We start from the raw sequence: 112,507 nt of genomic DNA, 5'->3' as shown, positions 1-112,507 counted from the left end.
TAGGATAAGTATGCTCTTTGAAAATGTGCACTGATCCCATTAAATACTTTTAAAACAAAGAGGTTAAGTTTAGATGGCCAAAATAGGCTATGGAAAAAAGAAAAAATGAAAGTAAGACATCATTAGCTTTACAATTAAAAGACAAGGGGAAACCCAAAGCAATAGACAAGAACGCAGAAAAATTTAAGAGAGCACAGATGTAATGACATTTATTAAAAGGCATGCTACAACAACTAGAGTTGTTAGGAAAAGAGTTAAGTATAGATACTCAAGTAATAATCAGCAAATACACAAACTTAAAAGAAATGGAATATATTGTATGTACACAAGTTCAAATTAATCATGCACTACGCAGTTAGAAAATAGGTTTTTTTAATATTTCTTCATCTTTGCATTTATAACATAAGTCATCTCAACAGACATGGAATCCTTTTCCTCCAATGCCACAAGCTGCTTTACAAATGAAAGCTGGTACTGTTGCATATCAAAATATACAAGACAATTGATGTTTATATAAAAACCATTTTTATACTTTAACTTGTTCCCAAAAACCTTTTTTGCCAGGTAAAAAAAGTTGTTACAAATATTTACAGCATTTTCTTGTGTTAGATGAACATTCTTACAAGCTGAAAAAGGGACCTTTTTGAACAGATCATGGAAAATGAGCGAATGAGTGTGACTCCGAGCTATTTTTTCTTGAATACAGTACTAAAAATAGTCCATTAACCCCTTGCCTTATCCCACACCATTTGGTTCACATTAAAATCCCATTTTCCACTAAGTGGTCCATTCACCAATAGTAGATTCAAATAAAAGGTCACTTTGCACTGGGTCTTGTTTCAGAGAGGAGCTTGAAAGAAAAGACAAGTTTTCACAAAATGTCTCAGTAAAACCAGAACAGACAGTCTTTGGTCAGAGCAATGAGGTGACATTCTGATGCAAAAATTTGCTTGGTCAGCAACTTTTATGACTTGTGCTGTTGTGGGTCTGGGATGAACTTCTTTAGAAACTGAGTAACATACCAAAAAGAATTTGAATGTGGTTGAAAAGACTAATCATTAATATGTAGGTGATTAGACTTCCACTAATACCACACATACCGTGCAGAGATCCAAAAACTGCTTACAGTGCTGATATTAGCTTGCTAAGGTACAAGCTTTCCTTTACCTATGATATTATCAAGGGCTTTCAGCTACACAAGCATTCCCATTTCTCAGGGGCTTCCCTAGGTACAAGCTGTCATCACCACCACAAGCAGATTATTTTTGGATTCCTGCATACAATGAATATTGCAATGGTAAAGGCAGAGGGATAACTGAAACCTTATTGAAACAGTTGCAATTAATTGTCCATACATGCAATCAGTGGGACAACATTCATTTTTAACTATATAAATATACATTTTCCTGAAAACAAGAATATTGATTCCACTTAAGACTGAAATAGATAAGAAAAAAAACTTCAATTAAGACTATCGAAGGCACATAAACTTTGGTCCCATTTTGGTTTTTTCCTCCGTAAAACCCTGAAATTAAGTATTTTAGAAATTTTCAATTATTCTGAAATAATTCACAATTCCTAATAGTTACAATTTGCTCTGAAAAAAGATTGAGAACAGTCTTGTATATAACACACAGATCTTTAGACTATAATAGGAGTTAAAGTTCATTTAAAGAAAAAGCCCTGTGTAATCTCAAATGCTTTGTTCCAGCACAACAGTAAAATATTTTAAGTCTGACAGTTTTGCTCTCGTTAATAACAGACCAAGACAAAAGGTAAAGGCAAACAAAAATGGCTTTAAATGCAGTTGCACTCTCTTTCTTTCTAGTTTAAAAAATAGCAGTACATGTTAATAGGAATACCAGGAGATAAAACAGCAAGTCTCAGAGACTCTTAGAAGAAAGCTCCACACTTCCTTCCGTCTAATTAAATGTGTAGCAGAGGGAATGGACTTATTGATCATACAAACTCCAGACTGGTATATTTTTTCCAGATGCAACAAGTATTTACTTTTGCACACAAACAGAAGTTTTCAATCTGAAGAATAGGAAATGCCAGGTAGGCAACTCTCCTTAGAAGGTGACCTTTTCAACACACAGGCAAAGAATGGATCTCAGTGTATCAATACACAAGGAATAGTGCTACCAAGGGGGCAAATGTATTAGATAAAGTCAAATTAAGAAAAAGCATAAAAATTTTAAAACGTTAATCATTTCAGAAGTTTCTGTGAGGTTCAGCTAATTTACAAAATATTTGGACTGGCAGAAAACACACTCTATGCACTCTGAACATAGGTGGAGAGGTTTTGTTCTGGTTAGTTCCTGCAGTATGGCCTTTACTTCTTAAAATTTCTTTGTGTTTAAGCAAAAATGGAAAAACAAAATTCTGCATCTGAATGTTTTTGGTAGGTGTATTCAGGATCTGACAAATAACAATAACTTTGAATATTCTGCATTAGAACTTTGGGATTTAAAAAAGAGTCTATATTTCAAATATCACACTCTCTCATAAGCCTTGATCATACAGGGAACTCTGCATCTATGCAAGCGGTCTGCCTACACAGAGCTACTTAGGGTTGCCAACCTTTCAGGATTGTCCTGGAGTCTCCAGGAATTCAAGGTTAATCTTTAATTAAAAAGTATATGATATGATGAAACCTCCAGGAATATGTCCAACCAAAACTGGCAACCCTACATCTGTTCCTTGTCAAATTAAGGACTTAGGTGTGTAGATAAATTTCTCCATTTTGGCCTGATCTCTCCCTAAAGAAATATCTCACTAAACCAGACACTATTTTTGTTTGTTTAGAAATATACAAGGAAACAAAATAAATTTGATAGAGCTTTAACCAGACTTCTCAATTTAAAAGCAAACAAATTAAAATGTACTGCTATTTTTGAAATTTGTGATATGTCTGCACCTATGTAAAAGAGTCCTCCCACAGAGACATAATCCTCAACAAGTACACAAACCTAAAAATAAGTTGATAGGGATAACACTACAGATCAACAGCAAAAACAAATGACTGAAAATACAGGATAAATGTATGACAAAACAAACGCACACAGAATATAGAAATATCCACCCCCCAGATTTTTTCTTTTAAAGAAACAAAAAGATCAGAAATCTGTGCCAACATGTAAGCTGTAGGCCTCTGCAATTCAAACTGCAAATAGTCCAGAACTGACTTTATCCATATATAAGCGTAGCTACATTTTTAAAGTTAAACATGTTCTTCCATTTTTAATCCCACACCAAAAATCCCTCGTCTTTTCAGATTAGTTCAAGCATTCCCACCTTCTGTTATAGAGTCAATAAATTAAAACGCATGTCATGTGCATATTTGTATACACACATAGCATATTATACACACAGTATATTCACTCACGCCACTCAATATTATACATGCCAATACTAGTACTCAAACTTAAAAGGTTGCTTTTCCTGGCTTCAATTACATTCATCTCCAGTAAAATTCCTTTCCCTGGTAGCAGCAATTCTTTAAACAAAAACAACAAACAAAAAAAACCTCACCAGTGCTGGCCAAGTTATATGGGCAATGTTTTAATAAATTATGCAGATGTCATCAACAAGTGCAGCAAGGAGGCATATTCAGTATGGCCCCAATTCAGCAAGATACACATGCCTGAAAGCCCTATGAATAGTCCCACTGACATCAGTGAAACTGACTTGTGATGCAAGATATGTTAAATACCTTGCTGAAGAAGGGCCTACCTGAAAATGAAGGGTGCTAGGTTCTACTAGAAAAATCAACCTAACGCAGTGTTTTATTTTAAGATAATGTTGTGGAACCAAGGAATCCCACACATTTTTGTGAATTATGAAGAAACCGGCTTGAAGTTTTCCCACATGGGATCAGCTACTTGAAGGTGGCAAGAGGGATGATCATAAATGCCAAAAATTACCCCTCAGACTTCTCCCTCGTCTCTTTACATCTTTCAGTAAATAAATATATTTGAAGGTACTTACTCATTGGGTGCATCCCTCCTACGCAATATACACATCTATCTAGATAGATATCCCTGCTGTCAAACAATGTTTATATTACAATAAAATGTATAGAGTTTTGCCAACTTCATCATTCTGATCAGCCTACTGTACTACATAAAAAGCAATATAACGTAGGAAGCCAAGTCAGTGACCTGCTCCTAATCCCACCATTCTACAAAAATTTTTGAAACAATGTATCTAACTTCTGTGTCAGGATGGTTACTCAGTTTTTGCTACAGAGACCATCATACACCTATAAGTGTGGATCTATAAATTTTCAGAATTGTCCCTGTCTGACAATCTTTAACTGGGATTAGGGAAAGAAAACTTTTTTCATTAAATCTGAAAAACCAAGATGAATGAGTGCCACAGACCGTTACAGCAGAAAAACTTTACATCTCTTCTACTTTCATAGCAGTTACAAAAGCAGAAATAAACAACCATTTATGTTTGAGAGGAATAGTTCTTTAAAAACGCGATCAAATTTCTGCAGACATAACTTCTAAAAAGGATTTTCTTTTTATAAAAAAATTAACATTGTTTAATACAATCATAGAAATAACTTTAAAATTTATACCTACATTCAACAAAAATAGTAAGAATTGCATCTCAACTTGCTCTCCAAACAGAAGTGGACATTCAGTATTGAATTTATGATATTTATGAAGGAAAGCAAGTCAACCTTTTAGTACTGTAAACTCAGTACTGAGGGGAAAAAAAAAGGAATCCTGAGACAAAATATTATGAAACATTAGATAAGATCCAGAAACTGGAATTAATTTTTTACAGCCAAATATTGGTGTCAGCCAACTGTAACCAGGTAAATTTGAAGAGGCCTACAGGATGTGCACTGAGTTATCCTTCTTCCCACCTCCCCCTCTCTACACCAAAGCACCAGAAATTTGAATTCAGACTATTACTTATTGAAAAAACATTTTTAAAATCACAATGAAAACACTTAAAAACTAATGGATCAAGAAAAAAATCTCTCACCAAGCCCACAATACAGTTTTCAAGATACTTTAGATAAAACTCTAAGCTATTGTATCATAAGCACATAATAAGGCACGTAATAAGAAATTAAGTAAATACACAGTAATTCTGATTTAAGTATTAGAGATTATAGTGGTACAAAAACCCCTTGAGGTTGATTTTTTTTTTCTAAAGATGACCTTACCAAAAATAACTTTTTAAAAATTTGTCAAACCATATGATAGACCTGAATATTTTCCTTAAGACTGTAAACATTTTTTTTTCTGAAAAGAAATGTTAAAAACTGTGAAATCAGGACTATTTTCTCCTTTCAATTGCTCCAAAGTTATATTACACAACATCATTTCATGGTAAAAAACTCAAAAATCTGAAACTCTCATTCCATAATTCTATTCCTAGCTACAAGTGTCAATGATACCACAATTCAAAAGATCTCACTTATTTTGATTTTACTTTACTCCAGGGAGAGACAAGGCACTGCCTTTCCTCCAATAATTTCACCTCCACAAACAATTGCAGATCTTTTAAAAATGCATAAGCTATTCAGAAAGACCATCCAAAATATGGATATACCATTCAATAAAATAAATATTGTTCAATAGATATTCATTGTATAAGCTTGCTTTCCATTGAGAAACTCAAGCACTCTTTCACATTTAAATTAGTGTTTAGTCCGTACAGAGGAGATGATTTAGTATTTCATCTGAAGCATTCTTTCAATGGTATATTTTAAAGAGGCTTGGAAATGTTGTGTAAGGCTAATTTGGAACAAAAACTAAAAGGGTGTTCCTGAAATATAATTCAAAGGAGGGAATTTGACTATAAATATTGTTGCTAAAGATTAATTCCATAGAAGAAACTGTTTCTGGAGGAATATTAAACCTATGACCACATTACTGGCAGAAAACAAATGAAAAGATCATCCCTTGATTCTTTACTGTGTACACGAATACACATGAACACCAAACTTAGCGTGAGTTTCTTTTCTTTTCTCTCTTTTTTTTGTTTTTGTTTTTTGTTTTTAAGAGGCAAGAGTTGGTCTTAGCTGTTTCAGTCTCTGTCTGAAGGTTTTACTGAAACTGTGGTGCAGTCTTAATAGGAAAGTTCAGAGAAAAGTCAGATTGTAGATTTGGAGAAAGAAACTCTGAGGTGATGGTTTTCCCCAAGGTCATGATTATGAAGCTCAATGAGAGCCTGGATTGCTTCTTCCACAGTGCCCAGCTGGATGAGAGCCATTTTCCGATCTTTCCTGAAGTTCAAACAGAAGAACAAAATTAATTCTAACCAACTCCCGATTACACCAACACCTCCCAAAAAACTCAGAGTTTTTCAGCCACTGTATTATCCGCTGAGACTTCTGTATAATAAAAGAATCACGACAAGAGATGTACCTACTAAAACAAAAATAGAAGCAGACAGAACTACATAAATCTTCAAGCAGATGGCCTGCTGTGGTCCCACTTCGTTCCAGGATCCTGTTGCATATCAAAAGCTAAAAAGCATAAATACATATGGCTGGAAGGCCTCTAAGTGGAGTTTAAGTGTTGGCCATTTGAAAGGAGTCATTCTTGCCTATGAATCGGTATTCAATCGATGCCCCAAAATAGTGCTACAGGACACTGAACTGCTGCAACTGATACCTTTCAGATGAGATTTTAGACCCCATAGTTCTTTATAATGAACAAGGGAGTTATTTCTAGTGCTCTGCCTAAATTTCAATTTGGGCACCTACATCCTGTCATAAGAGTCCTGTGTAATACTAATTGGATACTATATTATACTTCATTTTCTGTCAGTACTGTACAGTGTTAGGATCCATGGTTTAACAAAGCCCTGGCTGGGATGGTTTACCTGGGGTTGGTCCTGCTTTGAGCAGGGGGTTGAACATTCTTGAGGTCTCTTCCAACCCTAATCTTCTATGATTTAACAGTTTGCTAAAACTCCCTGAAAAGGTAGTTATATCTTTCTGCATAAAATGTCTTCACATACACAGTTCCTATACATAAAAACAGTTCACTATCCCTCAGGATTAAAGTTTCTATAATAAAATTATTAAATGCTCTAATCTGCTCTGAGAACTTACTGGAAGAATTTGAAGGCTTTCACAGTACATCCAGTATCTGCAAAAAGGTTCTTCAGGTCATCAACAGTAACTGAAGGTCTAAAACAAAAAAAAATGTCCAATTAATTATAATCCTGTTACAGATTTTGTACTCTCTCTGTTCTTTTGAACTTCCATTTCAGGCTTCCCATGTAAAGTTTGACAGTCCAAGCTCCAAATTTTGCTTTGATCAATTTAAGTCAGTACGAAGTCTAGCTCCATATGTCAAGACTTTTATATTGTGACTTAACATTTCAGTGTTCTACAGATTCCCAAGATAACACACAGGCTTTCCTCCTGCATTGTTCACAAATGCAACTGCACGGAATTCATTCAGAACTCTGATTTCTAATCTGAGAAAAATCTATTTTAGAATTATAAATTAAGCTGATTTGGACATTTTTACTTTTCAAAGTAAGTTTTATTTAAAATGTGGTCCTTTGAATATAGCTTTGGTAAGGCTTCCCTCCACCCACCTCCCTTTTTGAAACAATGTTCCTTTAAGGTAATGTTACGTACAACCACAGTTGCAGTGTTAAGCAAGCTTGTCTGAGAACTGATGGTATTAACTAACTCAGTTTTTCTTTTTCTTGCTCACTTTCTGGTTCTGATGTTCTAGCACAGCACTGCAATATTAGAGGTTACTAATTCTCCAGAAAGATAATAAGCTAGTTTGGATTCCATCTCCTAATGTTCCGTCTAAATTCTGTCAGATTCCCTTTAAAATAGTAGAGAGAAAAAAGAAAAAAATAGTGGCTTAAAGCAATCATATGTGTATTCACCATTCCTACATGCACACTCATTACACAGAAATAATGTTCATTGTATAATATGACATCGTATGTTGTTTAGCAAAGTCTAGTAACAGGTTTTCTAGAACTTTGCCTTCAGCATAGATCTATAATGTTGGATATGGTCTGCAAAAAATATCTGTGCAGCAGACTAACAGAGAAAAACAGGTTGTATCCACATAGTTATTGCTGAGTGCACTATAAGGACTCGATCTTAAAACAGAATTTGTCCCTTTCAGGAGTAACAGAAGTAACTGTCACAGGACACTGTCACTGTTAAAGCTATATTTGGAAATGAATGCACTGAAAATGCTTTGGTTAAAAAGCAACACAGACATTGCAACCCATTCTTATGGTTTCTGAACATGGAGAACAGAATCACTAAATCTTACCAAATAGAAAAAGGCAAAGGAAAATATTCAGACCTGTGTCAAGCTATAGATGTTTAAAAAAAAATCTCATTTTTTAACAGACAAGTTCCTTTTCAAACTGAGTTGTGCATGTTTGGATACTTACGGAATGTTGGAAAGATGCAGAGTAGCAGATGGAGGGAAGATATTTAGGAAGTTTTTAGATCCGGGCTTCTTAAAGCGATGTAGAGGGCTATTGCTATAGTCCTTAGTCAGACCTTGGTCCTCTTGTCCCTCACGAGGAAGCTGAACAGTTTGATGCTTTGAAAGAGTTGCACGGAGCACCTTTCCATAAAGTCTCTGCCCATTTAAGTGGCTCATGGCTAGAACATAAATGTTGACAGTAATATCTGAACAGGAAAACAGACTAAGAAAAAATCCCCACACCGTTTGAATGACTAAAATTTCAAGCTTATCCAACGGTGCCATTTATAGCTGGACATCAGCTTCTCAAGTATAACAGCAACTACTAACATTAAATAAAGCAAAAAATTCTGAAGATAACCCTAACGGATGTAATATAACCTCAAATCTTAATTTAATGATAATATAAAGATTCTTCTAATCCAATTTTTCAGTTTTACTTTTGATTGAACATTTGAATATTTAAAATAAAGAAAAAAATATTTTCAAAATCTTTAACTTAGTTTGGCACAGTATTCCTAGTATCACACCAAAATAACTTTTCCTCTGAGTATTACAGAAGAGACTCACTTCTTACTTTAGAACAAAAAGCTTAGTAACACATTGATTTAGGTATTTTGATATTCCTGTGCCAGTCATTGAGACAGTGCATGCACTAAAATTACTAATGTCTACAACTCACTATTGTCAACAGAAATTCAAATATATTCATCCCATTATTAAGCTATATTGTAGAAAACTCTGCATTCTTATTGCTTTGGCAAAATCCTGAGCAAACAAATGAGTTAAACTCATTTTTGCACTGATGGGAAGCTGGGTTTTGCTAGTGGGTTTTACTACTGTTTTGGTTTGTTTGGTTTTTTTTTTAAGTTATGTCAGAAGTGCCTGAAGTAATGGAACATTTTATTGAAAAAAAGTTACGATCTGTAGCTATTTAGTATGTTTAAGGCAGTAATTGAACAGTAATTCTGAATAGCGAATTGTGGAGTGGCAGACACCTAGAGCTCTTCTGAACTCCAAATCAGCTGTCAATTTTGTTATCTGCAGTTTCCATTACAGCAATTATCAGTACAACAAACATGCCAATGAAAATCTGGTTATTAGTACCTAGTTGAGCCTGGGTTGCATCTGCCATCTGAACCAAAGCATTTTCTTTTTTGTTAAACATGATCTTTACTCGATGTACATCACCATAGACACCTGTGGAAATCCAAAAAAGGTACTTTCAATGTATTAACTTGTCTGGAACATCTGATTATCTACAATGCAAAACACAAATGTCAAGTTTATATCACTGAAGTTCATCAGCAAAAATGGAGAATAATCAATATATCTATTTAAAACAATTGGGCAAGGATCTTTGTATGAAGAGCTTTCAAGGTTATGTCTCTGTCTGCATTTTTCTGAAGAAGTGAGGAATTGTGAATAAATGTGGCATCTCTTTCAGTGCTGATTTAACACCAACAGACCCCGGATCATCTGCGGGCAAGATCGAACCCAGGACCTCTAGAATTAAATGCATGATCCTCCACTGAATGAGTAAAACAAAAATACATGACCCATACCTAAAGCTGTAGAAGGCTCATTAATCTCCAAGTGGTTTCGGTGCCACTAGAGGGGACAGATCATCATACCCAGGGTTACACTAACATCTAAGACTTACTTTAAACTGGTAAATTTGACAACAATAAAAAAAGACAGGATCATTCAAGATACCAACAAAACATGAACAATCTGTGTACGTACGAAGCCCTCGCTTTATTCCCTTTGACATTGTCTCCCCACCCAACTCTGGTGATACAAAGGAAGGGGAGGCAAACATGAAAGGGAGCACATACTCAGAATATACTAAGGCATCATATTAGTTCATCAGGTGAACAACAATGCTGATCCTGTGATTTCTCACAGTACATTTCAAATAATGTTCTGCAGTAGTAGAGGCAATAAAAACCTTACCAAATAGGATAAAGAGCCCATGAGGTGTGATAGCCTGTACAAATGACAAGACAAAACAAATTTTAACATCATTTGAATACATAAAAGGAATCCATGCCGTAAGTAATTATAGCCAACTATTTTGCTTACCAAGTATTACTGCAAACTGGTAAAAACATCATGCTTGGGTTGTTTTTTTTTTTTTTTTTTTTTTTTTTTTAAGACTAATTCTTTTCATATTTTCCCCAATAATTTCATCCGCTTACCCCAATGGATAAAGCATAATGCATTTTAACATGTAACATGTTTTCAATAGGTAATTATAAAATTTGCAATAGTTCACAACCCTATACGCTCCATTCGTCATCTTCTGTAATAGTAAGAACTTGCCTACTACAGAGCAGCGGGTCTCAAACTGTAGGTCATGAACCCAACGTGGGTCGCGACCCCATTTTAATGGGGTTGCCAAGGCTGGTGTCAGACTTGCTAGAGCCCAGGGCAAAATCCCAAGCCCCACTGCTTGAGGCCAAAGCCCAAGGCCTTCAGCCCTGTGTGGCAAGACTCAGGCTTTGGCTTCAGATTACAGGTCCCCTCCCCAGGTGGAAGCCCCTGGGGTTCAGCTTTGGCCCCCTGGCTTGGGGCATTGGGAGGGCTCAGGCTTCAGTCCCCCCTTCCTGGGGTGGTCTTGTAATTTTTGTTGTCAGAAGGGGGTCAGGTGCAGTGAAGTTTGAGAATCCCTGCTAAAGAGTAATCAATTACTTTAAACTCAGTGTAAGTAGCTGCTAACTGAAAATAATCTGCATGAACCAATTCTTGTTTTCAAACAAGTTCTCATTCACTAAAGCACTCAAGCTTATGCTTCAATATAAAGCACATGCTTCAGTGTTTTATGAACACATGGTGGTTTGTTGAATCAGAATCTAGAGGAACATAAAAACAACGAGGAGTCCGGTGGCACCTTAAAGACTAACATTTATTTGGGCATAAGCTTTCGTGGGTAAAAAACCCACTTCGAAAGAACCTATGAACAGTAATGACAGACCACCATAGGAAATGAAGCCCTTTTCCTTAAAAATATCTTGAAGCAAGCTCCAAGTTCAGCTACACTGGCTTGCCATTTGTGAGTAAAAAATAAATATATATGTAGCGTGAGAGGGTAAGGTGAGCATCCTAAATTCAGGCATCATGCAGGAGTTGCTTCTGTTGCTGGAGCTCCTGCTGTAGGCTCAACAGCATAGCTAGGAGCTACATGCAGGAAGGGGATGAAGTTGAATCGTATGCATGCAGCTATGAGAAGAATTTGTCCCAAACATAGTAACTATTGAAGCACAAATGGTACCCTTATAACAAAGTCACCAACAGGGGTACTCTCCAAGTAGCACATGTCCAGTGTTCTGAATTTTAAATGACCTTTTCAAAAGGGTTGGCATTATCTGGTTAGCTTACACTGTAGCATGCATTCAAAGTTTTTGGTACTGCCTTTTTAGAATTGCAATGAGTGGTGAACAAAACAGCAGTGCTACAAATAGCTTTGATCTATGTTTCGCATGTGCATATGGTTTAGCAGTATATGCTCACTTAGGAATGAGAAAGTCATCATCTTTGGTTGTCAGCAGCAAGAGGCACTCCCAGCCTACTACTACAGTAATCAGGGTACAACCCAACATTTGTTTTAAAAAGTTAGGTCTTAGGTTATCTTTCTATCTCCTTTCTTCCCTCTTCCCACTCAGTGGGGTTGTGTACAATGGATGTACTAACTTCTGTGGTTTCCAATGCAAGGAGGATTAGCGTAGGACTAACCATGCAGAAAGTTTAAATGTGTGAGAAGAAAAAGCTCATTTTCATAACCTTGCCCCTTCCCTACTCAAAGAGCTCTGCAAGCTCCTCTGTGGAAATCCTGGTAGGAGGAATTTTTTTTGGCCTTGTTGAACAGACTGATTTTTTCCAAGAATAAGATTATCCACTTTGAAGCCAGTATTTGTAGCCAGCCAGGCCGTGGCCAGCCCATAAGGCTTGTGTATAAATTGTTCTGGACACACTCCAGCACAATAAAAAGTCTCAGTTTGAATTTTTAAATACTGCAACATTGTTCACAATCTGTGTTTCCCAATGCTTTGCACAAAGACCAAGTAACTACCTGGAGATTATGAAGAGAATATTACAGTACTGGTTTTTCTTTGCTTTATCACATTTGCAGCATGTGTTATTTCAGGTACTTAAAAGGCATGTGTACAATCAGAATTTTGCAAATAAAGATTTTTAAATATTGGTAACATGAAGAAGAGCGCTTCTGTTTCAGTGACATCCATCAGAGAATTCTGGAGATATGATGAGTTAAGGTGAACCTGAAAGAACTGTATGAAATAGCAAGCAGCCATTTTACATTTCTATGATACATTTGTCTGTTCACAGACTAACTGTACAGTATATCAAAACAGACTCTATGAAGAAACTTGTAAATAAGAGCTGACATCTTTTTAATACATATTTTACACTTTTTATATTTATGCTAAGTTTCCAAAGAATGGGGATAAGTTAGTGAGAAACTCTACCTATGCCACCATCAGCTAAAACAAATACTGAAATCCTATACCTATATAATATTTTGGTCTGATAATTTTACTGCAAATTTATAAGACAATCAGAAGGTAGGTATATTTAAAAATACACAACAAATCTACATGTTCACATTTATCAATTGGTTTCAAAAAAGCGATTTCTGGAAATGTCAATATGTCAAAGGACACTCACAAGCCTGTATGCTGCTTTTGGATTCTAAACCACCTGTGATTTTTTTTTCCCCAGGAAAAAATGGGAAAACTTGAAAAGAACCCACGACAGTTTAGACGGGCACTCAGGGTCACTCTTCTATCTCACCCTTAACTACCTGCTCTCCCTCATCTCTTCTTTGTGGAGAATACTCTACCCTCTGTAAGGGTCAGAGTGGCACAAGGAGGATCCTCATTCCCTAAAGAGACTACACCTGTTTTACAATTATTCAACAGTTGCCTGTCTTTGCTTTGTGTTTCAGTGTATTTGATTATGTAAGATGTGCATTCTCGTCACTTTAGAGGTCTACTGACTGTGAAAGCTGCAGACTCTCAATAGATGTTTCTTCCAATTAGTATGTCCATTGTTATACCCTCATGTTATATGTTTCTAATGAAGCCGTCCATATTCTTCTGAGATTCTATGAAGCTAGCATATGGTTTTAATCTTTGTCAATACTGCAAATTACTTAAAGCAAGTGATGTGGCTGCAGTGCCCTTTCTGACATGAACAAAGTAAAAAAGATATTTGTTATCCTCCTTTGTCTAATTTCCAATTTAGATTTTAGGACAAATATTTTAACATATATTCTATGCCAATATCAAACTATCAACCACTTGCATTTTTTGATTCCACCCATTCAAACTTACATCAGGATTGAGGTTGCTGACAAGCAAAACAGAATTTCCTGGAACACCAGCAACTCCAGGAATAGCCATCCGTCCAGTCACTGCAGAAGTGGTGATTGCGAGAGGACCAAGTGCTCCAGGAAGAGATGGGACCGAAAGACCTGAAAAACGATACTCAATTTATGGGCCAAAGGGAGAGGAAAAACTACTTCAGAAGATTTAAAAAAACGCTCGAATTATGTAACATTGATTTATTTAAAATCAAATTCAACACCCAATAATAAAAGGCTCCATAGGCATATCTCAATCCACCCACATTTTCTTGGCTCAGTCCCTTCTGTCATACAATTGTACCTAGCCAAAAAAATACACATCTGGGTTGGGGGCTATGGGGACATGGGCAGATAAGCTATTTTGGGAGTTGAACGAGTGCTACTGGAGCTTGCTTTTTAATTGTAGGCTTTTGGGTGTTGCACTTCTCATGATGGTCGCTCCAAAATATAAACCCACTACCTCAAAATAAAGCGACAGTGACATTGCAAGGAGATGTTGAGTAATAAAGTAGTAAGCATGTATATCAAAAAGTTAAGCAAAAAAGCCATAGTAATCTATCATTTTTACAATTAGATTTCTAGTTTTGTCACTTTCAAATAGCCCTTTTTACTATGTGCAATTTCTTAGTAGAATTAGAAGCTAGAGCACAAATGACGGAGTGTAGATCATGACTAAGATTAAGATTTTGTCACGGACATTTTTAGTAAAAGTCATGGATAGGTTAACGGCAATAAAGAAAAATTCACGGAAGCCTGTGACCTGTCCCTGACTTTTACTAAAAATATTGCACAAAATGGGGAGCCCAGTGGCAGTGTCCCCAAACAGCTTGTAGAGGTTGGGCAGCTGTGGGGGCTTCTCCCACCTCTGGGGGCCTATATCTATTGGGTTCCGGGAAGTGGGCAGGCGGAAGCCTGCCCCCTGCTAAAAGATTCCCCCCCTCAGCCTAAGGGGAGAATCTACAGGACGTCAAAACCCAACTGAGTTCGGGGAACAACTAATAAAAGAACAAGGACAAGAGTGCGGTCAGAGGGTCAAAAGAAGGGAGCCTGATGGGGACACTGAGCAGAGAACCCCAGACAGCGCCCACTGCTCCTCGAAGGCGTCAAGGGAGCCAGTGGACGCCATCCAGAGGAACTCTGCCCAGATACATGAACGGACAGAGGATCGGAAACAAGCCCCACAGTCACAGGAGTCTCCATTGGCCAACCTCCTCTCCCTGGTTGTGTAGATGGCCATTTTAGCCAGAGTTAGGAGGAGGTTGACCAGGAGGTCCCATGACTTTGTGGGGCCACGGATAGGGAGTGCATAGAGAAGAAGGTGAGGGGAAAAGTCCAGCCAGAAACGCAACGGTATATTTGTGAGGAGCCAGTAGAGGGCTGCAACCTGGCACATTAAGTAAACGTGCTAGTGTCTCCCTCACACCGCAAAAGGGGCAGGTATCTGGGACAGGGGTAAACCGCGCCAAATATATGCCCGTGCTCACGGCCCCATGAAGGAGCCACCAGCTGATATCCCTGGCGGGCCTTGGGACCAGACTAGAGTATAGGCTGGCCCACAGGGCTCCTTACCCTCCAGAGGTGGCAGGAGGTCCCGCCACTTTGTGTCAGGGCGAGACACAAGGGTGAGGAAGTGAAGGGTGTGGAGCACGAGCATGTATAGATGTTTCCTTGGCGCAGTTTGGAAGCGAACTGGCTGCAGATCGGCTTATGGAGAAGGGGCTCTGGGGGCCTGTAGCGGGATGGTCACCCGCTCCTGCTTAAAAGGCTTAAAACAGCCCAGGGAGAGGGCTGTGGCAGGGAAGGAAAAGCTAGGCTGATTGAGGAAAGCAGCCTCAGCTGGGGCCATGCCCCATTCAGCCAAGGCTGGCTTAATGAGGGCCCAGCTGGCCCTTATAAGAGGGCTGGGGCCAGCAAGCCAGCATCTGGAACAGTCTCCCTCTAGCTGAAGAGGGAGATGGACCTAGCTGTCTGAGTCCAAAAGGGTACTGGAGCAAAGCAGGGCTGGGGAAAGGCCAGAGGAGCAGGGGAGCTCCAGGCTGGCAACTCCCCAGGTTACAGAGCCCAGTCCTAGGTCCACAGAGGTACTGAGTGGCAGAGGAAGGCAGTGGCTTTTACACTGCAGTCTGTCCCAGGGAGCAGGAGCTTGGTGATGACTGGCAGTAGCCCAGACTGAGGAAAGGTGGGTATTAGAGGATTGGGGGCAGGGGGGGAGCAGGGAGACCAGAGCAGGGAGACCCTGAGACTGTGGGGGTATTGCCAAGGAGCAGCAGCCCAGCCTGAAAGGGCACCGGGGTCCAGGAGAGACTCAGGCCCAGCAGTAAGCGGGACGCCAGCCTGAAGAGGGTGCTCTGGAAGCTGGAGGAGCTAATTCCCAGAGACAGCCAGCAGGAGGCGCCGCAGGGGTGAGTCCCGCCACATCTACAGCGCCCCCCCACCACCACCACCTGTGAGGGCTCGGAGGTCCAGTGGCCAGGAGCTGGGGGGAGGGGGCACTGCCCAAGGCGGCTGGGAGCTGCAGCCTTGGGCAGCTCTGGGGGCCCCCGGGGCCTGCATCCACTGGGAGCTACGGCCCTGCCCACCTGGAAACTCTGGGGGGACCCCACAGCTCCCAGCCGACAGGGCTGAATTCACGGTGATTGCTGGAAGTCACAGATTCTGTGACTTTAGCGACTTCCATGAATAAAAACGTAGCCTTAATCACGACAACCAATAGTACACGTAATTCCTACAGTTTATTTAAATAGTAATACTTTGGGTAGTATACTATGCAAACAGAGGTAGACTGACTGCTTTTTATGAATACTTATAGATCTTGATATTGCTGCATTATTATTCTGTTTAACTAGCTGGATTTCAACAATTTAAGGCAGTCTTCAAATTTACCGAACAAAAAATAAAAAAAAGACTTACCTGCAGCTTGATGAAAGCCAATGGCTGGGGCAAATCCAGCAGCCCCGGCATATGGTGAAGAAATTATTCCTGGGGTGCCTAGAATTCAGACACATCTAATTAAAATCTATTCCAACACATTTAGCAAATAGAAAAATTATCAGTATATAGTGACATTTCATATCACTGACATTTCAGAATAACACTCTTCCAAAGGTTTTACTGTATTTTACAGAACTCACGTTCATCAACCGAAGTTGATGTTTGAAAAAAAATATTTACAAGGTTAAAAGATACACTCAGAATTTACACTGTCTGGTCTGCAATAAAAACCTGAAGATGTTATGAACACTATCAAAAGGAGAGAGAGAAAATGCTAGCACAATGAAACAAAGTAAATAGTGGATGGACTGTACCGTCCCGCACCAAACCCCCATTCAATATGCTTACATTTGGGTTAAAACTCTAGCTGGAGTTTCTTCAGTTACTTTTAAAATTTAGAATTTATTTTAGATCATTTTCTCTGCATCAGCCTTGATGTCTCTTCCTAAATTAGGCTGGGACAAAGGCTACTGTGCTGGCAAGATACAGTGGCAAAAAGCAGACTGGTAGAGCAGTGTCCAGCTCAGTTCTGACACTGTAGCACATCAAAAGTTTCTCCTCATGTTTAAGAATTCAACTGGAGGGGAGAAGGAATAAGAGTAACAGGAGAAGTCTCAGCCACAGCTAACTTGAGAGCTTTTGCAGAGAGTAAGGCTGCAGACAGGGGATTTTGAATCCTATGTGATATCAGGTATCAAGATTTGCCAGGAGCTGGCGGCTCCTTCCTCTATGTCAAAATGCTATCCTATTCCCCATAAGCACATGGGACAGATGCTCCCATCAATGTCCTCATATACTCAGATAAATTGAAGGTTACAGACTAATATGAGGATGTTAATATGTACAGCCTCAGACATCTATTTGAGAAAGGAGAAAGATAAGAAATGTGGTAATTGTTCCCTTATTTGTGAAGGGTGTAAACACTTAGGAGGGAAAGGAAAAGGAATATAACTAGAAATAACTAAATAAAATTAAAAGGTAAGATTTAAGATGAACATGGGAAAATCCCTCACAGCAAAATATTAAACAATAGAATACTGTCCCCAAGGAAAACAATGAATGCCCTATCATGAAACATACCAGATTAGAAAACCTCACAAAACAAACGTGAATGCAAATAGATGGACTAGATATTGTATTGGATCTTTTTCATTTCTAACTTCTAAGGGCATGTCTATGTGAACATTTATAGTTTATGGCAAACTGGGGTGTAAATCTAACCTGCACTAGCTTGCTGCAGATTAAGTGTTCTTGTGGACCCTGTTAATGTCCTCTTTGAAACAGGACTAGATCAAAGCGCACTGTTTAAATGTATCAAGGTCAATTAGTCTACAGCAGGCTAGTATGGGGTAGAGTCACATCCCACCTTGCCAGGAACAAAATGTTTGCACGGACAGCCCTTAAGACACTGATTAAACACATATGGGAACAATCAGGATACTTTAAAAGTAGACTCTTCCAGGACAGGATCTCAAACACTGCCCTCACATATGACCCCAAAATGTGACTTCAAGTGAAGACTTAAGGGAACAAAGAACAAATTAAGAAAATCAACACAGAGTACAGTCACCTGCTCTGCTCTTCAATTGAATTTTACATGTCCCAAATTTTTAGTTTTCAATATGCCCCTCATCTTTTACTTACAAAATGTAACTGTATTCTAGAAACTTTCAGGGGGAAACATTAATTGAACAAACTGATACAGCCTGAAACAATATACCAGAGGGACATCAACTGCCTCATTGATCTCAATGGCTTAACTCTGAAACCTGAATGTCAGTGTTAGTGTCAGTTAAATGTTAGTGTTAACTATCTCATGGCTAATGAGTTTAGAAGAAATATCTAGCAAATGTGCTTATTCTACAATCACAAACTGCCTTCCATGCTTTCCCAAGAGCTCATATCCCCACCTGCAAAGCTTCTCTTTGCAATGATGAAGGCTACAAACTGGGAATCAGGAAACACTGGGGCCCTATCTATAACAAAGATTGCTTTCTTAACTGCTTTTGTTTTAATCTAGTTTTAAATTCACCCAATTACCCTGAGCAGCACATAGCTTAGTGTTGTGTATGTACACACACACACACACACACACACTCCTCTCTTTCAAAATGAAATGTTAAGCAAACAATAGAATCTGTTTACACATTCAATTATATTTTAGTCCACCACTTTTGAGAAATGCCTTCTACACATAGGGCCCTTCATTTTCAGTTTTTATTTAATTTAGTTTACCCCAGGAATGCATCAGTGTTTATTACTACAACTACAACAAGAAAAATAGGTGAAAAACGGTGGAAAAATATTAATATTTTTCTAGGTAAATATCAGGGTTTATTTTGGTGGACAGAAGGAAAAAGTATTCAGTAGATTAATGCTTTGATGAACAGAATTCAATGTGGCTTGCTGCAGAACTAAAACAGAATTCAAAACACAATGCCACCTGAGTTTAAGAAAAGAATAGAGCTCCAATCCCCAAATAAAACTTTTCATTTGAACCAACAGCTTACTGTTGTAGACTTGAACTATTAGCCTATAAATATTTACATTTAATAATGGGGCCACACCATTTGCACTGCATATACTCAACTTGATCCTTTTCTCCTGTTTTTGTTAGTTTTAAACGTGGAAATTCTTCATCGTGTTCTGAAACATATTCTGATACAGAGTTTTGTTTTCTTTCCATTTTAGAGAGAGTGTCAGATCTTTAAATTGTTATCTGTTAACAGCTTGAAATATATATGTGGTGGGTGTGAGATTCATCAGTACGTTCATACGCACATGCACTTCAGAAGTTGCATGCAGGCCTGTTTGTTGTGTACATCTTCTAGACTAATACATAGCCTTACTTCAACAGGCAGCTTTGCATATGCACACAAACTAGTGTATTATCATAATACATATATCTCATGCAACATATTGTATTCTCTTAATAAAACAAGTTGTTTTATATATTTGAATTATACAAAAGGAGGGTGAAAATTGGGGGGGATGAATTCTTTTTGTAAAACCCAAGATTTTTTAAAATAAAAATCAGTTTAAACTGAAAAGGAAGGGACTTATCTACTCATTATGTAAATAAGTAACATGATCATATGTTCATTTTTAAAATACTTAAGTCCCAAAGACAGAAATATGATAAATTGCATTAGATACATTTCCTAAAATAACATGGATATTAGGGGGTATAGTGCAATACTGTAGGAATTACCACATTAACAACAAGCAGACACATAAGCTCTGACAAATTATTATGGCAGCCTACTCCCCTCTTATCTGTAGTCACAAGGTGTCCCTTACACAAACAATGCAAAGCATTAATCACATCACATTTTATGCTTGTAATACACGCACTGGTGCATTATACTGACAAGCTTTGGCAATATGGGTACTAATCATTCATTCACAGTTCTAGTTTCCATTATCATTCATTACTCAAGAAGAAATGACAAAGGGCTTTTATTCTGCCATATGGGACATGTATGCTGGACACCGATACCAGACAGACACGTAAGAATAGAATACAGCTAAAATAGGAAGATCAGGAATTCTAGCATATGTACAAAATCCTCTGCTATCTAGTTGACTGCAGATTCTAAGCAAACTCTCAGAAAATCTATTATGCCTTATGGGAAAAAAAGCTTTTTCAAATCAAATTTATTCCAAAATGCATCAGAAGTTTTTAACATGCGATATACAAAAATGTCAACATTCAAATGGTTTCAAATATAGCAGTGTTTTTAGTATTTAAACTGCAATATCTAAATCCTAAAATAAGGGCTAAAATTGCTAAACGTACGTACTGATAATTATCCACCACTGCTGCTTGCTTTATCTGAATTCTTTATCATTGCAGCCTCCACTTGCTATAACAAAGACAAAGCCCAGGGTTCCAGCTTCTTCACTATCATGTCATTTTATCCTCAGACACTTGAGCCCTGTCTGTACTACCACTTCCACTCATGATACCTCTGCTGGAAAATCTGGACCCCTATTTCTCCAGACAGGAACACCTCATCTCTGTCACTTCATATGCACACGTATCCAATTCTCATCATTCTTTTCAAATAAAGGTCTCTGTGCCAGATGCTAGAAAACTGATAGTTTTAATCTTTTACTGCCTGCAGTTGTAAGGCTTCTTGTGATTGTGGACATCTTTAACCCTTAGGGTTAGATGACAGTGGTAAAGATGCTCGAATTCTATCTATCTATCTATTCCAGCAGTTCCACACTTTTTGGTGCAGTTGCACTGGTGGAGAATTATGGGTTATTTGTTAAAGTAGACAGGCCCTGGTGGAATAGGCAGGTGGTGTTTGTACCAGTTTCAGCACACAAATGTGTACTGTAAACCCTGCATCATATCCAAATCTTTTCTTAATCTACTGTACCATAATCACGCTTCCCCCGCTCGCTGAAGTTTCAGGCAAATTAGTTAAGCCTGATTCAACACAATTTACCAGGTTTGTAGTTTTTAAAACAGAAATAGTTCTTATTTTATTACAGAGAAATATTCAATGGCTTCATTTTTACTTACTTTAAAAACAGTGTGACTGCCAAACAAGTACAGCTAACTTAATTATGTGCATAGTTCCTAACAAAACCCCTACAACCAAACAGCAAAGAGCGTCATCTCTCAGGACTACATCAGAAAGTTATACGGTGCTAGAGGAAAATAAGATTTTCTTACCCGTTTGTAGCACTTTGACCAGTTGAACTGCATTACAGAAATATGTTTTATTGTTGTACATAACAAGGGAAGCATTTGGCCCTTAATGAAGGCCCATCCAACAGCTACAAATCTCACTTGTCAGCGGTAGCTGCTGGTTGCCAAGAGAGCTGGAAATAGTTGTCAAAATAGCACAGATGGCTACACCGTCTTCAGCTAGTCAAATGCCTTTTTCATAATTTCCATTACCATTAAGGTTGTTTAAATAAAATTGCCAAAGCCACAATACCAACACCACAGCCAATATATTGGAACTTTGGGTCTCTTCTGCTGCAATAACTGCAGTGCATTAACTGTTAAGCAGCCCCGTGGAATACAAGTGTATATGGCAGGGGTTGGCAACCTATGGCACGCGAGCCAATTTTTAACAGCACACTCAGGCCTGCCGGGACCTCAGTGTGCCATTAAAAATCCTGCCGACACGGCAAGCTGCAGGGTCCGCGCTCCCGGGCTGGAGCGCCAGGTCCAGTGCAGCAAGCCACCAGCCTCTCCCCCGCCTTCCCCCTCTTCCCCTGGAGCCTGTCGCAGCGCATAGTGCTCTGGGGGTTGGGGCTGTGCGCTCCCACAGGGCAGTGTTTGGCTCCCTGCTCTCCAGAGCCCCGCTGCCGCGCGCAGCCCTGCCCTGCCCCTCAGAGCACTGTGCGCGCGGTGGCACGGCTCCGAATCAGTGGGGAGCCTCATGGTAAGGGGTCCGGGTCCGAGGGGGAAGCAGTCAGAGGACAGGGAGCAGAGTGGGTTGGATGGGGGGGGGTGGGGTCCCGGGGGAGGGTTGGATGGGGCATGGGAGTCCCATCCCACCCCATTCCATGGGAATCTGCCTGACCCTTCCCAGATGGGGTCCTGGCCGCAGACCCGACTCAGCCCACTGCCGGCCTAGATGAACAGAACCCCAGACCAGCAGCAGACTGAGCGGGCCGGCGGCATAAGATCAACATTTTAATTTAATTTTAAAGGAAACGTCTTAAACATTTTGAAAACCTTGTTTATTTTACAATACAACACTAGTTTGTTATATAATATATAGACTTGTAGAGAGAGACCTTCTAAAACACATTAAAATGTATTACCAGCATGTAAAACCTTAAATTAGAGTGAATAAATGAAGACTCAGCACACCGCTTCTGAAAGGTTGCCAACTCCTGGTACATGGCTACAACATGTCTCAAATATGGTCAATGCATCTCCCTTTAAATCCTTAGTATCCCTCAATTAATAGCTTTACCCACAATAAATTGTTAGAACTACTTAATACAGCTCCAGTTTTTAAATTTTACAGAAGCAGATCAATGAGCATAGCAGCTCATATTCCAAAACTTCACTTAAATTAGTCTTTCACTCACACACACACACACTCTCCCTTCCCCAAAACCGTACCTACTTAGAAATTTTTACTTCCATACTTCATTTCTGAGGGAACATTCAATGAAATTAAAAGATGACAAATTCAAAACCAGCAAAAGGAAATACTTCTCCACACAATGCATAGTTAAACAGTGGAACTCACTGCCACCAGAAGTTGTTGAGGCTGCGAACATACCAAGTTCCAAAGAACACCACTACATTTATATGTATACCAAAAATATTGAGAAATATCAATTAATGATGAATGCAGGAAAGGATATTAAACTTCATGCTCTCACGGCAATCTTTAACTAAGAGATCAGGATAACATCTTATTGGGGGCAGAAAATACCACACACATCTAACATGGGGTTCTTACACCACCCTCTACAGAATCTGGCAATAATCTCTGAATTGTCATCTTCTGCAAGTCTGAACTAGACCTTTAGTAATGTACATTTTGTCATTTAGTTTTTGGGCGGGTTGCTTTTTAAAGCACAGCTTTCCAACAAATCATGAGACTCTCTAAAATATTTAAATTCTCAAGCAGCCTAATGGAACCCAAGTATCGGTTGTAGACTATTGTGTAATTAGACCTTCAGATGCACAGTATTTACCATGTATGAAGCATAGATGTAGCTGTGCTGGCCCCAGGATAGTAGAGAGACAAGATGGCTAAGGTAATATCTTTTATTGGACCAACTTCTGATAGTTTGGAATACCACTGAGGAAATTTTGCCCTGTGGTGAGTAAATAATTATGTTCACAGAATACCTTGAAACAAAAGCTTTTGGCATTAAAAGTCTGAAGAACTTTTGGTTGGGCAAATTCAGTTTAAGATGCTCACTTATTTTCCAGGAGTAGGTTTTTTTCTTTAACTTTCATATATACTTTACTAGCATCGAGTATTTTGGACTCACTAGTGTCACTCTCCTTTAGGAACCTTGGAAAATGAGGGTGGAAATTCCTAAAGGGCCGTACATATGAAAAGCAGAGTGTTACTTGCCCCATTATATTTATCTAGAAGGGAGGTTTCCTTACCAAAAGTGGCAGCCATGTTGGGGTCAAGGGAGGGCTGGCCATCGCCAGAAGGAAGGTCAAGGCGAGTGAAGTCTCTGCTTTTGTCATTGTTGTATTTTACATTAAGGCTTGTTAACTTGGAGAAGTCAATACGCAGAGTGCAGCACGCATTGTAGATATTCTGGCCATCCAAAGCCTACAGAAAAAAAAGTGGTTGTTAAGTTTAAAAAGGCAAAACATTTACCATTCACATTTTTTTTTTTAGAACAGCTTATTACCCAAATACAAATCCACACTAACAGCAACCTTTAAGAAGTTGTTGGGCCATTCCAGATTAGTCATCACCTTCAGCCGAAGAGCCTTACTTTCTAGAATATTACTGTAACCTAATGGGTCAGTATGTGTTGCAATATCTCTCTGTGCCAATCCACAGGGAATGGAGCCTTGTACGGCCCCCTGCTACTGAGCTTGGTCTCCTTAAGTGATGCATCAGACTCTTGCTTTTAAGCCTTGGACATCTTTCACATTTAAACTGCACTATAAAATAGTGGCAGCGATATTAGTTTGGGGTTTTTTTGGAACTACAGACCACAGGAATTTGTGAATGTTGGCTCAGGAGCAGTAAATTAAAGTTACTCATAATAGAACTACTCTCACATCACTAGAAAAGAATAAATGAACTGACTTTGTCTTGTTCATCAAAATCTTTTCTGACAAGCACACCTGAGTATTCTCCTAACACCTCATCACAAAAAACAAAGAGAAAAACAAAATCAGAGGCTAAACATTTTCTACAGATTACCAGTTATGATTTGAGATTCTGTTATATGGAAACAGGAATAATGATCCGCAAATCTTAGGTAACTTGAATTAAATGTCTTAGCCAGTCAGCCACCTTAACACCAAATAAAACATTCTCTTGGGATTGAAAACTTTTCACTCAATAGTTTACAAGTTATATGAAGACAGCAGAAAGGCCACCACTAAATGGCTACCGGGTTAGAAAATGGAATGATCAGGTGATCATTAATCCCTCGGGTCAGATTCTCATTTAATGTGTGGCCATTTAGCACTGCCAAAGCATGGTAAAGAGGTCTTAAATTAGTGTAAGGTCCCTTTATGCTGGCAGAGCAGTGCAAGGTGGCCTTAACGTAAATAAATATCAGACTTAATACAGAATGTGAAGATTTATCATATTACCGAAAATTAAAATGCATGTGCAATGCTTGAACTCTGGTCTCAAAATAAACATAAGAACACGATTCAGTTTGTTTGTAAGTTTGCCTGAAATTAAGTCTACACATTTAGTTATTCATTTGCGACTTTGTTCTCTTTCAGCTATGCAATCACCTGAAAAAATTAACATGAACAACCACAAAAGTAATATGCTCTGCGTAAGGAAAGGTACAATAAAAAAAATTGTGTAGCAAGAGAAATTTCTTCCCTATATCAATGCTATACATTCTAAGAAACCAAAGACAGATAAACTGAAGTGGCATGCCTGAGGTCCATTTTCAAAAATCTGTTGTGATACATAGTAAGGCCTGGTCCACACAAATTTTGTACTGGCATAACATTTGGTTAAGGGTGTGAATTTCTTTTTATTTAAAGTTATACAAGTACAACGCACTGCTTATATACCAGTACAGCTTATTCCTTGTCCTGTACAGCACAAGGAGAGTTGTATTGCCTAATTAGTATGACTTGTACAGCTTTAACTATGAGAGTATGCTACAACATTTGCATGTACACGCAGGCTTAGCGTAAATGAGTCAGGCCGACAAAATAAGACAGAACTGTTGAAAGTAAAAGCAAGATACACTATCCAAAAAACTTCAGAATTGTTATTTATAGATAAGCGATTCACATTATGCAATATTGTTAGCCCAAAGTCAAAACAAGTAAAATGATTTTTAAAAGCTTTTAAGAAGAGTGACTATATCATGAAGATTTCTTATCTAAGAAAAGTTGAGCTAAACAAACTTTGTAGGGTATAGGCTACTATGCAATTTTAATGAATTAAGTTCACCACTAGTGAGTAATAAGTCCAAGGTAAGTTTCTCAGCCATTTTATTGAAAAGTTAGGGGCTTCTCAGCAGACAGCCCTAATCTCGAACTGCACACCAGAAGGAGATCCAACATGACTCTTTCCAGCTTTAGGGCATTTTGCAAACCTCATCTTGTCCAGGAAATACGTGTATCAACACAAAACAGAAAGACTCCAAAGAAGGGACCGAGTGGCTAGGCAGCAGTTCTGCAGAAAAAGACCTAGGGGTGACAGTGGACGAGAAGCTGGATGAGTCTACCGTGTGCCCTTTTTGCCAAGAAGGCTAACAGCATTTTGGGCTGTATAAGTAGGGTCATTGCCAGCAGACTGAGGGACGTGATCATTCCCCTCTATTCGACATTGGTAAGGCCTCATCTGGAGTACTGTGTCCAGTTTTGGACCCCACACTACAAGAAGGATGTGGAAAAATTGGGAAGAGTCCAGCAGAGGGCAACAAAAATTATTAGGGGGCTGGAGCACATGACTTATGAGGAGAGGCTGAAGGAACTACGATTTAGTCTGGAGAAGAGAAGAATGAGGGGGGGGGGGATTTGAGAGCTTCTTTCAACTACCTGAAAGGGGGTTTCAAAGAGGATGGATCTAGACTCTTTTCAGTGGTATCAGATGACAGAACAAGGAGTAACGGTTTTAAGTTGCAGTGGGGAGATTTAGGTTGGATATTAGGAAAAACTTTTTCACCGGGAAGGTGGTGAAGCACTGGAATGGGTTACCTAGGGAGGTGGTGGAGGTTTTTAAGGTCAGGCTTGATGAAGCTCTGGCTGGAACGATTTAGTTGGGAATTGGTCCTGCTTTGAGCAGGGGGTTGGACTAGATGACCTCCTGAGGTCCCTTCCAATCCTGATATTCTATGAACACATCTCGAGGAACAGTTACGAAAGGTGGGTAACCATTTGCTCATGTTGATTCCAGTCTAAGTAACTCACAAGCAGTATCTATGGAGGTGGGCTCACAGTTCATCGCTTGGAGGCTTGCAGTACTGCTCTACCAAAGCCAGCATTGTCCCGGGCCTGCTGCAAAAGCACATGGTGGGATGTGAAGGTATGGACTGACAACGAGGTGGCCGCCTACAGATGTCTTGGATATGCACTTGGGCCAAAGAGGCCTGTGCCCTGGTCAAGAGGGTGGTGACGATTGCCGGGGGCAGCACCTTTCACTGATTATAGCAAAAGCAAACGCAGGCCATGATCCAGGAGGAAATCCTCTGGACGGAAACAGGTTGACATTTCAGCCTAAGGCCACAACGACAAATAATTGCGTTGTCTCACGAAAAGGCTTGCTCCTTTCAGTGTAGAAGGCCAGAGCCCTCCTGATATCCAGGGTATGTAGCCTGTGCTGCTGCTCCTCCGACTTATGCGGCTTCGGAAAAAAGACTGGTAATTAAATGTCTTCAACTATGAGAGTGGCGAACTCTCGCGCCTGATCCTGTGGGAGGGCTCTCTGAACTTGCCAACAGAGTCCCAAAGGTTGAAATTGTACCTGCCAAGTAGGGCCTGATGATTAGAGACCCTAAATTGGGAGGTTCACTGTGGAATAAATCTTTCTGCCAAATAAGTGTAGTATCTTGGCATCTTTATTTTTGGGGTTGTCACTCGCCTGGCCCTGTCTGGCCCTTTCACTGATCGCAGACATGACCAGGAACCCTGCAGGAGGATACGTATAAAGGTATTCAAAACCCCTTGTGGGGTGATAGTACTTCCATTCCTCTCACATCCAAGAAGGCAGAAAAGAAGATGGGATCTGCCACATTGACTTGGCGATCTTCAGGACCCCTGGGTGAATGCAACCCAGACTGGGACAGAGGAGACAATGACACTGAAGAGGTCAGACTCCTCAGCTAGCTCCTAGACCTCCAAGTTCAGGCTGACTGCCACCCCTTTTAAGGAGGGCTTGGTGCTTCCTGAAGTCATGTGACGGCCCCGCCACCGCCTCATCTGGGGACGATTAGGATGTCTGCACCGCCGAAGGTTGGGGGGCATCCCCTTGCTGTGCCGAGGACTGTTCCATGGTTGCTGGGACCTCCCTCAGGGTCACCATCTCAGATTTAGCCTCTTGCTCCAATGCTGGTGCTGGCTGTGTTGGGGGCAGCTTGTAGGATGCTGCCTGGAAGGAACAATGCGAGTTCAGTGCCGGCATTACAGGCAGCCCCCAGAAGTTGCAGTATTGCCACTGGGCAGGCCATTGCCTCTGAACCCATACCAGTGCCTTGGTGAGCTCCTCGTGGGGAGATGATTCTCCCCAGACAGGGGAAGGGCTAACTGTCCCTCCAACCCAGACCACTGTCCTTCTGGGAACCAGGACAGGGCTGTGGAAGCCTGAGTCTGTCAACTGACTCTTAGCAGCAACTGGTAAGGGGAAGGCGAGGGCTGGTTCCTGCCCAAAGAATGGTACCATAGCCCCAGCAACTGGTGCTGAAATCAGGAACAGTCTTGCATCTGAGGAGACAGACGCCTAGGCGACCTGCAAGGCAATGGCAACCGGCACCTTGGTGATCTCTGGCAGGAGGACCATCAGTACCAAGAACATGGGGACTGGTGTCGTGACTCTGGAGTCCCGTGTCTTGTCAGCCAAGACCGTGGCGCTGGAGATCTGGAGACCTGGGTTGCAGTACCAGGGTCTTCGGACATGGCGAAGGGGAACAATGCCTGTGGTCCGGGAAGTTCTCATCACCGGCGTGGTCATTTGATCTGCTGTCTTGGCCAAGCGTTCGCAGTGCCGGTCGGCCTATATGTTCTTTGCTCGCTGGGCCCACCTCAGGTGCAGATGGTGCTACGATGGGCCAGGACTCCCTACTGCTCCCCAGATTCAGGGATGGGTCCCTGGCTGGGCTAGGGGGTTTGACCACAGTGGTACCCTCAAGAGCCTCCATTGCGGGCACGAGGCCTAGCTCATGTCCTTTGCCTGAAAGCTCCATTGCATGGTGACTGCGGACCAGATGATTTAGGCTGCTTCTTCAGTACCGGCGAGTGCTGGCAGTGAACTGTGTGCCGATGCTGAAGTACCATGCAGCCTCCTTAAGGAGGGCCCTAAATCAAATGTCTTGCACTTTTGCAGATCCGGCACTTGTCTTTTCGATGGGACTCTCCCAGGCACTTCAGACAACTCTCGTGAGGGTTGTGATGGGCATCGGCCGTCTGCACTCAGAACACAACTTAAAGTCTGTCCTGGAGGGGGGCATGCCCCACTTCCCCAAAGTCTCAGATGGGACTCTAACTACTAAATTACTACTAAAACACTTAACAGCTAACTAATCACTGACTAAATAATAAAGGAGAACAATCTGAACTAAGCAATACCAAGCACGCCAAACAACTGTCACAGGCAGGAAGAAGGAACAGAGGGCGTAGGGCCAGCAGCGCCTGATATACCGGCGCATAAGACTCCACTCCACAGGGTGCAACAGCAGGCCCTACAGATACCACTAAGGCAAAAAAGTCTCCAACAACTGTGCACGTGGGTGCACAAACACTAGATTGGAATCGACATGAGCAAGCACTTGAAAAAGAATAAAGGCCTCCTGAGCCCAGGCTAGGGCTACCAGAAGAACTGCCATATTCAGAAGGACTTTGTAGGAATGACATACTAGGTTGAAATTCCAAGGGTGAATGCATCACTCCTAGGATCAGTTTTTTTAACCAGTTATCTACTTTCCTTTTTTACTCAACTGGGAGTTACAATTTTGTGGCAAATTAAAAGGAACACTGATGTAATTCTGTTCCCTGACAGGATCAGCCAATCTACTGTGGAATTCAGAACTCTGGTATGAACTGTTTACCAAGACATGTAATTGTCCTCTGCCCACAAAAGAATTCAGCAGTGTTTGGGTTCTGATGACCCAGCAAATTGACTTACACAGGACACTGGAATAATTATTGTGAAGCTAAGAGTCTGCAATAGCAGGAAAAGGAATACAGAAAAATACTGGACTAGGTACATTTCTTGTAGCAGATTCAAATTTAACAGCTCATCACATTAAGTCTTATAAAAACAGAATTAAACAGGAAAAATATTGCACATTAAGAAATTTCACCTTGCTGTCACAATTCAGAATCCAGCAAGCTACAAAATGACTATATGCTTACTGACAAAGAAACTATTTTACCTAGCAAATAAATAAAACAAGGGCAAGGATTTAAGTTCCATGCTAGATACGGTATTATATTGCACACTCTACCAAATTATGAATATTTGGTCACCTACTCTCTCTCACTCATCACCCTCTTAAATAAATTATCCATTCCTTCAAAATAAAAGCCATAGAATATTTTATTTTGGATGCTTGTTTCTTTGTTTACATATTAATTTTCTTTAACCTGGTGCCTGAGTAGTCAAATCCACTCTACATGCTAGAAATTAAATAGATATATAGGAGGGAATTATTAGCTGTGTCCAGGAGAAAGCTAGTGGTGTCTGTTCTTATAAAAGACTATCACTATGGTATCCATTACTATTCTGTCTGCTCCTTAGTTTACTGCATATCTTGTTTGTGCACCTTGTATCTAAGCAATGACAGGGTCAACATGAAGGAAATACAGTGAAATAAGGCTCACATTATGAGAAACAGGGAAATGGGAAAAATCACTCCATGTTTTATAATGGCAACTCGAAGGATCCATCTTAGAGAAGTATTTTGAAGGCTTATATCTCCACCCCAAATTAAGACAATGACTGTTCTTTCCACCTTTATGGGTCATTTATTTGCAAAACTGAGCATGCCTAGGGTTTTGTTCCCTTGTTTAGTGACGTAGTATTACAATGAGGAGGTAAGTGTAGTGTACATGTTTAGAAGCCAACTAGGTAGCTTTGGAAGAAAACAGGAAAGCATCTAAATGATTCATCAGTTTTGTGCTATTTTCCATAAAATTTAAGTACCAGATTGTATTTCTAAACATTTAAATCATTTTGTTTCAATTTAACAAAAATCTTTCTATGATCATGAAAACTGGTAACTAACGTATCTAGTATTTTTCAGCAAAGCCAACATGACATATACAGAAACTAAATGTATTTTTCCCTTATTCCTTCTCTTTCTACTCAGTAAAATGCTGGGGTTAATTATAGGTAAGAAAAGTTTGACAGATTTTGGAATCAGCAGGCAGTATATGGACTGGGGATCAGTTATAAAAAAAATAAAATATTCCAGTAATTGCAAATTATTTCTTTTTGTATCAAAAAAATTAATGCAGGCGTTTGGTACTCATTGTTAGGTTGCAGGTGCGTATCAAACTGATGAGAGATTGGGGAAGGCAATCCACAAGTTCTTCACCTAGGATGCCAGATTATTTATTAATTATCATCATTCTTCATGCATCATCACAGGCCCCCCCAAGAACCTGTGCTTGACCCACATGCAGTTTATTAGCCTGTCATTTTTGCCTGTATTATATTCTACTAAAAGGAATTAGGAGCCAGATTTACAGGTCTTTGAGCCAACATTTATAAGGAACACGAAATTTCACTGAAATTACTTATTTTTGTAGAAGAACAGTACTGATTTTCAATTATAAGGATGATGGTTTTAAAGGTTTTTGAAAAAAACTAAATACCTACAGTAAGCAGATATTTGTCTTCCTTTTTAAACCCAAGATAGCAAGTGAAAAATTTAAATTCCCCCACCACCAGCATCTATTTCCTGTAACTAGAAGGAATACTAGCAGTGTACAGTAACTCCTCACTTAAAGTCATCCTGGTTAATGTTGTTTTGTTGTTACATTGCTGATCAATTAGGGAACATGCTCGTTTAAAGTTGTGTAATGCTCCCTTATAACGTTGTTTAGCAGTCGCCTGCTTTCTCCACTGATTGATGGAAGAGCAGCCCGTTGCAGCTAGCTCATGGGGGCTTGGAACCAGGGTGGACCCGCAGCCCCCACATCAGCTCCCCGCTCCCCTACATTTCCTGTGCAGCAGCTGCCCAGCAGGCTACCAGTTGCCAGCAGTTCATCTGTCCCTCCCCCCACTGCCCTCTGCTGCTCCTGCTCTCTGCCTTGGAGCTGCTCCCGGGAGCCTCCTTGCTTGCTGTGCATGGGTGGTGAGAGGGGAACAGGGGGCTAATGTCAGGGTGTCCCCCTCCTCCCTACTCCTGCCTCCTGCTTACCCCTTCTCCATATAGGGCAGGACGGGGACAGGAGAGGGCTCAGGACAGAGAGAGCTTTCTGGCTGCAACAACTTCCTAATTTTTTTTAAAGGCAATGTACTTAGAGTGGGGTCAGCATACTTAAAAGGGGCAATGTGCATCTCTCCCTCTCTCCTACACACAGGGTGTGTGTCCCTGTCTGCCATGCTGTCTCCCCTCCCTCCATTCATGCTGCCTTGTAGAGCGAGAGGCTACATTAACAATGTGTTAACCCTTGCGGGCTCAGCCGAATGCTAGTTCATCATTTAGCAGCAAGGCATTCCCTGAGAAATATCCCACCCTCTAACTTCACCACCTCAACCAAGCTTCACAATTTGCTTAAAGTCACATTTTTTCAAGAAAAAAAACTACAGCGTTAAGCGAGGAGTTACTGTACTAGCCTTAGCCTGCAACCAGGTAGACAGGTGAAATTATTCAAGACCAGTAATGCATAATTAGTAGCAAAACTACTAAGGTTCATCAAATCATTCTCTATAATTACAAAACACCAAAGCTACTTTGAGCAGCAAGAGAATTTAATTACTACTAGAGCGTCAAGAAACCCTAACACTGGTGCAGCTCATAGCAAAACTATTTACATGTAAAGAATGTTTTTGTAATTTATTTTATATTGACTAAATAGGTCAGATGTACACCTTTATGCTTACCATTTTGGCATAATGTGCATTCATTGGATCAGCATATTGAAGCAAGGCCTGAAACTGATTGTTCTTTGTGAAGGTGATAATCTTCAAGACAGTTCCAAACTTGGAGAAAATCTTAAATAAATAAATAAATAAAAATTCAGCTACAGTACACAATTTCAGCTCTTGAGATACTGTTTTTCAATAATAATTTTATATTAGAAATGAACAAAATACTTCTCAGTTTATCAGAATACATGTTTTGGGGACAAGTTCATAAAATATATTTTCTACTAGCAACTAACTTCCTCCCCATCCGCCAAAAAAAATCAAAAGTTAATTCTCTCCAAGAGCAACAGTCACTGTTTGTCAAGCTACATGCCACAGATCTTGCTCAGAACTGGCATAAAGAGAGAGAGCCTTTGCTCTAGACCTCCAGAGATAATGGAATACATGGGAGTTTTGGTTTGAGAAGTGGAGTTTCACAAAGCAGTTGAGAGCAGGGATTCACAAGCTGTCTTTGAGGATGATGGGATGGATTGCACCCTCAGCAAGTTCGCAGATGACACTAAGCTGGGGGAGAGGTCTCTTCCAACCCTAATCTTCTATGATTCTATGACAGCTTGAAGTACTAGGTGCAAAACTGGATGAATTCTATGGGTTCAGTAACCAAAGATCTCTTCTAAACATCTCATGTAGCCATGTTTTATTGAAACCACAAAAATAACTGTCCATGATATCTGAAGCTCAAAATGCTATAAAATTTATTTGTCAAAAGTAATCAGTGTGTACAAGACGATATCCCTGCCTCAGATAGCTTACACAGAAAGACAGAAGATCCATGTAAGACTCTGTAGAAGGAGAAACTGAACATAAGTTTTCCCCTCTTTCCACTTCACTCTCTGTCATCTCTTGTCTTATACTTATGTTGTAAGCTCCTTGGGGCAGGGACCATCTTTTTGTTCTGTGTTTGTACAGAGCTTAGTATAATGGGGTCCTGGTTGCTGACTAGTCCTCCTTGGTGGCACAGTAACCAAAAAAATTAAAAAAATAAAAAAGGATCTGAATAAGAAAAATGTGGGGAACGCATTGGAAATGGAGAATATCCATGCATACGACACTGCATGCAAGACAGCAGAAAGGGGAGTGGAAGAAGGAAAGGGAATGTTGTTGGAAGAACATGAACAGCAAGGAGTAATGTAACAAAACACTAGATCCAAGTGTGAGCAGAGTTGTGCAGGGCATGGACAGTAAATTTAAACATATACATTGGATGTGAAGAAACCGATAGGGCTAGTTAGAAGGAAGAACAATGATCTGGTCAATAGATGAGGAAAATAACGTGGCTGCTGATCTCTGGACCAACTGGGGGTCAGCGATATGGGTAACATTGGGTAACGATGCATAGGTGGTTACAGTAATCGAGAATGGAGGCAAGAACATGGATTAGTCTTTTAAACATTAGAATGAAAAGGAAAGGTTGAATGTATGCCCATCCACTGTCAATATGGTCAACCTCAAACCTATGACTAAGGCTGTGAGTCTGTCATGGAGATCACAGAAGTCAGATTCCGTGACTTTCCGTGACTTCTGCAGTGTCTGGTGCTGGCTCAGGGGCTGCCTGAGCCAGGCAGCCCCTGGGTCAGCAGTAGCAGTTTGGGTTTGTGGGAGGAGGCTCAGGGCTGAGGGCAGGGAGTTGGGGAAGTCAGGGGAGGGGTGGTGGTGTATACCTGGGGGGGCCCTCCCCAGCTCCCACTGGCATGGCCCCCGTGCAGCTCCTAGGCAGTGGAGGGTCTCCACACTGCCTGCAGGCCCCACCCCCGCAGCTCCCATTGGCTGTGGTTTCCTGCCAATGGGAGCTGCGGCAGCTGGTGCTTGTGGCAGAAGGAGCAGAGCCCCTTCCCCAACGCCTAGGAGCTCTAATGACTCAGAGCCGCTAGGAAGCCCCTGCCAGCCCAGCCACACCCCCCTTCCTCCCCCAGTACCAGCGGTGGTCCCAGGCCACTTCCCCTAGACTGCCCACTGGCCCCAGCCCCTACACCTCCACCATGCACGGCCCCCACACCCAAGTTTTAGTCGGGGCAGGTATTTTTAATACCAGTCATGGACAGGTCACGTGCCATGAATTTTTGTTTAGGGCCCATGATCTGTCAATGACTTACTAAAAGTATCTGTGACTAACACATAGCCTTACCTATGACTGATCATCCTAACCACTCATCTAGTTTTTAGGCCTCCCAAGCTTACAGTTCCTACACTCAGCCATCATCTCTTTGGTAAAGGACCAAACAGGAATCTCTATTAGTCTTTTCATCATGCATCTTAACTTAACCAGAGGGTCACTGCTGATAAATCACTTCCCCTTACCCAGGGGCTAAGTATACAGTTTCTAGAACATACACTTCCTTCAAATCCATATAAATTAGGTTATTTATAGGAAAATATTACAACTAAAATAAAATTATGTCAGTCTGAGAGTCCAAAAAATGATGATGACACCGAATATTTACATAAATTCTTATGCCCAGGTATGAACTATCAAAAAATTGGCAGAAAAAGTAACAATAAAGCATTCCAGTTTTGCTGTTTCTTCCTCAACATGCTGTTTAGAAGTCCGTATCCAAAGAAGAAGGAGGATCAAAAGAAGGCATGGAAAAGTGTCACTAGTAAGAATAAATTTGCCATTTTGAATTAAATCCATTCAAACATGGTTCTATAATAACTGACTACAGTTCGTCTTGAAGTGGCAATCCTCATACAAGTTTAACACCCAAAGTACAATGCTGGGACAAAGCATTACTGGATTTACACTAGAATTACAGATCTTCTTTAATAACCATTTGTTTCCTCTCCCCACACCTGGTTACCTGATACAGCACTTCCAAAGTGACAGGGTAGAAAAGGTTTTCAACAATAATTCGGAGAACAGAACTTTGACCTGGAAGGAGTCCACCCTCAGTAGCAGGAGCACCTGTAAGGGCTAGGGTTCCAGACTGCACAGCATTCACTGCTTGCAACGCAGCTTGGGTTCTCTGAGAAAGAAGAGGAAGACAAGAGTTAACGTACATAAACAATTCTCATGAAAATAAAGTTTAAGTTCTAGAGACTTATACTGTACTTGTATTTAGAAAATATTCACACAGGTCTCCAATATGTAACTTTAGGTAAGGAGTACAATCAAGTTATTTGGAAGAACACCATCCAGTACTTGCACACACAATCTGCAGCAACAAAAAAAATGGCAGACTACCATCAATATTCATTATGTTCCTCACTTTATTTATGATGACATGGTGGACTAATAAAGCCTCATTTTTACAACTCTTTATTTTTAAATGAGCTGAAAGCCCCAAAGACCTAGGATAAGACTTTCAACACACCACAGAAGCCAAGCTGTATCAGTCCTGTCCCAACAAGCAAATAGTGCACTGGACTGGGACTCACTGCACTACCACTCACCTGCTGTATGACCAACTCAATTCAACTCTCTGCCTTAGTTCCACTATCTGTAAAATGGTAATAAGGATACTTATCTTCCTTTGTAAGGCTATTTGAGATCTAAGGATGAGAAGCACTAAATAAAAGGTTATTATGAATATACTGTGTTACCGCTACCATTCAGAACCAGTAAAGGATAGAACTGGTCTACTGTTGAGCAGCGGGACTCCCTCCACTGCATTTTACTATAATGGTGTATTTTGCAAAAATCATGCATCATGCAAACACAAATCTAGAACTGTATAAAATTATGTATTTTGATTGTTAATTAAAAGGTTTACTTGATGTGTTTGTTTTCCCCTTTATTAACTTCTCACATACAGAGGGGAAATAAGTCTTCTGAAGACAGAACTGTCAGCCAGATTGCTTTAGGTTTGATTAGAAACATGTGTTCTATTCACAATCACGTGTACTTTGGATATACCTGGCCTCAGCCTGCTATTCTGTACCCTTTCACGTTTCTGAGGTATGCTGCAACACGCTCTGTGAGGCAACTTTAAGTAGACTGCAAGCCAGTGGGCCAACTCACCAGCCAGTGCATCAAAACCACTTCCAACAGGATTTCAATCCCTACTCTTCAAGAACTGATTTATAGTTTTAACTTTTCAAAAAATAAAACTCATGCCCTTTCTCCTGACCTGGAGTCTCCTACAAGAGTGTATCTACTCCCTCTTGGCTTCCCAGGTCATCTGTCTTTCTGCTCCCTTCTGCTGGAGCCTTCCTCCACCATACTGACTTCCAGACTTCTCAGCCTGCTCCCTGCAGGGTTGCATACTCAGGCTGTCTGCTTGGAGGCTAAGGAGAGCTCCACTTCTTCTTAACTTCAGTTTGCCCTTTATATTCCTCCAGGCCTACTCTCAACTTTCTACCATGTGACTTCTAAGACCCATAAATGTGAGCTAAGCCCAGCACAGGGAGAAGCTGAGCAACAATTCCCTTAAAAGTCTCATCCTGGGACACTGATACTATGAACTGTGAATGCAAGCATAAGCAGAACTAGTTACTAGCAACCCTTCTACCAGATCCTCTAAATTGAAATTCAAAGGCAAGAGATAAACATGAATGCAGAAAAATTAAATGGCAAAAAGGTTCATTAATGCAGAGTTAAGGATGCCCAGTGATAGTGGGCAAGTTTGGCAAAATTCAAACTTCTGAAAACCAGGAAATACAGAATTACGGTAAATGTACACACAGTTTTAACAAGCTTAATCTAACAATCTTAAAAGCTGGGAACAGCTACTGAAAATTATCTGCATCTACTCCAGTTGCATTCACTGTGTTAGGTGAGCATGTTAAATGGTGGAGGAATAAGTTGGAACAGCTTGGAAGAGCTGTGATTGTGATATGAACAGGCCTGGGAATTTGTTTAAAGCACATTACAGAGCTGTGACTGTGCTATGAAGAAATCTGGGTCTGAGTCCCCCCCATGTGTATTGTCAAAGGAAAGAAGTGTAACTCTACCGACAGGTTCCCAGTCTGCATCATTTCAACACAGAGTTGTGTGTATGTTGTGTCATAGCGGGACACTGGGGTTTTCTTGCCATGCGTACTGTCAGTAGTGAGGTGGGATATAAAAGCAGTCTGTGGATTTAATAGTGATATGGGAAAGGCGAGGTTACTTACATCGTACAGTAAGTGGAGTTCAAGGTATTTGTCCCTATGGCACTTTACTCAGGTGCACATTTATCCCATGCACCTTTGATAGGAATTTTTGGCAGCAGTGCCTTTTTGGCCCACTCATGTGCTCCAGGCATCCTCATACCCCATACTGAGGAGATAGAGAGCCATGTGGATGAATCACCCCTCAGGTCCTACTCCAAAACAGAGAGAATGGAAAGCAGGCAGTGGAGCAGCACCCATAGGGTCAAACATCTCAAAGAACTCCAGTTCCTGTACAAGGTAAACAACCTCTCCTTTTTCAAATCATGTCCCTTTGGGTGTGCCACTCCAGGTGACGCCCAAGCAGTATTTCCTGAAGAAGGCAGAAGTGTCGGAGAAGATTCTAAGACTTGACGACAGAACCGCAGTGCTGAGAGGCACATCTGCTCTAGAGGTGTACACTAAAGTACATCTCTACCCTGATAGAACGCGGTCCTCGAGAGCCAAAAATCCCTACTGCATTACAGGTGAAATCCCATTATATCAGGGTAGCGGCGGTAGGGCTCTAGCGGCGATTTAAATAGCTCTGACTGCTGCAGGGAGCCTGGGCCCTTTAAATTGCTGGCCAAGCCCCACTGCTGCAGCTCTGGGGTAGCGGCAGCAGGGCTCCAGCGGTGATTTAAAGGGCATGGGGCTCCCCCCAGCAGACAGAGCCCTGAGCCCTTTAAAGCGTCACCCGAGCCCCGCTGCCAGAGCCCTGGGGTTACCGCGCTATATGCGAACCCATGTTACATCAGGGCAGAGGTGTATAATGTTTGGAAACAATATGAATGGAAGCCTAAATGGCAGCTCAGCAAATTTCTGCAACTGCTACATGTTTTTAACAGTGCCATGAAAGTAGCTTGAGATCTGATAGAATCTGAAGTTGGAGCTGTTCCAGATCCTCAACCAAAAACACCAACATTGATGATCAGCAGAGGAAGGCTGGGTAGTAGTGATCAATACAGAAGACGGATTACTTTTCTGATATTTAGATCTCTTCTTGTGTGACTCAGTAGATTGATGGAAGGTACGGAATTAGACTGGTCAGGATCTCTGAGCCATTTGTGACCTGCTAACTCTTTGCACAAGTGTGTAGATCCAAGCTGAGCAGTGTGGACCTTGAACCCTTGAGGGTGTGCCAAGGACTAACCAGTAGACTCATTGAAGAGCTTACATATGTCAAAGGGAACGTCCTCTATGGTTGTCTGAACAGTAGCCAAGACCCCTGATGCATGACAATTGCTACAGAAACAGAGCAAGCTGCAATATCAGCTGCATCCAGCAAGGCTTGTAACAAGGCCCTTGTTAGGAGCTGATCCTTAGTGATGATCGCGTTCCACTGGTCGGTTTTTGATGATTCAAGCAGACAGATACTCAATAAATTACATTTGCTGTAGTTGACGTGATTACACTTTACCATTAAAGCTTGGTAATTTGCAATCTTGTACTGTAGCATCATGAAAAAGTAACTCTTGCAATCAAAGACATCTGTGCATTCTTGGTCCTCCATCATAAAATGTTGCCTTGGAATGATATCTGCTGTGCTTGTTGAGAGCATCAACCACCAAAAAGTTAGGAAGAGGGTGTGTAAACAAAAAATCTGAATTTTTCACTGGAACATAATTTTTTGTCAGTTCTTTCACATGCAGGTGAGACGGTGACATGAGGTCTCAAACGATTGGCCCTTGAGAAGACCTCGGCTTTTTTTGAAGCAGGTTCTGTCTGAAGAGATCTGGTTCTCCCTTTCCTAGAAGCCTATTGAGTACCCTCTGTGTTCCTGTCCTGCAACAATCTTCTGGTGAGAGGGTACAGAGGTCAACAGGGCAATATCTTCACTTGGAAGCCATTGCATGGCAGGGAGGGGGAGTATCTGGCCCAGATCAGAGCCTGTTATGGGTTTTGTATAAGCCAATCTGTCTTAGGGGTCTGGGCCTGAAAAGTGGAAAATCCCCACACAGGGGAACAAAGAAGTGAGGTGTTAATTTTGAATCTTAAAAGGCCACCGATCTTGAGAGGCTCAGGGAGAACTCAAAATTCAACATCCACTTTTACTGCTCCCACACACACAAGCTTGGGCAGAAGAGAGAGGGGCATGCTTTCATAGCAAATGGTCTTTTGAACTGCAAGACCAGCTGAGGAAATAACTAAAGTAAAGTGTGATCGGTCTGTGTGACCTTGAAGAAGAACTGAACTGTAAACCCAGAGCTCTCACAACGTCTGAATCCTGGGAAAGCCTGCGCTTAAGGTATGGGGGGAGGGAGGGTCCCGCACTAGTCCTGGGGGACCTAGAGCAGCTGTCAGGTCTTATTTCTGTGAAGGATAACAAAGCCTGTGCCTAGAAAGCGCACCAGAGAGATCAAGGAAAGAGAGAGTACTGCAACCGACTCAAGCTTCCATTGGTCTAAGAGCACACAGTTTAAAGTGCCCCAGTGTGGTGATCACAAACATAGCAGTCTGGTGAGTGTCCAGCAGAGGGAGCTTTACCAAGGTTATATGACAACTGCAGGCAGTAAAGAGAGAGAACCTGAACTAAAATGCCAAAACCTACATCTCTGGACAGGGGAAAAAACAGAACAAATACAAAATGAGAAGGTATTAACAAGAGGAGAAAAGAAAAGAATAAACCAAGTGTCTTATCCGCTCCAATGAAGTGAGTTTATTTTCATCTCATCTCCTAATTTTGTTGTAAATATTACTGTCATCTGACCAGGCATTATATTTGCCACAGAAAAAGGGTGCAATTGGGACTAAGAAACTCTACAACAAAACGTGGTCCATAAGAGAATGTGCCAAAGAAGCAATCCCCAGTATGACAATGAGAGAACCACTGCTGTAAATGAAAATTTTTAATTCTGATACTGGACTTTAAGTGTGCCACACAATACACTTTTCAATTTTCACCTTGATCATCATGAATACACAGCATGACCAGCTGTTTTTAGAAGTCACACAGGAATCATACAAAAGTCTCACAGACATGTATTGCTACCTGTTTACTTTCATTCAACTGTAGATTCTCTGCTAAATAGGTATACAAGACAGGCAAATTCTTCAACATGCTGTGCTCCAGAATGCACAAACATATGAATTAAAAGATTAATATCTTTGATCCCAATGCTTCTAAAGATACTGTGCCTGTAGATGAGCATGCAACTCCAGAAAGAGCAATTTCATTCCCATCTTCCTCCATACAATGCTAAGATGTATACATTCAACTTCTTAGTTCAAGACCATCTCTAGGTCCTCATATATTCTCACACAGAAGGAGAAAAAGTAGTATGGTTTGAAAAAGATTCTTTTAGCAGGCATAGTTATCACCTGTGCTGTAGCCTAGAGTGCCAACTGAAAATTTATATTAATAGTATGCCATTTAAAAAGCCATGTGCCACTTTAGATTTTAGGGAAGCCATGAACTATGACACTTTTTGCAAGTTCTTTCATTGCTGTGATGAGGCTAAGACAGAGGGACCTGAGTTCCTAGCATCTGTCCTAGTAGAAGAATGGTAGGAATACCTAAGATCTAATTTTGATGTGAAGGTAAATATTTACTAGGCCTATGTCATAAAGTCACCAGAATCCAGGGCTGCCAAGGAAAACATCAAATAGCTGTATGCAGGACCCACACCCTCACACATCTACTGAGCTGTTCAAGCTGCATGGTCTTCAAATGGCTGTCCTTTGTTAAAAAGTAAATACATTAAAGCTTGCAGAATTGTATTTCATGCTGCAAACTGCTAGACAACCCCAATATACTAGATAGGTGAATGATCTCTTGAGGCATGCCTTGGTGATTAAGGGAGCTGGAGGACACAGGCAAAGGTAGAACTTCTCCCTTTGCAAGGTTTAATTTGTGCAAGAGCATCGGTCTCTGAAAGTCTCCAGAACCCTTCTCTTTGTCACCTTATGAGTGCAAAGGTCCCAGAAACAGAGAGATTAATCCCTAATACTGATCTGAAAATCCATCACAGAGAAGCTCAGAGAGAAGTTAAATCTCCTAACTGGTCTATCCCTTACCATGTCCCAGAGCAGAAATCTATTCCCCGGTCACACTGCCAAACATCTATAATCAAGTCTCCAGAAACCTCCTTCCTGGAGAAATATTTTGCCCTCTTTTCCCTCCCAAAGCTGCTGTATCAAAGGTTCTTCCAAAATGAACACGAGAAAATTAGGGCAGAGTTTTTACCTGGGCATTTTTCCAGGTTTTTACAACAAAGCTGCTATCTGATCTGCGTTCACCAGTTTGGTGGTGAAGTTCATGGCACACATTAACATATCAAATACAGAAAGCTGCATAGGAGCATTTACATGGGACTGATTTGATCCCGTCATTCTAAATTGACTCACTGTGATAGCCTACCCAGGCACGGAGAAAGCAGAGACAGGTACCTGAAAGGACATACAACAGTCTTTCAAAGATAGACTGTGGCTGCTCTCGGGTCTTTATGTAAAAAGAAAAAGTTCAAGGGGCATGAATCTCTTGGCAAGACTCTATTCCTATCTCTACATTGGGGAGCTTCATGAGATCCTTTGAAAAAAACGCTAGAGTTAAAGAATTGTTTGCTGAGGAGCTATAAAAGAATAGTACGGAGAAGCCTGCCCTGAAACATTTCAAAGGTTCCCATGTACAGCTTACTGCTTCTTTTCTCAGACTGGAAAAAACTAGCACACAATTAGCTGACAGAGCTAGCCATCGCCTTTTCTGCTGGCTCCTCTATACAAGCAGAGTAAACTGCTGTTACAGCAGCCTCTGACACTACCCAACTCAGAGTGAGAAGCTATTGCAGAATTTGTTAGCCCCATAGTAAACCATTAACCTACCTTCTAACAGTGGCCAGTGTCAGATGCTTCAGATGGAATGAACAGCACAGGGAAATTTCAAGTGATCCAGCCATTGATGAACCTATCTTCCAGGAACTAATTCTTTTTTGAACCCAGTTCTATTTTTGGCCTTCACAACATCCCATGAGAACAAATTCCACAGGCTGACTGTGTTGTGTGAAGTACTTTTTTTTGTGTGTTTTAAACCTGCCGCCTATTAATTTCATCAGGTGATCCCTAGTTCTTGTGTTAGGTAAAGGGGGCAAAATAACATTTCCCTATTCACTTTCTCCATCCCATCCATGATTTTATAGACTTCTATCGTATCTTCCCTTAGTTGTCTCTTTTCTAAGCTGAATAAACCCAGTCTTAAATATTTCCACATATGGAAGCTATTCTATATCCCTAATCATTTTTGTTGCTCGTCTCTGTACCTTTTCCAATTGTAAAAAGCTTTTCTGAGATAGGGTAACCAGAACTCCAAACAGTATTCAAGGTGTGGGAATACTGTGGCTTTATATAGAAAATATCATGCCACTATTTTATTATCTCTTTCTTAATGGTTCCTAACTTTATCATCCTTTTTTTCTTTTTTTTCCTACTGCTGCACACTGAGTGGATGTTTTCAGGGAACTATCCAAAGACTACAGGATCTCTTTCTTGAGTGGTAACAGTTCATTTAGACCCCAGACTTTTGTATGTATAGTTGAGAACTTTTTCCAGTGTACATTCTTTTGCATTGAATTTCATCTGCCATTTTGTTGGCCAGTCATCCAGTTTAATTAGATTCCTTTGTAACTTTTCAAAGTCAGCTCTGGACTTAATTAGTAATTTTGCATCATCTGAAATTTTGCCACCTCACTGAATATCTCTTTTCCCAGATAATTTATGAATATGTTGACCAGCACTGGTCCCAGTACAGATACTTGAGGGACCCTGCTATTTAACTCTCTTGATTGTGAACACTGACCATTTTATTCCTATGTTCTGTTTCCTATCTTTTACACAGTTACTGATCCAGGAGAGGATGTTCGCTCTTATCCCATGATTGCTTTGTATCAGGGTGGATAAAAACAAAACATAACAGTGTTTTGGTTTTTCAAAAAACAAAAAACAAACAGTTTTTATTTAAATTATGTTTTTGATAAAACGCTTTTTGAGGAAAAACCTATCTAAAGATAGTTTTCATTAAGATACATTATAGCTCAAAGATCTCTCATTATGGAATAGGGGTTATAAATTCTAATTCTATTGTATGACAACAGAGTTATGTAATGTTTAAGAAAAAGTTTTGTAAATGAGTTCCAATAGTTCACGGATTAGGGACCCATTCTTATCGCGCTCCACGGGCGTGTGTATAGATTACTTAGGTTAATCTTATAAGATACCATCAGAGATGCTTAGTTTTGCAGTTCTCAAACTGTGGATTCGTGTCACCAGAGGTAACATGCTTGTTAACAACAAAATTAAATAAAACAAACAAACAGACCTCAAACCTATCATCCCTCTGCAAATTTGTGTACAGAGAGTCAATCCCTTACTTCTCCATGAAAGTGCAAAGTTTCAAAAAGTTCAATGAACAGAAGATTGTTGAGGGTGGAATAGATCTGGACAAGGAGAAGAAGTCTGGAGATAAATGTAAGAACAGATAAATAGATAAATTTGTGATAAAGAACCAGCAGATTACAAAAAGAGGTAATTGATGAAAAAAATGCCCAGTTTGTTTATGCAACAAACTCTCCTTTCAGTATGATTGAGAACTCCCACTTTATTAACATGGTTCAGTCATTAAGACCAGGATACAGTCCACACAACAGAGCAGATGTCCCAGGCAAATTGCTGGATAAAAAGTGTTTGAAAAAGAAATTGACGACCAGCGTGGAAAACATCTAGAGGGTAAAATTGTTAAGCTGAGTCTTGATGAATGGAGTAATGTCCACAATGATCCTGTTGTACATGCTTGTGTGACAATAGAAGAAGGGAATGTCTTCCTTACAGAAACAATTGATACATCAGGAAATGCACACACAGCAGAATTCTTCATATGGCCTCCATATTTTTGTGCCTTCCATGCAGAAAAACACAAGAAATTGGGGGCAAGGGACACGCGTCCTTCCTGGCTGCCCAGGCTGTTCCAGTTTGGGGGAGGGGGACTGGGTGGGCTTGCCTGTGGGGGAGACGTTGATTGTCATCAGGGGGCCGGGCTGGCCAACAAGTGAGAAAAACTCTGTCCCTCTCGTGTCATATTGTGGCTTGAGGGTCGTGGAGCAGGAAAGATCTTTTTGTTATGCAGCAGGAAGGCTCTCTCCTTGAGGTAGAAATGTAGCAGTCCACCTGCCTAGTAAAATGTCTAACTTCTTGAGAACTGAAAAAACACTTACTATATATACTCGTTCATAAGCCGAATATTTTTGGTTAAAAAATGACGCATCAAAGAGCGGAGGTCGGCTTATAAATGGGTCTACACCAAAATTTGATGATTTTAAACTCTATGGAATCATTGAATTGAATATCTAATACGAGACTGGCAACCTTTGGCATACGGCTCATCAGGGTAAGCACCCTGGTGGGCCGAGCCAGTTTGTTTACCTGCCGCGTCCACAGGTTCGGCCCATCGCGGCTCCCAGTGGCCACAGTTAGCCACTCCAGGCCAGTGGGGATGCTGGGAAGCAGCACGGGCCGAGGGATGTGCTGGCCACCACTTCCCATTGTCCCCATTGGCCTGGAGCGGCGAACCGAGGCCAGAGGGAGCCATGATCGGCCAAACCTGCAGACGCGGCAGGTAAACATCCTGGCCCAGCCTGTAAGGGTGCTTACCCTGGAGGGCCGTGTGCCAAAGGTTGCCGATCCCTGATTAATACATTGTCATTTTGTTTACCTGGAGCATCTGCAGGCATGGAGCCCCTCAGCTCCCTGTGGCTGCGGTTTACCGTTGCCAGCCAATGGGAACTGCGGGAAGGGGCATATTGGCTGGGAACGGCGAACCACAGCCATAGGTTGGTGAGGGGCTCCATGGCTGCAGATGCTGGAAGTAAACGAAATGTCCCGAGCCACCAGCTGCTTACCCTGACGGTCTGGAAGCCAAAGTTTTCCAACCCCTGAAATATAGGGTGGCTTATGAAAGCGTCATACAGTTTTGGCTATTTTTACCTATCCATTTTGGGGGGGTGGGCTTATAAATGAACTGGCTAATGAACGAGTATATACAGTAATTATATTCATATCATGTTACTGAAAATTAATTGTTTTTAAGTTAAAGAAAATAGATTGTTAAAAAAACACCCACATTTTGTTAATGTTGCTGGTTAATTGATCTCATTCTCTGGAGACAGAAATGTAGTAGCTTGTCTGCATAGTAACATTATTAATGATCCTACTACTAGGTCGCCAGGAGGGCTTTGGCTTCCTCGACCACGGGATGCTATTCGAGGAAGGACTGCTAGGAACAGATGGCGTTCACCTTTCGAAGAGGGGAAAGGCCTTATTTGCGCACAGACTGGCTAACCTAGTAAGGAGGGCTTTAAACTAGGTTCGACGGGGACAGGTGAGCAAAGCCCACAGGTAAGTGGGGAACAAGACCTGGGAGATGGGTTGGAAACAGGAGGGAGCACGGGCTATAATGGCAGAGAGAAAGAAGGGTCAGGGCAAAGCTGGGAGGCAAGATCAAACCAGTATCTTAGATGCCTATATACAAATGCAAGAAGTATGGGTAATAAGCAGGAAGAACTGGAAGTGCTAATAAATAAATACAACTATGACATTACTGGCATTACTGAAACTTGGTGGGATAATACACAAGACTGGAATGTTGGTGTGGATGGGTATAGTTTGCTCAGGAAGGATAGACAGGGGGAAAAGGGAGGAGGTGTTGCCTTATATATTAAAAATGTACACACTTGGACTGAGGTGGAGATGGACATAAGAGACGGAAGTGTGGAGAGTCTCTGGGTTAGGCTAAAAGGGGTAAAAAACACGGGTGATGTTGTGCTGGGAGTCTACTACAGGCCACCTAATCAGGTGGAAGAGGTGGATGAGGCTTTTTTCAAACAACTAACAAAATCATCCAAAGCCCAAGATTTGGTGGTGATGGGGGACTTCAACTATCCAGATATATGTTGGGAAAATAACACCACGGGGCACAGACTATCTAATAAGTTCCTGGACTGCATTGCAGACAACTTTTTATTTCAGAAAGTTGAAAAAGCTACTGGGGGGAAACTGTTCTAGACTTGATTTTAACAAATAGGGAGGAACTTGTTGAGAATTTGAAAGCAGAAGGAAGCTTGGGTGAAAGTGATCATGAAATCATAGAATTTGCAATTCTAAGGAAGGGTAGAAGGGAGTGCAGCAGAATAGAGACAATGGATTTCAGGAAGGCATATTTTGGTAAGCTCAGAGAGCTGATAGGCAAGGTCCCATGGGAATTAAGACTGAGGGGAAAAACAACTGAAGAAAGTTGGCAGTTTTTCAAAGGGACACTATTAAGGGCCCAAAAGCAAGTTATTCCGATGGTTAGGAAAGATAGAAAATGTGGCAAAAGACCACCTTGGCTTAACCACGAGATCTTGCGTGACCTACAAAATAAAAAGGCGTCATATAAAAAATGGAAACTAGGTCAGATTACAAAGGATGAATATAGGCAAATAACACAGGAATGCAGAGGCAAGATTAGACAAGCAAAGGCACAAAATGAACTCAAACTAGCTATGGGAATAAAGGGAAACAAGAAGACTTTTTATCAATACATTAGAAGCAAGAGGAAGACCAAGGACAGGGTAGGCCCACTGCTCAATGAGGAGGGGGAAACAGTAACGGGAGACTTGGAAATGGCAGAGATGCTTAATGACTTCTTTGTTTTGGTCTTCACTGAGAAGTCTGAAGGAATGTCTAGTATAGTGAATGCTTACGGGAAGAGGGTAGGTTTAGAAGATAAAATAAAAAAAGAGCAAGTAAAAAATCACTTAGAAAAGTTAGATGCATGCAGGTCACCAGGGCCTGATGAAATGCATCCTAGAATACTCAAGGAGTTAATAGAAGAGGTATCTGAGCCTCTAGTTATTATCTTTGGGAATTCATGGGAGATGGGGGAGATTCCAGAAGACTGGAAAAAGGCAAATATAGTGCCCATCTATAAAAAGGTAAATAAAAACAACCCAGGAAACTACAGACCAGTTAGTTTAACTTCTGTGCCAGGGAAGATAATGGAGCAGGTAATCAAAGAAATTATCTGCAAACACTTGGAAGGTGGTAAGTTGATAGGGAATAGCCAGCATGGATTTGTAAAGAACAAATCGTGTCAAACTAATCTGATACTGTTCTTTGATAGGATAACGAGCCTTGTGGATAAGGGAGAAGCGGTGGATGTGATATACCTAGACTTTAGTAAGGCATTTGATACGGTCTCGCATGATATTCTTATAGATAAACTAGGAAAGTACAATTTAGATGGGGCTACTATAAGGTGGGTGCATAACTGGCTGGATAACCGTACTCAGAGAGTAGTTGTTAATGGCTCCCAATTATATATAACAATTATGTATAACAAGTGGGGTTCCGAAGGGGTCTGTTTTGGGACCGGTTCTGTTCAATATCTTCATCAACGATTTAGATGTTGGCATAGAAAGTACGCTTATTAAGTTTGCGGACGATACCAAACTCGGAGGGATTGCAACTGCTTTGGAGGACAGGGTCAAAATTCAAAACGATCTGGACAAATTGGAGAAATGGTCTGAGGTAAACAGGATGAAGTTCAATAAAGATAAATGCAAAGTGCTCCACCTAGGAAGGAACAATCAGTTTCACACACACAGAATGGGAAGAGACTGTCTAGGAAGAAGTATGGCAGAAAGAGATCTAGGGGTCATAGTAGACCACAAGCTTAATATGAGTCAACAGTGTGATACTGTTGCAAAAAAAGCAAACGTGATTCTGGGATGCATTAACAGGTGTGTTGTAAACAAGACACGAGAAGTCATTCTTCCGCTTTACTCTGCGCTGGTTAGGCCTCAACTGGGAGTATTGTGTCCAGTTCTGGGCACTGCATTTCAAGAAAGATGTGGAGAAATTGGAGAGGGTCCAGAGAAGAGCAACAAGAATGATTAAAGGTCTTGAGAACACGACCTATGAAGGAAGGCTGAAGGAACTGGGTTTGTTTAGTTTGGAAAAGAGAAGACTGAGAGGGGACATGATAGCAGTTTTCAGGTATCTAAAAGGGTGTCATCAGGAGGAGGGAGAAAACTTGTTCACCCTAGCCTCCAATGATAGAACAAGAAGCAACGGGCTTAAACTGCAGCAAGGGAGATTTAGGTTGGACATTAGGAAAAAGTTCCTAACTGTCAGGGTAGTTAAACACTGGAATAGATTGCCTAGGGAAGTTGTGGAATCTCCATTTCTGGAGATATTTAAGAGTAGGTTAGATAAATGTCTATTAGGGGTGGTCTAGATAGTATTTGGTCCTGCCATGAGGGCAGGGGACTGGACTCGATGACCTCTCGAGGTCCCTTCCAGTCCTAGAGTCTATGAGTCTACTAGTTAGCTGGTTCCCATTCTCAGTCAATTACCCCAGGAACATTAAATCTGTAAAGTTTGAAGGCCCCTACATTGCTGGAGTGATGTAAAGCATTATAAATGACAGTAAGGGAATCAGCTAAGAAGATCTATGTGCTTTCTCACTTTTTTCTTGTGCTAAAGTGGAACTATGGGGTTAGATTTTTACTTACTCATTTAAAAAAAAAGTCTTTGTGGGCAAATAAAACAATTACCAAGCAGTCAATAAAACATCAGGACAATCAGAACCAAGCACTTCTCAAAGTACCCACCCAGATCTAGGACAACAATTAGCAAAACTGTATGACTTTCATGTGTGAAATTCCACCTTTTTTTGCTGTTCGGTATTCTATAATGTAATTTAAATGAAAATCCAGGATTATAACTGGAATCCAGGGTATTAGTTACCAAGTATTCGTAATTTAACTTTCATGTGTTTAGGAAATGGTGAATAGTTGGGGACTTTTTTCTGTTTTGTAGTTTAAACAACTTACCAAAACAATTGAAACTGGTGTGATTATATTGAATTATTTTAACACAAGATTTGCAGAATTTTAAAAACACTGGTGCAGAATTTAAATGTTTGGCAGAGAATCCCCCCACGAGTATCTTGTCCACATACAATTCTATGACTGAATCAAAAAGTAATAATTTGTGAGGCATGATTTCCTTTTACAAAAGCTGTGTTGACTCTTCAAACATATTTTATCTGTGTGTCTGAAAATGTTGTTCTTTACTACAGTTTCACCCAGTTTGCCTGGTCTTGAAATTAAGCTCACTGGCCTGTAATTGCCTTTTTGTATATAATGAGCTTTTAATGTGCAATAGCAATGTACAGACATGGAAGATGACAAGTCCCTGCCTAAGAGAGCTTACATTCTAATTTATGATTGGATGGAGCAATATCCTATCAAAGCTGACTACCATTTTACATTAAATTAATGAACTGCTTTCTGTCAATGTTCATGAATGTACAATTGTATTCATTTTTTAAAACGGAAGTATTATACTTACAGCCTGATTAGGCAGATTGTCAGTTTTGAGTTCTCTGTGATTGGAATACTGAATATAAACAGGCTGACTGCGGAGGTGAGGTGTAACAGGAGTGTAGTAGTTCACCATAGTAACAGCAGCTTCTTCGGAAGCCATTTCCAAGAAAGCCTAACATCAACAGAAATATTGCAATTTTCAATGTTTTTTTGTTTGCATAACAAACTGAAGAAATCATTTATCCACCAAATTTACCTCATCTGAAAAATTCATGTGAACTAAAAGTACAGATGTGATTTACTTAATACTTAAAAACCAAATACTATTTATGATTTATATGTTTCAAAATACTTTTGAGACTTGCAATTACTTTAGAGTTAACCTTAAAACCTTTTAAAAAATTTGTATTACAGTAAGAGCCCACAACCAGATCAGGTTTCCATAGCGGCACTAAAAATATCACGTATGGAATGCTCTCAACACACAATGGAAGACTTAAAATTTCCACTATCACTTTTTAGGTCCCAAATTCAGAATTGCTACCCATTTCACATTTAGGATGTTTTTGTTTGTTTGTTTTTAAACATAATGCTCAGTGTTCACTATGCTAATGTCATCATACCTACCACAGAACTTGGTAAGGACCTGTCCTCGTGCCTTTTGGGAGTCTACAAGTACCTTATTTTATCACTATTTTGCAAGAATTTGTTATGTTCTATATAATATTAAACTTTGTAAAATCAAGTATGTTGAAAAAACAAACAAACAGTCTTACTTTACCCACTTAGTAAATCTGTAGGCTCCACATCATGGTGGTTGTGACATAAAATGAATGCATCACATCAACCAAGAGAGTAATACACTGATGGTTGGGGACATCTCTATTCCCACTGTCTTGCAAGCACAAACATGAAGCAGGGATACTTATATTGAACTTTAGTGACTACAGCATTCTGGAAATGAGTTTGATACACTCTTGGAACCCAGTGCCATCCCCAACTATCCAATTATCCAAACATGAGAATATACATTTCTACCCCGACAGAACGTTGTCCTTGGGAGCCAAAAAAAATATCTTACCGCATTATAGGTGAAACCATGTTATACAGAACTTGCTTTGATCCACTGGAGTGCGCAGCTGCGCGCACCCCTCCCCCCCCCCAGCACTGTTCTATCGCATTATATCCGAATCTGTGTTATACTGGGTCGCGTTATATTGGGGTAGGTAGAGGAGTATGTACTCAGTTAAGCAGGACGATGGTGCAGAAACAGGAAGCTGGTTAGCGTCAAATGACAACACCAAAACAAATGCCTAACACACTGGGCTTTATTTAAAAAAAAAAAAAATTTCACTGTTTATTCAGGGTAAAGCTTATGTTTACTTAGTTAAGCAAAAAAGAACTAGGTTTTTCTTTAAATAAAAAAATAAAATGTAGGCAACCATAGTTCTCTATCCTCAGCAGGATGTCTGAGAACAGTTGTCAGCCTGAGTACTCTTGTACAAGACAGACAAAAAGCTTTACTCAGCATGCTGAATATTAAGTAATAAGATTATTCTATTTCATCTCTTCCAATAATATAAAGAATGGCATATTATGTTGGGCATTTACACAGATTTTATGATCAATACCATTGCATCATTTAAAAATGTTTTACAACTGATGTGCTAAAGTCTTGAATAATCTATAAAATAATAATTGGATCTACAATATTTCAGCCAAATTGCAATATCTAAGAGGTAAACTTGTATATAAATAGCATTCTCGTGTATTTTATTTATGCAAATAACTACATACCTGGCTTTTTCCTTTTAACATCAAGAGATTGGTTACTTTGCCAAAAGGGAGACCTAATGAAATGACCTCTGCTTCAGTGACATCATTTGGAATTTTACGAAGATGAAGGACACGAGAAGGGGAGCAGGGAGATCTGTCTCCTTTAAATTTCTTGTTGTCATTCCCATTAGCTAGAATATTAGAGAAAGAACAATTACTACAAAATGCATAATTCTGAAAAAGTAGTCAGATGGTTTCCTTTACTAGTGTTAAAGGTGATCATCAGTAGTTATCAATATTAGAAAGAGACTCAATCTATAATCTACTCAATTAAAAACACCAAAAGAACTTACAAAATACAACATCTGCTCATGATTTCCTCTGCAAACTTGTGTGGTTTTAGAGCCACCAGGCCATGATCCTCTCCTCCAAGTCCCTCTTCAAGGTCGATGTGTACCATGTCATGTACAAGAAGTTAACCAACTAATCATACATTGAAAGGCAGTTGGAGATAGCTGATAAAAAATTTACTGTGTTCTATTCTTCTCCATCACTTCTTTTCTGTTGCTTATATTCCTTGATTGTAAAATCATTATGGTAGGGACGGTCTAGTGTGACTAAAGCAACTAGTTAAACTGTGGGTACGAATACAAACAAATTCTCACCCATATTCTTGGTTAAAAACAACAGGAAACTGACTATACAGAAAGTGTGGCCAAATGCATCTATAAATAAGAAAGATTTTGTTCTCTAATCTTGTGTTAGAAGTAGATAAAATTTCAGAAGAGTGATTTGTAAGTTGGCAGTTTCCATCTAAGTGACACACGTTAGAAAGCTCTTATCAGAAACTTCAGGATGTCTGTTGTGAATAGCTGGCAAAGTGCATTTTTTTGTGCTTATAATTATACCCTGCTGCATAATAAGGAATCAGATTCTACCACATTGTAATCTGAAGGAAGAAGCTATAACTACAAAACCTTTTTCCCATATTGTCACTGTCACAGTTGAAGGCAACTGTACCTATATTCCTTTCCATGGTCTACCAAGGGCACCTACTTTTACACTTTTGGTTCCCAGCTGTCCCCTCTCTTAAGCAGAGATCCTCTAGGCAAATCACCTGACACAGGCTGCCCCAAGTTCATTCTTGTTTGGCACACTGTTCAATACAGCTCCTCTGAAGCTGATAACATTTCCCAGGGTTCACATCATATATTCCCCCCCAGAGAGGTTACATACAATCACAGCCCACAGTAATACATAACTTTAGTATTTAGTACAATGTGCTCCAAAAATATTTCAATGCAATTCAGTAAGGTTAACTGGAGTTCAAGACGTTTTGTCCACAACGATCCCACTGCAGGTGTGCACAAGTCTGAAATATTTTAGCCACCAGTACCTATTGGAGCTGTGTATGCACCTTGCACACTTCTGCGCCCTCCTCCCCATCAAGGCTATTAACGGCGAAGCAGACACCATTCAGTTCTTTTACCAATACAGAAATCCAGGTCAGAACTCCATATCAATGAATAAAGAAGGAGAGTCATAGGATCCACATGAACAACGCATCTTGAAAAACTTGTTATTGTGAAGTAAGTAGACTCTGCGGAGTCATCCAGAGGGATCCTATTGTAGGTGTATAACTAGCAATTACCTCTCAAGAAGGTGGGTGATAGGAATCCTATCTAAATAACTACTGTAGGACAGTCCTTCCAAACTGGGATTCTGATCTAGAAACTGACACAATAGAGTAGTGATTGGTAAATATAAGAACTGAACTTCAAATGGCCATACTATGGAACTCAGAAACAGGGATTTCCCGCAAAAGCAAGCTACAAATGTTAGAGTCCTAGTAGAACGTACCCTAACTTGAGGGGGAAAGACAGTTATTTAATGAGCAAGAAATCTTAATGTAGTTTAACTCATTTAGACTCTGAGGAAACAGCCTGCTCTTTAGACTTATCCAAAGCCACAAAGTTTGGATGATAGGTTAAATATCTTTGCTGTAGCAAGATAAAAGGACATAGCCTTAAGAAAGTCTAGAGTGTGGAGTTTAGCCTCCACAGGAGATTTAAAAGCTGTAGGGGTGGAAAAAACAACAAGTATATAAATTGATTCATATGAAAATACAAAACCATTTTTGGTAACCATTTTGGATATGGCTTGAATAAAACCCTGTCCCTATGAAAAACATAGTACAGAAGGCTTGCCATCAAAGTCTGAATTTCACTGACCCTGTGAGCAAGGGAATAGCTACCAAAAATGCTATTTTAACAAAGGGGTGATATAGTGAACATAATCATGGGTTCAAACAAAGGGTCCATTAAAGATAAGAGTACAACAATCAAGTCCCAGGCAGGGAATAGTTCTAAGTAGTGGAAATGTATGAATCATGGCCCTTTAAAAATCTAAATACTGTTGTATGGAAAAATATAGTATGACCTCAGGATCAACTGAGGCAAAGCATTCTCACCTCTGCTCAATCCATACAATGTAAAGGGGCAGTATTGGACTCCATATACCTCAAAAAAAGTTCTCAATGAACCACTGATTTCTCACATGTAAGTTCATCCAAAAACCTAACAGAGTTTGCCTCAGTCCACTGGGCAGCTTATCGTTACATGACATATGCAAGTTTACATCTTTGGCTTCTTTAAGACAGGTAAGTTTATCAACCAAATACAGTCTGAACTTACTGGTAGAAATTCTTCAGAGAATGCTGTTCTCTCCACTTTGGTGTACAGATCCTCAGAATGGCCTCCACCACCAACTGGCCATCTGTAGCCACTATCTTAAATTCATTTTCGGTCTCTGCAGAAGCTTGTCCCATTGCAAACCAACAAGGATTGATGGATGGCAATATGAACCTGCAAACTGGCAGAGGAGTAAACTTTCCTTCATAGAAGATCTATTGTCTTCAGCTCTTTATGTATGGGTGTAGATTTAGGGAGTCCAGGCATCTTAGATTTCGCGAGTTGCAGTCACAATCAAAAGATCCAAAGACCAGGTGGGTAAAAAAAGTACTCAACCTCTTGGGGTTGGGAAGGGGGTTACTCAGTACCTGCAATTTGCCAATATACATGACAGGCTCAAGAATGCCCTCAACAGGCATGGCTTAATGAATCTGGGATATAGGTGTCTGAACTGTCATTTATTAGACTTCTCCCGCATGACCTCTCGGGGAATCTAAAGTGTCCACCACTCTTTTAAGGTGGTCCTGGAAGGCCCTGAAATAGTTGATGGTAGATTAAAATGGAGTCACAGCTTTCACTGTCCATATCATTGTCAACATCAGTAGAATAGGTTAAGTCCACAAATTCTTCCACAAGGCCATCTTTCTCACTCATCACTCCGAAGGTGCTCTGAATGGGATGGCTGAGCATCACTAGAAAATTCTTTAAGAGGAGGCAACTTTAGTCTATATCTTGATGCAGCTGAATAAGGAGCAGAGGAAAGATGTTGACGGTTCCACAGAGACCAAGGGGGTCAGGACTATGCCCCATATAAGAAGTGCACATGATACCACAAAGGCAGAAAAACACTTCAAGTCTTGCAGGTCCAGGATAGGTCGCAGATCGCCCTTGGCCTTTGGGATTAAAAAGTAGCTGGAATAGAACCCCCTGCTCTCGGACTCTGGAGAAACGACCTCCACCGTACCTAGCTGCAGTAAACCTTCTACCTCCTGAGCGAGGAAACTTCCATGAGAAGGGTCCCTGGAGAGGGGCAGGGAGGGATAGTTAGAAGGAGTAGAAGAAAGTAACTGAAGGGTATGACCCTATGCCACCGCACTGAGGACCCATCGGGCCGATGTTATAGATGCCCATGCAGGGCGGAAAGGAGAAAGGCGGTTGGCAAAATAGGGAATGGAGGATTTGGGAACAGTCCAGTAGGTCGCCCTTGAGCAAACCCTCAAAGTGAGAGCTTGCCCTCCTGCTTATTGTGGATCGAGCTCGACTGAAAGGCCTGTTGAGGCTGTTGGCTAGGATGTCGCTTGTAGCTTCTGGATTTCTTATGGGGTGCCTCCTGGTGAGGGTGGCTCCTCTGGCTCTGAGGTTGCTGCGGCTTCAACTGCTTGTGGACAGGACTGGGAACATACAGGCCCAGCCTTTTAAGGGTTATGCAGGAGTCCTTGAGGCCATGAAGCCTATTGTCCAATCTGTTCCACAAACAGGATTGCCCATCGAAGGGAAGGTCTTACATCGACTGCTGAGCCTTCCAGGACAAGCCAGAGAGGAGCAGGCAACACGCCCGGTACATGGCGGTGGCCGAGGCCATGGCTCCAGCGGCACTGTTATCCTGGGCACAGTCTTGCCCTCCTCCATAATTGCCTGGAACTCATTCCTAGAAGCTTCAGAAAGAGTGCCCTCAAACTTGGCCACGGCTTGCCACATGTTAAAATCATAGCATCCCAGGAGGGTTTGATGGTTGCCACACTCAACGAATGAACTTTACTCTTAGGGGTAGCCCCAGGTTGACCATGTTGCTCCCTGTGGTTAACCACTTCTGCCATCAGGGAACTGGGAGTAGGTGGGTGCACTGTTAGTCGTGGCCTTTGGATGGCACAAAGTACTTGCGCTCAGCCCTCTCAGAGATGGGTGGCAGGGAGGAGGGAGTTTCCACAGGGCATTAGTAATCTTAGAGACCCCATCATGAAGGGGGCAGAGTCACCCTGGCCGGTGCTGTGGAGCAGAGGACATTAGAGAGAGTGTTCAAGGTCTAGCTCCTCCGCCTGAAGACCTAGGCTGGCAGCAACTTTCTTCTGTAGTTCCTGGTGTGCTTTAACGTTATCAGGAGGAACCATGGGAAGGGGCCCCATTATAGCCTCGCCTGGCAATGACGAGGAAGATGCTGGTGCCATAGGGTCCTCCACCACCTTTGGTGGCCCAGTGGCTTGTTCCCCTGCTCCCTCTTGGGCTTGTGGGGAATCTCGTGCCCGAGACTTCATGCACTGGAAGACAGCGGGAGAGAGGGGCAATTGGTCTCTCCGAGGCTCTGGACACTGAGCGGGCGGCCTGGGAGAACCCCCATGGGTACCACGGAACCAGCCACTGTGCCTCAGGCCATGGGGCTGATTTTGGTGATGACAATGTAGCCGGTATCGCTGGTACTGGAGCTTGTCCAGCCATCAGGGAACCTTGCTCCGAACCAGGGCTAGATACTGAGCAGTTGCTCCCAGGCGACCAGGAGAGAGCAGAATGTCCACTTCTGGACACTCTGCCTGGAGTCCAATCTGGAGTGGGGTCTTAGGGACCGGTGGTGCTCGACAGATTCGCAACAGATTGGAGTAGGCAATCTACATCTTGCACTTAACGAGTGATACTGGGATGAGGAGCGAGACCAGGCGTTGGAATGGGCCCAGTGCCGAGATGCGCCCACATGCAGTGATGCCCTCCTAGAGGATCAGCAACAGTCCGAGGAATGGTAACATGGATACTTTGATAGGTCCCTGGAGCGATAACGGGTGCCAGGACCAGTACTTCTGCCAGGGGGTGCATGCCTCTGAAGGTCTGTGCCCAATAGCTGGCAAGTTGAGCATCAAGCCTCTCTACCCATGCCCAAGGTCTGGGGACCGAATGGGGCTGCGCTGTGTCTGCCTTTCGTGGTCAGATGCATGGTGGCTACAGGAGGGAGAGTGCTAACAGGACGTCCCGCATGATGGGGAATGGTGCCACTGAGGTGGGGGACCAAAGTGGTCCAAACACAGGTTTACTCCATGACTGAGGAACCACAGGAGCCGGTGTGGGCGGCACCGGAAGGGACATGATCTCCTGCACTGCCTGCAGGACTTCTGGCATTGACGGCACGCGGAGCTAACGGAGGCCTCTGCTGCTATCCTGGGTAGCTGGCAGGGAGTGGGTTGGGCTACATCGCTCCACCAGAGCTTGGGCCCAAAATCCTGACGTGGGTGAAGTTGCCTGGTGTGGGACCTTGCTCACACCCAGTCTTATCCCTTCCCTTGCAGGAGGTTGGAAACTGACCTTGCACTATCTTCTTGGGCTTCTTGACCGGAGCCAGAGATGGGGACCGGTGCCGGCTAGTGACGGTCCCAGTGGGGCGCTGCGTACCAAGGTCATGATGCTTGGTGCCAAGTCAGAGCGTTGCTCCAGTGCCAGGGTAAGGGCGACTCCATAAGGAGCGTTCTTAAATGAATATTGTGCTCCTTCTGAGTCCTTGGCTTGAAGGACTTCACGAATGTGCCCTTCACCTAAGCAACACAGACAACTGCGGTGTGGATCATTAACGGGCATGGGCCTCTTGCAGCGATCACAGAGCTTAGAGCCTGGGGACTGGGGCATGCCCTGAGGCAAAGTCCCATTCAGGATCTACGAAGTCTCTAACTACAGCTAAGGAGTTTATAAACACTAACAGAAAACTATACACACTATAATACAAGAGATAACTAGTTCGTATGAATGAGCAGCAACAGTTACAGCACAGTCACTGGCGACAAGAAGGAACTGGGGGGGGGGGGGGGGACAGTGGCACCCTATATACCGCAGCATGTGCACGCCATTCCAGGGCGTGCTGGAGCCAGTCCCCTACAGATACTGCCGAGGGAAAAACTTCCAGCACTAGTGCATGTGGTGAGTGCACACACTTAAGTTGAATGGACATGCACAGGCACTCTAAGAACTACTAGTTCTAACATCTTGAAGGACAGTGACTAGAAACAATCAGTTCAGTTCACTAACTACAGGTAACACTTCCTTTGTTTAATGTGTCTTAAATGCAAAACATATTTTGATAACTTTTTTCCTTCATGAATCCAACACATTTAAGGTAGCTTAATTTAACTAATAAACATTTTTAAAATGCTGATTTTGTGAATTTTTAATTGATTTCCACTTTCCGTCCAAATGCAGCTTGATACATGACAAGTGAAAAATTAATCTACGTAAATAAGAAATGTGTCACTCACTATTTTCTAATGTAATAGAATGTAAAAAATTAAAAATGTAAGCGTATGTTACAATTTATATCCTCCAACCAGAAACACCACCAAATTACGTGTAAATGCTACATAGAGTTGCCTATCAAAATTATTTTAATGATTACTAACCAATAAGAATAAATCATTTTTTTAGGAAAATAACTAAAAACTATATATGAAAAACAAGATTAAAAAGATTATTTAAATGAAAGTTTCCTGCTTACTGACAGAAATCAGTACATCCTACAAAGGGAGCAACATCCAGAAAAAGACACTTGTTCTGAAGTGATAATCAGGCCTGCAGGAAATGTAAAAGCAGCCTCATTGGATTAACAAGATGGTATCTTTGTCAACTATATTATGACCAATGGTGCCTGTTATCCAATATATGTTAGGTTTAATATACACTACATCAATAGACATTATGTGCATAACAAGTGTTGGGAAGTTATGTTAACTGAATGCATTATGCCTGTCCCACAGTTCTGTTTATCCACATCAAGCGTCCCACTTTAGATGAAGTCAGCTTTGGCATTAGAAAACAGGAAAATCGTCAAAGCAAAGACTCATGAAAACATTGTACAGAGTACAGTTAGGGAGTACTTTCATGGCTCATCAGCACTTCAAATTTAGTGCTCAGAACGAAATATGGGAAAGAAGAGGACAAAGCCAGGACAAGTCTGGTACACACTAATGGGTTAAGCAGTTTTTTACTTGTAACTAGGCAGGGATGGCTCCAGGGTTTTTGCCGCCCCAAGCGGCAAAAAGGGGGCTGGGGGGGGGGGGGAGGGGGGAAAGGGAGAGAGCTGCGATCAGTGGCAGCTCTACCACGCCGCCTTCTTCTTCTACAGCAATTCGGCGGCATGTCCTTCCCTCCGAGAGGGGCTGAGGGACCCGCCACCGAATTGCCGAAGAGCCTGACTTGCCGCCCCTTCCCCTTGGCCGCCCCAAGTACCTGCTTGCTGAGCTGGTGCCTGGAGCTGGCCCTGCTACTAGGTGAAATGCATGCTGTTGAAGCATACCTTCTGTGAAAGGTGAACATGCTGCAAGAATTCACTTCACTGAAGATAGTTATGTACATCTCCTTTTTATATTGTACTGATTTGTCTTTAGACAATATATTAGGTTAAGTTTGGTTATTTGATCTCTTGAACATTTTTAAGAATGGCTGTCAAATGGAGTCAAACAATTGGCATTGATATATTAACTAAAAGGCATAGCCGAAGTCTTATCAGGGTGCAGTACTGATGAATCTGAGGTACACGGTACTCATGCTAATTGTGCAGATCAATCAGTGTTGGTTACCAAAGATAGAGGATGCAATACTGCAGCTGAAGAACGTGATTCTGGAAGTCTATTAAGACTTATGGTACCAATGCGATTTCAAAGGAGCCTGCTTAGACAAGTCAGCACTTTTAGCCTTCTCACTCATTATCAACAATGGTACCGGTGCTAAGCCTCATCTGGAGATCTGTGTTTCCTTCTGCCTGGGGCAGCAGAAGTCAGACTACCTGACTGAGTGAACTAAGGAAGACTGATGGAAAGCTCAGAGTGCTTGATAGAAGCATAAGATCACAGAGTCAGACAATCTCTTAGAGCCCCAGAGTGATGTGTCTAATAGCTAGAGCACTCGATGGAACTAATTTTGAAGCAGAAATAGACTGCTTCCGATTCAGAGACATATGTATTGTCTTACACACCAACTATTACTTCAAAGGGACATCACGAGCCCTGTGTGTGCACTGTCCTTACAAAAAGAATCACAAATGGCACTTAGTAGGAATACAAGACTTCCCTATACAAAATGCACATTCTGTATGTGTAACATTGGCAGGCATAGCTCTCTCCAAGAAAACGGCAGATTTTAAAGCCCAGAGACCTGCTCACCACCATTGGAGCTCATTCCTTGGTACTGAAGAAAGACTCAAAGAAAAAAAATAATTAAAAAAAGTCTTTTCTAATAAAGGAAACAGACTTAAGTAAAACTTCAAAAACTACACTACAAACTATATAACTAACTACACTACATACTATATATGTACATAAAAATATACTAACTAAACTAAACAACCCATACAACCACATTTTGAAGCGAAAGCTGAAGAGATGAATGCACAGTGAAGCAGATAGTCTCAAAAAACCAGGCCTCTTCGTCTAGCATTGCCTCATCAGAATTGTTCTGGTTTTCATCTCTCTTAATCTTTTGAATCACTCTTAACAATGGAATGGGAGGAAAGCATAGGAAAGAAAGGGTACCTGAGAATTTCTACAGAGATTACTGGTTTGATCATGCCTCCTCAGAGGAGGTAATCCTTGGTCCATTATATCAATGAAACTGAGTGACTTCACCAGTGCTGAACAAAATAATTTCTGGTTTTTCTAAATTTAGTTCTATATCTCTTTTTGATTATTTGTAGGTCCCACTGCTCTGTAGTACATCTTTGTCCAGGTTTCAAGGAAGCAGGAAATATGTCCACCAATCAGAATGGGTTCCTCAGGTTCTAACGGGGGGGGGGGGGGTTATGTAGATTAGTTCTAGAATCCAACACCACTCATTAAACTGCCAGATGGGTCCACTACAGAGTGAATCTAGACACTTTTGCTCCCCAAGGGCCTGAATTTGCTATCTCTGCAAGAGTCTAAGACTCTGAGGGGGCTGCTCATAAAAAGGTTATATGAGAGCATGAAGGAAAAAAAGAAAATCAGATTTCCTGAAATTGTGCTAACACTGATAAGCTGTAAAACCATGGCAAACTTTACGATCATTTTCTTAAATATACCTGTAGCTGGAGTAGAATTGCTCATGGTAAAAGGCCCGTTAGTGATACCAGAAGAAAGAAGCTCGTCAGATCCACGCTGAAAGATAAAAAGCAAGATTATCAGTAAAGGCACATCTGGGCAACAGCCAACCTTTTAATATAACTAATGAACGATTTTAATCATCGACTCTCCTATTTTTACATTTCACAATTGGTCTTTAAAAGCTGCCCACCACACATTTTTGTGAGATATTGAAGAACGTGCATTTCAACAACGAAGAGAACAAATGCAAATGTTGTCAGCCAGCCACGTCACTTTAGTTGGCCATAATACTTCAAGGCGCTAAAGTTTTCTGAAAATGAGCTTAGCTATATTAAACTGAAGACTGACTAATTACTTATTCTACTATAATACAGTTTATATTTAATATTTCAAGATACGCAGCATTTAACCATATGCAGATTTGATCAGACCTACCATAAAACAAATCTACCAAGAGATATACAAGGATTCAACTAAATATCAATTTAAGCAACACAAAAATGAACAATTTTGAAAGATACAGTATTTAGTTGTAAACAGGTCACTCGTCATTCAAGGCATCATGCCTGTTGTACATTACAACAGCAATATAGTATTTGAAAAAGTTCATTATGAAAAATGTTACTGTATTTCCAATAGTCACTTTAAAAAGTTGACTCAAACTGTTAATATTAGCAGATGACATATCTGAGTTTAGTCCATTTTGTGACCAAGACCTGCAAAAGTTGTATTTAAAAAAAAAAAAATAGAGGGAAGTGTGGTGGGGAGTTCAGCCCACACTAGACTGGAAAGGTTAATGAGGCCGAGAAGGGGCCAGTTAAGTGAACAGGTCATAGTTGATGAGAATTAGGTAGCCTACGTAACCACAGATTGATGAAGGAACCCAGCTGAGAAGGAACAGGCAGGGCTAGTACAAAGCCAGGAGGTTGGCAGCAGAAAAGGCCTGCAGGGCAGGAGCCTGTAGTCATACTCTGGTTTTCAGAGAGGGCAGGAAGGAAACCCAGGTGTGAGTAGAAACCCTGGGACTGCAGGCCCTGAAAGAAGGGTGTAAAAGAATGAAAAAGTCTAAGATGGAGGTGGAGTAGCAAAAGTCTCAGGGAAAGGGCAGCAAAGCGGGACTTCACAGACCTTGAGTGCAGATCAGGTCCCTAAGCTGGAATCCGGAGTAGATGATAGGCCCAGGTTTCCCAACCAGCCACTGCGGAAGTGGCATAGTCAGGGCAGAGGGAGAAAATGGCCATTTTGGATAACTCCTGGAAGGGGGAAAGCACAGTGACCTGGCCAGAGGGCAAAGCCATGAAGAGAGCACCTTGAGTCACAGAGGGAGTGATGGCAGGGTGAGAATGAGGAACAGAAAGGGGTGGGGGTGTCGTAGCTGGAAGGAGCTAATCCACATAACAGTGAGGTGGCACCGTAGCAGGGAGAGAATTCAGTTATAGGAAGAATATAGACAAAGGAATGTTTTTGTTGAAAATTTAAATCCAAAGCCAGTTAAGACACTTTTTTAAAAAGGATGCTTCTAAATCAGAAGATAAGACCAAAGAGACATCAAATCATCTTGTCTGACCTCCTGTATGTCACTGGACACCAACACTTTCTGAGCACCTGCACACTAAACCCAACAACTGAAAATAAACCAAAGTATTACAGTTCACAGTAGACTAAAGTATTATGCTCCATGTGCAGAGAATAGGAGGGACCACTGGGGCACCGTTGCCCAAGGCTTCTGCAGTGGCAGAGAAACAAATTATATAAGATATATCCAGATAATATTGGCAAGTGACCTGCACCCACACCTTCCAAAAAAAAGGAAATATTCCTCCTCTCCCAGTTCACTGCCAATCTGATCTGAAGAAAATTTCTTCCCAACCCTACATACGGTGATCAATTAGACCTTGAGTATATGAGCAAAAACCAACCAGCCAAGCACTTGGGAGAAAGAATGTATGGTGCTACCCAGAGCCCCATCCCTCTCCATCCAAAGTCCTATCTCCAGCTGTGGCCATCCCTGGTGCTTCAGGGGACTAAAAACAAATACACGCGGTTGTCTGAAATCCTGACATATGAGCTTTTAAGGACATAAGACAAATAGGAAGTGAGCCCCAAGGCTGATGAACTCTGCCCCTTACCCTCACAAGCCAACTCATCATACAATCACATTCATAAATTTGTCCAGTTATTAAAACTAATTAAGTTGCTATTAACTATCTCCTATTGGGTGGCTGTTCCAGAAATTCACCCATGGTTAGAACCCTTTTAATTTCCAGCCTGAATTTGTTCGTTGCCACTTTATATCTATTTTTTTCTTGTGCCAATATTGCCATTTATCTTAAAGATCTTCACCTTCCCCAGTATCTACCCCCCAATATATTTATAAATTTTATAAATATATTAAATACTATAGCCACCTTAAAGATAATTTTTTCAGTTTATAAATTGAAATGATTTTGCAATGGCATTTTTTAAAAGGAGGTAATTTCTCAAAAAAGTTTCACATTATAAAATTTCTTCCTCTAACAAATATTTATTACTTATTTCACTTTAAGCAAACATTTAAGTTCCATTAAAGTCAATGGGACTTAAACACATGCTTCTTCACATTTTCAGAATCAGTTCCTGTTCTTCAAAGCTTCCAGAATCTTATGTATGGAGAACAGTGTCTCTGAATTATGAAGAACTTTTAAACAAGATTAATATTACGTATATCCTTAATTGCCTTGCTGAACTAAGGCCTGGAACATTAGGGGAAATGTGTGCAAGAGACAAGGACCCTTCATCAAAAGTACTCTGCCACAAACCCTCTGATATTTAAGTGTAGGCCAGAATATCATTTTATTCATCCCAGCTGATCTCAATTGCTGCCATAGCACATGCTAAAAAAGGCAGTCTCCAAACAAGCCAAGAAAAAGCCATTCAAGTCTTTCAAGATCAAAGATGACACTTCAAACTATACCTGGAAGGGAAAAATAGGCTAGTGCAGTTTCTGAACAGCAGGTAAAAGATTTCACAAAACCAATACTGTTCAACAGGCTAAATTATTCTGAACAAGCTGAACCTTCTGAATGATTCTCAGAAGTCCCAACTAGAAACCATTGCAATAATCTAGTATAGAACAGTGGTCCACCAAGCAGGGCCAGCATGAGACTCACTGGGGCCTGGGTAGAAAGCCAAAGCTCCACCGCACTGAAGCTCAGGGCGCTAAGACCCACCACCTGGGACTGAAGCCAAAGCCCGAGCAACATAACTTTGAAGGGGTTCCTGTGGCATGGGGCCCCAGGCAATTGCCCTACTTGCTCCCCTTAGCACCAGCCCTGGCTTTTGTATGCAGAAAACCAATTATTGTGGCACAGGTGGGCCGTGAAGTTTTTATGACATGTTGCGGGGGGCTCAGAAAGGAAAAAGGTTGAGAACCCCTGGTATAGAAGACACAAAGGTATAGATTACTGTGGAGAGATTCACTTCCAAAAGAAAACGTTATCACCACCCAGCCAGATATAAATGAGTCAAGATGAGTAACCACTGTCACCTGAGACTTTTAAGGGCAAATACAAATACATGGAAATGCCCCAAGCTGCAAACCTTTGTGTGATATAAATAAGTCTCCTTATGGCAAAAGCCATTCCTTCCTTACCCACCCAGAATTTCTCCTCCCTCCCTACCAACTCTGTCTCAGCCAGAATGAGTATTAACCAGTTCACAGTCACCCTAACCCCATTCTTGGCCAGGCACTGGGATAGTACAGACACTGTATCCTCTGGGTCGTATAATGTGACACTTGTGTGTTGTTTGAAAACCAGTACCACAGACTGAAACTGTCTCATCTCCCTAGAGGCTCGCACACAATGAACAGGACGGGTATAAAACAAAGCCTTGCACAAGCTTGCAACAGATCTCTCCAAGCAGAAGAACAACTGCTCCTGGCAAAGAACTGATATGACAAGGTTCAGAAGTAAGTTTCAATGTTGTCTCAGATATAACCAATTGAGAGGTCATCATTACAATAAGGAAACGTTACTCAAATGCATTTTATACCAACAGAAAAATGGGCTGTTCTTTAGAAATAGATTCAGGCAGCCACTCAGAAGAGAGACCAGTAGTGACAGTTTTGCTAATGTATATATCTGCAGCTTCAGTAAGAGGTTATGAAAATTTGTACTAGTAGGATCTTGAAAGTTAGCATAAAATGTTGTTCCAGGGTAAATCTTAGCATCAAAAAACTAAATGCCAGCACTAATGAGTTATTGATGTATACTTCATGGCAGAACATTGTTTCCTGATTTGAAGGTGATTCATATTGTTTATATAATAAAGGTTATAGTCTAGCCAATTGATCTGATGAGAAGACAAGGTTCTTGTCCCAGAATCGGGCTACCCAGAGTCTTGCAAGGTCCCTGGGGATGTATGACAAGAACACTCATGCTGAGAACAAAATACAGCCTTAAAGACTTTTATTGATATAAATAGACTAGTAATCAAATGAAAAAGTAATCAACCAGAATTAAAAAAGAAAAATAGTACTACTCTAGAGGTTCATGTATCACATGAAATAGGAGAGAGCGTGGGCTATAATGGCACAGAGAAAGGAGGGTCAGGGCAAAGCTGGGAGGCAAGATCAAATCAGTATATTAGATGCCTATATACAAATGTGAGAAGTATGGGTAATAAGCAGGAGGAACTGGAAGTGCTAATAAATACAACTATGACATTGTTGGCATCACCAAAATTTGATGGGATAATACACATGATTGGAGTGTTGGTATGGATGGGTACAGCTTGCTCAGGAAGGATAGACAGGGGAAAAAACGAAGGAGGTGTTGCCTTATATATTAATAATGTACACACGGACTGAGGTGGAGATGGACATAGGAGACAGAAGTGTTGAGAGTCTCTGGGTTAGGCTAAAAGAGGTAAAAAAAACAAGCGTGATGTCATGCCAAGAGTCTACTACAGGCCACCTAACCAAGTGGAAGAGGCTTTTTTTTTTTTTTTTAAACAACTAACAAAATCATCAAAAGCCCAAGATTCAGTGGTGATGGGTGACTTCAACTATCCAGATATACGTTGGGAAAATAATACAGCGGGGCACAGACTATCCAATAAGTTTTTGGACTGCATTGCAGACAACTTTTTATTTCAGAAGGTTGAAAAAGCTACTGGGGGGAAGCTGTTCTAGATTTAATTTTAATAAATAGGGGGGAACTCACTGAGAATTTGAAAGTGGAAGGCAGCTTGGGTGAAAGTGAAATCAGAGTTCACAATTCTAAGGAAGGGTAGAAGGGAGTACAGCAAAACAGACAACGGATTTCAGGAAGGCGGATTTTGGTAAGTTCAGAGAGCTGATAGGTAAGGTCCCAGGGGAATCAAGACTGAGGGAGAAAAACTGAGGAGAGTTGGCAGTATTTCAAAGGGACATTATTAAGGAACCAAAACCAAGTTAATCCGCTGGGTAGGAAAGATAGAAAATGTGGCAAAAGACCAGCTTGGCTTAACCACGAGATCTTACATTATCTAAAAAATAAAAAAAAAAAAAGAGTCATAGAAAACAGAAACTAGGACAAATTACAAAGGACTAATATAGGCAAACAACACAGGAATGCAGGGGCAAGATTAGAAAGGCAAAGGCATAAAATGAGCTCAAACTAGCTACAGGAATAAAGGGAAACAAGATGACTTTTTATCCATACATTAGAAGCAAGAGGAAGACCAAGGACAGGGTAGGCCCACTGCTCAGTGAGGAGGGAGAAACAGTAACAGGAAACTTGGAAATGGCAGAGATGCTCAATGAGGTCTTTGTTTCGGTCTTCACAGAGAAGTCTGAAGTGATGGCTAACATAGTGAATGCTAATGGGAAGGGGGGTAGGTCTGGAAGATAAAATAAAAAATAAAAAACAAGAACAAGTTAAAAATCACTTAGAAAAGTTAGATTCCTGCAAGTCACCAGGGCCTGATGAAATGCATCCTAGAATACTCAAGGAGCTAATAAAGGCGGTATATGAGCCTCTAGCTATTATCTTTGGAAAATCATGGGAGACAGGAGAGATTTCAGAAGACTGGAAAAGGACAAATATAGTGCCCATCTATAAAAAGGGAAATAAAAACAACCCAGGAAACTACAGACCAGTTAGTTTAACTTCTGTGCCAGGGAAGGTAATGGAGCAAGTAATTAAAGAAATCATCTGCCAACACTTGGAAGATGGTACGGTGATAAGGAATAGCCAGCATGGATTTGTAAAGAACAAATCATGTCTAACCAATCTGATAGCTTTCTTTGATAGGATAACAAGTCTTGTGGATAAGGGAGAAATGGTGGATGTAGTATACCTAGACTTTAGTAAGGCATCTGATACTGTCTCGCATGATATTCTTATCAATAAACTAGGCAGATACAATTTAGATGGGGCTACGATAAGGTGGGTGCATAACAGGCTGGATAACCATACTCAGAGAGTAGTTATTAAGGATTCCCAATCCTGCTGGAAAGGTATAACAAGTGGGGTTCCGAAGGGGTCTGTTCTGGGACTGGCTCTGTTCAATATCTTCAACAACGACTTAGATATTGGCATGGAAAGTACGCTTATTAAGTTTGCAGTTGATACCAAACTGGGAGGGATTGCAACTGCTTTGGAGAATAAGGTCAAAATTCAAAATGATCTGGACAAATTGGAGAAATGGTTTGAGGTAAAGCGGATAAAGTTTAATAAAGACAAATGCAAAGTGCTCCACTTAGGAAGGAACAATCAATTTCACACATACAGAATGGGAAGAGACTGTCTAGGAAGGAGTATGGCAGAAAGGGATCTAGGGGTTTTAGTGGACCACAAGCTAAATATGAGACAACAGTGTGATGCTGTTGCAAAAAAAAGCAAACGTGATTCTGGAATGCATTAACAGGTGTGTTGTGAGCAAGACAAGAGAAGTCATTCTTCCGCTTTACTCTGCGCTGGTTAGGCCTCAGCTGGAGTAGTGTGTCCAGTTCTGGGCACTGCATTTCAAGAAAGATGTGGAGAAACTGGAGAGGGTCCAGAGAAATGCAACAAGAATGATTAAAGGTCTAGAGAACATGACCTATGAAGGAGGAGACTGAAAAAATTGGGTTTGTTTAGTTTGGAAAAGAGAAGACAGAGGGGACATGATAGCAGTTTTCAGGTATCTAAAAGGGTGTAATAAGGAGGAGGGAGAAAACTTGTTCACTTTAGCCTCTAAGGATAGAACAAGAAGCAATGGGCTTAAACTGCAGCAAGGGAGATTTAGGTAGGACATTAGGAACAAGTTTCTAACTGTCAGGGTTGTTAAAAACTGGAATAAACTGCCTAGGGAGGTTGTGGACTCTCCATCTCTGGAGATATTTAAGAGTAGGTTAGATAAATGTCTATCAGGGACGGTCTAGACAGTATTTGGTCCCGCCATGAGGGCAGAGGACTGGACTCAATGACCTCTTGAGGTCCCTTCCAGCCCTAGAATCCACGAATCTATGAATTTACTATAAAACTTCCTAGATAAACATAATCACACCCTTCCTTGAGAACCTGGTGGTAAGAGACAAAGAATCAGCCTTGTCTCTGGCATGCCAAACAAGAGTATGATGGTTCCTCAATGCTTGACTGGAAGATGAAAAACTTAGAGGAGATGCTTTAAAGTCAGAAACAAAGCCAAGAAAGACCCAAGAAGAAAACTAAACAAACATATTGGTTGCCCCTCTTATAGAGCCTAAGCACCACAATTCCAACCTGCCATGTCCAAACTTAATTTCCTCACCCACATAATATCAAGGTGTCCTTACTCTATAGGCTGGCATATTCATACACATTAATGACAATCAGCTCATTCTCTTCATGTCTGCTTTTTCTGGCCTGAACTGGTTTCGTGGTGGTGATTTCCAGGTTTTATGTAGCGTAGCTGTTAAGTTTATAGAAGGTAAATCAGTAGGTCACAGTATGCTAAAGATCAAAAACAGGTATGCTAACGTGCTTTAGCTTATCATACAGTATGTGGCCTGTAGGTTTTTTTTGCATTACTGCCAAAAATATTCCAATACAAAACTATAAATCTATTATAATAAACAAACAACACACACATAAGAAAGGATATAATAAAGCAAGCAACCAGGCTACCTAGCTCTATGGGCTACAACATATATTTGCTTGCCTTACAATCATAAACTGGCCATTTTTAATTACTTAAAAAGAGTAGCAATTCATCTTGAAAGAAAAAACAAAACAGGCAGACATTACTCCTGAGGGAATTCTGTGCCACTGCACATGTGGAGAATTTATGTCATCTGCAGAAAAATGACTGACAGGGAAGTAAAAAGAAGCCGCAAGAGCAGTCATGCAACCGTCCCCAGCAACGTTTCGGGTGCCCAGTGAGACCGGGCTCCCTACCATGCGCTGAGTTCAGTTGCTTGTTCTGGCTGGGCTGGGGAGGATGGGACTTCCTCTTCCCCTGCACGGCATCCGTGGCCGGATCAGACCCACCCACGGATTTCTCCCTCAGCTGCAGGAAGCTCTGAAACTCCTTCCACCATTCCACCAACTCTGCTTCCATCACTCCTCAGCTGCAGAGGGAGGGATCCCTGTACAGGGAGCTGCTCCCATATCCACCCAACCCCCATACATCCAGACCCCTCATTCCCAGACCTTCCTGCCAATCCTCATCAACCTACACTCAGAACCCTCCCGATAAGCCCCACTCCCCCTGCACCCGGACCACCCCGACGAGCCACATGCAATTGTACCCCACCCCACTGAGCCTTACTCAGCTTCCGGATTCCCCCACTGAGTCCCCCACACCTAGACCCCCTTGCCAAGCTGTATCCCCCCCCCCCCCACGCATCCAGACTCCCACACTGAGCCTGGTGAACCTGGATCCACCTGCAGAATTCCATCACCGTTGCACCCAGAACCCCCAACAAGCCCCTGTGCATCCAGATCCCTCCTGCATCTGGATCCCCCAACTGAGCCACCCACACCCAGATTGTGGTATACAGAACCCTCTCAACCCACACCTGAATTTCCCTACACTAACCGCCTCCACACTTGGATCCTGCCTTGCTGAGCCAGCCTGCCCACAACTAGTTCACCTGGCACAGATGGGGGGTGCTTCTGGGGCAGGCCCAGTCCTTGCGCTGTGTTAGGGCTGGGTACAGCCTCACCACTGAGTCTGTGTCCAGAGTGGGAGGAGCTGCACAGTGATCTCCCACCTCTGTGCAGCCAGTGTCCTGTGCTTCCTAGTGCCATGCTGGAGCTTCCACATTTGACAAATAAAATTTGCAGAATTTTAAAGTATTGTGTGCAGAATTTAATTTTTTGGAGCAGAATGCCATCAGGAATAAGACATTTTCTGATATAAGAAATTGCATAAATAGAAACATTAAGAACATCTGCAAAACCTAATTTTTTAATACTTCAGAAGTCAGACTGCGGTGCATTTTAATAGCTATACCACCACGTAGACAATACTAAAAGTCAGTCAGTAAAGATGAACAGATGACTTTTCAGTTGTCTCATAGGCCAACCCAGAGGGCCAAGATATTCTTAATGTCATGCTGACAAAGTACTACTTTTCAAGACCACTAGTGGAAAAAAAGTGTAATTTTACAGCACTCAAAAGCATGCTAGTCATCTCACTGAACTGAGATTACACATAAGCCCCATCCTGAAGAGCTCACAATTTATTGTCATCCGTCAAATCAGTCATTATAGAACTAGATATCAATATCTGTACTGTCAGAGGAAATACTTTCTAGAAAGTTACTTTCCAAAAGAATGAGTCACAAGCCAACGCCTGGACATCTGGACTGCTCTCTCCACATCTTTAGAGCTTTTTCAGCTTTCACACTGAGACTTGGACTATACCACAAAACTAGATGGACATAAAAGTCACCTTATGTTTACCTATATGTTCATGCATCCACACTCAAGTGTGTCTCTGGTTAACAGGAGCACTCTTAAGGTGACGCACTAAAACCACTTCTTCAAATAGCGCTGAGCCACGGTCGACATACTGAGGTTGACATGGTGCAAACGTATACCTATGTTGACCTTAACGGTCCCCCAGCAACTCTCTCATAATGCCTTATTCCCTCTCAAACTCCACTGCCAGAGTAATGGAAACCAGAAACTACCCACCTTTCAAAAACCTGTGTATTTTTTAAATGTCCCCCCCTCCCCTCCGATTACCCATCTTGGAGAGCACACCCAGGAGCGGCGACAGGACAAGGTTACACTCCCACTGAGGTGCAGGTCTAATAATCAGTGGGAAGGTCCTGATCAAGCCCTTCATAAATTGACCAGAAGCTGGGTGAGTAAAGATAGAACATCTTTCTACTGGAAGGAGGAAGGCACTAATCACTGTTAAGAGCGCCCATAGGAAACAAAGGGCTAAACCTGAGCTCTTTAAAGAGAGAAAATAGTCTAGGATAACTGGAATGCTCTAGTGAATGTCAGTGGAGACATGCCCAGATTAAAAACCACCGCTAGCTAGCAGGCTCCAGTAGAATCCTTCCTACTTTGGTTAAGGATCTCCTGAACAGGGGTAGAGCACGAGCATTCTATTTCCAATGCTCATATAAACACTAGACTGAGAGACAGAGTGAGCCCGGGTTGGGATGCTTGATTTTCCTCCTGTCCCAGATTAGGAGATCCGGAAATGGGCTGATCCTGATTAATGGTGTATGGACATTATCAGAAGTCCCATGAGCCAGAAATGACTGGGCCAGTAGAGTGCTAGGAGGATGGTGGCTCTGCTGTGACAGATCTTCCCTGTAACTTGTGATAGTAGGGAGGAAGGTGTATCTGACGTTATATATCAAGGACCCATGGTTCCCCTGGGATGTAAAGAGGTCACATAATGGTCGAGCCTTTTTTTTCCTCCCGCTGTCGCTCAGGCATCAGCCAGGCATCTGCAGAGAACCGCCTTCTTGGCTGTCTGAGGGCACCGCCGGTGTTTGCCGCATCTGTGAGGAATGGCTGGGGCAGCAGAGGGGCAAGAGTGCCTCATGTATAAATATCTTGATTAGGATTATGTCGTGAATCTCCCATTCATGGTCTGCAGAGAAGCTTCCATTAATGTTTGCCAGGGAAGTACGCGGTCATGCAGTCCCTGTTTGGCCAATAAGTTGAGTGGAGCCAAGCTTGCAGATACTGCAAGTGGAGTCTGATGAATGGCCTCACATAGGTGCTTGTGTCCATGTGGCCTAACAGCGAGACACACTGGTGCACCATAGTTTGCAGTTGACGCGGAAGAAGTTATTCACCTGGTGCAGTAACGATGGTTCTTTGAGATGTGTTCCCCAATGGGTGTGCCACTGTACGTGTGCCTGCCCTGCCAATAGAGAACTTCGTTAGCAGTGTCCATTAGGTCCGTGCATGTGTGGTCTCTCCTCATGGCGCAACATGAGGCTGGTCAGCGCGCAAGGGCTAACCCCCAGAGTTCCTTCTCTACCGCAGAGTCAGGCAAGAACTCCAAAGTAGTGGTGCATTGTGGGGCACCCATAGGGGGAGACATCTCAAAGAATCATCGTTACTGCACAAGGTATGTAGCTTCTTAGAGCAGTGTCACATGGGTGCACCACTGTAGGTGACTCCCCATGGGTACCCGGGACTTGGAAGATGGGTCAGTTACAGAAGACAGCACTGTGGGGCCGAACATGGCATTGGAGGCAGAGTCTATAGTGACCACATAGCGTTCTGCAAAAGTGGCAGGACACGTTCTATTGCCCCCTCTCCCCTGCCCCACCCCGATGTAAAAAAAAAAAAAAAAGATTCCACTTCATGTTGAAGCATTAGTTGGTGGGAGTGGTCCCTGAAGAGGTGTTGGGAAGGGAAACTGTGAGGAGGGAAGGAGAGAAACTCTATGGAGTATCCCTGATTGATAATCTCCAGGACCCAACTGTTCATCTTGTTCTTATTCCAGCTGTGGGCAAAGAGAGTAAAACGGCCCCCAAAGGTGACAGGGAGAAGAAGCAGGTGGCATCAATGGTGGTACAGAAGTCTTGACCCGTATGTCCAAAAATGGCCTTTGGGCTGCTGTTGGGAATAAGTGGAGGCTGCAGCAGTAGAGGGAGCCGAGAATCAGGATTTCTGAATCCTTTGGCTTTTGCCTACAGATTCAGGTGGATACTGGTAATGGGGAGCATGTGGAGGGGGTGGTCTTGGTCTGGTATTTGCTTCTGGGGACTGCAGTGTAAAGTCCCAAGAACCACAGTAGATCTCAAGTCCTTTAGTGAATGACTCAGGCGACAAGGCTTTTTATGCCCGGAGTCGGAAGCAGGAGGGGAGCTACAGGTCAACAAACACTGCTTTGAAGAATTTCTGGACTTGGGCTCATGGTACGCATGCATACCCATATGTGGAATACACACAGGGACCACCACTCAAAGAACTACCATGCTTCACATATAAAATTAGCGGGGCTGTCAAGTGATTAAAAAAATTAATCGCATGATTGAAAAATTAATCACAATTAATCACAAAATTAAATAGAATACCATTTAAATACTTTGGATGTTTTCTACATTTTCAAATCTATTGATTTCAATTACAACACAGGATACAAAGTATATAGTACCCAAGATATATTTGTTTTTTATTACAAGTATTTGCACTGTAAAAAACAAAAGTATTTTTCAATTCACCTAAGACAACTACTGTACTACAATCTCTATCATGAAAGTTGAACTTACAAATGTACAATTATGTACAAAAAACTGCATTCAGAAATAAAACAAATGTAAAATTTTAGAGCCTGCAATTCCATTAACTCCTACTTCTTGTTCAGCCAATCACTAAGAAACAAGTTTGTTTACGTTTGCAGGAGATAATGCTGCCAGCTTCTTGTTTACAATGTCACCTGAAAGCGAGAACACACATTCTCATGACATTGTTGTAGCCAGAGTTGCAGATATTTGCATGCCAGATGTACTAAAGATTCATATGTCCCTTAGTGTTTCAACCACCATCCCAAGGGACATTCGTCCATGCTGATGACTTGTTCTGCTCAATAACGATCCAAGGCAGTGTAGACCAATGCATGTTCATGTTCATTATCTCAGGCGTTGGCTACACTGGAGAGTTGCAGCGCTGGTAGTGGCTTTACAGCACTGGAACTTACTCCCTGTCCACACTGGCAAGGCACATACAGCACTGTATCTCCCTGGCTACAGTGCTGGTTGTATTCCACATGGACGAGAGGAATAAAGAGAACAGCGCTGGTGCTGGAATGCCAGTGTAAACAGCGATTAATCTTACTACGCTGTAACTGACCTCTGGTAAAGAACTCTTTGTTTTGTTGTGAAGTCGGGGCTCCGGGAGCTGCTTATCTAAAAAACGAACACAGCAATTGTTTGCTCGAGCAGATGCAGGCCGGGAATGTCCACAGCTAGTGTTCGCTTGAGCAAAGAAACAGCATGGCGAGGGGCGGGAGAGTCCGTAGAAGCAGCTGCTTATCTGGTCTGAAGGCTATTTGCATTTAAGAGTGAAAGAGAGGGGTGAGGTGGGGGAAGTCGTCGGAACTTGCAAGGCAGGGAGCTAACACAGTGTCGGCTCCAAAAATCCACTCTCTCTCACACTCCCTGTCACACTCCACCCCACCCCCCTCTTTTGAAAAGCACGTTGCAGCCACTTGAATGCTGGGATAGCTGCCCAACACCGCTGTAAATGCTGCAAACGTGGCCACACTGCAGCGCTTTCCCTACACAGCTGTACGAAGACAGTTTTAACTCCCAGCACTGTACAGCTGCAAGTGTAGCCAAACCCTCAGTCAGATGCCATCAGCAAAAGGCAGATTTTCTTTTTTGGTGGATCGGGTTCTGCAGTTTCCGCATCAGAGTGTTGCTCTTTTAAGACTTCTGAAATCATGCTCCACACCTTGTCCCTCTCAGATTTTGGAAGGCACTTCAGATTCTTAAACCTTGGGTCAAGCGCTGTAGCTATCTTTAGAAATCACACATTGGTACATTCTTTGCGTTTTGTCAGATCTGCTGTGAAAGTGTTCTTAAAATGAACAACATGTGCTAGGTCATCATCTGAGACTGCTATAACATGAAATATATGGCAGAATGCATGTAAAACAGAGCAGAGGACATACAATTCTCCCCCAAGGAGGAGTTCAGTCACAAATTTAATTAACCCATTTTTTTTTAAAATGAGCATCATCAGCATGGAAGCATGTCCTCTGGAATGGTGGGGCATACGAATGTTTAGCATATCTGGCACATGAATACCTTGCAATGGCAGCTACAAAAATGCCAGGCAAATACCTGTTCTCACTTTCTGGTGACATTGCAAACAACAAGAGGGCAGCATTATCTCCTGTAAACGTAAACAAACTTGTTTGGCTTAGCTATTGGCTGTACAAGAAGTAGGACTGAGTGGGCTGGTAGGCTCTCAAGTTTTACATTGTTTTGTTTGAGTGCAGTTATGTGACAAAAAAAATCTACATTTGTAAGTTGCACTTTCACGACAAAGACTGCACTACAGTACTTGTATGATGTGAATTGAAAAATACTATTTCTTTACCATATTTACACTGCAAATATTTGTAATAAAAATATATACTTTGATTTCACTTACAACACAATGCAATATATATATAGAGAGAGAGAATGTAGAAAAAATCCAAATTATTTAATAAATTTCAATTGGGAGTCTACTGTTTGACAGTGCTACTAAAATTGCGATTGATCGCGATTAATTTTTTTAATCAATTTTTGAGTCAGTCGCGTGAGTTAGCTGTGATTAATCAACAGCCCTATAAATTAGTGATGCTCATCATTTTGTACTGCATCAATCAAAAAGCCTAACGCAGAATGAGACCCGACGTACATAGTGTAGAAGTTTTGCCTTATCTTCAGAAATCTACATATCCACTGGCCCCAAATCAGGCTTTGAGACAATATTTCTCCCTGAAACATCCAGAGCAAGAACATTTTGCAGAAGGCACTTAATGCCAAATAATATTTCAGCCAAAAAATATTGAAGGAAAGAGTAGTTTCCAACAAGTGTGGTCCCAAATCTTAAAAAATAAATAGACCAGCCAAGAACTTGCATATCAAGAGTGCTGAGCAGTCTCTTATTGGTAAGGCTACAATTACATTCACGGTAATCGTAAATTTGAATAAAGTCTATTATCCCACAACATTGGCTCTTGACCAATGGGGCTGGGCCCGGCTCCCCACTCTATGTGTTGTGACCTGGGCCCACTTGGTCACGGGTCCGCTTAGGTTTGGTGCACCTGCTGCTCCAAAGATGGAGACAGACTTTAAAAATATGAACCAATCATAAAACTGATGCAGTGCTGTCTTAATGAGTCCAAAGCTTGAAATGGAAACTACCTAAATCTCATTGAGGTTGACTAAAACATCCATCAAATATTTCTCAGTGTCCTAAACGACTTTCTACAGTTCCCCAAATGTCAGCTATGCAACTGCCAAAGCTTCCAGGTTCCCCATAGAACTTCTACAATGAAGGTACGCATTGTTACTATAAAAAAAAACAAACAACTTTGCAGCATATCAAAAGCAGAAGCTATAAAGACAAAGTAAAATGCACTGTTTTATATTAAACAAACAGGGAACAGTATATATAGACAGATTTTCATATATAAAGACATTTTTAGAGGAAATTAAATAAAGCTGCCACAGAATTAAGAGTGTCACTGACTCTAGGGACCTTACTGAAGTATTTAAGCCCAGCTTCCTGGAGACAACACGGGCCTTTATTATAGTGCTTGTAAATACTTGTATGCTCTGCTGATCCTATTTTGTAACTTTTATAGCAATATTAAATCAGATATCCATAGTCTTAGAGTAATTACACTATGGCAACTAGTTTTTCTTTTAGCCAGCAGTAACAACAAATGTATTTATGTAGCTTAAGGGTAGGCCTACAGTACAAATTTACATCAGCACAGTTGCACCAATGCAGCTGTGCTACTGGAGCATGTCTGGTGAAGATACTCTAAGCCGACGGGAAAGAGCTCTCCCGTTGGCTTACTAACTCCACCTCCATGAGAGGCAATAGCTATGTCGACAGGAGAAGCTCTCGCCAACATAGTGCTGTCTACATGGGGGGTTAAGGTTAGTATAACTATGTCGCTCACGAGTGTGGATTCTTCACACTCCTGAGTAACATAGTTACACCAAAGTGAGTATGGAGCATAGACCAAGCCTAACTGAGAAGACCCCCAAGCCTACTAACTACTTAATTCTGAAAATGGAAAGCTACTGGAAAAATGTAGTGTGATAACATAGTCCAGTAAATTAGTCGCTAATTGATCTAAAAAAGACGTCTGTTTGGATCTAAACTATGGGGAATAATAAAGGCAACCTACATTGCGCTGAGTAAGGCTGCATCAATGAGAACGTATCTAATGAATCTTTTCCCTAGAAAATCAAGGTTTAGCAAGACAGCTAAACAGATCCCCAAGAAAATCCTGTTTATAAAACTCTTTAGTGATCATGACCAAAATGTAATCCTTGAACGTGAAGAAAGTTATACAAAAGCACTTAGAACTTTCCAGCACCAAATCAACCTTACAGCAATCCAGTTGTAAAAAGCCTGTCACTGTCTCAAAGAAAAATCAAGCTGAGAAAAATATTAGAAGAACCTGAGTGAGTGCAGACCTTTGTGCCAGATTTCCTAGTGTTATAACACAGATGTATTGAAGAGTCTCTGCATACACCGAGAGAGGGGAGAATCTCCTGCTTTTCAACATTATATTGAACATAAATATGATGCCCATAACAGAATTTGCAATGAAAAAAATTGAATGTTGAGCACCTGAAACATAAGTTATAAACAGAGGAAGGATAACTCACAGGAACAGGCAGCAGAAATAACAGAACTGCCCCATTGCAAAGGGGTTGAACTTCCTCAAATATCAAAAGGAGGTGGAGGACGAACATACATTTTGTTCTACCATGCTACTGGAATAAACCCATATACTACCCTTGATACAAACATGATCAAACAGTGGAACTCCAGGAACAAAAAAAGAAGGAAAATAAAATAGTACAAATTAGATATACACAATTAAGTTCTTTCAAAAAGACCTGCCTATCCTGTCCTTTAGGAATAGCCTGCAAATTCCTCCATTGCTGAGCTATCTACAACACTTGAGAAGAAACTAGGCATCTAAAAGCTACACAGGTAAATAGGCTGTAATGGCTTTTAAGAAATGGAAACCAAAAGTCTGTTCTCTCAGGTCTAACATTCTTCAGAAGTTAAACAGCAAAGAAAAAATTCTAACTTATTTTATTTCACTAGTGAATATAATAAAAAAAAAATGGCCTGGTTTTGAGGGAGGGAAGTTCCCTCCTTTTATAAAATATCTCTTTCCCAGGCAGACCATCTACATTTTGGATAATTGTTCTACAAGGCTTTCATTCAAAAATATAAGACCTACTGTACCAAAAAGTACCCTTTTTTCCTCCCCCTTTTAAGGAATACTAAACACATTACTATTAAATATTGAAGAAACACAAACTGGGGAAAAAAGAGACAGTAATTCTCAGAATTTCACTCAGGAAATAAGAATGGGAGCAGAGTAGAAGGTGAGGAATCAGTTTGTTAGCACACTTTTCTTCTCTGAAACAACACTAAATACCTGTCACACTTTACTCTTTCCTCCAGCAGGCACATCTACAAATGCAGAGATGCAAATCCTACATCCGTAAATGAGAATTATACACACAATGGAGAATGAAGCCATTTAGAACAAAATGAAAGAAATCTCCAGAAAAGCTAGAGGTAAAACAGACAAAATGAATCCATAAAGGTCTGGCATTGTAGATAAACAAAATTAACCTTACACAAAGAGGGCTGTCATGTCAACATGCCACCAAACCACCCAAATGAATTGGAGGCAAGCATCATAAACAAGCACAGAAAACACACAGTGGCTTAACAGGTTGATCAGCAATCTCCCTAGAAACACGCCTGTTGGTTTAACAGAGAGCAGCTGTCCAGTAAGCCTGCTTGCTCATTGGCTCAGTTCGCATGCAGGCAGCTCTATTGTCTCATGTATCAATTATTGAAGCTCTCTGCTAGATCAGTAACAAGATACTGTAGGCCTAACAAAAGCCACACAACATTCTAATTAAAGAACCATAGAAAAGGGAAGGGAAAGGGTTTTTATATTGAACTTTTTTTTTTAATTTAGCATCTATGCAAAAATTAGAAACAAGTGGAACTGACAAGCTTAAAACCCTCAGCAATATTACCTCAGACTTTTTCAAGACAGTGCCTTTAAATAGCATCTTTTCAATAAGTTGAAGAAAGGATACTTGTACATGAATTACAGCAGCTTTTCATTCTCACTCAGGGGGAAAAGGAATGGGCTGTGCTCATAAATAAAGCCTCTATAAATCCAAAAATACCTTAAATGTGTTTTGTTAACTGTGTGCAGTTCCATAGTGAAAACAAGAAATATGAATTGCTTGGTAAGGGCTCTAAAAACCAGCATCAGTCTGAAATCCAGTTAATTTCAATGAGTTCAAAGTAGTTTTAGCTACTGCTCTTACTCAGTCCTCTTTGTTAATTTATTTGGTTTTTACAATTTTAAAATTGATACATTCTCACTTTTTTCTATGTAATAAGGGAAAGGGTAAAACTGACTATCTAGAGTATTATCCAAGGCACAAGGTAAACAAAACAGGAAAACATTTTCTCCAACATTGTTGTAACTGAAATAGTATTAAGTGTAATCTGCAAAAGTAAAAAGTTAAATTCAGACAAAGTGTGATTTCCCCCGCTGCCCTAAATTAACTATATCCATCTTAAAGGAGTAATCATATAGTCCAAAAGCCATTCTTACAATGTCACATATTACTCGTATGGATTACATATTACTCGTACATGGATAGAGGGAGACAAACAGGACAGGGATTGTATAGAGCCTTAGCTCTCCCCCTCAAAATGCCACTCAGTGCAGATGTGCTCAGGAAAATATGCTACACTGGATGTAGACTTGATGCTGTTTACTTCCTCTGCAGACTAGTGGGGGATTCACAGGTTCTCTGATGTTGCTCCCAGGGCAGCACATCAACAGTGTGCCTTTACTTTAGGCTCATGGCAAAGCTTTAATTTAGCCCACTATTGGAAGTAATTAGGAGAATATGCTGTTTTTAAACTAAGAAAAAACTTTGCCTTCCATAAAATATTTACAGTAATGATCATAAACTTATGACATTGCTAACGGGGGAGATGAACAATATACATTTTGTTTCCAGGCATTAAATAAGCTTGATTTTCTACTGCAATGGTTTTGATTTCTACTGGTTGGAAGCTTGGAAAATGGAGCGATTCCTTATGGTAATCACATGCTTAACTTTAAGCACAGGAGTAGCGCTGAACTGCTGAAGTGGGGCCTTATTGTTAGGGGGGCCAGAACTTAAATGAGATGCAAGAAGTCACAAATTTTAAAAGGATAAAAACCCTTTTGACATATGCATAACTCCCCATTACCTAATTTAGAAGATTTTGGAGAAAAGTTCTCTTTTCCCTATGAATGATGTTACTGCAAACATTTATTACAATAGAAGCAGAAAAACTATTTAGCCTTAAGCCAAGCTACAAAATACTTTAGATTTAAAACTAACACTGTATATATATAAATTAAGGGGCAAAAAAACTGCATTTGTTTGCAAAGTCAACCACTTGAGTTAGGAAATGCAAGAATTAAGGTTCCCAGTGCTGCCTTAATTCAGCCTACGTGCATATACATTATGATACAGTCTAAGGATAGGATAACATTTTTTTTCCAATAGGATTCCAGCATCTGATTTCCAACACTAGTTCTTCCTGACACTACTGAACTCAAATACTGATCTTCTTAGCTTTGTCAAACAATGTTTAGGACTCTCATCACCTAGACAGAATGAGGCAATCAACAGTAGGATGCTGTAAATCGTCTTCTCATAGGAAAATTTCTGGGTAGAAACAGGTTGGCTGCTACATTTTCTGGGACTTTAGACAAAAAGATTTTTTGCTATTTGATATGTTGGATGACTTCTCTGAATTAATCCATTTCATTCTTATATTTTATCAGGAGTAATACTTTTGAAATTAGGATGTATTGGGGAAGCCAGCACCTCGTGTTATCAGGCATGCCAGGAGTGAGGCTGGTCCTTCACCTCCCATTACTGGGTCCTCAAGGAAGGGCATGAGTATGTTGGGTTAAGATACTTAGAGTAGAAATGTTACCACCAGAAGTTTTGGAATTCTTTTAGTGTTTTGCAGTTATAAATTTCATAGCATTTATTATTCTTTTGTCAATTGCAATAAAGTTATCATAAATTTGGTACTGTCCTCAGTGTAAGTGTTTTTGCCAAGCATCCTGAGAGTCCTCTCCCGATATAGAGCTCTGAGTTCTTGAACCCTGTAGTTCGGATTGGACAAGAACCTAAAAATCTTCTGGTCGGATGCAATCAGTGGCGAGCCATAACTAACCCATCAAATTCAGGTCAACAATGCGGACAGAACCAAAACAGTTTCAGCACCAGAAACAAGAGTTGGTTCACACAAACAGCATAGGTATAGCTGAAGTAACTGCAGTGATATACTGGAAGAGAGTGAGACCCTGGTGTACTGCCAAGAATACCTTGATAAAGACAGAGTGGTTGCTATTCTGAAAAGGAGTACTCAATACTGAAAGTGGTCAGAGCCCACCATGACTCTGAGGAAGTGTCTGTGGGAGAGATAAATGTCTATGTGTAAGTAGGCACCCTTCATATCATGAGTCGTAAAGCACGTGTCCTTTTCCAAAGCTGAGATTATTCCTGCCAATGTGACCAGGCGAAATCTGAGTTTGCTAATGAAGCGGTTGAGATGGTGCAGGTCAAAAATTGGTCTCCAACCACTCTTCTTTTTGGGTACCAGGAAGTAAGTAAGTTGAGTAAAAGTCTCCACCCTTTCGTACTGTTGAAGGATGTGTGTCATCGCTCCTTGCTGCAGTAAGGAGTTCACTTCGTATTTGAGAATGCTCTCTTGGCAGTGGCCCAGGGTTCTGGAGGACATAGGGATGCAAACTATCATATAGCCAAAGTGGACGACATTCAGCACCCACTTGTTTGTTAGACAACCCCCAAGTGCATGTGGGGGTTGGCAGGTGTTGGGCATAGTGTTTTGTGGTTCTCAAGTTCCAGTCAAAAATAATATTGAGCTAGAGGCTGAGCCTGGGATGCAGAGCCTGTTGCAGATAGTGTGGGGAAGTGGGACTTTTCAACTCTGTCTTTTACGTGGTGGTTCATAGGACCCATAATGGGAAAAAAACTGCTGAGCCATTTGTCTAGATCTGACCAATAAGCAGTGAAACTTCCTCTTAGGAACAGACGTGTCTATCCCCAGCAAGCAGAAGATAGCCCTGGATTTCCTCAGGGTGTGGAGGGACTCATGTGTCTTCTGGCTGAAGAGTCTGATTCATTGAAGGAGAAGTCCTCAGTGGTATTTTAGACTTCTCTAGGAATCCCTGACACATGAAACCATGATTCCCTGCACTTGACAATGGCAGCAGCCATAGCTCTAGAGGAGGTATCAGCTGCATATCAGAGAGCAATCCTGGCTATCAGTTTGCCTTCGTCTATCAGAGCTTGAAAATGAGTTCTGTCCTGATATAGAAGGCTGTCAGTAAACTCCATAAAACTTACCATAGCTCAAGAAATCATATTTAGCCATTAGCGCGAGGTAATTGGCTATCCTGAAATTAAAGTCAGATAAGATTTTTCTCCCCATCAGACTCAGGTTTTGCCCTATTTATCAGAGGGCACAGACCTGGGATATTGCTGTCTAGCCCTTTCGGGTGCAGCATGGACCACCAGTGAATTGGGAGTAGGATGAGAACACAGAAATTTTGCTCCTTTGACTGCCATGTAATAGTGCGGTTCTATCCCCAAAAGGGAAGAGAAGCTGGTGGCAGGGGTTTGCCAAACCATCCTAGCTGGCTCCAGGATGGCTTCATTAATGGGAAGAGCAATTCTGTTGGGTCCAGATGCATGGAGGATGTCTAGAAGTTTATACTGGGAGTTACGGATCTCCTCAAGAGGTATCTGAAGCTCTCCAGCAATTGTGGAGAGAAGGTCCTGGAACTCCCTGAAGTCATGGGCTGGGGGAGTGGAAGAGACATAGCAGTCACCAGAGATGACGACGACAGGAACCACTGGATCTGGAGAGCAACGTTCCCCTCCTCTGCCAGATTGGGAGGAGGGGGACAGATGTGAGTGTCCCCTTAGAGGGGAGGCAAAGGGTGACTTCCTAGCAGATCAGATCTACTCTGCAGGAGGGTACTGGTCCCAAGGTCCCCAATATAACCAGTAGGAGGAGTCAAGAGGTGGTCATGTGAGGCCCTCATGGCATAGGGTACCACTGGCTCAGAGATAGCAGATGTGGAGGTTGATCCCAAACTGGTATGGGTCTTTTGGGTTGTGGAGGACACATAGGGCAGGGGAAGAATAAGTACATTAGGTGCTTCAGAATCTCCCAACACAGAGAAGGCTGATTCCAGTTCCAATGGTGATACCGCCTGCGCTGTTGAAGAGGAGATGTATTCCGTTTATGGAATGGGTGATAAATTCCTTCCAATGGTCGACTCTCTTGGAGGTGATCTATCCCTGGAGATGAAGGGATCCAATGGAGGACGTGATTCCAGATCTGGGAGAGCAAAAATGTACTGTGGGGGTGGAAACAGATTCAGATCTCCCCAATGTGAGAGGAGTTCTGCTTGTTCAAGTCGCTGGAGCCAGCAAGGAGGGTAGTATCTGAAGTTGAGAGTGATTGGATTTTGTCAGTGCAGACGGATCCCAGGGTTTTTTGAGGAGCCAGAGATGACAGCACTGACAAAACACAGTCTGGAACCGATGAAATCCAATGCTTATGATCTTTCTTGTCTTGCCTCTGGGACTTAGTATTAGCAGAATTGAAAATGTAAAACACCTCTGCAATCATCAACAAACAGTTCCTTGCTTAAGTAGTCTTAAATATAAAGTACCCATAAATGTACATCTTAAAACTATTCAGGAGGAAGGAAAGCTAATCCCTTTCTCAGATGAAGGTACTCTTCAACATGATTCCACCTGGTAGCCACCTTTTACTGTTTTATAATAAAACATGCAAAGCAAATTGGAAAACAAGACATTCCCAGATGATTTTTTTTAAACTGAAGCCTTAAAACAGATTTGATCTTTACAAAAAAAATTTTTTTTAAAAGAGATTGACGTATCAAAACATTTTTCTGTAATGCTACAAATCCATCTATATATTAAATTATTACCAACTCAATTTACATTACAAGTCTCTTGATATTTGGTGTTTTATTTTGGTGAGCTAGCTAATTTGTGATTGTCATAGCCTGGGGTTTGCTATACTTCACCTACCTACAACTTTCTAACCACTGCACTACTGAGACCCAGATCTCGAATACACTTGCACTTGCTTATTTACTTATACAGACACTCACCAACCACTGAAGTCAGGACTGAGCCCAGTGGTGTTCGCTATTTTTACTTTGACAATCTACCCATTTCGTGTCCATGAAAACAAACTGTATTTTTACATCAGGATTATAAACATTGTCAGATACATTTTGCAAACTGATGCTTACATTAGCAATACAGGACACCTTTTTAAAGAAGCCGTTTATTAACTGAATTTATAATTTTTTTTTAAACGTTCTGCAGTCCAAAACCCGTCCACTGCAAAGATTTTCAATCTATGGGTCATGAACAGGTTTCAGTGACAGACTAACAACACTCCACTGTTAGGATATAGACATTCAGGCCTGTATGCAAAGGCCTATACTTAAGAATGTAGGTGTATTCTTATCACTTAGCTAGTTATAGAGGTATAAAAGAAAGAATCAAAATCGCTGTCTGTGTAATGGCCTTCTCTTACTGTGACAGGCTACGGCCTTCAGCTAAGATGTAGTTAGGCAGCCATAAGCTGGGAAGTGTATGGTCACATCCTCACATTCCAAACTAGTCACATTGAAATAAGGTGCTATTGGGCTATTAGGAATACAATCCTGTCCTAATATTCCTATCACCTTCAGAGAAAGGGGAAAGCCTAGAAGATATAAAAGGAAACGTAGAGGCTTGGCTACACTGGCGCTTTACAGCGCTGCAACTTTCTCGCTCAGGCGTGTGAAAAAAACACCCTCCTGAGTGTTGCAAGATACAGTGCTGTAAAGCGCCCGTGTAAACAGTGCCGCAGCGCTGGGAGCGCGGCTCCCAGTGCTGCAAGCTAATCCCCACGAAGAGGTGGAGTACCTGCAGCGCTGGGAGAGCTCTCCCCCAGCGCTGGCGCTGCGACCACATTCACACTTCAAAGCGCTGCCGCGGCAGCGGTCCCGCGGCAGCGCTTTGAAGTTCCGAGTGTAGCCTTAGTTTGATCGCATCCTATCTGGCAAGAACTCAGTTATCAATACACACAGCTGGAGAACCCTTATGTACGTATAGATGTAGTTGTGAAACCCTCACTTCTGTATTGTTCTGTATGTTTATTTGCATGGCCTCTGTCTGGTTCTGTAATTGTTTCTGTCTACTGTATAATTAATTTTGTTGGGTGTAAACCAATTAAGGTGGTGGGGTATAATTGGTTAAATAACTATGTTACAATATGTTAGGATTGGTTAGTTAAATTTCAGTAAAATGATTGGTTAAGGAATAGCTAAGCAAAGCTCAGGTTTTGCTACATAGTCTGAAGTCAATCAGGAAGTGGAGGGGGGGAATGGGAACAGGGACTGGGGATGGGGGATCATGTTTTGTGAAAGGGAGAAATGGGAACAGGAACAGGGACACAGGCAAGGCTCTGTGGTGTTAGAGCTGGAAAGGGGGACACTAAGGAAGGAAACTGGAATTGTGCTTGCTGGAAGTTCACCCCAATAAACATCGAAATGTTTGCGCCATTGGACTTCGGGTATTGTTGCTCTCTGTTCATGTGAGAAGGACCAGGGAAGAAAGAGGACGAAGGAATAAGCCCCTAACATCCACTTTTCTCCTTTTCATTTAAAAACAGCATTTCTATCCCTTTTGGCAGCAGAGATAACTTTAAAACAGTGAAGCAAGTATAAACAGATGCAGTAATGTCCAGGTGAAATCTGTAGCACAGCCTAAAACAATAAGTCTAAAGGGTACAAACCACAACATTCATCTAAATCAAGGGGGGAGTGATTGCTCAGTGGTTTGAGCATTGGCCTGTTAAACCCAGGGTTGTGAGTTCAGTCCTTGAGGGGCCCATTTAGGGATTTGGGGAAAAAAAATCTGTCTGGGGATTTGTCATGCTTTGAGCAGGGGGTTGGACTAGATGACCTTCCAACCCTGATACTCTATGATTCTAAGATACTGTGGGACTCTGCAATTATGAAATTCAGCATTTTTCACATAACTTCATGAAAAGGAGAATTTTTGCATACACAACAAGGGGGGTCAAATTAAAGTTGCATGGCAATCTTAATTCAGGCATTTCCTAACTTCTGAGGGCTTGATTTTCTAAACTTATTCTTTTAACGGCATTGTGTGTGTGTAATATGTATGTAAATAACTTGAGCAGTTAACAGATCACATCCTTGGTTAGATTTCTTCATTCAGATTGTTTCACAAGCTTACTTTTCCTCTGACAATTTAATACACACTAACAAACAGGAAACTTCATAATTCATAATACAATTCCTTTTACTTAAAATAGTCTGGGGAGACATTTGTATAAAATGTGGGAAGAAGCTATCTGGAGAGGTGGGTTTGTTAACTGGATTTAGCCCTTATATATTTGTAATTTTTACAGATCTCACTGCAATCACATCCTATTCTTCTAATTTATCTTATACACACTATCATCATCGCTTCTGACTATCTTTCAGCAGTGCATTAAGTAATGTAATTAACAGTCAAGTATGTTTCATTCACTTCTTCATCCCCTGCCCAGGAGACTTGTGCATGCACTGCGGCATGTTTTGGAAGGGTTTTATTTTTGCTTTAAATGTACACATTGTTACTTGTTTATCTTTGAGGTAACATGCGGAAGAAGCATGCCTTGGACTTGGAGCAGAAGATGGTGAGGTTTGTGATGGTCCTTAGTTCCTGTAGAATTCGTGCCACAGTCTCTGACCAGCCTCCAAGGAAACTGTCTACTGCACAGATGAACTCAAAACATAAGACATATGCTCATGAAGCACTAAGCAAGAGAAGAGGGCACGCTGCACCAACACCACTTTCAGTTTTCCAATTCAGAAAAGATCTAATGTGAATTCTGCATTTTCTTTTGTCGCTGGAATGACTGTATAAAAAGGTGTGTGTGGCTGATAAAGGACAGAACATAGAACTTCTGAGTGGTGATTTGTATCAATGACTAAATGTAAGAACTCTGGAAGACAGGATTTTTCATAGATCATGCTAAATGGTATAAATCAGAGCCTGACTCTACAGAAACATGAACTCACTGTAGCTGTGCAGAATCAGGCCATAAACTTTTTAGTATTTTTATCATTCATCTTCAGACTGCCCCAGACACATGGAAAAATGTCCCCAATAGAATTTGTAAAAATCACTATCTTATTCTCCTTTAATACTCACCTCTGCCGTAATGCATTGCTTTTAATAACAGTTATGTAAGTGGGGAGTTGTAACTGATTCTACTAAATGTCTTATCACATCTAAGAAATCTTCATTCTACGCTAAAATGTTTGTTGCTTTACCATTCTATCCCACTATTACTGGTTTGACAAGTTTCATATGATCTTGTAAACTAGGCTGTTAGGGGACAGGGACTGTGATTATTTGTGCACGCAGCATCAAACATAATGGAGTCCAGATTTGTTTACAGCCTCAAGGCACTACTATAAATACAAATGCCACCCTTTTAAGATTTTAGACACAGATAAAACATAAGGGGGTACCCTAACTGTCTACACTGGACTCAGCAACACCGAAGTTAACCGTATTTGATTAACAGTCTGTCTTCCACTCAGCTACTTTTTCATCCCTATGAAGCTCTGGATGCATTTCCAGACAGAAGCTAAACCGTAATCCCACTTTGTCAATATTCTTAAATGATCAGCATTGAGGTAGACCTTCATAAAATCATAGGGTTGGAAGGGATCTCAGGAGGTCATCTAGTCCAACCCACTGCTCAAAGCAGGACCCATCCCCAGATTTTTACTTCAGTTCCCCAAATGGCCCCCTCAAGGATTGAACTCACCAACCTGGGTTTAGCAGGCTAATGCTCAAACCACTGAGCTATCCCTCCCTTTCTCTCTTATAGAAAATTAAGATTTTCAGATCACTGTTTTAAGAACAGCTTTTCAAACACAAAGCTACAGATGAACACATCTTTCACCACTTTTTAAAAGCATACAGAACTTTATTTGCCCTATTTTAGCAACCTCATAAGAAGAAAGACTGCTACCAGTCAAGCCTAAACCAAAAAGGGCTTTATGTCCAATCCTCAAAACTATCAGATTTAAATAGCACAGATTTAATCTACATAACAGAATCAGAAAACCCAAGCACTTTAATATTCTGTATGTCTGGCCTGCATGTGGCCCCTAGCAGGATCAACATTCTTTCTTAACATACTTTCTTCAAGAGTCAATCACACAAACCAAACATGCAAATAAATCAGAGCATGCATCGGTGAACCAGTAGCTACAAATTATCCAACACCAAAGAGGACTGGCTGCTATTCTGACTAATTACACAAGATCTTAAGTGGCTACTCACTCTAGGACTACTTGATTACCCTGAAAATAGATGAGGATTCAGACAATACTTAAAACTAGCATGAAATATTTTCAAAATGACAACATTGCTTACACTAACTTCTATCTATAATTATCTATCAAAGTAGGTCTTGATACTCCAATTTTAAATTGTGGGGGAAATATATTCATGGAATGCTCACCTAGTTACCTAGAAGGACTTTAAAAATACCACAACACAATTTAATCAGTGCAGCGTATTTGATTTGCCATAGAATGTCATATTAACAAGATCAGAAAAACAAAAACACTTAAGACTGGCTGGGTTTTATTTCTTTAGATTAAGGAAATTAAAAGCAATTAAAAGGGACATCAAATTGATAATCACAAATGCTTGAAACCTGTGTACCTACCAGTTACAATATCAAGTTTTTATATAGGGCTTTTCACCAGTAGATTTCAGAGTGCTTTACAAAAGGTGGTCAGTATCATTAGGCCCATTTTTACATTGGGGAAACAAGCAGAATGGTGAAGTCAGTCACTCACCCTAGGTCACTTATGAGGCCAGTAAACCGAGATGGGAATAGGACCAGATCTACTGAAAAAAAATTCTTCATGTATTTGACAGCACTTTGTGTATAGTTACTTTGGTTGTTTCCCCTGAAGTAGCAGCTTCCGGGCTGAACAGATCCTTTTACCCATCCAGAAAATATTAAATTCAGGGCATACTATCAGAAGGATTCCCTACACAAAATATTTTTTAAGTTACTTAGTTTTTAAAAATCCAAGCTGATAATGCCACTTTACATTCAGTGTAGTCACCAGCTACTGCAAGAAAAAACTGAAGGGATCTTCTGGAAGAGACCTGTTTCATGCTTAAAATGTAATTTGAACATTCCTTCCCCATTCTTGAAAGAGATTTTCATTTCAATATACAAATGTGATGCACTCATTTTACAATATAGAGAAAAAGACAATTAGATGTATACCAGTCAAAAGCTAGTAGCAGTTATGAATAAGCAAGCAGCTAAAGATATGTCAGAGTACAGCCATCAAAGTTTGTGTATGTTGCTCAGGCGCATGCATACTTGGCTGCTTATATTGGAACTGCAGGTACTCACCAGGAGTGTCTCTGTTGATGCAAAGGCCACAGCACCATAAGTAGCTATCCCAGTGTGCCATGCATGCACTGCTGTCCAGTGCAATGACTTTGAGACATTTTCGCAACCTGTTGTGGGGTAGGAAATACTTGTGCAGCAACCTCTGGGAGCTGAGGTCAAGTTCACAGTATACGGTTTTCTCCACCCCCTAATGCTATCCATATCCCATAAATTTTCACATTTTTTAAAATCCCACAAACCTGCATGGCACATAATGGTCTCCGCTGTCTGACAGAAGCATAGACCCCACAGACGTCTGTGCTAGTCTGATGAAAGTTGCAAATACAGAACATGATTCTCCTGTATTAACAGGCCCACCAGAAGTACAGCAACAATAGGGGACATTAGGATTTATTTGAGGACAGTTTTCTAAGAAACAGCAAAAAACAATTCAGAGTTGTTGGTGGCATTCATGAAGCAATAGCAGTTGATCAAGCCCCTCTTCTGGGCCCAGAAATGAGCACTGACTGGTGGGATTGCATCGTAATGCAGCTTTGGGATGATTAGCAGTGGCTGCAGAACTTGCATAGGTGGAAGGCCACATTCCTGGATCTGTGTGCTGGGCTCACAAGAATGGAAGCTGCACTGAAATGAAGAAACAGCCACACTTTGGAAACTTGCAACACAAAAATGCCACTGGCCAATGGGAAATCACTTTGGAATTCAAAGATCCACACAGTGGGAGCCAGTGTCATACAAGTATGTATGGCCACTAATTTTCTCTTGCTACTCAGGACTGACTCTTGGCAACGTGCAGGACACAGTGGATGGATTTGCAGCAATGGGGTTCTTACACTGGGGGGGAATGGTACAGGCCACACATATTCCTATCTTGGCACAAGCATGCCTTGCCAGAGATTATATCAACAGAAAGAACTACTTTTCTACAGTTATGAAGCACTGTTGGACCACTGGGGATGCTTCACTGGTATCAATGTGGGCTACTGAGGGAAAGTGCAGGACATTCACTTCTTTGAGAACATAAGACTGCTCAAAAAGCTGCAATCAGGGACATTTTTTCCTGACCAGCAGATTACCATTGGTGATGCTGAAATGTCAAAAGTGATTCTGCGGACCCAGCCTACCTCTTGCTTTCGTGGCTCATTAAGCCACATACTGGCCACCTATACAGCACTAAGGAAAGAGTCAACTACAAGCTCAGCAGATGTAGAACTACTGTTGAATATGCTTTTAGTAGACTGAAAGAATGCTGGCAGAGTTTACTCACTAGACTGGAGCTCAATGAGAAAAATATCCCAGAGGTTACAGCTGTCTGTTGTGTCCTGCATATCACCTGTGAGGCAAAGGGGGCAAAACTCCTGCCAGGGTGGAGGGAGGAAGAACAGCCAAACATAAAAGCCATTACTAGTTCCCAACACAGAACTAGGAGGAAGAGAAACTTTGAAAAAGCCCTTAATGTATAGGGGCAGCAGTGTTCTGTGCTTTCTGTTGTGTCTTTCCTCCACCCCCAACTTTCATTCTCTGCGCTGCTCACTGCAGCGATCTCTGTTTTAGCCTCCTCCAAAGTATTCAGGGTGATTTGTAGGGATCAGATAGGGCCTTCGCCAAGTATGGCATGCAGCTCTTTGTAAAAGCAGCAGGCATGTGGCTCAGCACCAGATTGATTGCTGGTGCCTCTGGTCTTATGGTCTGTCTGGTGAAGTTCCTTGGCTTTCACATGGCACTGCTGCTGATGCTTTTTATACCATTTTCCATGCATCCCCAATGCAATCTGCCCATAGATGTCCAAAGTTCTATAGCTGTGCTTGCACAACCTCCTCTCCCCACAGGCCCAGGAGATCCAATACCTAGTGTTTCCTCCAGGCAGGAGTTCATCCAGTGTGTGGAACCAGCATAGACATTTGGGCAGCTGCACACAAGGGCTAGTTCCTAAGCATGGACCAGGAATTTCAAAAAACACAGAGGGACGGAAAGGGGAGACTGGCTTCTGGTCTGTTACCCCTGGAGAGTGGGATTTAAAGCATTCTGGAGCTGCTGCTGGAGTCAATACAGATCACACAGTGGCTGCACATGTATTACATTGATCCTAGTAGGTCAACCATGGCTCCACGACATTAGGGGAGATGGTTTTACTATGCTGCTGCAACAGGACACTTACGTTAACCAGAGGCAAATCTGAGTGTGGACACGTACAAATGGGTTGATGCAAAGCGACTTAATAGGCCTAACTTTGCAGTGTAGACCAAGCCTATGTTAGAAACTATATTCTTATCTGTAAAAAAAACTTGTGTGCACAACAAAATCAGTTTACAATATATTTATGTGTTCTCCATTTCATGTTTCTGTTATAATGTACCAGTATGCTGCCTCCTTTTATGTTTGGGGTCCAAAAGTAGGAATACAGAATAAAACAGACTGTTGACTCAATAGCTGGTAATTCTTTAAGAGTCCTTTCCCCCATCCAGTGACAATATAGTAGTCTGATAAAAACTGCATTGCAAGAGATGTTTTTTTAATATAGTGTGAGAATATGCAATCTGGTTGATTAAACAATTCAAGGTGCTTTAAGACATTTCCAGTATGTACCATCTATATCAGTTGATGGATACGTCAACAGGCATTGTAAAGGAAAACCAGATTCCAATAAGCCTTAATACCAGTTTAATTATCTGAAAGAGACTCAATATTTTAAAAAGTTTTTAAATAAAAGCCATTTCACATTTTAATCCATTGGGTCAGACTCAAAATATGCAGTTAAGTAAAATTATCGTTAGATATTATTTGCAGTTTTTAATATGGTGAGCTGGATTGTTATGTACACAAAGAAAGCACGCACCAATCTTCTTTGGCTTTTCTTAAAGGTGCGTGGTTGGCACTCTGGGTGCTTTGACTGAGTTCAACCACAAATTAATAGACAGCTGATTCTAGTGCATAACAAAAACGGAGAGCACTAAGGATGACTGAAAGAGCCAGAGAATAAACTAGGACAGTGGCTTTCAACCAAGAAGCCAGGGCCACCCGGGGGGGGGGGAGGGGGGGAATAAACAGGTTTCAGGGGGTCCGCCAAGCAGGGCCAGAATTAGACTCGCTGGGGCTCAGGGCAGAAAGCCAAAGCCTCATCACGAGAGGCTGGAGCCCTGGGCCCTGAGCCCCGCCACACAGGGCTGAAGCCAAAGCCTGAGCAATGTAGCTTCGTGGGGGCCCCTGCGGCCTGGGGCCCCGGGCAATTGTCCTGCTTGCTATCCCTTAACGCCGGCCCTCGCTTTTATATGCGGAAAACCAGTTGTTATGGCACAGGCGGGCCATGGAGATTTTATAGCATATTGGGGTAGGCCTCAAGCACATGGTAGTGTTTTTGCTTGATTTTCTATGTTTGATGCAACCAACTGTGAAAGTTTAAGTTTTAATGTAATGCAAATTCATTTTTAAATTCTTTACTGAAAAGACTCTTTTGTTCAAATTTTCCAGCTGCAATGGCATTAGTAGTTCTATAGCCACCCACTTGTTTAATAATGTCAATTTAAAAATTAGTATTATAGACCACACAAGTGAGACAAGTGTTCAACAAGTTGCACGATGACTTTTGTTCATGGATGAAATATAATAAGTTGCAACAGGTAAAACAAATGCTGTTTAAATATAGCAATCAACATTTCTTTTACAAACCAAACCAAGGAAAGAAATATGGCAGGAAAAAAATTAAAACTAGTTTGAACAGTTGACATCATTTGCATTATAAACTTACATTTATCTGCAAGTCTGATTTTTTTTTACCCGGGAAAAACTAGTGACAAATTAATTATACTGAAAAGGTTAATAGGGACACAATTTCTAACTCAAAGAAATTAAAGTTTTACTTTATCATCTTTGCAATATACCAAATAATCTTGTGACAAAGTGCAGCCCTCTCCTCCTGTTGTCTTGTACAAATGGCTCTAACAAGACCAGTTTGTAGACACAGACACACAGTTAATTTGTAACCAACGTGTAGTTTACTTGTGTTCTCTCAACCACCACCCCTTGCCAGTCCTCTGTATATCACTGTAAGTGGAGTTGCTACAATCATCTCCCCATTTTGCCAGAGGGAAGAGATCTCTCCACACAGATGTCCTTTTATCCCAGTGGTTTTCAAACTGCGGGTCGCAACCTAGTACTGGATTGTGGAATGTAAAGCACTGGGTCGCAGTGGCTCTGGTTAGCACCACTGACCGGGCCATTAAAAGTCCATCAGTGGTGCTGCCAGGCTAGTCCCTACTTGTTCTGACACCGTGCTGCCCCCTGGAAGCAGCCACAAGCAGGTCCAGCTGCTAGGCGGGAGGGCCACAAGGCTCTGCGCTCCAGCCCTGCCCCAAGCACTGGCTCTGCACGCCCATGGTCCAGGAACCAACCAATGGGAGGGAGGCAGAAAGAGTCAGTTACTCCAAGCAAGAGCTGTGCGGAGCCACTTGTGTGCTTCTGCCTAGGAGCTGGACCTACTGCTGGCTGCTACATGGGCGCAGCACAGTCTGCCGTGCCAGGATGGGCAGGAAGCCTGCCTTAGCATCCCCATTGCGCTGCTGGCCAGGAGCCACACAAGGTATGCCTGTGTCCCAATCCCCTGCCTCAGCCCTGAGCCCCCCCGAAACCCAGAGCCCCCCCAAACCCAGCCCAGAGCCTGCAGCCCCAGCCCAGAGCCCTGACCCCCTCCTGCACCTCAACCTGTCCCAGCCCAGAACCCCCACCCTGAACTCCTCATTCCTGGCCCCACCCTGTAGCCCTCATCCCAACCCTCTGCTCCAGCGCTGAGTCCCTCTCACACCCCAAACCTCTCATCCCCAGCTCCACTGGGTCAAGTGAAACAATAAATTTTCTTCAACTGGGTCACCAGAAAAAGTTTGAAAACCACTAACCCTAGTTTCTAATTCCCTATGCCTCTGCAGGCAGATTTAAGACTCAGGCTATGTCTACACTATCACTTCTACTGATCTGACTTATGTTGCTCAAAGTATGAATAAACCACTCCCTTGAGCGACGTAAGTGACACTGAGCTAAGGGACAGTGTAGACAGCACTATGTCGGCGGGAGAGCTTCTCCCATCAGTATAACTACTGCTGACTGTTGGGGGTGGATTCATTAAGTCGATGGGAGAGCTCTCTCCTGTCAGCTTAGAGTGGCTACACTAGAGAGTTTACAGCAGTGCAGCTGTAAGCTCTCTAGTGTAGCTATAGCCATAGTTCCTTATTTCCCCATCCAGGGAAAGATCTAAGAGCCCAAAAGCTCCAGTCTACTTCTCCATAAACATGAGGGGAATAAGGCAGAACCTCCAGTCCCTCTGGATAGTGCAGAGTGTGATACTAAAAGCATTCAAGAAGCTAGGGCAGGCATCTGCCAACAGGGGAAACAGATGATGAACGACTCTGGTTTTGAAGTGCTTCTGCTGAGATGTAATGGATTTGGTGGGAAATGGGAGATAACTGATGTCCTGGACATGAAAGGTGAGTAAATGGAGGGGGTATCTACGTCAATAATACAAATGGGACATGTCAGTGTCACTGACTTGATCAGAGTGAAAAGGATAAGAAAGAGGCACATAGTGTGCGTGTCCAGATGAATGTTTGCACACTTAATATGTGCACGATTTTATAGAGTAGGGATTGTCATTTTCATAGGCAAGTAAAGGTGAATTAGATTTCTCCCCATGCTGATAAGCTCCCTTGACAGTTCTGCAGACTGATGGAAGTATAATACAATTTAAAAGTAGGAAAAATCTAGGTGTTTTTTTCCTCATTTTATTATGGTGAATCAAAAATTCACTGTATTTATTTGGTTGTCTTTGGTTCCAAAAAACACGGAAACCTACATTTCAGCAGTTATTCCTCTCTCTCCACAAACTAAATAGCTTCTCTCGATATTCTGCACATTTCCAATTGTTTGCCAGTTTCCAATGTTGGCTTTTTCCCTAGTAAATCCATGTAAATTCATTACCCTGCTGTATATGATACAAGAAATATCCACATATTAAACAAAACAAAAACAAAAAAAGGTGTCATCTGTAAAAAGTCATATTTTCCTCTCTCCTTCCCCCATAGCTTTCTGCAACATAGTCCAAGGTTAGCATATGGGAGAAAACAAAAGCAGAAACGCCTGAATTCTGCAGTTGTTTCTTTAAGTAGTAAGGAAATTAAATAGTTTCTCCAAGACTGAACTGACCAAAACTGGGACAAAAATTGAAAGAAAAATTTTATTTGAGAGAACAGCCCCACATTCTTTTCAGTAAAAAAAGTCTCCCACTCACTACTACAGAGGCATATTTAAAATTGAGGGAGTACTAAAGTTATCTTCCATATCTAGTTCTTTGGAGATGTCAAGGAGGCTTCCCACTTTGAGGAGATTAACTCCAGTAGCATAGGCCGGTAAAGGGCTAGTTGAAAATTGACGGACTATTCTCCCAAACTGGATGCATATCTAGTTGCCAAATCCAGAGAATAATGCTGCATAAATGCTCAAACTGACTCCAAGTAACAACCTTGCATACCTCTGAGATAGACACATTCCTCAAACATATTGTTTTTGGTCTGGTGGAACACGTTTCAAGACTATGAGATAAGAGACACTCCCACAAGGTCATAAATTGTTTGTATATAAGGTTGTATCCACTTACACAAGATGAGCAGAACTTATCTGAAAATACTGTTTTGTTTTTGTTTTTTTTTATAAATTACAGTCTAGAAACAGTAATTAAGAGTCCTCAATCCACAGAACCTAGATTCCCATGGTAGGAAATGTGGCTTAGGAGAAAAGTAGCCATCAGGACCTGGATTTTTAATTCTTCATATTCAAAATGATTAAACAATACATTTATAAGAGATAGGTATCTTTTGAGCCTTTAAGAGAATGATCACTGTAATTCCAGCTTCTTAAATACTAAGTCCACAATCCTACAGTGATTCATGAATAGATTGGTAAGACATTACATAGTTCATTTAAGAATCATGACAAGTTATTCAAACTAATTCTACTTGAAAATAGGAAGCCAATATCAAAACAATATAAAAACAGAAAATATTCTGAGCAGCTAATCTGAACAAAGCAGGAGAAATCTGCATAGCTAGAAAAAAAAATGGAACTTGAACAAAAAGTTTGTGTCATAACTTACTGGTTGGCAGACAGTGGGATGCCACCAACAGAAAAAAGTCAAAAGGGAGAGAAGCAGACCTTTTCTTATTTCACTACCATGATAGCTGTTATATTTATTGGAGAGAGGCTGTTTGACCTCCTGAACCTGCAGGTGTAATGTTGAGTAATACTCTTTCCTATATGTTGAAGGGATTGGGTTTGTAAGTAGACCTGAGCTCTAGCAGTGAGGCTCATCCAGAGCATGCCTTCATGAGGTCTTGGAATATCATTCACAGATTGTAAATACAAATGAATGAAGGTCCATAATTCCCTGCAGTTAAAGTGAACTAAACTATTTTTTTTTCCCACACATCCTCCTTCTAGGAAAAATACTAGGTAGTTTCAAAAGTGATTTGTAGTCACATAATAGGAATCCAAAATGATTTTTACACTGGTTAAATCATTGAACATAAATTCTGAATGTATTTTTTAGCTTCCAAATGAATCAGACCAAACCACCAATTTTAAATATCCTTTTTTGGGGGGAGGCGGATAACATGCAACATCTAAAATGGTAAGAGCTGAAATTTATTTGAACGTCTTGAAGCAAATTTTGCCTCATTGAAAGAGCATAGGTGGAAGAGCGAGCAGAACTGGACAAACCAGGCAGCATCGCAGAAAAGGAGCTTGGGGTTACAGCGGATCATAAATTGACGATGAGTCAACCACATGATGCAACTGTAAAAAAAGCTAAGTATTCTGGGTTCTATTAACAGGATTACCATACGCAAAATATGGGATGTAATTGTGCCACTGTACTCAGCAGTGGTGAGGCTTCAACTGGAATGATTAATCCAGTTTTGGGCACCACACATTAAGATGTCAATAAATTGAAGAGATTCCAGACAAGAGCAACAAAAATGATAAAAGGTTTAGGAAGCCTGACCTATGAGGAAAGATTAAAAAATTGGGCACATTTAGTCTTGACAAAAGATGACTGCATTGGGATGCAAGTCTTCAATATGTTAAGGGCTATTATAAAGAGGATGGAGATCAACTGTTCTCTGTGTTCACTGAAGGTAGATTGTGCGCACACACACTCCACTATAGGTGACATCAGCAGTTCATTCACAGATGGAGGGACTTCGGATCATCTGAGGACAGATGGCAACACCGACTTGCCAGAACTGGCATCAAGAGAGGCCTGAGTGATGGTATAAGGAGTAGGGAAGGTACACACAGATGACTCTGTTGTTTCCTTGCACATATCCACTATTGGAACATTGCTCAGGAAAGTTGAAGTGGTACACTAGTTCTGGCGGAGTGAGCTGTTTTTCCTTGATGGAGGAGACACTTCAGAAAGCTCGTGGCAGAATCTGAGAGAGAGTCAGAAGCCCAGTGAGATTTGCTGAGATGACATTGATTGACCTCTCGAGGTCCCTTCCAGTCCTAGAGTCTATCAGTCAGTCTATGAGACCGTTGGCTCTTTCAGCATAAGACACAAGGTCTGGGGAAAGATCTAAAGGGTCTTGTATGGTCCAAGTAAAACACCAGGGCTCTAGGAACATTCAAGATATGGAGGTGGTTCCTTAGCCTTACACATATGGGGCTTTGGGGAAAACATCAGAAAGTTAATGGTTTGGTTTAGAAGAAAGGCTCACACTACCTTAGGCATAAACTTAGGATGTTGCCTAGAGCAAGGGTTCTCAACCAGGGGTACACGTACCCAGAGGTCTTCCAAGTGGTACATCAACTCTAGATATTTGCTTAGTTTTACAACAAAAGCACTAGTGAAGACAGTACAAATTAAAATGTCACACAATGACTTAATATTGCTCTATATACTATACAGTGAATTGTTTTTATTTTACAATTGATTTTATAATTGTATGGTAAAAATGAGAAAGTAAGCAATTTTTCAGTAATAGTGTGCTGTGACACTATTGTATTTTTATGTCTGATTTTGTAAGCAAGCAGTTTAAGTGAGGAGAAATTTGGAGTATGCAAGACAAATCAGACCTCCTGATAGGGATACAGTAATCTGGAAGGTTGAGAGCCACTGGCCTAACACCTTGTCCTTATGAAAGGCCATGGAAGGAGGGTTGGCTAGGAGAGCCTGAAGTTCTGAAAGCCTCCTTCCATAAGTAATTGCCACCAAAAACGTCACCTTGGAGCTAGCCAAGATGTTAATTATATTTAGATAAAAGAACCTGATAATTGGCAACTCTCATTTTAAGTGTGGCAATGAAATAAACCTTGCACCCATACAGATAAAGTCTCTTTCATTACTTATCTTTGGGATGATCTTAGCGTGGGATTGGAAAAATCATTTGTTAGTGGTTGCAACCACCAAGGAATCAGGAGCTGGGAGAGAGTGAAGAAATAGCCGAAGTCTTGTTGAGGGACTTGGTATCTTCTGTCTACCCTAGCTAGAGGAGGTAGAGAGGCCGATGTCTGCCAGAGCCTTCACCGAGTCTACTAAAGGTTCACTGATAGAAAGGGCAACCCATTCCTGGAACAGGTATCTGTAGGACATCCAGGAAAGCATGCAGTTCTCCTGCCTCCACCTAAACAAAGATAACCACCATCTTCATTAGGATCTGAAAAAACTCTGGAGTCTTCTGGGACTACTCTGAGAGGTAGCCTACTCTGGAGTTACCACTATGTCCAGCAAGTGGAAGAGACTTGAAGAATGTCCTTCCTCTACAGAATCCATGACATCAGGTTGCAGGATGGCAGGAAGATGCTGAGAAACTTCTGTAGTGCAGGAGTTAAATCTACAATCTCTTAGGGTAGCCCAAGACCAATGAGGCCATGGAGGAAAAGAATCTGAGACATCGATGGTGGGTGACTCAAGTTGGAAGTTCCTGTAGGGAACCAATCTTGGTCTTTAGGTTTGGTATTTGAAGATGACCTGTAGGGTGATCTAAAGGAACTGGAAGGAGAAACAGGCTACTGTCTGAGTTCGAAGAAAAAACAAACATCCTCAGAATAGGGAGGAGCAGTTCCCACTGGGGTTCCAGAATGTTTGGACACAAGACACAGACAAGGTTCAAAGCAGGCAATGGTTGGGATGATCAAAAGGCACACAAAATCAGCAGCACTAGTGGTGCGAGTAAGCCCACAGACTGTATCAATAGTGTCATGTACATGATTGATGCTGGAAGAATCAGGATAGCTGCAGAGCATGTGAAAAGTTACGGCCTCGGGAGAGTTCCAGCATAATCCATGAGTGTATCAGCAGAGCTGGCAGCGCTGGTGTGACTAAAATGTGTATTGATGGAGCCACAATGGACACAGAGTGTTAATGGCACCAGTTGTGTTGATGGGGCAAGCAGAGGAATCAACTGCACCAGGGAAAGTCAGGTAAGGAAAACAAAGGAGATTCCTTCTAACAAAGAAACCTGAGCAGTTGAAGCCGCTCAGCTAAGAGTATCTGTGCCAACAGTGCCAAAACAGACTGAGGAGAAAAAGAATCCAGCACAATCCTGGATCTTTGAAAATCATTATGCATAAGCCTAAAAATATTTACATGCCAAAATGTCAAGTCCTGCATGACTTTAAATGTTTAGAGTCTGTGAGGCAGTCTTAATTTTAATCACAAATCTGTCTACCTATAAATTACGGCTGTTAAGCGATTAAAAAAATTACAATTAATCGTACTGTTAAACAGAATACTATTTATTTAAATATTTTTTGATGTTTTCTACATTTTCAAATATATTGATTTCAATTACAACACAGGATGCAAAGTACACAGTACTCACTATATATTTATTTTTTATTACAAATATTTGCATTGTAAAAAAACACAATAGTATTTTTCAATTCACCTAATACAAGTACTGTAGTACAATATCTATCATGAAAGTTGAACCTGCAAATGTAGAACTATGTACAAAAAAAACTGCATTCAAAAATAAAATAACTTTATAGCCTACAGGCTCACTCAATGCTACTTCAGCCAATCACTCAGGCAAACAAATTTGGTAACAATTGGCAGGAGATAATTCTGCCTGCTCTTGTTTACAATATCACCTGAAAGTGAGAACAGGCACTCTCATGGCACTGTTATAGCAGGCGTTGCAAGATATTTTCATGTCAGATGCGCTGAAGATTCATATGTCCCTTCTTTCTTCAACCACTATTCCAGGGGACATGCGTTCATGCTGATGATGAGTTTTGCTTGATAACGATCCAAAGCAGAGCAGACCAACACATGCTCATACAGGTATTCATCATCTAAGTCAGATGCCACCAGTGGAAGGTTGATTTTCTTTTTTGGTGGTTCGGGTTCTGTAGTTTCCGCATCTGAATGTTGCTCTTTTAAGACTTCTGAAAGCATGCTCCACACTTTGTCCCTCTCAGATTTTGGAAGGCACTTCAGATTCTTAAACCTTGAGATGAGTGCTGTAGCTATTTTTAGAAATCTCACATTGGTACCTTCTTTGCGTTTTGTCAAATCTGCTGTGAAAGAGTGTTCTTAAAACGAACATGTGCTGGGTCATCATCCGAGAATGCTATAACAATAAATATATGGCAGACCGCAGGTAAAACAGACATACAATTCTCCCCACAAGGAGTTCAGTCACAAATTTAATTAATGCATTTTTTTTTTAAAACTATTATCATCAGCATGGAAGTATGCGCTCTGGAATGGTGGCAGAAGCATGAAGGGGCACACAGTGTTTAGCATATCTGGCACGTAAATACTTTGCAACACCGGCTACAAAAGCGCCATGTGAATGCCTGTTCTTACCTTCAGGCGACATTGTAAATAAGAAGCAAACAGCAGTATCTTGTCTGTCTTAGCAATTAACTGAACAAGAAATAGGATTGAGTGGACTTGTAGGTTCTAAAGTTTTACATTGCTTTGTTTTTGAGTGCAGTTATATAACCAAAAAAATCTACATTTGTAAGTTGCACTTTCACGATAAAGAGAGTGCACTATAGTACTTATATAAGGCGAACTGGAAAATACTATTTCTTTTGTTTATCATTTTTACAGTGCAAATATTTGTAATAAAAACAATATGTGAGCACTGTACACTTTGTATTCTGTGTTGTAGTAGAAATATATTTGCAAATGTAGAAAAACATCAAAAACATTTAATAAAAATAGAATACCAATTGAAATTAAACAGTGTGATTAATCACGATTAATTTTTGAGTTAATCACATGAGTTAACTGCAATTAATCAACCGGCCTAAAATGAATCTTGATAAATGTATAATAAACCAGCAACGATAAATATTTGCGGGCAAGTCTACCAGATGCATAGCCCAAAGAGGCTGAGACCACTAGGTACTTCCACAATAAAAATAAGTAATGTTAATAATACATTTGGCATTTTTAAATACAATTGCAAGACTCCAGTTTCTTACTACAGCCTGCACAAAATCTCAATGTAAAGTGGGCCTGAGAACTAGATTCTCAGATAGAAAATGTACGTAATGGGCCTTAACAGAAGCAAAAACAATTGACACCAAATGTCCCTGTCCCCGTTATATTTTGTTAGAGTGGCATTTCTATGTCTCTGGTCCTGAGTGCAGAGTACATGCTATTAGTGCCCTTCATAAATATCTATTTGTAACACTAAATTCAATTTCTAGTAAATAAACTTTTTAAAGTTTGGTCAGAAAAAGTCATGTGGACTTACTTGTAAAGGACAGGAGATTGACTGCTGAACACTCAGTTTTTAAAAAAATATTAAAGGCTGAAATAAAGGTACAGGAACATTGCTAAGACATAAATAGCACAATAATACATGATTGATATGAACATCAATATGGGATCAACAAGAAATAGAAGTGCTATAAATAAAGAGGGTAACAAGTGCATATGAAAGGACAGAAAAAGATTCCTACCTTTAAACCGACTGCTATAAGATCTGTAACAACACTGTATGAAAAAAAAAAATGAAGAGAGAAAATGGAAAAAGTTAGAGAGCAAGTTATTGCAAAGGCAGTGATAAATAAGGTTAAAGAAAGAAAGAAAAACATTGTTATAAATTATAAAAAGAAAGAATGTGATGAGTTGTGGATTTTTTTTTTGTTTTATTTTGTTTTTTGCAAAGGAAACTGGATAATCTAGTAATGCACAGTATGAAATAAAGCAAAGTTTTAGCTGGTAGAAGCAACAAGTGATAGCAATTCCGCTCAGTCACTGTAAAAGGGGCATATACAATTTCGTACTTTATTATTTTGACATTCTCTCTCTCTCACACACACACACAGTAAAAGGAACACTGGACAGTAACATTTCTCTCTCCCCTGACTCTGGAACTACAGGTATGTACCAAGTCTATTTTTGTAGCCCAAATTTCCATAGTTCTTCAAAATTGAGCTTGTGCGTATGGATTTTACAGAAATGAGAAAGTTACATTTTAAAAGATCATTTCCTCCCACACATCCATAAAAATGTCATGAAAGTCTGTCAAACTATCAAAAGCATCTCAATTAAATCTGTCCTACCCCACCCTTAACTGCTTCACCAGACACTAGGTTAGGGGTATCAAACTCATTCTGTAGAAAGAATGCAACTTTTTAACTATGATTTCAGCATTGTCAACACCAAGTGGCCAAAAATGTTAAATGAGGCCCGCAAAATCATGAAGATTATAAAAAATGGGGAGGCGGTATATGACTCAAAATCAGAAGGCTTTAGGGTTCACATTTTTAAAGCTTTTCCTCTGCAATACAAAGGCCAGGAATCAACTTTTATAAACAAAAGCTTAGATTTTCACCTAACCACATGACTCCAGGATCTGAGCCTTTTAGAAGATACCAGATGTTGCAAGAGTGGCAATAAAATCATGAGAGTTCACAACACTTTGGACTGAGGTATAAATTTAGGACTATATGCTACTTTCAGTCCCACTGATGTCAATGAAAAATCTGCATAAAGATGGATGGTAGAATATGAGACCTTTATATATTGGATAAAAGTTCAGTTACTACTTCTTTCAGTGTTATCTTACATCCAGCTTCACTCAGTGGGGAAAATATGCTTATATTTATGACACTTCAATTCTTGCTGTCTTCCCTTTCTGTTCTCCTTTCTCCATTTTTCAGCCACTTCCATGACTTTCCCTCTGTTCCTTCCCCTGCATTTCCTTCCCTGCAGCAACTTCCCATTCCCATTCCCAGTGGGAAATGCTTCCATATTCTACCTCATTCCACCCATTTAAATGAACAACAATAAAATACTTATAGATACGTCTAAACTACAGCAGCTCAGCAACACCAGTGCAGCTTTCCTACTGTAACACTGTAGTTTAGATGCTTCCTCCATTGATGGAAGGGCTTCTTCCCATCAATGTAGGTAACACACCTCTCTGAGGCTGTAACTAGATCAACAATATTATTTCCATTGACCTAGCCATGCCTAAAGTGGTGATTTGGCAAATTTATCTACTGTACATCGCACAGGAAAGTAAATTTTTTACACCCTGGACTATGTAGGTAAGTCAAGTTAAGTTTTAGGTGTAGACCAGGCCTTAATATTGGTATTAGTAGCAACTCTAAGCTTTAGAGTCCTCAACATCCCAGTGAAATGAATAGAGGGCAAAGGTGTCACCACCTCTACAATTCATTGTTTCAAGCTACTTGGAGTCTCAAGACAATAGTGAATCACTATACTTCGTTTATATTGAAGCTTTCCTCGTAACCATAAAGCCCAGATTCTTACTATTTTATTTAAATTAATGCTTTCAGTCTGCAGAGTCTGCAGCACAGCTTTTTTTCCAAAACGCATTTTCCTATTATCTAATTTTTTTGACATGCTCACCCCGCTCCTCCCCAAAAGGCACTAATGTTTTAGTAGGCTGAGTAGAAAGTTTAAGTTTTGGTAACTGTATGGAGATAAGGACTATCTAGTATTATTTTAATAAGGTAGCTTTAACCTAACAGAGTTATTAAAATAATGTTTTAATATATATAATAAACGCTAATATTAAAAAGCCAATTTTCTAAAAGAAAAAAAAGATCTAGTGCCTATGTATGCACATGGAACTTTGGATGAAACTAAAAACTTTTAAACCTTTTTATCCATGTGGGCATTATATAAATCCTGTCCACTTCTGTATTTGCTTAAGATGCATATTGAAACATACCAATTACTGCAGAAACCCTTGCCATAATAAGTTCATATTGTGTGTATGACAGCATTATAAAGTGGTCTTGCAACGAGTTCCACATTTACAAAATTCTGTAGAAAATAGAAATTTGTTAAGAGGAAGTTGCAAAAAAAAGTTTGAATGCTTTACTTTGCAACCTTAACATACTCATGAAACTATAACTTTCCTTCTTGGTGAATATACATTGAGAACAATCACATAATCATCATCTAGTCCTTCCACAGGTCCCCAACCTCACTTGGTTAACATGTCCGCCACTGCACAGTGAATGAAGTAGGCAATTGATTCTACAGATCCATGCCAAATTCTCCTCTAAATGCTGTCTGCAATTACAAGACTAAAATTGGAGTACAGCTATTGACTTAAAACTATTTAAATCTTAATTTTGACATTGATAAAACAACTGGACCATTAGCACACCAGATGATGTGTCACGTGGGGATACACAGTACCCTAGCACATTCAACTGAGAGGATATTATATCACTGTACTGTGGGATATTCTATTTTCTCTTGTTGAAGCTGTGACAGTTTATATAAATTATATCATTAAGTTGTGCCAGAGAAAGAGACTGACTCCTTAGTTCCATGGGTAGGGCAGACACACCTGAGCTGACAAATACATGTCCAAATATCAAGGAGAAAGGTGAACTGAACCAGGTTCTCCCACATCCTGGGTGTTAAGATATTCAAACAAAGGTTTAGAGGGAAACTCTGCCCCAGATATTTTTGAAAAGCAGAAGAACAGCTCCATATAGCTCTCTCCCACAGTCTAAGGGGAAGAGTTGTATTTCATTCCTTCACAAGACCATCCTGCAAGTGACCACCAATGTTATGCACATTCACTATCTAAAGACAATGAAGGGGTTACCAATCAATGATCCCTTAGTAAGAATCCTGCTTTGGGAATAGACCAGAAAGTCCAACAACTTTGCTGCTCCTATCTGAATATTATACTAGCTTTGGATCACTCTTGTGACTGTGTACACTGCACATATAAAAAGTTAGTAATACTTTGGTTAAATTGTGGGGTCTTAGTAGGAATTATTGACAATACCATAGACTTGGACAATTGTATGAACCCTTTTTTTTTTTTTAAACTCATTACAGCTGTGTTCTTTTGATCCAGTTGTCCTCCCTAACCAGTCTAAATTCCATTGTGCATGCATCACGTCTTTGAATGAATAAGCATGGCAGACAGTTGAAGTGACATGAAGTGATATGACTAAGAAAATTCATCTCAGCGCAGTCAGACAGATCAATGGTTACACCATTGACTTATAGATGAGTGTTCAGTCCACCAGCTTTTGGGATGGAAGTTTGGGGAAAAATGGATTAACAGTAGTAACCAAGAAAACTGTTCTTTTTCCCCTTCATCCTGATGCCCTGGCTACTATACCACTTCTGTTGAAAATTATTTTATTTGCATGCTCATTAAAACGCAGACTCTTATTTTCACATGTTTAGGATTTTAAAAAAATAACCATTTTCTTCAGGTGTTGTGAAAAATTACATTTGTGAAACACAAGAGCACCCAAAACAAAATAAAGAAGATTTAAACAATGTTTTATTAGTTCAATGACCCATGCTCTAAAAACATTCAACTGTAATGTGTGTCAGAGGGGACCTTTCATAGCATGGGAAAAATGAGCATTAAGCGACACTTCTGCATCTATAGCCAAACCTGTTAAGATTGAAAGAGACCATTATGAACATTACATTGTACATAATCAGTTTCTTGAGCTATATTTTTCAAATACTCAAGAGTTAAACTATTAGCTTCTTTCCTCCTCAGTACGAGCTGAAGGCTCTATGAGACTGTTCACCTGTAATTAACAAGCTATCCCTGCAAAGCTTTAAATTCCAGCACACTCAAATCAATCATGCACCAACAACTGTGTTCAAATGCCTGATCCTTTATCATGAATTTGCTGAGAAAACAAGTTATCAATGTTTTACTTCAGTCACACAGACAAAATGAAATCAAGGATACATATATTGTGCAATTGTTGAATCATCCAGCGTACACTGTAAGAGAATTACAAGTATTGTGCTCTAGCCATATTTTCATTACACAATTAAATCCAACTCTATCGTATCTGGATGTAATTATGGCATAGACTTACTTTAAAAAGGAGAAACTGGTTAAAAAACAAACAGAGAAGACCACTACATTATTTTATATTGTTATCATTTGCAATTACTGGAGTTGCCTGAGCTACAGCTCAAACTGTGTAAGAGATCAAGGGAGACTGTTCACAGAGCAATGTGTTAGGGTCCATCCCACACAGGTTCATAACAGCCAGAGTTTGTTAACCTTTATGGAATGTTGCGTGGCCCATCAGGAGCTGGAAGATGGCTGAGGAAATACTGGTGGTGGTTTATTAATTTTCTGTTTTATGCATGTTGTTGCTGGTGTGTTGTCAGTAAGCGACAAAGTTTATGTATTAAAAATATTTAACAGTTTGTCAAGAACATCCAGAGCTTGGGATATGTGCTCTTTTAGGACTTGTTTAGACACTTTTTTGCACTATTTAAGTATACTGGTTTAGAAATGCAGTTAAATTGGTACAAAAACTGTTTAAATAAAGCTGAAGTGCATTATAAATCTCAACAACAGTTGTGGCCTATGAAGGCTTAAGAATTATGGTGAGCAGGGCCGATTCTAGGTTTTTTGCCACCCCAAGCAAAAAAACAAAAAGAAGAAAACCAATTTCAGAGAGCGCAGCTGCTGAAGCAAACAAACACAAAAAAAACCCACAACCCAGAATGCCAAACCTGGAATTCTGCTGCCCCAAGCACATGCTTGGTTTGCTGGTGCCTAGAGCCATCTCTGATGGTGAGCAAAAGATTACTGCACCTTTAAGGCTAGAACATTCGGTGTGGCAGAGTTCAATAACCTTTTCAGCTGGAAGCAGTTGCAGCTAGAGGCTGAACCCAGTAGCAAACTGGCTGGATGTATCTTGTAAATGAATACCTAATAATTGTGCTTACTCAGTTCATTTTTATTGTTCCAGTATTGTTCCAATGTTTTTAAATAAGCTCAATTACTTTAGTTGCAACAACTGAGCTTATTTAAAAATATGTATTTTCCTATTGTGTTTGGTAGACAAAAAAAAAAAATCAATCATGGATGAAGTGATTTATATTTTTTTCTTTTAATCTCACCACTGGATCTAAAGTAATTAAAATGCAATTTCCCCTCCACTACATTTCACTGGGACAATGAAAGAGAGAATCTGGTACTCCTTCTGGCTGTCAGGCATAAGAACAATGTTGCAAAAATCAAGTTCCAAACTTCTTAGAGAAAACATGAATCCTCTCTGAGTATAACCTTGCATTCACTAAGCATTGGTTTTAGGTATAAATTAACCTTAGTATGCCACAAAAATGAAGTTCCTCCTGTATGTACAGTTTGCACAACAACTTCAATATATAACATGCAACTTTTTTCTCAGCAAACAATGTTATAAAATATTTTAATCATTTTGAAGATTTATATAATTAAGATTTTTTTGTCATGAAATAAGTTCTCAAGAATTTAAGACTAAAACCAGGCTAGCACTCGATTTATTTATATTTAAGTTTTGATTATGCCTTTCTTGAAGGCTTAAGTTTTCAAAAGTAACTACCAATTTTGGGGTTTCAACCTGAGAAACCCAAAAGGGGCCCAATTTTCCGAGTGCTTGTAGGTGCCAACTATATATAAAACTTTCTTCAACTTTCAAATGGGCACCCAGAAACTGGAAACAAAGTCATCTAAGTTTTGAAAATCTAAGCAGATATTAACAACCCTAAGATCCTTTACCAAAGACAAATGAGGTTATCTAGTAGTACCTGCATTCCCCCACCCCCTTTCCTGTTGAAGCCTTAAAATCTACATTAAACAGGAAGAAATGATTATAGAGAGAAAAACTAACTATACAAAGTGAAAAAAAAAAAAAAAAAAAGACAGAAAATGCCTAGACCTAGGTGGGAACCCAGAATTTCTGTTCATATGAAATTCTGTGATGGGGGTGGGATCTGGTTTGGAACAGAACAAAAAAAAACCAACCCTAAGTTTCCTTTTAAAACAAAATAAAAAAATCATTCTGATCAGAACAAAATATTTGTTTTACTTTTCAAATTTTTATAATTTTTAAAATTTGTTTTTTCAAAAAAGAGAACCATAGCTTCTGTACCAATAAGATTAAAACCTTCAGTTCCATTTAACTGTATGTTGTCAAAACCCACACATTTCTGCAAAACATGTAGCTTTAGATGAATCAGCATCTTCCAAAAGAACATTATGCTGGAAGGCTGCCAGCTCTATTATCATCATTTATGTAGAACTAGAAGACTATGACTAATCTGGGCTGCATTGTGTTAGGTGCTGTACAAATATAGTATGTCCATAATTTGTTTCAGTATTCTTAGGTGTCACCTGTAAGTACCTGAAGTTTAAAAAAATCAGACTGGATTTTAAATTGACAGAAGAATGGGACTGGGTTTTGAAGTAACACCATGTACTTAAAGTCAGACTTCCACAGCATTTTTCTTCCTACTGTTGTTACAACATACATATATGATTATGGAAACAATGTAATCATACAAAATATTTCTCCAGTTTGTAATCATGTTTTTTTGGTTTAAAAACCAATATTGTCAAGGAAACTCACAAGTAATTTAAATTTTATTTTTGAAACTAACTGGGTTTTGAATAGCCTCCCCTTAAAATTTGTTGTAAACGTGTACATATTAATACTCCAATTCTGTGAACATACAGTATATGCATGTGTTTAATTAGGCATGTGAGGAGTACAACTGAAGACAAAAGGACTACTCACTGCATAAAGTGTTAAGTACACCTTAAGTGTTTGCAATAGCAAGGCCTTCAAGTTATTTTAAATGGTATTTAAAGTATATAACTAAGATTCATAAGGTTAGAGAACAATTTGTAATAATACGGTGAAGCAGTTATGTTTCATTCAAACACAGAACTCTGTTTCAAGAGCAATGCTCCAGTAATATAGTGATTGTAGTTCAACATTCCAGAATCCAGAAGTTTTGTGCTTCATACAAAAAAATTGCTAACATGAAGGTATGGACTTAAATTGCAGCTTTGAATTACAGTCTTAAAAAGTTTATTAAATCGTCACTTTACAATTCAGAATTGGGAATTCAAAATAGCATGTGTCTGTTTAATTATGTTTAACCTGAAGTGGCAAGAAGGTACTTAGAGGTCTGTCTCTGTGACATATCCAGCAAGAGTCCAAATTAATTGTTGTGAACATTTAAAACATTCGTATTATCTACGATGAAAAACCAGGGGAAAAAACATTATATAAAGTCACTCCACTCACCACTACAAATCAGGAGTAACTGTGCTCAAGTCAATGGAACTACACCAGCACAAAAACAAAACGATAACTTTGACAGATTTAGGTCTCCTCAACGGTTGTTTACATCAACCTACGGGGCAGTCTCCTCCAACAGAGAAAACTCAAAATCACACACGTTGCCCTGAAAATCAGACTATGTTAACCTAAGACCAGGCAGGGACGCTGCCTGAGCCATACTCCGTGAAACGATCATGTGCTCCGACAATAACCCGCAGCCGGGGAGGCTCCACTCCACACACAGCCCCTCCCTCCCAGCACCCAGTTCAGCCTGTCCGGGGCGGCTGGCTTCACTAGCGCGGCGCACGCTTCCTTCCCCTTCGCCTTGTCGTTCGCCCCGCTGCTGAGCGAGGGGACCCGCCGCGCAACAGAGCCAGAGCCAGAGCTTCCCGTGCGCGGCACTTCCCCTTGCCAACGGCAGCAGCCGCGGCTCCCGCTGCGAACCGAAACTCCCCCCTCCCCCCGGGGCAGGAGGGGCCGCGGCGGCCGCTGACACGCCAAGTTTCAGCCTCGCCCGATGTCAGCAAAGTTGGACCCGGACCCTCTCCCCCGCACGCCGCAAGGGCCTGGTCCGCCCCCCGCCGGGAACCCCCAGGGCCCGACCCTCCTCAGACACCGGGCGGGGCCCCACCAGCCCGGGGGAGGCGAGTCAGCCCCCCACCTGCCGCCCCGCCCGCCCCAAGGGGAGCCCTTCGCTACCCAGCCACATCCCCACAAGCGCCGCGGCTGGAAGCGGCCGCCGGGAGCGGGCGGGCGCAGGCAGGAGCGCGGCTCCCCCCCTCCCCAGCAAAACCCCGGCTGGCCGCGCCCCCGGGGGGGGCAGGCAGGTACTCACCCATCCATGGCACAGACAGGAAGAAGCGGCGGGGGGGGGGGGGGGGAGCGGCGCGGCGGCGGGTGGCACGGGAGGGGAACGCGAGAAGGATGGGAGAGGAGCCGGGATAGGGAGGGACGGAGTGAGGGCTGAAGGCGGGGCTGCCTCTTCTGCGCATGCGGTACGGTGAGAAGGGGGGGCCCTCCGCAGGAGACACACCCAGGCCCAACCTCAGCGAGAGGGAGCGCGCGTGCGTCGGGAGCAAACGCCCGACGTCGCCGGCGCAAGGCGTCCACCCCGGCGCGCGCCTGCCTCGCCCCGCCCCCGACGTTCCTTGCGGAGCCGCTCAGCGCGCGCCACACACGCCGGCCACATTTCCGCGTAATGTGTGCGCGAAGCCGCCCCCTCCGCTCCTCTCCCCGCCCCTCGCCTCCTCGGCGCCTGCGCACTGCGCGCTCGCGGTGGTGGGGGCACGCTCAGTCAGCTCTGCTCCCGCAGCGGTGGGCGGCTGGTTTCTGTTTTGGGCCGGCGCGTAGCCGAGCCGGGCC

The 112,507-nt window shown here is 41.2% G+C and overlaps 1 protein-coding gene and 1 long non-coding RNA gene across 4 annotated transcripts; both read right to left on the bottom strand.

The window, feature by feature from the left end:
• Positions 1-355: 355 nt before the first annotated feature.
• PTBP3 (polypyrimidine tract binding protein 3) lies at positions 356-112,129 on the bottom strand. Of its 3 annotated transcripts, XM_030565646.1 has the most exons (15): positions 111,981-112,023; positions 103,499-103,532; positions 61,712-61,787; positions 52,025-52,194; positions 50,253-50,399; positions 35,603-35,767; positions 32,760-32,870; positions 23,936-24,110; positions 16,747-16,824; positions 13,805-13,944; positions 10,407-10,440; positions 9,558-9,650; positions 8,413-8,629; positions 7,088-7,165; positions 356-6,253 (listed from the first exon to the last, which is right to left on the bottom strand). In XM_030565646.1, the coding sequence occupies exons 1-15, from the start codon at positions 111,986-111,988 to the stop codon at positions 6,121-6,123; spliced, it is 1,659 nt and encodes a 552-aa protein (XP_030421506.1). In that variant the 5' UTR covers positions 111,989-112,023; the 3' UTR covers positions 356-6,120. The 3 variants fall into 3 exon arrangements, with proteins under 3 accessions (XP_030421506.1, XP_030421508.1, XP_030421507.1); XM_030565648.1 differs by lacking the exon at positions 103,499-103,532 and having other exon boundaries at positions 111,981-112,129; XM_030565647.1 differs by lacking the exons at positions 103,499-103,532; positions 111,981-112,023 and adding an exon at positions 62,862-62,883.
• LOC115653038 lies at positions 97,996-99,433 on the bottom strand. Its single transcript, XR_004000824.1, has 2 exons — positions 99,108-99,433; positions 97,996-99,058 (listed from the first exon to the last, which is right to left on the bottom strand). It is a non-coding gene; the product is annotated as an uncharacterized LOC115653038 (long non-coding RNA).
• Positions 112,130-112,507: the final 378 nt, after the last annotated feature.

Source organism: Gopherus evgoodei, chromosome 6 (assembly GCF_007399415.2).
Source record: "Gopherus evgoodei ecotype Sinaloan lineage chromosome 6, rGopEvg1_v1.p, whole genome shotgun sequence".
In the NCBI taxonomy this organism is placed as follows: domain Eukaryota; kingdom Metazoa; phylum Chordata; order Testudines; family Testudinidae; genus Gopherus; species Gopherus evgoodei.
This window is presented reverse-complemented; position numbering and strand designations above follow the sequence as displayed.

Excerpts from the sequence above, each read along its gene's own strand:
- PTBP3 (XM_030565646.1), bottom strand. Across the intron at positions 61,788-103,498 it reads TTATAGCAGTCGGTTTAAAG|CGTGGATCTGACGAGCTTCT; the intron begins GTAGGAATCTTT and ends TTTATCTTTCAG. Across the intron at positions 8,630-9,557 it reads TGCAACCCAGGCTCAACTAG|CCATGAGCCACTTAAATGGG; the intron begins GTACTAATAACC and ends TTTATGTTCTAG.